Below are 105,150 nucleotides of genomic sequence, written 5' to 3'. Positions count from 1 at the left end.
ACCTTCACTACACCAGCTTGCTCAAAGCCTCATCCAACCTGGCCTTGAACACCTCCAGGGATGGGACAGCCACAGCTTCTCTGGGCAACCTGTTCCAGTGCCTCACCGCTCTCAGGGTGAAGAATTTCTTCCTTATCTCTAATATAAATTTCCCCTTTTTCAGTTTAAAGCCATCACCCCTTGTCCTATCACTGTCATCTCCATCTCCTTCCCATGACACTACAACACATGGTTTTGCCAGAGGGATCCAATAGCAGGTCAAATAAAATCATCAGAGCATCAGTTTACTTGTTTATATAAAAAACCCTGCACGTGAGACCTCTAACCATCAGGAGGACGAGTAGTATCTCCATGTTTCCAATCAGCTCTGTCCTGTATAAGGCTGTCCGATTTCCAGGGCGGGGAAATGGTGTGGTTTTAGGTCCCTCAGCACCACAGGATCCTGGAAAGGTGCACCACAGTCCTGCAATGCGAATGCGTAATAGTGCTACTGCTGCTGCCATCACCACCAGGAACACAGGACAAGCGACACTGGTCTGAGTCTGTTCTGAGGACAGGAACCTCGTGGACATGGACGACTGGATTTTGCTCCTGCTGAGAAAGTCTCTGTTTGAAACAGCACGTCTTGTCTCAGGGAGACTTCTCCTGCTGAGACATTTTGAAAAATTCTGCATAAACCTTTCTGATACAGTAAAAATAATAATAACGAAATGGCAAGACACAGAATATGTAGAAACAAAATTTCGACCGATTTAGATGATTCAGGCTTTTTTTAGGTTAATAAGCAGCTAGTGCAGCTCATCACATGCTCGCACAACCCAAGAGCTTGAAGTCAGCGTGGAGGTTTCAATGAATGATTCATTATTCCGCACACGCTCCGGCTCCTCTGCCACTCCAGCCTGTACCCAGCTGGATCTCAGGAGAAATTCCTAGAGTGTGTAATTGTGGATAACGTGATCATCCTGTAGCAGGAAATAGGTTTGTAAGCGTCCTTAGCCAATACAATTGATGTCATACAGATACGGTCTGCAAGGAAACAAAGTGGGGATATATATTGGAGCGAGTCGTTTGAGAGCTAATACAGCCGCCTGGGAGTCCCATTTTAGGCAGGGAATGTATTTAAGCCCAAACAAGCGAGGCAGGCGTAGTATTTCATTTTAAAACGGCGCAGCGTGACCATGTTCAGCGGGAAGGGGAAGGTGCTGACCCGCCAGCCCCCGCACCAGCCCGGCTTTGGGGCAGCCGGCAAGGCCAAACTGGGGGGGGATGTGTGCACCCCAGGGGTTTGCATCCCTTTCAGAGAGCTTCCCACGGGAGTTAGGGTACTGCGGAGGAGGGAGTCTGATGGGGTTATGTGCTGTAGCTGCAACCTCCTCCTCTTCCTCCTCCTCTTCGCCCGCCCCCCGCAGAGCTGTGGCCGGGGGCAGGACGGCGCACCCCGGGCTCAGGGCGCGCAGCCGCCCGGTGCAGCGGGCACCCGTCCTTTTTGTGGGTGCTCACGTCGAGCCCGCAGCACCCTCTAGAGGAGCGCAGCCACCCAGCCCTCGTCTTCAGGGCGGATCCGGACGCGTTGAAAAGCATCTCTCTCCAGAGAGGGTTTCTCAGGGGGCGTTCTCTTTCCAGTCAGTTGTGTGCTGGTTAATGTACAGTCTTAACACATATATGGGGTTCACCTGGGATTTGTCGTGTCGAGGACATGAGACACCCGAGGCCAAACATCCTCTGACTGCTGTACTGTGCTGGTCCGTGGCTTGTGGCTACAGATGCCTTTGTTTCTGGAGTTCCTCAGTTCGACGTCTGATAATGGCCAAAACGAGGCTTTTCTGTGTTAAAAAAAGCCATTAACCACACCTAAAATTAATTCCATATACAGTACCTAGTTCATATTTCTGAATTTATGGTGCTTTATGTTTTATGTCATAAACCATGTGTCTATTTCAAGAGGAAGCGTATCTGAAACAGCAAATCCTAAAATGTAAAAAACATCCCAAAATCTGTAGTCTCAAACCCATCTTTCAAGTCAAACTTAAAAAACACTGACCAAACAGACCAAACCTTCTCCTGAAGGATCTATTTTCTGTTTCTGTCTTGCACACACAACGTGCATGTTCCAGCCTGAGAGTCTACTGAGGCTTGGTTGGGGTCCTTTAGTGTACCCTTGGTTGATAAAGAATGGAATAAGGATGGCAACCCCAAGAAGAGACTGTATTTTTCTGCCAGTTTTGTGAGATAGAACTGAAGGAATCAGAAAAACACCAAAGGCAGCACAGCAGGAGGAGGACAACGCTCCAAAGCTGCAGGGAGATGGGAAGATCGGTGTCTCTCTGGGTGACGGCCCTGCCTGTCCCGTCCCAGATGGTCCCAGCTCTGCCATCCCAGGAAGGACCGGAAGCGAGAGAGCAGTTGTCCGTTCAGAAACACTGGAGCATCCGCGTAACACCTGCTTTGAAGCTGTGCCTTTTGCAGGAATGTAAGGGAGCGTACAAGGACCCGGCAAGGGTAAGAGAAGCTGAAGACCAAGGTGGTGGCATGGCATCTGCCTGGTTGGCATGGTGCACCCAGGGATGCCAAAGCCCTGGTGCAACCATGGCACAGCTTGGCCCTGGGGGTTTCTCCAGCTGAAGAGGTGGGTCCAGCCCTTCCCTGAATTTCTCTTGTGCTCAAACCACCTTCAGCGTCCCTCAGCTTCCCTCCCTGATGGGTGACTTCCAGCAGGACTCCAGCACTCCTCTGCCTCATTACCCGCACAACCCTTGGCCCAGGGCAGGGACATGCCGTACGGACAGGCCATCAAAGCTCCCAAGCATCATTCAGGAGGCTCCCCCGCTTCCGCTGGGCACCAGTAATCTCCAGATAATGGAAACCTGCGAAGCCACGATAACACTATCTCCCTGGCCTCCTCTCCTTTGTCCTCAAATGGCAACTCACAGGATGTTTAATTATCGAGATCAGGCTGAATATGGAGAGATTACTCAACACTGATTCTGGGTATAAACAGTTTCCTTTCCAGAACAATTTCTTTTTTAAGAACTTCCCCACCCCTCCCTCCTTTTTCCAAATTAATTTCCATCCCAGCCGTGAGCCTCAGTAGAAAATCTTGCCATAATCATTTTGAGCTAAATATTCTGAGTAATCAATCAAAACACTGGAACCAATTTTGAAACTGTCACTTTTAATTTTTCCAATGAAAAATTCGAGCATTTCACTCGCAGTGCTGTTGTGACTCAGGCTCTTAAAACCTTCGCTCCACCGCACCAGTGCTTCAGAGTACGCACTCGAAAAGCTGAAGAACGGGCACAATTGTAGAGAAACTAAACCAGATTGATTTTTAGCAGCGAGAAGAAATCTGTTCTTCCACGTGCCTTTAGACCTGTCTCACAAAAGTTTTTCTTCCTTTCTTTCTTTCTTCCCTACTTTCCTCCTCTACAAAAATAACTAAGGAGTATTAGTAATTTTATACACGCAAAAGGCTGGCGCTAATTAAAAAGTTGACACATTATTGAGAGCTCAGTGCATAAATGCACGGCTAATGAAGGCCCAAAGAGCAGATCTGCTCGGTGCTGGGGTGGAGCAGAGGATTTCTCCAGCCCCCAGACAGAGCGGTGATGGAGGAGCTGACCCACGGGAGGAGGCGGGAATGGCTTCGGTACAAAAGCAGCTGGCGAAATCCATGCTGGAAAGAACAGATCCATTAAACGGATTAGCAACGTCGCTTTGCGTTCAGGGTACGTGTGGGCTGCGTTTCTTGCTCAGCCAGGAGCCATCAAATTAGAGGCTTTGCAAGTCACTCATCAAGCTGGGGAAAGGTCAGAGGGAGTTTTGCCACGGCCCTCGCCAGAGGCGGCATGTTCCTGCCTCCCGGCACGGCCCGTGCTGACCACGGCCCATCAGCCCACCAGCCCACCTTCACTCCTGTTTCTAATGGGCTGACAGATGCGGATGAAGTCACGGCCAGTAAAAGCGTTGCGTGCCTACGCATAGGAAAACGGCAAAAGCAGCAGCGGTGCCCTCAAGCTGGGTTCCTACATCACATAGGAAAGGGAAAGCATCCTTCCTACAAATCCATACCTAAACTCTCTAGATTGAGGACCGCTTCTAGTTTCACATGAATTTCACGCCAAGATACGCTTGTATTGAAGCATCTCAGCTCTCCCACTTTGCTAGCACAGAAACCGGGCGGTGCCGGCAAGACGGAGCCAGTGCCAGCTGCCAACCTCCGCTGCAGCCCCTCTGCTTTACCCTCACCACTGCCAGCATCGCTCCAGGTCCCCGCAGCGCTCCTGCCGTTATCTTCCCTTCCGAGACCTCGTGAGCGTGACACAGCGAGCACGGAACCAGCTGCGACGTGGGAGCAGCGGCAGGAGCTGATGGCTTCGATGGGCAGCCGCCCGCCTCTTACCAGCACAGCCCTACCCTGAAGCTCCGGCTCCGTTATCTTGGTTTATTGTGTTTATCAAGGGCACAGATTGGATTGGGAAGTTTTGCAGATGCGGAGAGCCCTTTGGCATTTGAGGAAGGAGATGAAACCTGAGAAACAGAGAAGTTAATATGTTTTCGGTTTGCGAGAGGGCTTGGAAATGCCACTGATGCTTTATTCATCTCTCCTGCTCCCAGAGGACAGCAGTAATCTGCTTTTTCCTCTCTCTCTGCTGAATTTCCTTGACTGAAAGTTAAAAGGGACAGTGGTAAGTTAATTCTATTTCGGAGACAGAACGTTTTTGTCTGTGCCTTTCACAATGCTTTTGGATTATTGAAACTCCTTTAGAACAGGATTTTTTAAATTTAAGAAGTCCAATTTTCTCTTTCTATGCTGTTTCACTCCAGCAATTGCTCTCTCCCAGGAAAACTCAACTGACTCGAGTCTAGCCACTTTTATTGTGATTCTGGGCCTTTTCCCATCCTGTCTTGGCTGCCGGGGCAGCACTGCCAATGCAAGGCAAGGGCAGAACTCAGCCCACAAGCAGGATGTGGCCACAGTCCCCAAAACAAGCAGAAACGAGACCAAGGCCAAACGTTTCGACATGATGATCAGTTGTATTTTCAGCCCATTAATACACATTCATTTACTGGATACAAACAGAGTGGAAAGGAAAGCGATCATTAGCAGAAACAAGGATACAAAACTCAGTTCCAGCAGCCTTCACAGAAGGGATATTCAGTGTTCACAACTGCACTGTCGGAAGGTAGAGACGCACGGAGAGGAGACCTGCACTCACACCCGAAGTGGAAGCTCTCCTTCTGTTGTTTAGCTAGAGACATGATTTAGAAAAAAAAAATAATTCCAAGAACAGTGACTTTTGACACTTTTCCCTCATTTCCCAAGTGTCAGGAAAGAGATAAGTTGGAATTATTTACGTGGAAGAGATTTTATGAAAACACACTGGGAGGTTAAAAATAGAGTAATCACAAATACTGGAAAATACAAGAAGAAAGCAGGCAGGGAAATAAAAAATAAAAAGAAAAGAGAAAGGCCAAGAGGATCATTGCATTCAGTGGTTGATGTACAGTTTGTGGCTCTGCTCCACTTTGAGACACCTTAGTTTTACACACAACTCGATTCACTGCCGTGACGTCACACTCCTGGTTGAAACCTGCATCCTGCAAAGCTCCAGGTTTCCACAGGATCTCAGCTGTGCGGAAGGGATTGCTTGCCTGAAACAATTTGCAGAACGAGCACCACGAAACGCGGGAGCGTGTCCACATCTCGTGGGTCGCCCAAGAGATGACAACCTCTACCCACACAGACCTGGTCTGGGAAGGTGCTCTCTTCACCTTGGCCACCGCTGCGTCCTACAGACCGAGTCCTTTCTGCCAGAAAACCAGATGGAGGTGCGTCCATTCAGACCAGGGTGGATTTGGGTCTTTACATTTGTCAGGAGAAGGAAACGGCATTAACCTGAAGGACCATTCAGACTTCTATTGCGACGTCTCCACAAATGCAGCTTCTGGGCACAGATTACAACCCCTCCACTGTCCTTGTAGTTAGGACACAAAAGACCTGTCACATTGAAATAACAATAGCAGACCACATCTGAGCTTGATTGTATGTGGACGTTTCCTCAGAAGGAATAAAGATATTGTAAATTATTGATGCCAAGGTCCCAGCTAGGCAAAACCCGCACTGAGGTCTCCCCCAGGGACAGCACCAGGATTGCGAAATCACGTTGTGAAACCTGATCAAAAGAAAGAAAAATGGAACGTTCGGGGTTTTATCCAGCAAAGGTCACACCAAGTCAGGTGATGAACTGAGACCAAGAGTCCAGAAACTGAGCCGAGCACTTTGTGTCTGCCATGGAGCACTGGAGTAGTTCTCCCACAAATTATTTGTCAGTAAAGTTCTTACACACGATGACATTTTACCCCTCATTTTTTAAACCATGCATTAACTTTACAGTGAAACATTTATCCAGTCCAACATCTATACAAGAAAACACCTATTTTAAAATATTAAAAAGATATGGTAAGGAGCGTGAGTTCTCAAAGTGGCACATGTTAAGGAATAAATTAAAGGGAAATTAAAGTGTTCTACTCAGGTTGAACTACAAAATAAAGTCTGAGCCTGGGAGAAGTTCTCCCTTCCTATAGTTCTAACAAATAAACGCCACAGGAAACAGTTCACGTTTCTGGGTTTGCCAGTGCTTGAACCCACATCACTTGTTACGGTTCTGTGTCTCTGCGAGCCATCCTCTCCAGTTTGAAGGTACTGAAAATAAACCCACACTGGTATTACGGACGAAGAAGTAGTGATTGTTTAGGTGCAGAAATTAGCTCTCACAAGGTGTTCAATCTCACAGGCTTCTTAATATAAGAAATAAATCTTCAGTTGACAAGGACCCAAGGAGCCAGCTCGGTGCAAAAGAGAGTTGTGCCTTCAATGGAAGCCGCACCAGCCCCGTCATCAGTTTGGGGCGAGCAGTGCTGCATCTAGGGGGAGGTTTGGTGGCCCCACAAGCCCCCAGGGACACAGGGCTCTCCACATGGTGCCGAGGCTGCCTTGCACACCTTGCTTCCATTTGAACGTTACTAAACTCCTGGTATTGGGAATTTAGCACCAACACAAGGAAGGGATGTTCAGCACAGCTCCTCTGTTCCCACTGTGGGAAACCTCCTCCCGGACAGAGAGTCGACGCGAGGCCCGTCTGCTACTTTAATAATGAAAGACCTTCTTAATTATCACATTTTCATATAGAATCAGTCAATTAAACCTCTCCTCTGTGGCTCTGCTGTGTTGCTTGGGACCAGCAGCCATCACATGGTGGGCTGAGTGTTGCAGAACCTGGGTGTTTTTTCCCCAGAGCGGTCTGGCAGAGGGGGACTTAACACTACCGGAGTTACGAAGCCCCAGTAATTAGCTACCTACCACCTTAAAAGACAATATAAGGATAATTTAACGATTACAAGAATCTTTGCTAGTATGAGGATAGGGACAATAAGAGCACTTAGAAGGTGACAGGAGTCTTGCACTTCTTCAAGGTTCACGTGTAGGGGTGGTGGGGTTGAATTCCCTCTTTTCAATTATGAATTCAGATCCATGTGACTCAAAATGATCCTCTGACAGGCTGCAATTGTTTAAAGTTGGCAGCTTTGTTCAGACTAAAACAGCTAAAAACATATCAGGAGAGAAAAACTCTGAACTAGCACTGACGTGAAATAACAAGTCCGCTTTGATCTTTTTTTGATTGCAAACGGTCGGGGCACATACTGCTCTGGCTCTGGAGGGGGTGACCCCAGGTCAATTATTTGAAGGGGAAAAAAAAAAAAAAAAAATCAAAATCAAGGGAACATACTTATCTGCTTACAGCACGCCAGCTAAAAGCATCAACCCCCTGGGCCAAAGATCATCACATAAAATGCTGCATGTGCACTTCTAACAGGCTAAACAGACCCTGGACAGAAAGAAACCAGAAAGAAGCGTAATTGGCAACTGCATCTACAAAACAGCAGCATAAACCAGTGGAAACTGTAGGAATGGGCTGAGACTCGGGCTGCCTCCGAGGAATGTCTGGGGCTGTTACTCGGGTGATGCAGTAGGTACAGAATCACCTGGTGCCTGTTTGCAGGTCTGAAGACACAGAAGGCAAACAGCTAAAACAGGCTGCCCAGAGAAGCTCGGGATGCCCCATCCCTGGAAGGGTTCAAGGCCAGGTTGGATGAGGCTTTGAGCAACCTGGTGTAGTGGAAGGTGTCCCTGCCCATGGCAGGGCAGGTTGGAACTAGATCATCTTTAAGGTCCCTTCCAATGCAAACCATTCTGTGATTCTATGAAAGTGTGGTGCCAGCTATGTTTTGGGGATAGCTAGGCGACCGGTGTGATTCTTTTCCAGTTAAAAACAAGTGAGACTGTTGAAAGAGCCAGAAGAGGGAAAAATAAACTCCCTTGGGAGCTAAAGTAAATACCAGTTCACCTGGTCTTTTGGCTAAGGAGAGTTGGGCAAAGGGTTAAACCCAGCTAGTGAAGGGATCCCCCTGGACGGATGCAGTGGCAGCAGAGGAGCTCAGCCTCCCACTTCTCCAGATCTGACTCTCGTTAGGTGTTTCTAATGGTCTGATCTCTTAGTGTTTGACATGGCACTGCCAACTGCCATGAAACACCTCTCCTGGGACTGCAGTGTGAGCCGGACATGAAACTGGGAGACACGGCTCATTGCAGGATGAAGGATGGAGAAAAGACCGAGGACGGCAGCCATCAGGCAAGGTCCTGACCCAGGAGCAGTAATGTTTCATTCAGGGATGCTGAATCGAATCGCTGCTTTGCTGCACAGTGAGATGTAAAATAGCTTTGGAAATTGTCTTACAGAAATGGAAAACAGGATGGGACATGCTGTGTTTCACTTGTGCTTGGGAAGACACATCCTGCATGCCTGAGGTTGGATGAGGCTTTGAGCAATCTGGTCTAGTGGAAGGTGTCCTGGCCCATGGCAGGGGAGTTGGAACTAGGTGATCTTTAAGGTCCCTTCAAACCCAAACCATTCTATGATACAAGATTGTTAGTCCATTTCCATCTAAGAAGTGAAACACCTACACTTGACAAGCTGTAGGACAGCCCAAGGCAGCACGGAGCAGCATCTCCCGACAGCGCCAGGGCTGTGTGATGGGCTCTGATGTCTTACAAAGCCGGGACATGGACAGGGGGGCACCCAGCGAGGCAAGGCGCGGGTACCCAAAAGCCTTAGAAGCACACACAGCCCACGACTCCTGCACAGCCACAGCACAATCACGGTACGTATGCAACCACAGCAGGCAGCTGGCAGCAGTAACAACATTGACTGGGATTGGTTTCCTGTCCTAGAAGTGGCCTGCATCCTTCAGGTGCCCAGAACACATCATTAAGAAGTAACTCCTTGGAGGATAAACTTCTCATTTGTCATAATTTCCAAGTTTTTCTGCGCCTCTTATTTGATAGTGTTGATTTGCTTCAAGTTCTTCCACCAAAATCCTTAAGAAAGGCACATTACTTTGGTGGAGATCTTTTTCATCTCCCTTAGCAATAAAAAGCTTTCTGAAATCCCATATCGTTCATCAACTTGTCTCTGGAGAACCAGACTTTAAAATGTAAAGCAGCCTGCATCTTCTTAAGTCCAAACCTCCATGGGTACCATGGACTCCTTCGTTCCGACAGAGGGAAGCAAGTACTCTTCCTCCAGAAAACGGAAGGGGAATTGTACTAAAAACCCACGAATCTTTTTTAATTCTTCTGCTGCTCTCACAGGATCATCGTTTGCTAATTTGGGCTTGTTGATGAAGTCACGCAGTTGGGTTAAATTATTCACCTGGTCACAGGGAAGGCATCGAAAAACCTGATCGGAATAGAAAGAAGAAGTGGCATGTCAGTGTGGGGGAAACACTGCAATGCGGAGTTCCCGAGAAAGACCAAAACATCTGACACAAGTTATTCCCCAGGACAGGAGTGACTTAATTAAGATCCTGAAGAACGGGGAGGGCAGAGGGATGTGCCTCTGTGATATGGCTAGAGCAGGCAGAGGGGGAGCTCCAGGGCTTTTTCTGATTGCTGCAAAAGCTCATTAGAAATGAGAAGTAAAATTTGCTTCTACTCCAGTTATTGCTTCTAGTTGGCCATAGCCTAAGCACACTGACGTGATTCACCAGAGCTACAGCTGATACAAATTAAAGTAGAAATCAGAACCATCACCTTCTTGGGCTGCTGTCACTCTCTGACGATGCACAAACTCCAGTCTCTTGTTCACAGCTCTTGTGTCTGACACTACTCACTCCTTCAGAGCATCTCTAAAGGTCCAACCCCAGCAGCTGGACCTGCTGCCCTTGCCCTCCCCGTGCTGCTTCTCCCGTTGGCATCTGCTGCTGCCGCATGGGAGGGAGAGAAGGGAAAAGCGCCGTGTTCCTCACCTTATCGAAGATGGTGGCATTGCGAGCTGCTGTAGAAATCCATACCTCCTTGAAGAATTTGTCACAGACAGGATCCTGGTGTTCCGGACTGAGATCAGAGCCACCAAGGACAACCCTGAGAAGACAAAGGGATCAATGCTCACGGAGGCTGAAGTACCGAGAGAAATGCCAGGGGAGGAAAAGTTTCCTTGGGACTTGTCAAACGCCATGTGATCCCAGCACCCTCCTGCTTCTGTCCCCTGAAATAGTCTGTCAGCCTTAATACTGCTTGAGTTTCTCCTTTTTTTTTTTTTTTTTTCCCCTATGCAATAACTGTCCAGATGGGAAACAGGGTGAGGGGAAAAAAAAAAAAAAAAAGGTCTTAATGAAAAAACAGCCGTGTTGTGGGCCAGATGGCTGCTCCAAGTGAGGGAACTTCCGTTAGAAAGAGACACCACCACCCAAAATTAAAAGAGTGTGAAAACAGGATCTGGAGGCAAAATATCACTGTCTTGTTTATGAGCTCTCCCAGTGAAATCCTGGAGAAAAACCATTTGTAAGTCAAGCTGCTGAGCTAAGGACAGGAGCAGCGTGAGGAAGGCTAACGCTAGTGAAACGGTGGAGAAACTGGGATAAATCCAGGCTGGGTGATGCTAAACCTGAGAGGGCAGCAGCAGCCCCGTGGGTTTGAAAGGCTGCGGGCAGGGGTGAGGCTCAGCAAGCTCTGCCTGCATCCCCGCTCCGCCAGCCCCGCACATCCCACCTGAAGCACCGCAGCCGGAGGGACTGGGCAAACTTCCCAGCGCTGTAATGCTCGCCGTCCATCACGGAGGGGACGGTCTCGGTGTCCTGCACGATGATGGCCATCTCGCTGTCCCGCTTCCCCAGCATGCTGCGGTCGTTGATGTTGGCGGAGCCTGGCAGGGGGGAGAACCAAGCACCGGGAACACATGACCTACCACATGAGATGCACCTGCGCGCCCACCACCACCCACCACATCCCTCATCTCCGTGGGAGACCAGCTATGGCTTCGCTAGGTAAAACCCCAACCTGAGGGCTTCCCTATGGAAACACAGATCTCAAGAATCAGCATGAGGGAGAAGGCAAAACGCCCTAAGTTTTGCAGGCTTCAAAAGCTCCAGGCTTGGAAGAAGGTTAACTCATAGCCAAGCCCAGGCCAACGCTCTCAAAAGTTCCCTCCCTCTGTAACTTCCCAGGTGCTTTTGCTGAGGGATGCCACAGCTTTCAAAGGTCTTTACCACATTTGGTTTCAATACAGAGGGGAAGTTTTCAATTTGCATTTGGGAGGTAAGGGTTTTTTGGGAGGGGGGATCTAGGAAGAAGGACGTTATCTCCTCGCTGTGGGTAATCAACGCCCAGACCCTCTTGTCCTGCCAGGAGCACACTTTTATGTCCACAGACTCAGAAGCTCAGGCACCGTCCCGGCTAGTGCTGCAAAGCAGCAGCGGACCCCCGGACTGCGGGGGACCTTCTGACCATAGAATCATGGGAGATGATGATGATCTGACCATGGGATCTCCCATGATCTGACCATGGGAGATGTTTCTTCTCTACTCCTTGCTCTGTGCTTGCTGCAGCACTACCGCACGCTGTGTGAAACCCAAACCGCAGAAAGCAGAGGGGTGCTTTCCAGAGGGGTGCTGGGGGGATGCTTTCCTTGGCGGCAGGACCCATGGGTGTCCTGTGCCCAGCTCCCCACTCGCACCCTGCAAAATAACCACTGCAGTCCCCAGGCAAAGCTGCTGGAGGGCAGCAGACATTTCCCTATGGCATGGCTCTGGCTGTGCCTTTCAGAGGGGGGATGCCTCTCCAAAATACACCACCCCGCACACATAGAGGTTTAATAGAATCATAGAATGATTTGCATTGGAAGGGACCTTAAAGATCATCTAGTTCCAACCCCCCTGCCATGGGCAGGGACACCTTCCACTACACCAGGTTGCTCAAAGCCTCATCCAACCTGGTCATGAACACTTCCAGGGACGGAGCATCCAGAACTTTCTCTGGGCAACCTGTTCCAGTGCCTCACCACTGTCAGAGCAAAGAATTTCTTCCCTATATCTAATCTAAATCCACCCTCTTTCAGTTTAAAGCCATTGCCCCTTTCCTATCACCACACGCCCTTGGAAAAAGTCCCTCTCCAGCTTTCTTGTAGCTCCTTTAGGTACTAGAAGGCTGCTAGAAGACCTCCTCGAAGCCTCCTCTTCTCCAGGCTGAACAATCTCAACTCTCTCAGCCTGTCTTCATAGGAGAGGTGCTCCAGCCCTTGGATCATCTTCATGGCCTCCTCTGGACCCGCTCCAACGGCTCCATGTCCTTCTTGTGTTGGGGTCCCCAGAGCTGAATGCAGCACTGCAGGGGGGGTCTCATAAGAGCAGAGTAGAGGGACAGAATCACCTCCTTCGATCTGCTGGCCACGCTGCTTTGGATGTGGCCCAGGATACAGCAGGTTTGGTTGCTGGGCTTGTGCAGCGGCTCCAGCCCTGGCTCTGCCCCACACGTGCCATGCGGGGTCCGACACCTGCAGCACCATTCGAAACCAGCTGAGGCTTCATCCCCCAAATAGGTTTGTGCCACGCAGCCGTCAGAAGGCAAGGGACAGGGGACACCACAGCACTTGTGGGCTCCAAGGGAACAGCAAGATGCAGCCAGCAATAGGAGTTGTCAGGTTGTTAACCCACAGAAATGACCAAACAACAACAAAATCTCCCACAGCCCCCAGCTCTGTAAGAGACCTCCAGGCACCATTAGCTCTTTAGCCTGCCTGAATCAAGGGGAATTAACACCTCCAGACGAAAATCGAGCTAAGCCCCCCGCCATCCTTTCACCTCCCTCTCCTTCACTGTGGCCCCGTTAGTGTTTTATTTCCACGCATCATCTCTTTCTTGGGTGGAAAAGGGGTAAAACTGGCTCCCCATCATTTCACCAGCTGGCACGGATGCACATGCTGTATACAAATCCATCCTCAGGCTTTACAGGTACAGAAAACAGAAATTAAGAGCAGTCTCAGGCCCCCCAGACCATCACAGTTGCAACAACACTGCTCCTGCCATGATACGAAAACCAGCTCTGGGCTGCTCTGCATACTGGAGACAGGATGTGACCCCTGAGAGGGTAACAGAGGAGCAAACCTACCCATGGGTCACCGACACTAAGGCTGAACTGCTGCTTGGAAGAAGGGGAGTACTTTGCAAAATCTGGTATTAAGTCACACTTTGACCAAGTTTTTGTTGCTGATATAACAGATCAAAAAGGGTTTCTTTACAGAAACAGGCTAAAATTCTGCTTCTCTGTGCGATGCATAACTCTGCACCTGACGTCCCGTCTTTGCTTTGTAGTCTCATAATAAATACGGTAAGAGAAATGGATGAAATAACATCTATTACTCGTTATAACACACTTCCTCAGTCTTCGGTAATGGAGCTGATAAATGACACATGTTGTCCAAACTATCCAAATTTTACGGCACATTCTGTTCTTTAAGGAACAGATGACAAGTCTCACAAGTCTTCCTGCTAGAGCAGAGTTTGATACAAGACAGATGGACAATATTCTCTGCACTGGGATTCTCTTCACTGTTACACAGAGATTTTAAAGCATTTTAGAAAAACAAATTAAATGACAGCCCTCCAAATCTTTTCCTAACTCCTATCTACCCTCCTGATGAATTTATGAGTTTGTTTTTCTGTTTTTTGTTGTTGTTTGGGTTTTTTTGGTTGTTTTTGTTTGTTGGTTTTTTTTAAATGGCAAAATATTTTACAACATAGAAAAGCAGCCTCCATTGAGTACAGGGCAGAGAAGCGAAGGGACTAATCCAGATATAACCAAGTGGTCCAAATCCCTCCCACAAGCCCCTGCTCACCGATTATAACGGTGTTGTCATCAGCAATAAGCAGTTTGCTGTGAACATAGATGAGCTCTGTGACTAGTTTTCCTTCCAACTCTGCATATGTTCGAAGTCCACAGAATGATATGTAGTTTATCCACTTATCTCCAACTGAAAATTAAAAGAGAACAAAACTGATGAGATGAGGGAGGCGGAAGAAAGAAGAAAGAGAAAAGACTCTCTTTATATAAACACCCATATGAAAAATCAAATTCACTTTTGACTTTTAAAAAAAAAAACAATAAACAAAACAGGTAATGGAAATAAGTTCCTTTAAAACCAGACTTTAAAAACCAGACTTTAAAAGCTGCCTGTGAGCTCTCCCTGCTGCTCTGACCTGCTGCCTGCTCGGATACTTCCACTTTGGTGAAGAATGACCCAAATCTCCCTTCTGCAGCACGCAAGCGCTCCCAATTGATAGGAGCATCTTAAAATAACTGGACTATGTGACTGGTTTTCTGCAGAAAGGAGGCTGGAAGCAGGTGTTCTGTCCATGCACGGGATGGAAAAGACATCCTAACATACTTGCCTGCAGTTCAGATTTACACAAAGACTTAGAACGAACGAGGCATTCTGTACGCCCTGGTATTTACGATACGTGGGTTCTCACAGTGCTCCGGTTCCCAGCAGAGCAAATTCAAGCAGGAACCCTCACGGTGAGGAGGCAACTTGGAAACAGCGTCCTGCTGAGGCAGGTTTTTCCTCTCCATGTTTGACAACTGCCAGAAACAAACCCAGGGTGGGATCCATGGGGGAAGAGAGGGGGGAGGTGGAGGGCTCGTCGCTCCCAGAAGCGTGACCCAGCTCAGGACGTTTTCCAAGGAACACGATACTGAGCAGCTGCGACCACGCTGTGCTCCTCCCTGAGGTTCTCCCCTCCTCCGGATCAGGGCTGCATCCAAGTGCAGAGTCTGACGACCAGCCACGGCTCGCGTGACACGACAGACCTCGCCACAGCATGACGGCAGAGGAGGAGGTTGCCCACCAGCCCCACGACTCATTGATGTGAGATGCCCCAGTCCACGCCTGAACCCTTCAGCCACAGCAAGCCCACGCTAATAAGCTGGAGAATCCAACTCATGCATTATAGATGTATCCATCGAACAGCAGCATCCCAAGACTAAGCAACATAGAGGAGAGGAAAAAAAGCTCTCACCCTCTGTCTTCAGCTGGCCCAGGATTGAGTTTTCTCCTCGGCACATGGTCCTGGAAGGAAGGTAGGCAGCCGTCAGCACCACTGCCACTCAAGGCAATGGCATATGCTGAAGCAGAAGCGGGCAAAGTAAATCGCAAAACACAGATGCCTCTTAAATAACCCGTGCGAGCAGAAGAAACACGGTCCTCCCAGAGCACACGTTTTTCCCAAATGACTGCTGATCTATCAGGGACTGCTCATTTCCCAAAGGAGCTTGAATCAATCCGCAGAGGAGCTGGGGAGCATTTTTGCCTTCTAGAGCAGACCGCAACGGTGATAAACATTTTACACATAGGGCTGCTACTGTCTGTGCTACAGGTCTGAACATGAAGTGACATCAAGAAAGAAAGCCAACACGTGCAGAACCCCAGGTCGGGGAGTTTGTGTGATTACAGCTGGGCTGGAAAAGCCACAGCTGGCACCTCATTCAAAAAAACCCAACCCATGGGCGATTTCTAAAGACTTATGGTTGCCCTTGCAGAAGGTAGGGAGATGTAGGGAGACATGCTGCTTTTCTTCTGCTTCCATCTCCTGCCCCACTCATCCTTATGGAGGTGTGGTAGGACACCCCATAGACCAGGGACATTTCACTCCGGTCCTAGCAGTATTCTCCACAGACTGGCTGCACCCTGGCCATACCATCACACAGCAGTTTTCCAGTGAAACCCTCTTGCCTTGGGCCATTTTGCCTCCCTCTACGCCCCGTTCCCAGCACAGGGCTACCCGGCACCGCTGCGCCTCAGTTCTTCCCATGAAGACCCGCTGTCTTTGCAAGTGCCCCCAAAAACATCCGTCCTGGAGCAGAGGAACAGCATCAGGGAAGATGCCGTTGCCTTCATGGGGCAGAGCCAGGTGAAGTATTGGCTCAAAAGGCAGCTTTGGAGGCAAAGCCCAGCACCCGACTGAGCAGGTGCAGACGCCCTAAGCTAACAAATGGGGCTGGGGGACGGGGACGCTGCCGGGAGGAACTGCGGGAAAAGCCAAGGTAAGTGCATAAAGGAGAGCATGGCTGGTGGGTGGAAGGGTAGAGATCTCAGGGGTGAGCAAGCCCTGGTTTGACAAGCAAAAAGGAAAGCGGCGGAGAGTTAGGAATCGGGGGGGGTGGGTGTGTAAGGGATCAGGGGACCCTGGAGGCAGGGATTGCCCCGCGGAGGTCTCCGGCAGCCCTGCCCGCCGCAGGGCTCCCACTGTACCTGTAGTTGAAGTGCATGATGGCCTGCAGCGCGTTCCCCCCGCCGGTCGAAATGTCACCCTCGAAGCCAGGCAGCAGCGGGATCACCACGTATACTCGGAAACGCTTGTTTTCCCTGAAACAATAGTTTGGGGGGAACGTTAGCCTGTGAATGTTTCGGCTTCGTACAAGGTCAGTGCCCTTGGTTTCCCTTTCCCTGTGCTGACCAACTTGGTTTCCATCCAAGGCCACTACACAAATTTTAAGGGAGCAAAGCGTGAAGTGTATTCCCAGTTTCAGGCGTTCATCACCTGCCATCAGCACTTCAGCAAGTGCTCAGACCTTCACGAGGAGAAGGAACAATTTACTCTCAGCTGAGAACAAAAGAGGCTAAAGGAAAAGAATCATAGAATCATGGAATGGTTTGGGTTGGAAGCGACCTTAAAGATCATCTAGTTCCAACCCCCCTGCCATGGGCAGGGACACCCTCCACTACACCAGGTTGCTCAAAGCCTCATCCAACCTGGCCTTGAACACTTCCAGGGATGGGGCATCCACAACTTCTCTGGGCGACCTGTTCCAGTGCCTCACCACCCTCAATGTAAAAAAATTCTTCCTTGTATCTAACCTAAATCTCCCCTCTTTCAGTTTAAATCCTTTGTCCCTTGTCCTGTCACTACACATCCTTGTAAAAAGTCCCTCTCCAGCTTTCTTGTAGCCCCTTTAGGTTTTCAGATTTCACTGAAGTTCAAGGGCAGGCTAATTATTTTGCAGATTGTGTCTGACACTACACGAGTTTGTCTGAGCGTCCCAACTGCCTGGTCACACACACATGCTGGTGCAGACTGGTGTGTACGGCTGCCTGGCAGTGCACAAAGGCTACAGTGCTGTCACAGGCACAAAACCAAAATCTAACCTGACATTCCCACTACATCCTGGTTTTTAGATGTCAGAAACATCACAAAAGGTAAAAAAAAATTCCGGGCACAAGCAAAATATCAATCATTCAGGACGGTGAGTATTCCACCAATACAGCACAACCGACAAAACTGTTCCACTGGACACGCACAAACTGAACCGTACCCTGACCGGGAGCTGATCCAGCATTACCAGAGCTACGACCGCAGCCCTGCCTGGGGCTTTTCTTAAAGCTCACATTTAGGTTTTTCTTTGCTGACACATGCCAGGTGCATCTTCTCTGCCAGCACTTTCTGGGCACCCCTGGGTGTTGGTGGTCCCCTGGCCTGTGCCAGGAGGAGGAGGCTGAGGATGCTCCAATGACGGGTGCTGCCACTAGATGGCAAACGCACTTTGATCAGGACAAAAACCACTTCAGGGCAGCCTGAAGATGAGCCAGCCTGCAAGTTTTTGTTACAAGTATTCCTTCCTCGAGCAAGTCCTGGCTGTGGACTTAAAGGCAGCAGAATTGTGAAGAACTGGGGTCTCGTCTGAGCTGGGATGAAGACAGTGAGGACCCGTGTTTCTTTAATATGAACCAATGCTTCCTTATAGCTGGGCTATGCATTGTAAACCAGCTTTAGTCTGACTTGGGAAACAGCAAACAAGGTCGTACCGGTTCACAAGAGACTCTGAAATGAAGCCTGTTTGTATCATGAAAAAGATCTACTAACAAAAACATTCCCAAAAAAGCAGCTTGTTTGTCTAAGCCCAGTGTTTATTAATCTAAAGAGCCACCCATGAAAAAAAAGGGGAAACCAAGCAAAGAATGATATTAATTACAACAGTAAAAAATATTTAGTCTAGAAGAGTGAGAAGCATACAAGCTTCACTAAAGAACTTAATTTACAATTAAACATCTGTGTCACCTACGCTGCATTGCCGGGGCGGTTTGGAACATGAGCACTTGATGCAAACCATTTAGGTCTGAATTTACTTTTAATCTTTGGCAATGGCAGGCGCTCTGGAGTGTGCAGAATTTGAATCTCATACCCAGTTAGGAATCACTGCCATTAGGCTGGCACAATATTGGCACAAAATTGGAATATTACAGAAGTGAATTGAGCATCACATCTGAAAAGGGGTCACTGAAGAATTTATGCGACTCCTTTTTGTACCAGACATTTTGATGTCTGGACAGAATGACAGCTTTTATATGAAATTTTATATAAGAGGAAAATGTCATGAGAATTTGTTGCTACCTCTGGCTATCCAGAGCCACTTTCCAAGGAGAAAATGACCTCCGCAGAGGTGCTGTGTCCAGCTGCCCACGAGCCTCGAGGTTGCAATGCAAACACCAGCAACGCTGTTTCCAGCTGCTTGCCTGCACCTCAGCCCCGTTGGCATCACAGAACTGCCCGTACCCCGGCGTCTGTCTGTCTGTCTGTGCTTGGTTGCCTTTACTCAAGTGGGAATTTCCAAGCTCAAGTGCCAAAGAGAGAGAAATTTCTGTGACTCCAGAGAGAGAGCACCCCTGGGAAAGCAGTCCCTGCATAGCTCTAGACAACTACAATATGGAAAAAATCATCATTGCCACAAACTCCTGCATGCGTGGCGAAAAAGCACAAGAGATTAAAGGAATCAGTTTAGAAAGTTTTCTCTGTATCAGCCCAGCAAGAGCAGAATACCATTTTAGACTATGACATATATGTATCTTAAAGACAGACCTCAGGAGAGCAACCTTAAGCAAGGCCAACCAGGATCAAAGTGGAGACAAGCCACTACCTGCGCTATTCATGTCAATGCAGGGTTAGGCATGCTCGTGTAAAAGGAGCACCGAAAACATGGTCAGGTTTGTTCCATCCAGGAACAAACGATGGTCCCCTCGTGGTGGCTGGAGGTTGTAAATATCCTCCGGCACTTACCAGAAGAAGTTGCTCAAACAATAGCTGAACCCTGCAGTCAAATCCTCCAAATGTGTTTGCTTCCCCTGTTTGAAGCCAGCCCTCTCTATAGGTATTTTAAATAAGCCACAAATCCCAGTTCAACCTTCCCGCCCATTAACATGCCTCACCACACAGTTCAAGACTGGTTGGCTACCGAGCAAAGGTGTCACCGAACCGGAGTACAAAAGGACTTGGCTTTTAAACAAGTTCCATTGTTAAAAATACATTTGCCTCAGGGTAAGTCTAGAAAAACAACTCCTGGCTGCAAAGAAACCACTCAAGAGTCTCACTGCTGCAAACACAAGCAGATCTTCAACCGCATCGGTTCTGCGCTGGAAAAGCTATCGTACAGCTGTGTCCATTAAGATATTATTTTACACCGCACCGCATAAATGCACCTGGAAGACTGTCAGTGCCTTGTTGAGAACAGGTTACCTGTGAGCTTTAAGAATCCTCTGAGCAATCGCATCGCCGATCTTGTTCCAGACAACCTTGTCATCAGCACAGCTAATAAAAAACTGGTTCTGCAGGAAAAGCAAGCAAAGCTACTGTCAGACCCTGCCAGCAACCAGCAAAAAAATACTTGCACGCTTTATTTCAGACCAAGAACAACTAAAGATAGCTGAGGTTTGTGTGCCGTTTGAGTTAGTGGTTTTTTTTTTTTTTTAAATTATTATTAAATGATGTGTGTGTCTGTGCTTACTTAGGGAAAGAATTAGTTCTTTTTAATCACACTCCTCAGAAAGTTCATGTAAAGAGTAACCTAACCAGAGCCTAAAAAAAAAAAAAAAAAAGAAAAAAAAAAGAAAAAAAGAGGAGAATAAGCATTTCCATTCAGCCAGTGCTGAGAGTCACTCCAACACAGGAGATTCCTGCAGCTCCAGGCTGTACGGATGCAACACCAGCCCTGTGTGCAGGAGGTTGGGCATGAACAGGGGACATGGGAAAGGCATGGAGGGGACAGGAAGGCTATTGCATAGGCCATCAAAGTTGCTGGCAATTTTGCAAAGAGGCTTATAAAGGAGAGGACTACTTTCTTCCATCTTGTGGTCAGGAGGCTGTCAGGGTACGTACCCATCAGCCTCGTCCAAAGACCACTGAAGTCAATGGAAACAGCCCCAAAAATTCAGAGCAGATGCTGTAGTAATACCCATGTATGTCTAAATTCATAAAAAAAGTGAAGACCAAACCTCAAGAAGAAGAACTACCCTCATGATGGCTGCAAGCCATGCCCAGAGCAGCGGGACCCTCCTGCTCTCCCCATCGCCACTCACCTCTATGTATATGTAGTGTTTGCTGTTCTGTATCACGCTGATGTAGGCATTGTGGATGGACTCCTCGTGATATTTAATGCCAGCCGACCAGTCAGCAGCAGAACGGATCACCTGGGAAGCAAGAGATTAACACCTTCAGCTCCATCCCATTCTGAACACCACAGCATTGCACCCAAATTACTGCAGAGGCAACGCTCTTCCCTGGCACTGTTCCCCTGTCAGGATTTCACTAAATAAGGTAATACGTGCAACATTTACCATTTATACCGCATCTGTAACAAGGAGAAAAGATGCTCAAAAATAGCATTAATGCTTAATAATGTTTTGATGAAAAACATCAGTGCCCTGTCCCGTTGCTGCGTTACGGCCCTCTCCCACCTGAGCAGCTCTAGGTGTGATAGAAGCAACACAGATGTCTCGTTCTTGCTTAAGGTCTTATGATAAACTGCTTTTAAAACAATCTAAATTTCCAAGCTTTAGGGGTGCACATCCAACTGGTGATCTCCTCTCCAGCACCTTTTAAAGCTGCTCTCCAGCTGGGGCAATGCAGTTTCCCCACAAACAGGTGGTACATAATTATACAGCCAGTCTGATAACGGAGGCCATGTCTTTGTCCTTGAGCATTCCAGGTCATTTATTTCTTCTGCCAAATTCTTGCACATGCCATCCAATTTGTGATGATAGGACTTCTAAAACTCACAGCAGTTCACTTGCCAACACTTATTTATTAATTTTTGCTGGAAATTCACTTCTAAAGTAGATACTGCGAGATCCCCAGGGCATGTTCTCCCCCTGCCTCCGGCAGTTTTTGTGCAAAAGAGCCAAACCAATATGGGAAACCACCTCTGTTGGTGCTCTCAGCCAGGCTGAGCAATCTCCCCGGCAGGCAGCATCCCGACCCAGACAGCCAGGGATGCTGCAGCATCGCCTGCTCCTGCGCTCTGAGTTGAGAAGCAACCATGCTATGTCCTCACTGGAACATGGATGGAAACGTAGTTTTTAATTGAGTGTTGGCAGAGTACGTGCTCAGGGGAAATAATTACTCATGATTAGCCTCTGTATTTAAACGTCATGTCGAGACAGAAACATTGAAACAATAGCCTTAAAATATCTCAACACAGCCATCATGCCAGCACTCGGGGCCAGTGACACACCAGACGAGATGCAAACGCTGAGGATCCATGAAATGTGTGTGTCAGTACATGCAAAATCCTGATCTCTTCCAGGGCTCAACCACATTTTCCCCTGGAAATCCCTCCAATGGATTTCTTTTCATTTTCCACGTCCAGCTGCTGCTTTGATCCATGTTACTCCTCCTGTCCCCACAATGTCCCCGATACCCTGACCCTGAGCTCTGCTGTCACATTGTCATCACCATCCGCAATGAAAGCAGGTTGCTGGCCATGGCATGGCTGAGGACTTTTTCAAGGGCTAATTAATTACCAGTAGTATACCAGTAATAAGGATTTGGCCCTTTGGTCCGTGTGCTGCGTGCCTGAACCAAACCAATCCTCCCGTCTCCAGAGCATCTCTGGAGGTGGCACCGAGGGGCATTGCTGTGCGGTGGCACACGACTCTTGAGCTGATTCCCGGACAGAAGGAGCTTTCTCCCACAGGTCACCAAAACCCAGATCCTGCAACTTGCTGCTTGCTTGGCCAACAAGAGGGAACACTGCATCCTGCCAAACTGAACATCAGGGTCACAGACATTTGAGTGAGGGATCCAGCCAGTATGCAAGGGGCATCACAGCCTCTGCCATCCCAAACAGCCACCCTTTGCTTACAGAAACCTCTACCAGGCAATGCCACTTGCGCCTATGTGCTTTTAATCACCTATTTGGTTTGCAAAGCCAACGCATCGCGCTCCCACCTGCCCCAGGCTGGGCACTGCTGAAACCCAGTCGAGCACCACGGCAGACAGAGCTCCTGAACAAAATCCCCCCCATTTGCATTAATAAGGACAGAAAAAACAGCTTTTCTGGGTAGAAAGCAGGCTAATTCTTCCGTACACACAGCTCAGGCTACAGCCTGGACAGGAGCTCACAGCCCTTTCACCTTTACTGGCACAGCCGGTGACGCCCGGCCGCGCTGCCCCTTCCTCGCCTTTTGTCCTGCTGCCGTGAAAACCTGGGGCCCTGAGGCACATCCCTGTGGGCTGGGGACCTCCAGCAAATGCAGCCTGGAATCGCACTTCGGAAAGCTGCAGATTGTACCTTCCTAGTGTACAAAGTACTGATATTTAATCCTTGTTTCTTTTGCTAGTTAACTTTGTCCATGCTCCAAAGCGCCGTTTCTCTCTTCCAAGATGCGCTGCCGAGCCCTGCATTGAACAAAGGAACTTCCACACCCTCATTTACTGCAGCAATAGCTGAAACTGCTGGGGATGAGGAATAAACGTCCTTTTCTGAATTGGAAGCTCGATAGCACCAAAGCCCTTCGCTTTGTAAGACAACATGCCAGGAGACAAGTTTATTCCAAACCAGGGATGCTGCCTGATGTGACTCAATCATCTCCTAGGACCATCTTTTTCCAGCCCCATGGCTTCCCAGGGTATCATCCACCTGCTCTTCCCTGCCTTCCTCTCCCCCTCTCCACACGCCAGCACTCCAGCTCCCTCCACACACCCCACTGTTACAGCACCATCATCCCTCTGCCCTGCTCCCAGAGCCACACATCACTGCTCATCCTAAAAAACTGGCTTAGCATCACCCGAAAAGCTTGTGCCAGGTACAACCTGCGGCTGTGGCACTCAAAGACACCTTGAAGTTTCCTACACGGGCCTTCCCTTATCAACTGATGCTTCGTCTCACACTTCTGGACATCTCACCTTTCCTGCTGAGGTATTTAAAGCAAGCTGGTATAAATCCAATCTACTTCCCTAGGGTGAAAAGGCAACATGCTGCCCAGCACAGCCCCTACCCACCAGAGCTGGTGTGTCCATGTTCCTCCTCCTCCTCTCCCTCAAGTTTCTCAATAGCAGCGCTGAGCCAAGCTTGTCATCCCTTTAACTTCTTTGATTGATACAAGAGTAATAAATTTGATGTTTGCTGTGGGCTAGCGCATAAATCCCGCACAATGCAAGCTCTCATGCAGACTTCAAAGAGGTAAGGGCATTAGCCATTGCCAGAGCATTAAATTTTCATCATGTTTGCATCAGGAACTGGATATTGCCTCACCACCTGACATCTTTCGCAGCGCTGGCTTTGGCTGATAACTGCAAACTCTGGAATGGAGATAGAGAGATGGAAAAAAACCTGGCACCGCCTTTGGCAGATGGCTGTTCGGCTCTCGCAAAAAAATCGATGTGCAATCGCATCGCTACTGCGAGCAAAGTCCAGAGGTTCAAACGAAAGAGGACGAGAGACATGTCTGACTAAGCCATGGAGCCAACAGGCTCCTTCCTCCTTCCCAGCCTGTACCTCCACATCATTCCCCGTGCACGCTGCATTCGTCTGCCCTGCCCAGGGGAAAGCCCCTGTTCAGTGCCGGTCCTGCCATCCCCACCCTCCCAAAAACACTTTCCTGCTCCTCTCCTCTGACAAAGGAGAGCAAAACCAGATGGTACGAGATGGTCAAAATCTGCTGCTGACAGGTCAGGGGCTCAGGCTCGCAGCAACGCTGCAATCCCCATGGATCCTTTGTGTTTTCCCTTCCTCTGATCTGCCCACAATTGAAAACAGATTTGCAAAGAAGCTCAGAAACAAGAAAACCGCCCCACAGCCAGGGACAGTCACCAGATGCTGGATTTTACCTCCGGGCAGGAACTTCTGCCTATAAAGCCCCTACACAGCACCAAAACGGGGACAACGTGGGTTTGGCTGGTGGGCAACCGAAGGATTCAATATCAGGAAGAACAATATTGCTCTAGTTTTTCTGCACAAAAAAGTCAGTGAAAGATTTTAGGGTTATCTGCTTATTTCTGCACTGGGCTGTACCCCTGAAAGGAGACGTGAGCACCTGCAGCCCTCTGGTCCCAAACTAATATCTTGGACAGGCAAGAGGCTGATATTCCTGTGGCTGCAGGAAAGGAGGAGCCACACAGGAAAACCTTGATCACACCCTGGGAGCCCCAGGAAAAGGCAGCCAGGACAGGGGGTGGGTTCAGATCCAGGCTGCCAGTGTCCTCCCCTTTCCCCAAACCCAAAACCTTCATCAGGAGGAGAGCCTGAGCCACTTGCTGACCCACGGCGGGGACTTCAGGGATGCTCAGGGAACTTGTGTCCTCCAGGGATCAACAGAAAGCAGGTCACTGTGATTATTATGGAGGCAACAGCCAAAGTTACAGTGCATGCGTGCAAAATCATGCCTCGGAGCTGGAGGAGATCGTCCAGAGATCATAGCCCAGCTGCAGGCAGCCCAAGGCCAAGGGACCTGCACCAGCCTGGGCAGAGCAGCCACCCTCACCGCTTCCACTGCGCTCAGTGCTGCAAACATGCTTCCCTCACAGCCTTCCCTCGTACCAGGAAGGCCAGGACGTTGCAGGGCAATGTATTTTCAGCCTAATATCATATACTTTTATTTATCTGGCTATATGCAGGGCTGGGCTACCCTGACAGGTGTCTAAAAGCTGCAAATGGATATAAATTAGAAATGAGTATGGTAGTTTCAAATTAATAATTTACAAGAAAAACCTGCTCTCTTTTTGTTGTTTATGGCATCGCTGAGAACAGCCCCTCGTTTCCTGGAACGTTATCACTCACTTGCAATGCCCCAACGAGGTGGTGACGAGGCGAGTTTTTAAACAGCTCACCCATCGCTCAGCATTGGTGTATGCGACATTTAGCAGTCACCTTTTGAGCTTCAGCCTCCTCTCCCACGGGCTGATGCCCTGAACCAGCAGCTCTGCACTACGGACTGAAGGAAAGCTGGACCTAGACTGTGCTCAGCTCAGTTTCTTCCTTTGGGAACTGCTTCCAGTTCTGTAATCAGTAGAGCTTAACTTTTTTATACAGCAAAACCCCATGATTTAAAAATTGAGGCTCATCTTGTGGTTAGAACTTGCTCTGGGGGCACAAGCCCCCTCACTTCCATGAAAACAAAGCTTCCCACAAAGCTGGTGTCACAGACACAGCTGAGGAAGCATGACAATGTCTGAAGCGAGACTATTTCTCAGCAAGCTGCCAGCGTTGTTTTGGAGACTGATGTAAAACACCCGAGACCCATGACCCAAGACACCCGTGCTGGCGAGCCATCCCTTACACCACACGAGGAGGAGCGGACAATGCCTTGGCAACCAACGTAACCAATTAAAACGCATCTCACTACACAAAGCCTCCCCAAGCATTGCTGTCATCTGGGTGGATCACTCCTTACGAAGAGCAAAGGCATGCACTTTTCCTGGTTTTGGTCTAATTGCTCTTACTTCATACCATCTTTCATCCACAGAGGCACACAATCGTTTTGCTACTTCAGCATAACTATTTTGACTTCACGTTCTTCAACAAGTACGTATTTCTGCTGGTCAACAATAGTATTCAATATATGCAGCCAATATAGCTAACAGGGTTAAAATACAGATATCCTGGCAATTATGATTGTGAGGACAATCATAGAATCGTAGAATGGTTTGGGTTGGAAGGGACCTTAAAGATCATCTAGTTCATCACAAACGAGGCTGTGGGCTGACTGCAGAACTGCAGAGGACCCACAGGGCTGAGCGACTGCATAATAAAACACAGATGAAGTTCAATGCAGAAAGCAATAGCCTCCAGACTCCACTTAGTTGTGGGCTCCAGCTGACCACCACCCGCCTGAGAGAGGCGTCAGGTAGACTGCTCCAAGATCTGGGATAAATACTCAGTGGGTGACCTCAACCCATCAGGCCTCCCCAAAACATAAACCACAAATGTTAGGCGTTAGAAGAAGAGCAGCAGAAAACAAACCAGAAAAATTACGCAGCTACACAATGTCATGGTGTTCCCATGACTTGAGTACCGCGTACAGCTCGGGCCTCTTATCTCAAAAGCAGGAGTATAAATTAGCTCATCTCTACTGAAAGAGTTGCATTATTTTATCGTAATTGAGGATCTGATCACTATGCTGTGAGCTAAATTAAATAAAGAGTTTTTCATTTTATATTTTCAAGTTCTGCAGAGGGTCTGTCAGGCATCAACACTTCCTACTGGAAAGATCCAAAACAAGCTCTTTTGGGAGTAGGTGAGCAGGAGACCATCAGCACTCACCTGGACTGTGGCATGAACGGCCTCGGGCACCTGATACTTCAGCTCGTTAGCAGTTTGCTGAGATTTTGGCAACAGGAATGGGTAGGACAGGGATCTGTATTTAGGCTTCATGATCTGCCCAGGGAAAAAAAGAAGAAAAAAATCCTTTAGGAAAGTGAAACATAGCAGAGTTAACATAAAAAAAACAAAAAAAAAGCATGCCTAGGGAAGTCACGCGTATGAGGCAGGGGTGTATTTATTCCCGTGCCCCAGCAGCAATGCCTGCATCCCACCTTGGTGAAATTCCAGCGCTGGATGAAGTGTCGGGCGACATCACGCGCCGCTTTGCCATGCACCACGGAGGAGATGTCGTGCCAGGGCATCCTCGGGGTCGTGTATCTGTCAATGAAGTCTACGGGACAGGAAAGCACGTTTGGACCTCCTCAGACAAAGGACATGAACGTGGAAAAATGTGGCAACTCCCTCCTTAAACTGAAGTTTCTGGGACGTGGCACCAAGGGCTGTGCGGATGAATTCAGACTTATCACGCGATTGCCCGCAATCCAAGTCCATGGACCGTAACAGTTTAATTGGCCCTAGAATGTCTCAAAAGGGAGTTTTGCTGCTTCTTCCTAGCATCCAAACCAAAATAGCTTCATTACCTCTGGCTCAGAAGCATGAAAAAACACCGCTTGAGACTGAAAAGATGTGGAAGAACGTTTGAGGGAACGTAATGACTTCCAGAGTGCAAAGGCACTTACCAGCAAAAGGTTTGTCAAGTTGAACCCAGTCCTTGAAGACGAAGTTGCAATAGTCTTTGCCATGCCAGAACCTGGTTTCCCCAAGCAGCTCACCAACACCCGTCTTCAAGCTGCGGATGGATCCTCTATCTGTCACAGGCAAACAAAATAAGAAAAACACACGCTCCAAAGTCACGGCTGTCCGTTGCACACAGCTGGTGAGAGACTCACTACCACAAAAGCACTGGGGGGACTTGCCCATCCCAGTTGGCTGTAGCTGTTTTGTCCCCCAGTCTCCCTGTTGCTTTCAAAGCACGCATATTAGTATTTTTTTCTTCCCTATTTTAATATTTGTTATATAATCAGGAGAGGTTATATGTAGGAGTCCGTTATGGAGACAAAAAGCAGATGTTGAATTCTCTCTATATTGGACTAAAACCAAAATAAAAATCACCCTGTAATCATTTGTCTTTCCACAGTCCTGTGACACCTAAATATTACCATGTGGCAGTCCAGTTCCATTGACCTTAGTGGATATATGTACAGGAACATCACAGATATCATCTACTTAATATATTTTACTAAACTAATGAACTCATTGCAACCTCTCGGCTACAGGGTTTATGATTTTGCCTCTACAGCAGGGTGTATCTCCTCTAACACAAGCTAGTCTTTACTAACTAGAATGAGATGACTAAAAAGCCCATGTTCCCTCACTAAGTATTGTGGGTTTTGTTGTTTTATTTTGTTTTTCCAAATAACAACGTCAACTTTTGATAAAATTTTGTATGTTGAACAAATGGATCCTGAATTCCAAATTGATGATGATTAAGATCATAGAATAATAAAATCACAGAATGGTATGGGTTGGAAGGGACTTTCAAGGTTATCTAGTTCCAACCCCCCTGCCATAGGCAGGGACACCCTCCACTAAATCAGATTGCCCAAAACTTCATCCACCCTGGCCTTTAACGCTTCCAGTGATGGGGCAGCCACAACTTCTCTGGGCAACCTGTTTCAGTGCCTCACCACCCTCATTGTAAAAAATTTCTTCCTTACATCTAATTGAAATCGCCTCTCTTTCAGTTTAAAGCCATTGCCCCTTGTCCTGTCACTACACACCCTTGTAAAAAGTCCCTCTTCAGCTTTCTTGTAGGCCCTTTAGGTCCTGGAAGGCTGCTAGAAGGTTTCCCCGGAGCCTTCTCTTCTCCAGGCTGAACAGCCCCAACTCTCTCAGTCTGTCTTCGCAGGAGAGGTGCTCCAGCCCTTGGATCATCTTCATGGCCCTCCTCTGGACCCACTAATCTAAATCTATTTTAGACCTACTGGTCTAAAATACTGTAGACAGGGATATTCCCTCCTAATAGGATCCCTTCTGTAGTGCACATATTTTGGTGCAGTAAACTCCTTTTCCTCACTCTTAAGAAAAATCAAAAATGTTGGCAAAGACCAGGAACATTTAAATAGCATTATTTCCTGACCCTGAGAGCTGCCTTCATCTACTGTACCAAACACTAGTGTGATAATTACACAGTCACATGCCAACAGCAGAAGCCTTCTCGTAACCCAACCACATCACCAGGTAACCATGAAAACCCCTTAGCACAAAAAAAAACAAACCCTTTCAACAGTCAACAAAATACACATTGGCAGCGCTGCAACAAGACCAGTTTACACAAAGCAAGCCCTGCCAGCACTGCTGTCACCCCACTGAGCCGAGCCAAGCCATGCCATGCCAAAAATGCCATGCGGCCTTGGGAAGCGTGAGGTTCTAGTGAGAGTCCAGGTGGAGCTGGGGAATCGCTGTCTCGGCATGCTCCAATGGGAATGGGTGGGCCATGCCACCTGGCTAAAACACTTCACGTACCAAGCTTCGATGGCTGCACATCAACTCATGAATGAGCATGAGGTGACCACAGGGGAGACCACACTTCATTTCCATGAAGCGAATGCATCTCTTCCTTGTTACCTGCCACTACTTAGTATCCAGTATTTTATAATTGGCAATTAATGCCTTGGAGGAAGACATTAGGAAGATGTTGAACTTCTCCTCACTCTGTACCAGCACTCAAAGGCATCTCAATGTGGTACCATACTGAAATAGACCCTTTCAACATGGGTCCAGAGCTCAGAACAGCTCAGTGTCCATAACCACCCAACTGCTTTCTCAACTGAATATGTTTTGATTTGACTTTAATAAGGCGAGAAAGGAGGCCCCCAAGTCTTCATCCAAACGTACTGCAACAACCACTTTGCCATTTCCTCTCTCTGTTTGCATTTGTCTTCCTGCATCAGGCTTATTTTAAAATATTCAGTGCAGAAGTTCCCAATTTCAGTAATAAGCCCCTTTCTTTACAGGAAGGGAGCTGCCGAAATAATCATATACCAGAATCAGAATTTCCTCAACTGTTCCCTGCTGACGTTATTGCAAATTGGTCTGGGTTTTTCATTTGGGGTGGAGTGGTTGTTGTTGGAATTTTTTTTTGCCTTATTTTGTTCGTTTGTTTTTTGGTTTTGTTTTTAATCATTATTTATTTACGCTGCAGTTTTTGTTGCTTCTGGAGAAGGCTCTTCTGCCAGGTTGTCCTCAGCAGGGTGCTAAGGACACTGGGAGAACAACAAGCAGCAAAGGCTGATCCTGGCACCCAACTCAACTCTCACCATTGTTACAACGCAAAAACATCAGCAGCTAAAGCCTGAAGGGGTCTGCACCTCTGCCTTCCTCCACTTACCCTCCTGAGGCTCAGTGAGCCCCTGTTTGGATTCACTGTGGTGATGAAACATTTTCAGATGGGGCTTTAAACTCTGGATTATATTCGGTTGACTTCTAGTGGGGTTACAGTAACCTGCAGAAAGTCAAGATGCTCTATTTATGGCAAAAACGCACGTCCACTTCTGCTACGCTAGTGCCTGATCCTGTCTGATGACACTTTACTCAAACTAGAAAAGGACCAAATTCAAGACCCAGCTGGTTTTAAGCCAAACAGATATATTGAAGCAGCAAAGCCATGGCTGTGTCTTGAACTGACTGCAACCAACGCAAACGATGCTCCAACAAGGCTTCCTCTGGCCAGGAGCAGGAGCAAGATCTGCAAGGAGTGATGGAAACTCAAGTTCCCACCTTGAGCAATTTACATCTTCAGGAGCTGAGGACTTCAGGAACAAATTTCAGGAAGGACTCCATGCTGGAACAAATGTCAAGCTGATCCTTGTAATTTTGGCTTTGAAGTTGCTTTTAATGTGAGGAATTAAAAGCTGCATTCTGTTGAATAGTCTGTCCTCTCTCGTAACTGGATAAATTTGGAATATTTCTATTTAAGTGAACTGATGTAAACCTAGGTAACACTAGCCTATGAGAGGGGATAATCACATTCAGAAACTGTCTCACTTGTTATAATAAATACAAGCTGAAAAATGAAAGATTCAATTCTCCCTAGCAGAACAAAAATTTCCCAGCAATATAAACATTAAGTATCACGTACACTGTATCACGTCATTTGATGGCTCATGACAATTGCTAATTAACTAAACGCAAATCAACTTAAAGCTTCTCTTGTATATTTTGCAGTGACACAAATTTACATATTGACTACACGCAGTTGTTATTCTGATAGTTAAGAAATTCACCAAACTTTCCTGCTTTACAAAGAACACAATACCCCAGGAATTATATGAATCTGCATGTACACCCACCCACCCACCTCCACACATGCTTCATATGTGTTGTTTAGTTGAAAAACATTACTTACTCGACTCACTGTCTATGCTGCTGACACTGTCAGCATGGTGCATTCCGTGCTTATGGAGATGCTTGTAAATACTGAACCTGGAAAACTTTTTGGATTTTCCTACTCCTTTCATCTTTGATGTGTCTGGGACATCATCAGCACTTCTCTGGAACAAGTGGCATTCTGGGGATAGAGCTTGAGATTGCAGAGGGACATGTTCAGACGACTCTGCTGCAGACTTAAAAAACACAAGACATTGCTGCAGGTGATGGTCAGATGTGTCCCCCTTTAATTACAGATTATCATGCATACCAATGCCCAGAAACAACCACCAGCCAACTTTTGCTCTGTGACAAAGACACACTTCGATGGTAACTACGAATGCTTTTGAGGGAGAGAGTCTGTATCGAGGAGGCACTCGACAGAAAAACCCACTAATGCTAGCAGGACATATTTCAACCCCATAAACTTACTCTGGATTATTAGTACCCTTGAAATTCTCATAAATTTAGACCTCTTTAAATTTTTTTGAGCTTTCTGGATGCATACAGATCCAGGTTAGCAGAAAACACAGGAAGCAAGGCACCTGCGGAGGACCTGAGTACCCAGAAGTTTGCAGCACTCTGCGAGTGCCTACTGTGCATTTCTATATAAGTTTTAAGAACGCAGCCTCCGAATTGTGATGGCTGCTCCAAGCTCCAGGGGAAACTCAGCTGTCTGTCTTCGTGCCCTGGCGAGGGCTGGTCAGGATCTAGCCCTAAAGAGTCGTGCGATGCTCAGGTACTTCCTCCTTCCCATTACTATTCCTCTTTAAACATCCTAAACCCAACCCTATGTTTAGAAGCAGACACAGCTTGTTCATCCCCACCGCAAACCTGACGTGCAGATGTTGAAGGAGGCCACCAGCCGCAGCAACCTCACTTACTGCCAGGTTGGTCGTCGACACCGACTTCACTGCCGCCATTCGTTTGACGCTGCCCACGTCGGTCAGGCGGTGCTCGTCGTCATCCCACCTGCCGTATGCCAAGTCGATGCCACCTACAAACGCCACGGACTGGTCAACGATGACGAGCTTCTCGTGGTGGGCCCAGAGGTACACGGAGGAGGACACGTGGTCTGGGTGTCTCATCACCTGCGGAGAGAACCAGCACTCAAGCTCAGCGTCATTGCCCGATGTACACCTCCAGCCAAAGAGCTGCCCAGCTTTTTTTTTGGCTGCTCCAGATGATGGGGAAACACTGGAGTTTTTAGAAGATGCCTCCACACAGACTGTCATAATTACTGAAGCTATGTGACTCCCCCCGAGTTGGGCTTAGCCTTACTGGCAGGCAGGTGCTATCCCATGATGCAGGTATTCCCAAGCAGTGATGTTGGGATAGGTCATGATTATAACAGTGTTGATAAGAGGACCACAGTCAAGGAAACTATTTCAACAAATAAAATCATGCTTTTGGTAGAGCTATAATAGCTGAGCTTTCAAACACAGAGCCTGCTCTGAAAGAAAACAACATATTGGTGATGTGACTCACTTCTCTGGTTGTTGCTGCTACATAAGTGAAATGAGAAGTTGGCCGGTTTTTCATCCATTTAAAATCAGCAAGTTGCTTGGCATTTGTTTGAGATTTTTTTTTGACATGTCTTTATGGCAAAGTAGTTTCTATATCTAAGCATACAGAATATAGTTTTATTTTTTTATGTTTTTATGTTAAGAGTAGAGTCATTAGACTAGCTTCCTGGGTAAAAAGCTACAGAGTTTCACCTGGCTGCTCCCAAAACCTGCTACACAGCTAGTGCGTGTCTTCCAGCTACACCTTCCAGTCTTGCTGTGAAGATGATGGTGAATGGCTCCTTCCCTTCATCATGACAATTGATCAAGTGATAATAAATCTATTATTCTAGCAGTTTGTTAGTCACTGTCATGCATAACATATATCTTACTGCTCATTAAAATGTATATGTCTCTAATTTCAAGAGACCGGATCTAGCCCTATCTACTGCTTCATGTGCCACCACTCATCATGTGCCAATGGCAGATCAGTAGCAGCGAAACAGCACAGGACAGTGCAATGCTATGCATTTATGATGGGAACATAAACGTCCAGTATTGACTCTCGTTGCCTATATATGAAGAGAAATGTTGAAATGAGACAACGTTCTCAAATTGTACTTTTCCATCTGAGGTAACCCCATTAACTTGTCACATGAAATACGTTTCTTGTGAATTAGATGAATAGTTGCTTTGGCAAGTCTAAACTAAGCAATTTTATGTTCAATTATAACCTAAAGAAATGAAGCTGCCAGATGCCTTAACCACCGTATGGGCACATCTTCTCAGACTATTCCCACTGCAATAGTGGGAATCGCTGTCCTTCCAGTTCGCACCCGAATACACTGGGGATCAATACTAGCTATCGAGAGCAAATGAATGCAAACGTCCTTTATATGACTGCCCGATGCGCAATTAATTACCTTAATGTTTGGATGGAGGTGCATGAGCGTCCGCTTGCTGTATTCACTATTGATCCCTAGGGCAAGCTCCACCTCTTTGTACAGCATAACAAAAATCCTCACTCCTTGTTGCTGTCAGAAATAAAAAGAAACACATGATATGCAGGTATTTCAGTGAATACAGTCCATTTCCAAAGCAAGGAAAAGCTAAGAGGCAGCAAGCACGTTGTGCCTGCAGACAGAAACACAGGCTGAGGTTGCTTGTTCTTGATTACACTCTTCCAGATCCACTGTGGTGGTCCCACAACGTGCAAGAACCTGCGCTGCTCAGAAGAGCTCTTCAGCTTCCAGCGAAGGGCTCAATACCTGGATTTGTGTGTGAAGAGCTGAGCTATGCCAAAGCCCATCAACCTGCTATTCTTACAGTAGCTCTTTTTAAGCATCTTTTGAGGTATGATTTTGCAAACGTGATTCACTCCACATATAACCGTGTTGCACACATCCACTGGAGTTCAACTTTTCTGCTGTTTCACATTGCCCTGAGGTTTGCCTACAGTTCAAAGCTTCTGCAGGACGATACCAGTGTGGTCAGACTGACATCCCTCTCCTAAAGGGGATGCAACTGACCCAACACCAGCAAACAAGTTCTCTCTGCTGGTAGAGCTAAACAAGCTCCTGGATTACAATGAGCAGTGCTCACAGGATGGTGCTTTTCTTGACTAGAACAGTGCCCACAGGAGGGTTTCTAAGGACACTTGTTAAGGCACTTTCAAAACTGCCAAGCACTTCCCAAACCTCAGCAGATGCTGACCACACACTGGAACAGCTGCCGTAAAACAGCACGCCTTCAAACCTTGCAGTGAAGCTTAAACTTGGGACCTAAACTTTCTACAGCCTTTTAAGCTTCTATTTCCATGAAGCTGCTACTGATAGCTTGAGCTGTCGCCAAATTGTGGATGACATTCTCCTCCCCACTGCAGCCAGAGGAGCCCACGGCAGCACTGTACATAGCCCTAGACGTAGACACCAGCTCGCCAACCGAATCAGAGCAATGCCACAAGTGAGAGAGCCGGCAAGTATTTCCAGGAACTAACCTTAAAACATTCCTCGCTCTTCCAAGGTATTTATAGCCCTAGGAAAATCCATGTCAACACGACAAACAAAGCCAAATTCTCCCAGTGAGCATGCCCCATGGCCATGTTTCATCTACCAGAAAAGAAGACTACTTCCAAATCAACAACAGTCAGACCCATAAAACTTTTTTTTTTTTCCTAGGCATGCAGAGGGGCAAGGACTGTGACGACAACTGGTTTGGAAGAGCAAGGAGTCAAAGACTACTTCAGCATGTCCACCTGGACTCCTGCCCTGCTCCCACATCAAGAGTTCAAGAGACTTCCCTGGCCACGCCTCCGTTCCTGACTTACTGCTCACGTGGAGCACGCTACCATTTCTAGTGCCGGTGTTACCACGTGTTGGGTGAACAACTGAAGTACAGCCCACATTCACAAACACCTCACGCTCAGCTTCTCTGTCTGACTCGCTTGGCTCCATGAAACATGTTCTCTACAGTCTGGCCCCAGACACGTTACTGGAACACAGAGTACAACCGGCAACAAAAGAAACTGTTTTCTGAGATGAAAGCGCTTAAAGAAAAGAAAAACAGAACTAGTCGTTGTGGTTGCTTGCTCGTATCTCCAAGTGCTGCACAAGAAAGGAGAGCACGCAACGGCACAGAGCTTGGCACGAGAATCCTGATCGGGAGCGCCAGGAAAGGCACCGAGTCAACAGCGGGTCTGAGCTTTTCTCTTCAGGAGGAACAGCAGAGAAAGAGAAATTAAAACAGAAGGAAAAAAGCCTTATTAAGTTTAAACAAGCATTTATCTACTGAACACGAGCATTTATTAGCTCAGGTAACATGGCAATGCAAACAGGATTCCAAGTCTCCGAGTCATGTTTATCACCTCCTTGTAAACAAGTTGAATGCCACAGCCCAGCTCTGGGGAGCGTGATGCTGCTTGTGTTTGCACACTTGTTTTCATGCTTTGCTGAAGCCCTTTCCCCACATCCCTCTTCTGCAGCAATGCACCAGGACTCTCATGACTAGAGCCTCCATCTGAGAATAGAGAGCCGGGGAGGCACAGCTTCTTCCTCTTAGTGGCCCCAAAAGCCATGAGAATATAGAAAATGGTGGGTAGGAACAAAGAAAACCAGGAGACATACAGGTAGTAAGAGGCAGCTCCAAAAAAAATAAAGCCTTTTCTAATAATATAAGTTCCTCTTGGAAATAAAAATAATAATAACAAAACACAAAAACCTTTCGGGCTTTGCCCTTTCTTTTTCTCCACTAAAAATCATCATCACCAACAGTAGCAGCTGTGCAAGAGCGATGGCAGGAAGAGCTTTGGGAAGCTTGGTCTGGGCAGGATGAAGGCAAGAGGGGCTCTACCAGGAGTAACAGGGCTGGGGGACACTAGGATGATGTCTAAGGTCAACAGGCACTTCTTTACTACAGCAAGGAATGGTGGGTGAACAGCAAGTTCTTTGGTGTTTAGTTGTAGCAAGGACCTACGAGACGTATCAAATATGGAAAACAGATGAGAAGGCAATAGGGAGTTAGCATGAACCTCTGGATGATCCTGAGTGACTTATTTGCTAATGACATCCTGATTTTCTTGGCAGACTGACAGTACCTTTCACAGCTTCAACTCTGAAAGCTGCAGCACAGACACACAACATGTGGTAATGACAGAAGGATCTGCACAACACAGTAACGTACAAACCACCTAGCGAGAGCCACCACAAAGTGCTTAGTCTTTCCCATACCTCTAAATTACATATGCCACAAAGAAAGCACCAGGCAGCAACCACTTTTTTTTGTCCCCACCAGAAGCTGGGGCAGTCATAACACAAGGCTGAACTGACCCAAACCTGAGGACTCGAAGGGGCAAATCAGAGAGTCTACCCTTCTGCCTCCAAGCTCTTCCAAACACAAACCGGGGGAGCAAATCAAAACATGTTGTTTTTTGAGGCCACCCAAAGCCAGGCTCAGCCAGCTTCAACTCTCAAGCCTACCAAAATAAACGGTGCAAAGGCTCCAGTCCCACTATGACCATATAACTGGGTGGGCACAAGGGGCCTTCTGCAGGGTGAAGGTTGCAGCTGGAGCTCACTTACTGCTTTCCGCTTGAGGATGCAGTCCAGCCGCCAGCGGTTTCCTTCCACAACGGGTCGTTTCATGAAGATTTCTGGGCTCAGCCTAAGAAAATAAAGAGGTGAAAAAAACACAACATATGTCGTCTGCAAACAAAGCATTGGCCTAAATAATCAACTCAGTAAGCAAAGAAATAAAGAAGTTTATAAGAGGTGGATGTGAAGGCTCACGTCCCAGAGTGATGCGTTCTCCAACATCATGCTCTTTGATTTTTAATAACGGAGCGTTACAGAGGGCAAGAGATGTGTCCAGCTCAGGCATCTTAGTATTCAACAACCCATGAGACCAAGTTTAAGAGTGATGTATAAATGGGGCAACTTGGACTCTATCTATGAAAGAAAGATGCAACAAAAGAAAACCCCAAGGTAGACTTGAAAGAAATGTGTAGACATAAAAAATAAATGAGAGTGGGATTTCAGTTCTCCTGGTACTTAGCCTATCTGAGTAGCATAGATTTGTACTGTATTTTTTCTTGCTGCCTAAAGACAAAGCAATATGATCTCTCAACAGGGCGTTTTATTGATTCATAGCTTTAAGGATTTCAAGGAATAATTAAGCAATCTCATCCAACTCCTGCAAAGGACGGTGACAGAATTGCATTCCTTTACTTTTGTACTGAGCATGGGAACTTGTGCTTGGTTAAAGCATATGGCTACGTCCCAAAAACACACTTCTGACAACAGCTTTTTTATCTGTAACTTGGAGTTTAAGATAAGTTTTGCAATTCCAAGATACATTAGCAATTGAGTGAATAAAACGTTAAGAGACAATGGGTCTGGAACGCGATGCTCTTGCATTGCTATTTGATGTTACATGTGGGGATCCAGGAGTATCGGGTTTATCTGTGGTCACGTTAGGAAACAGGTTTACCCCTGGGAACACTAACATGGTAATTTAGTTTTCTCATAATTGCCACCTAAGAACTAATCCTCCCAGTTCCTACGGGCAGTGGATTAGTAGCAAGTGGTTCATTTTACAGACGGAGAAAGAGGAGCAGAGAGACGTGCCCAAGGTTAAAGAGGACGTCTGAGCTGTGGCTTGGGAGCCTGCCCTACTGTCCTGTCCTCAAGGTCCAGGCTGGCTCAGCCACATTAACCTCCACAAAAGCAAGACACAGGCAACTGCAACCGGCGTCCAGCCAAGAAACTCAGCCCCGAGCCTGTGCAAGCGCCCTTTTTCTGCCTCAAGCAGGAACCAGAGCACGGCATAAACATACTGAATCATTAGTTAAGAAGAGGGCAGAGCCAGGTCCTTTGGCAGCCACGCTGCTCAGGGAAGGGATGACAAAACTCCCCTTCCATTGTCTGGCCCATTTCAGAGCAGAGCGAAATTGCACCCCCCCAAGACACTCTCATCGCTGGCACAAGGCTTCCCAAAACGGCGAGGAGGAGCTGAAAGGAGAGTCCCATGCAGGATCACATGGGAAGGGCACTGTCGGAGGTGTCTGAGCATCCACGTTCCCTGACACACTGAAAAACATTCTTGTCCCCTGGGTTTGCAGCGATTTGCGATTTACACTCCTGATAAGCACCTCAAGCCATAACATTTGCAATTCGGGTGGTGCCTTCATGCAGTTTCAGGCCTCTCCTTGGAAGGAGGCAACCGAGCTGTTGATTTCAAGCATGCGCTTTTGCTGCCAACCCCCCTGAAAAGGCCTTTGAATACAGCACGAGGAGATGTTTGGGTGTGCTGCCAAACCATCTGGCTGCACGGCGAGTTGCCATGCTGTAGGGCCTCCCAACAGTGCCGCGTTGTCGGGAATGTCCCAAGAGAGACGGCTGGTCAACATCCAAATATTTAAGTACGAACCACCAATCTGTGATGAAAATTTCTTCCTTAGCAGCTTCCATGGCATTCGCGACATCTTCGAAGTACCACTTAGCGTTTACATACCTGTAAGAAGCAAACACAGCGCGTGGCTTTAGGTTTCCTCCCCCTTCATTAAACAAAGTCCATAGCTGAAGAGCGACAGCATTCTGCGTTAATGCCATTTACATTCTTTTCTCAAAAGAAAACACAAACCGAATTCCAAGAATTAGGACAACACTCAGGGAGAATTTCATGCTGCTATTAGTAGCTTAATGAAACAGCACAATAAGAGACTATTAAGTGCCACTTGATATTTCTGCCAACCGCACACAATATCCTTGGGTTTCGCTTGATGTGCCAGCTAGGTTTGGCTCTCGGGAAAGGATGATGGAGCGATGTTTGCTTGGATTTACAGAAACTATTTGGGCAGTGGTTGCTGCAAGGCAGAAGCTGCCATGAGAGCACTGCAAGGGTTTGCTTCCAGCTAAAATCAATTTTTTGAGGTGCTTCTGGGAATGGCTTAGTGCAACCAGGTTATGCTATGAGACTGCTGTGTGTGCATAAAGCCCAGCCACTCTTAGACTACACTCGAATTTGCGTTTGCTGATTTTGCAATGAAAGAGAATCAACCTGCAAGGCCTGGATCTGATGCTGCTGTTCAACCAGAGGAGTGGCCTTTGCTTCTGAACCCATCCGTGGTGCCTGGAAGGGTGACGTTGTCTTAGAGCATGAGAATGAGCCTTGCAAACATGGCGAGTGGGATGTATGTTGCATCTCAGAGAACGAAGGGCATGACCAGACCATGGGTCTCAGAGGAGCACAGGCAGGACAGGCTGCAGCACAGCTGCTTTGGGAGGGAGCTATGGAGAAGGGAGTAGCCAAAGACGTTTTCAATAGCACCTGTGTTACCGTGGGCTTCCAACCCAGAGCCCAAAGGCCTAAATCCTTGGGAAACCGCACTTCCAGAATCAGAAACTGGGATAAAACTGAAGCCAGGAACATCTTAACAAAAGAGCAGTTCTGGCTTTAACTCACAAGCACCCTGCCAACTATACGTGCATCAAAATGCCATTTTTATCATTAGGATAACAAACACCCAACGTGTTCAAATTCAAACGAAACGTGGTGTTTCAAAACGCTATCAGCTGCGATGCAAAGTTGTAACAGGACCAAAGCGCTCCTGTCACCAGTACTGCCATTCTGTTCCCGATGAAGAATGCCTCATTTTTTCCAACTTCTCTAATTACCATCAGTCCCTACGGCTACCAAACACCAACAGCTCTCCCTATCAGAGCCCCATGCCGCTCCCGCTGCGGGTGGCGGCACCCGCGGCGCTGCGATGCGGTGGCAGCCTCGCCACAGTCCTCACCACTTGGCCAGCGTGTTCTCCTGCACGGCTGCGTAGGAGCCGAAGCGATGCTCGGTGAGGAAGTCCTTGCCGTGTTTCCGAACGAACTCATCGATGCCCTGCCTCCACCACTGCGCGTGTCTGTAGCTGTTACACTTCAAAATCAGCGACCTGTAAAACAGACGAGGCGCCGGGCAGGATGCTGAAGCCACGGACGTCTAATTGGGCTGTTCCTTGCCCTCTGTGCATGCTGATAAATGCACCTGTTGCCATCATATTTTATTGAAGCAGAAAGTAAGGACTTTGCTTTGTTGTTTTGTTCTCAAATGAATCAACCAGCACTGAGCTGCTCTGCAGTATTGCACTTCCAAGCACAAAGAAAAAGGAATACTCCACATTTAAATTAATAGCACCAGCTTAACTCGGAGGAGAGTTGGACCTAGCTAATGCTGTATTTTTTAAAAGATGAATTTATACTCTATTTATACTGTACGCTACCATAAAAATATTAAGAATACCTCTTTAACCCAACTAGTGTGTCTTTGGGGTAATGCTCCAGTGGAGATGCAGAGGAACATCTCCCCACTTGCAGCTCAGAGGAAAATAAATTACCCTAAGCGATTGCTGCAAACCCAGACTGTGCAACTCCACATGCTCCGTGCCCTCGGGCCTGAGCAACACCCAGAACGAATGATCAAATCCCCAGCAGGTATAAACACATCAGCAGGTGCCCAAGGTGCTGAGCCCTGAGAGATGATGCTGAGCTGCACCCTGTCAGCCCGGCACACCTTGTTAACCCCTCCTGGAGAGGGGCATCCATTCTTCCTTGAAAAAAAAAAAAAAAAGCAAAAGCAAATAGAATAAAAAAAAAAGGGTCTAAATAAAGACTGTGTTTCTTACCTAGAGAGATTGTCGATCTGCAACCCATATTTAGTCTCCGTTTCTTTCTGACCTATCTTAATGCTGAATTCCTTATCCACGAGCAGGACAAAGGCAATGGCCCCCGAGTCTGGCTTCATGTACAGCAGGAAGGAGTCCTTCACCACCAGCCACCTGCACGGGCACAGCGACCAGGTAACTCGTATTTCACCCATGCTGGTCTTCAACATACGAGCCATAAAAAAAACAACAAACTAATAAAGTGAAAAGGTGTTTCCTCCAAAACAAATACAAATCATTTAGCAGGGAGAGGAAAGCGTTCAACTAAAAGGCAGAATTTCTTTTCAGGGGCTAGTCCAGGGAATGGTTTTCTTGAGCAGAAAAGCAACAATTTTATGAACTTGGGTAATGAGCTTGACTACAATATAAGACTTTTAGAGTTATTTGCATGACTCCTTTTTACAGAAATCTTTGAAAATATAGGCTCACATGTCTAACGAAATCAGTGAGACTCTCTCAGCCAGGTGCCCCAGCACTGGGCAAGGTCCAACAACGATTCCTCCACCCCTAAATTTTATTCAGCTTGTATGTTATACCTAGAGGCAATATAGGAATTATTTGACATTTCTAACATTAATTATGATGCTGGGATCACTTTCTCTCCTATCAAAATATATGAACGAGGCATTTTGGAAAGCTTTTATTGCCAAGCAACAGGCACCCTGTTTGAAACACGTGATGAGAGATGACCGACAGGTTTTACATAAATACTGTAGCCTGAAGGCAACTCTGGGAAAAAAAAAAAAAACACAACAAAATAACCACCACATTTTGTACTGTGAATGGCATTTATAATTTTTTCTCACGCTGCAGCGTAGCTGGGGTAACCGGCCCCCTCTGTCCCACACAGGTCTCCATCACCAGACCTTCGCCTCATTCTTCTGCACGCTCAGAAACACACAAAGCAACAGAAAATACTGCAAAAATCTGTTCATTCTTGTATCTTTAGTAACAGCCTCAGCTCCTCATCTACTTCCAGATCCCACAATTTTTTCATTTCTTTCAGGGCCCTGGAAGAGTTATCCCAGCATCACCTCTCGTTTGGTGTCAGAATACCTCCCGCTCCCTACCTGGCCCATAATTTCACTCCCAAACATCCTGCAGGGTACATTTCCAAGCATTCCCCTTTCTGGTTTTCCCAGGCAGCTCTGCATGTCCGAGAAGTCCTGCCCATGTCCATTCACGGCATCATCCCACCATCCTCTTCCATGTTCTTCTCCACAGCCCCCGTGGAGATAACACACCCAACCTACCATAATAAGTTAAATTAATCTGGAGTATAGAAAACCCAACGTCTGCAGCAAAGCTGTTATAGAAAAAGGCTGACCGTGATCTGCCCCACGCTCAGGGGAGCTCTGCCCCCAGCTTGATGTGTCCTAAAATCCTTCACTTAAATAACCCTGTCTGGGAAATATTACTGTTATTTGCTATTTTTTGATGCATATGCTTCTCCCACACCCTTTTTAGGCTCTAAAGAAAAATTAAGATCCATCAGAGCTGAATGTGCCACTGTCCCCACTAATGCTTGAGCTCTGCATAACACAGGGAAGAGTTAACTGAGGTGTATAGAAAGGAAAAGGCTTTTTTTTTTTTTCCATTGAAGAGAAAAAAGAATTGGAGACAATTTAATGACTTGACCTGAAAGAAGGTCACGTCTTCATCTCCTTGTACACTCATCATAGAGATCTTCTGTAAAATTACATTAAGAAATGTTGGAAAGACTATGAAGAAATAGGATCTTCACAAAAACGCAGAAAGATTTTGTTGAGAAACAGAATTTTTTAAGATAAAACTAACCACAGCCCATTGGTGACACTAAAATCCAAAGGTGGATAATGCTTGGAGAAGCTCTTACAGACCAAGAAATCATTGCTCTAGGGCAGATATGTGCTATTTGGATCTTCAAATGGAAAGATTTGCCCGGGAAGGATAAGCTCCAGGAAATACCTCCTCACATTGTTTGGATGCTCACATACTCCTCCATAGCACACACCTCCTGGCACTGCAGCCCCAGGAAACACCGAGGTCTAACACAGAAGGTAAAGGGTTGGGGACAGTAAGTTATGTCCGTCTGCAGCGGGAACAGGGTGGCTTGTGAAAACTCCCATAAAAACATTGGCATTTAGCACGGGCAGTAATAAGGAAGAGGCAACATATTTAATTCCAAGGTTAATTGCACCAGAGCTCCTTACTGCTGCAGGTTGTGTGTTATTTAAACCAGCTCCAAAGCAGCCCCGACAGTCTTTCAATCAACTGATTTTCTTTTTGTAAATTGAGGAAGGGAAGCTCAGAAAACCAGGCTGAAATCCGGCTGGGGCAGTGTCACCAGCTGTGTTCCCTCCTGAAGGCACGGAGCTCCCAGGCGCTCCTGCGGCAGGGAAAGCCGGGCACCCACTGGGGATGATTGCCATTTCTGCCAGCTTGAGGCTGTAAGAAATCCCAATTTTCCCCGGAGCAATATGTCCCTTGTATGAACTCCAAAGCACAAGAAAAAAACTCCACCATGCTCCACGCAGGAGAGCGAGTAGGATATAACCAACGGACCCTTTTGACCTGAAAATCTGTGGCTTTGGTAAAAAAGCAAGAATGTGCCTCACAGACTTTTTGGGAGAAAAAAAGAAACAAATGAGGATTTTTGCATGTGTGCCTGAGGAGCACACAGCATGGCCACCCTCGCCCACCCCAGCAGCACCTTTTGGACCATCGGTAGCACATCCTTCCTTGGCCGCAGCAGTTCAGGCCAGGTATGCGGTGGCCCCCGGAGCGCTTCATGATCAATCCTTCTCTGCAAGGACAGAAGGACGGTCAGGACAGGCAACACGGCTCTTCTGGAGGTGCAGGGCAGCTCTTGGGAGGAAGGATGCTTGCTGAACCCCCAGGCCCTGGTCCCAGGGGTGGCTCTTGGTGCCTCTGGCCGTGCCCAAGTAGCCTCTGCACCACTGCCCTGAAAGCTGAAAGAGGGGCAAAAACACCCTCCCAGAAGGAAATCATGTAGATTTAGGAAATGCAGGGCCCTGTTCTATAGCATAAGCAGGAGAACAAATTGGTTCACAGGTTGCAGGGAGGGAAGGGGAGAAACGTTCATGAGCCAGCTGATGGGCTGCAGTCCGCATCTTGCAGGGCAGACCACTCCCCAGACTAATTCCCAAAGCTGTAGCAGTTCTGTTTGAACATTAATACATTTTTATACTCAGATGGTAAAATACTCCCCAGTCAGTTATTGGTGAGAAAGGAAAGCCATCAATTTGAACAATATTTATTTACAAAGCCATGCTCTTGGTGAACCACAACTGGCAAACCCACAGCTCACGACTCACATGCCCTTTGGTCCCAGGTCGTGGACGAATGACAGCTGGCTTACTCCAATGAACTCCATCTGGGGAAAGAAAAAAAAGATTCCCCCAGTTGTCATACTCCAAAATCCACAAAATACTTTTCTTCATCGAAGTGACTTGTCACAAAGACAGAACCTACACAAAATCCCCAGCAGAAGTCATCTGCCATTGCTTAAGTGTCTTCAAGAAGACCAACAAAAGTAGTTTGGTTGGGTTTTTTGTTTGTTTGCTTGTTTGTTTATTTTAAATGTGCTCTGAGGAACACATGTCAGGCAACCAGGACAATCAAGATCAAATATCATGAGGACCCACCGGTACTCTCCCTTGGATCACTGGCTGAAACGAGGACTCAATTTGACATTGTTTGGGGGTCTGTGCGAACTTGGCTGCCTAAACGAATCCTCTCCTTCCTCCAGTGACCCTCATAGAAAGGCTGGAAGGGGAATGAGCGCACATAGCCAGGGCTGGGAGCAACCTGTTCACTGAGTCCTCTATCCCATAAACACACACGATGTGGTGGTTCAACCTCTGAACCCACGAGCACCTTCCAAGACCACGGGAGCAGGTTGGTCCTACTCCGTGCTGCACACACCCCTGCCCTGCATCCACTGCCCCATCTTGATTCTGGGAGCCGAAAATCCACAGAAAAGCCGCAGTGGGGCAGGAGGAGAGCAAGACCAAGCATGGGCTCCATGACTTCTGCTGGTCTGCGCCCAGCAGGGTCAGCCCCAATGGAGCAGGCTCAGGCTGGGAAACCTGTGTGCCGTGCTATCAAGTTTAACAGCAAATCTTGAATTCAAGCAACCTGCCTCCTTGCAGCTCCTCCTGCTTCAGCCGAGATCGCAGAGGAACATAACGACAAGCAAAGCTGGTGAGAAAGCACAGCGCGATTACGTCCACCTCTTAAAATAGGACACCAGGCAATTTAGACCGAGTAGGCTTTTCTTGGCACAGCAGGACATTCCTGACAGTCTGCTGGTTGTTATCCCTGGGCCCCATTAGCAGGGAGAAATGCCTGCTCCAGGCGTCCCGTGCAGGATGGGGCTTGGGCAGGAGCAGCCCTGAGAAGGAGCTGCCCTCCACCATAGAGGTTTGTCTGCACCCAGTCACTTTTAATTTATTGTTGCATAAAGTTGTCCAAGTGCAGAAAGGTAGTGAGGGCAGGGTGACGGCAGGAGCTGCTCTCCCCTTTGGCCAGGCAGCAAGCTGGAGAGAACCCTCTAACCCCATGTTTTGGCAACCAAGCTGCTGGGACCGAAGCCCAGGACTCAACCAGCGTTCTTGACCGCATTCGGGACACAAAGACAGCCTCGGGGCGAGCTTCGGGCCATGCCCACCCATGCCCCACACCAGCTCTAGTGCCAGCACCCAATGAAGGGCTCTCCTCCAAGGTGGCCACTGACATCTGCTCTTCAGCAAACCAACCTCAGGGCCTTCATCTGCAAAATCTGATCTCACATAAGAACTACATGGGTGGACTCACAAAGTGTGTGAAAATATCTCTGAGACAAGTATAACAAAGAACATCTGTAAATGTGGAGCAAAAGTCTATCCTGCAGTTATGGTGAGATCAGCCCACGTTCCCTTCTCAACACCATCATTTTTGCCCCACAGAAGCAGCAGCAGGACAGAAGATCCTTCCTCCTTCATTTGGGACCTTCTCGAACTTCTCACATCAATATAAGGCCATGGAGAAGAACAAAGGATCTCTTGTACTCCTCCAAGTAGCCCAAGGACATTAAGTAACCTCTATTCAGTGGAGGCAAATTTAACATTCTCATTTTGGGGTGATTCCAGCCTGTTTTCAGAAAGTGGCCAGAACAAGCTATTCCATGCTTTTACTGACAACCTTGCTATCGCCACTCTCACTGCACGTTCTGGAAAAGCACCAGCGGTGACCTACGAACTCCTCGGCTGTTTCTGCAGCGACACTCAGACCGAGATGGGGAGCATTTGAAAACCCAGCGCACCCTACGAGCTCTTATCAGAGATCCCAAAGGGAAGTTTCAGCCTAGTTCTTTGCCTGTTTTCATTCCTTCAGAAAACGGCTGGCATTCCCCCTCGGAAGAAGCAGAAACCCAGACATCTCTCTCACGCTGGGTGCACAAAAAACCACCACACGCAAACGTCAAAACCCTTTGGTAACGTTGGCTGCGACCCAAAAGCCGGCAGCAATTTGAGGAGCACTGCACGCAGAGAAATAATTGCCCTTGAAGAAGCAAAAAGAAAAACGAGGAGGAAAAATTCCTTGCAGAAACACAATTACTACTACACCGAAACGAAAGAGCGGTTGTCCGGCAGCGCGGCGATCTGCTCTTCAGCCAAGGAGTCTTTGAAACAGCTGCACCGGTGACAGGAGCCCATCCAACACGTTGATCAAGCAGCGGCAATTAGGAGCGTTGGTTCATTAAAATAAATATAAATAAATAAATAAATTCCACTAGTTAGAAGGAAAATTCCTCGGCGCAGTGGAAAATATCCGATGGGATGATTTATGAGTATCGTTATCGCTGCATTAGCTATTTTTACTGGCACAGCGTCTTTCATCCGAGCTGCTCGTCGTTCACAGAAGAACCGAGAGGGGAACGCGGAGCAGCGAGGCACTTTCATCTCCTTCACATCTGAATTCCTGCGCTGCCCAGCTGCCTTCCGCGGGGAGCCGGCATCCCGCTCTGGTTTCAGAGCGATTTGCAGCAGAATATTTTAAGTATGAGATATGGGCTTAAAAAATGCAGTTTCAATGACATTGTTGTTGCAATAAAAAGAAAAAAAAAAAACACCAAACAACGAAACAGGCAGGAGCAATCAGCTGCAGAAAGACAAGTCATGGAAGGTGGAGAACCAGCTGCGAGGTGCACGAGCCATGGTTTTAAACTGTCCCCCGGTCTGCCAGCAACGTCGATCACGCGTGATTTATGTAAGCAAAAATTGCAGACAGCATCTGTCCTTCAGAAAGAATTCAGCAGCTTCACACTGTTTTCATTTCAACTCTTGTTTTTAATTTAGTGGGTTAAAAAACCCATAAAGAGTTGATTAGCAGCTGTGGCTGGCAATAAAATGAAGTTACACCACTCTTCAGAATAATATTATTCTGCAAAAGACGCCAGCTATTTCTTATACACAAAAATTGGCTCATACTAAGCCCAAATTTAAAAAAAAAATAAAAATTAACCGTGCTGAAGTTCAAGTGCAACAACTAAGAATACTGAAGGGTTGGGTGGGGACCTTTGCAACGGTCGGCAGATCGTTGGATCTGAGGCTCCAGAGGCCAAACATCAGCTACTCCCACATATCTGAGCTGTCCTTACCTTGTACTGCTTCCACTCAAGGCGAGGTTTTGACACTCGCTTGCTAAAGCTCATGAAAAGTGTTACAGAAACACGCCCTCTGGATCCACCAAAATCTTATTTTTTTATTTTGCTCAGGCTTCTTTCAACTATTGCAGCTCATACGAAAAAAATGATGCAGAGGTCCAATTAACAAAATTTTTATATGGAATACAATCAAGCCCACGGGCCCTGTTTCCTAGTGTTTTGGGGCTATGCTCCCCCATTTCCATTTCCCAGAAAAACGTGTGGACAATTAATATACTGAGATTCCCACAACATTCGTTTTAACGGTAACTGCCTTGAAGCACTTCAGCCCAGAAGTACTACGAAAAGGTTTTGGAAAGGACTAGAAGACATGAGATTTAATCCTAAGTCACGTAGCCAAAAGGAAAAAAAAATAAAATAGTGAAAAGCTACGAATTTTGGAATCTGATCATGAAATACAATACATCTACCAACCTCTTTGTGAACTCCACACAAAATACTGTTACGGTGAATGCTGAGAAATTAAAAGGAAATGTGAGAAGGTTGTAAATTTTATCAGAGATACTCAGTCAAAGCAAGAGACACTCAGTACATCACAAAATGACGAAAGGATGATGCTTTGGTAGGTTCTATTTCCACAGCCCACAGGAGTGTCACCTCAAAAGGCCAGAGGATGTACGACCTCTACGATGTCATTTGGTCACCATGGACCTGATCCTCAACCCACCAGAGACTTCAGGTCTGCAAAACCGCTACAAGCTCGACTTGCAGGCTCGACTCGCCCAGTGCATGGCATGTCCTCAAGTGTATAAAGTGGTGATCCTCTCACTGACAAATAATAAATTAACCACAAAGGAAAAAAAAAAAGTTAAAAAGCCAACTAATTAAGTTGTGCAGGCTAGCTGTAAAACTACCACCAAGGAGATGCGATTGACCCAAGTAGGCTCCTCACGAGGACCAAGGGTTCCACATCAGGCAGCTCACAGCTTGCCACTCCAACTCCATGTCTGACTTTGCAAAGAATTTAGGATTTAAAAAAACACCTCGGTGCATGGATTTGATGAGAGGAACACACAGGAGTCAAAACATGCTCTGAGATCAAGACAATTACAAAATTTATCAGCGTCCACGCAAAAGACTTCTCAATGACAGTAAGAGCAAAGCCCTCATTTTGTTCTAAGGACAACAAACAGTTCCAAGGAAAATGTCAGAAATCTTCACTTTAGTCTCTCGTCTGAGAATGGTGGGGGTTGTTTTGGTGTGTTTGTTTTGGTTTATTTTAAAGGAAACATTTTTCTTCCTGTGCTTTCTTCCAGCATCGCCTGCAGGACCCGCTGCACTTAGCGGCACCACTATTAGCAGAAAAGTCGTCATTGAACACTTCGCTGCAGCCAAATCCCATGAAAGCCAACAATAAACTGAGAATTTATGTGCAAAGTGACATCTGGCTCCGGGGGCCGGGGACAGAAGGGCGATTCAGCGCAGGAGGAGGGGAGCACCCCACAGCTGCCCGGGCAAGGCAGGACCGCTCGTCTCCTCGCCCGGCCCCCACCATGGCAGCCCGCCTCAAACCACAGCCTGGTCAAAAGATCACCCACGTTCTTACACGAGCAGCAAATTCTCCAAAACATTTGAAAAAAAAAAGCAATGCCTGCCTAAGAGTGACAAGACGGATCCACACTGTAAAATAACTCTCCCCCACTTTGCATATGCTGCTGATCAAAATTGCCAAGTTATCTCAATCCTGCCTTTAGAACAAAAGATGACTATCTTCCACGTGCAGGCTAACACAGCTCTTGACTGCGTTTGACTTCAGCTCCATAGTCCGTCCCTAAAAGAAGCATTTAGTAGGGAACACGGTTCCCTTAGCCTGAGTCTGAAGATTTCTTGCAACCCAAAGCATGATGGCCAACCCAAAGCACGATGGCCAATGCTGCATGGGCATTTTGCCCCATATAACAAGCAGCACTCAACACACTGAGCTCTGCAATAAGAGCACATGTAGCTTTCAGGCATGACTTCTAGCTACAAGCTGCCCAACATCTCTACGCAACTGAAATCCTGCAGAAGAGCAGAACACCCACCAAACAACAACACGAAAAGTTGAAGAACTGGCTGCTACAGATACACTAAGTTCAGTCTACATTTCTGGCTTGTTTGAAAACCAAGTGTTCCCAGTTATCACCCCTTGCTCAGAAACGTCACTAAGTTCTGCAGCTACTCAACGCACGCACCAGGTTTTGCTGATAATACAAAAGACGTAGTAACACAGTCGTTATGCAGCCAAGAAAAGGGGAAATAAATTACCATCCCAGGGAGATCTTACAGCTGCAGCTGACAGGTGAGGACTACTGAAGAAACATTCAAGGGTGGCTTTCAAAGGAAATATTTTTGCCTAAAATAAGCCTGAAGTTGGATTTGACGTCTCTCCTCATTTCAAAAAGACTATTGGCTTGGGGAAATAAGCCACTTGCCATCTCCCTTCGGAAGTCACAAAACACCCACAGAGGTGAATGGGTGTCACTCAAACAAACTCAGCGTCACCAGTGCCCAGGGAAACTGCGCAGAGCAGGAACCTGAGACAAGTTTGCACCTAGGACCACACACAAAGCCTAAACTGAAGGAGCTATTACGAATATGGTTTGGACTCCAATTGTTTAAGTATTTAAAACTTCAACTTGTCATCTTAAACACTCCCCAGAACTAAACAGAAACCCACCACATCAAACATGTACCATCAGCTTTCTGGACCAGACTACCTTCAGGAGGTTATCACTATGTTATAACAGAGACCCCCAAGACTAAGTCATTCACTCTCTTCCTTCGGTTTTAATCACATTACATTCATGTTGAAGAAACCAGCTAAGCCAAAATGCTTGCAAAACAGCTGTAAAATGTTTCTTATGTAAGCTCCATGTCTTCTTCCAATGAATTCAACATTTGTAAAGTGAATATTCATTAGGCATTTAAGCAAACTGATTTCTACTTACTGTTCCATGGTAGTTCCTGTACATTGGCATTTTTAGGATCTTTGTCAAGTAGTCTTCCAGTTGTTTCTACAATTAAAACATAGAAACTTTCGATAAGAGGCAGGAATTTTCAAGAAAAAAATCCCGCAATCCAACTGTCTGGCATTAGGAAGCAATCAAGAAATCAGACACACGTTTCAACTTCAGTGGATAAATAAATACATTATTACGTGCTGCTCAGGGAAGATTACGGCTCAGCAGCATAAACAGTTCGATCACAGGTTGTTTAGTGTTCACAGAGCTGTGTTTGTACTGTTCACAGATTTGTGTTTGAACTGTCCACCCGGACCTGTTCCTTGGCACTGTCATTTTAGAGGTCAACTTTCTTGACCGAGCCCAAGTTGCAGAACAATTTTTAATGCAAAATCAGTCCCCACCGTTCTGACCCACACGAATTAGCTTTGTGAGAAAACACAGCCTCAGACACAACTGAGAGCGCCTATTTATCCAAAACACCAGGTTCATGGGGTGAAGAGCACGGTGACCACGCTGCCCTGTCCCAAAGCCATGGAGTGACCAGTGGCCTGGCCACTGCCTGCTGTCCTCAGCTGGGAGGAGAGGAGAGAAGAAACCATTAAGGAGAGAGAATCTCTTCCCATCCTCATGGTAACTGGGCAAAGAAGAGATTAAGCTGTTTGGGCATGGGAAGCTGGGCAGAGTCCTACAGGACACAAAACAAATGGAAACAAAACAAATGCCATCAGGACCTTCCTCCTTCTCAGTGTTGGCATCACAGCACTGAGCACATACATCCCTATGGTGAAAGCTGTGGGATTCCCATAAGGAAATCAAGAAAGGAAAAAAAAAAAAAAATCTAGAAAACATTTTTCTTCCTTTAAAACCAACATGTCTCTTCTGAAACTTCCCTCCCACACAACAGTGGAGCTGTGGACAGCAGGGAGGGTTACCTGCACTGCACAGCCACGAGACAAAACCTTCTGAGACCTGAGGCTTCAGCAGCAGAAAGCCCAGGGAGGGAGTGAAGGGCAGAAAGAGAACAGTAAGCACAGCGTGAACAAACAGGGGGGTTTACAGACTTTTTTGTGTGTGCAAACAGCAAAACCGCAATGAAGAGGTAGGAAGACATCCACCCTCTTCGCAGAAGGGCCCATCTGTTAACATCTGATGAAGTTACACAGAACACGTGTGCCTCGGCTAAAATTACCCACTTCAGCATCAAGAGTCTGACTGTCATCTCCTGTTTCAGAGGGGGACAGGACTGAAACCTCTCTGATTTTGACGGCCGCGGAGCTGCCACCATCACACAACCTGACTTTGCAAACTGCCTTTTCTATCTTTAAACCAGATCAGGTGGGAGGAGGGGAACCACCGCTCTGAGCATCATGGTTTTCCTCAACTGCAGAGGAAAACTTCACCCGCGTGAACCCCGGGATCAGCAGCCTCCTCTTTGCATGGAGGAGAATCTGGCGTTGAAGATGGACTTGTCAAAGCTTAAGTTTGTCAAGCAAAAGACTTCAATGGTAATAAAACAAAGCCTTTGAGAGCACGTGGCTTTGCAAACAATCTGCCTGGCAGATCTGCACCTCAGAAGCCCCCCCAAAGCATCCCTGTGGACCCCAGACCGAGCCAGGCACTTACCCTCCTGCTAGAGAAGTGCTCTTCCCGCACCGTGCTTTCTGCAGTGTGCGGCAGACTCGGCATCTGCCTCGGTTCTCCCCTTTTGATGGATTGTCTTCTCACTGTGTGACTGGAAGGAAAAACAAACCCTGACATCGAGTCTAAGTGCTGTGTTTGTATGCGTGCCTCGCTCCGTAACCCTTCTTGTGCAATGCTTTTATTTTTCCCATCCAAAACTCTTAAAAACTGAGAGATGGGTGGGCAGGAAAGAAAAAAAAAAAAAGCGCCAGTATGGATTCATTTAAGAAGCCAGCGTGCTCTAACTGGCTCACAAAATACACAACACAGAAATATCAGAGTTTCATTTTTCAGGGTGCCCTTTTAAGGAAAGGGAACCTAAACCCTATTTTTAGGGCATTATGTTCCCCCCAGCCCTTAATCCCTCATAATTTCACCTTTCCTAACATCATCTCCCCACACTTTTCCACATTAGGGGGCTCTTGCCAGCACACACCACTTCTCTTCCCGTTTCTCTTTTCTTTCCCCTTACAATTCCAGCCACCTCGCACAGCAAAGCCAGCCTGGACAGGGCTGACCACCCATGCCAGGGACCCCCACACCTCCCACACCCAGCCCATGCCAGCAGAAAGCAGCATAGCGCCAACAATTTTCATTAGCATAACTATTCCCCAGGTTCAAGGCCAATTCAGCTCAAAAGCCAATAACCTGGGACTCAACGTGCTTTCTGCATCAGCAGAGAGATGTTTGCATCACTTGGTTATAGCTGCTAAATAGGTAGAGATTAAATATTTTTATTACAGCTGCGTAATATTTGTAGAGACCAAATCCTTCTGCCCTCTCCTCCTTACAGCAAACTAAACGGGATGGGTGAAGCCAAACAGACACTATTAGAAGAGAAAAGAAGATCATGTCTTCCCGAAGCCCACCATGTCTGCAGGGCTGCACACTCACCTCCTGGTAGGGATAGGGATGCGCACGAAGGCTTTGTACCTCAGCAGCTCCCTGTGAAACTCCTGGAAGTGCTTGAACTTCCTTTTCACCTGCCAGGTGAACTCCCCATGGGTCAGCTCGATGGTGTATACGTTGGGGCTTGGTACCTGCACAGGAGATCACCACTGCAAGGGCTCAGCTCATGGAATCATAGAATGGTTTGGCTTGGAAGGGACCTCAAAGATCATCTAGTTCCAACCCCCACTGCCATGGGCAGGGACACCCTTCACTACACCAGGTTGCTCAAGCCTTGTGAACAAGCATGCACAAAATTAACCCACAAACAGCGTTTTAATGCCACTCTACTGAAATGAAATGTAACTTCTGGAAGCTCTTACCTTCTTTGTGGAAGTAAAGCGTTCGACCTCCAACACGCGCACTCGAATAGGACATCCCGTGAGGTACGTCTGTGTGCCTGGCTCTTTGAACCCACGCGTGTGATAGATGGCAGAGAAGGGAATGCACGCTGGAAGGACCACAAACCCTGTTAGCTCAACAGCCTTGTAACAATCAATGAGAGCACAAAAGCCAGCAGATAGCTGCAACGCTTGAACACGGGAGCACGTACACAGCAGCATTAATCCCACTAAAATATACCATTTAAGAGAGCTTAAAGACAAGCTTTCGCAGAAGGGACTTGACTTGAAGAGCTTAAATGCTATGAGTAACACCCCCCAGTCCCAAAACAAGGCCAACGGTTGGGCTTGGTAAAACCACTGAGGTTTATATCCCATCTGTTATCAGACGATTGGTTATTAAACCCAGGCAGGACGTGGGGTAAGAACACATGGGCGTTAACTCACCGGCACCTTTTGGGTCATTTAGGACCTCCGAGTCGACCTCGTCCCCCTCGAAGTGGAGCTCCCTGGTGTCCAGGCTCTCGATGATGTTGCTCATGTCTGCAGCGACCTTCTTCAGCGTCGACGTAGCTGCATGGTTGTCCGTTCTCAGTGACATCCCAGGGACCCGTGCGCCGGAGCCGCGGGGGGCTGGGGAGGAGGAAGGAGCAGGGCTGTCATCCTCCCTCTGCAACACCTTCAGATAGCAGGGCCCGGGGAAACTCCCAGCAGTGTGTGGCTCCGTCTTCCCTCCAGCCCCTTACCCAAATTCACCCTGTCCATTCCCACCCTATGCACCCCACGTAAAACACCCAGCCCTGCAGCTACACTACACCACTGCCCAGAGCGGCGGGAGCGGTGAAAAAGCACAGGTAGCTTCAGGCTACAAGAGAGAATTTCCCTCCATGCCAATGACCACAGGACTCACATACTCCGGTTGTACTTTAAAATGGAAAATACGTAATATTTCACTTTCCAGCCATAAAAACCTGCAGTGGGTTGGTTGTGGCTCAGGACTACCTTCACATACTGATTTCAAAGAGAAAGCAAGGAAGCTTCTGCATCAAGTCTCCTGGTCATCTCGGCGATGTCTGCAATAACCCCGACGCACCAGAAAAAGCACAAACCGTGCCAATGCCTGGCCAAATCCTAGACACAATTCTCATGCCGCCACGTTTCCCAGGTTAGGCTGCACGGAGAGAAAGCTCACTCAGAAAATCAGTAGGCGTTTTGCTAAGTGTTCTTCCTTTGATCAAATTAGTGATATAAACTCCCGGCATTATTCACATTTCCTCTATGTCTTGTGCTCTCCCGTGGCTCCATCCTCTCCAAAGGCTCAAAAGTCACAGCCACAAGAACTCTCATCCATGGAGAGGGGTCAGGGGCACTCCGATGCCCACGGAAAGCCTGGCAGCAACACGGGTGGATGCTGCAGCTTGTCCTCACCACTCCAAGAGCCCTCCAGGGAACTCGCATTCCATATACAGCCCCGGGGGCTGCAGGGGACCGGCCCTTCACACCTCCATAACAGAGACAGCGAGCATGGAGAAGGCTGTCACTGCTCAGGGCGGTCAGGCAGCAGCACTCAGAGATGTTTGGGCACTGACAACTACAGTGCTTCCCACCTTCATCCCCACCCACCCATTCCCGGAGCCTGAGTCAGGACAGAAACAGGGAAGGAAGAAGAAAATAGAAAAAAAAAAAAAAAAAATCAAGATGTGAGGCACGTCCACGAACGCTGACGCAAGCTTTCAGCAGTTGTGGGGATTTGCAAAGTGTCTTCTTCCCTGTTTTCCAGGCTCTGCAACTCCTGGCAGGGGTGTGGACCCGGCTGCTGCTCCCTGCACACAGCCAAGCTCCAGCTCCCGGGCGTCTCCACCACAAAAAGCCTGTTCGATCTTTGTTCTGCTCTGCCATAAACGTCACAGCTCCACAGCTACACTGAACATATCTAGAAGGGACAAACTGGCAGCGCTTTACAGAAGCTGACACAAGGATGCCCATTTATACTCGTGGAAGCTCTTACATTGTGGGAAAGAACGACTTAAAAAATAAAAAAAAAAAAAAAGAAAAAAGTGCGACATTTCTGATGTTAAATTGTGCAAAGAACACTGTGCAATTATTCTTGAGCGAGCTCCACAGAAAGAACTGGATATGCCGTAATTTGGAAATAATTTAACATTTTAAAAATTCATGTGTTTAGCTGCTTTTGAAAGAACATTATTTATTATTGTTTCTTCTTGAAACAAGTACATAATTTTATTACTACATAAGGCTGATATCACGTAAGCCCAAAAACATGCTAAAATCAGCTGCCTTCAGGAAAAAAAAAAAAAAAAAAAAAATCCATTTGAACACAGACTTGAATCAAGAAAAACTGGGTCTATCTCTGATACCAGAGTAAATGAAGAAACAACAGCTTCACGGTGGAAGCGAGGGCTCCGAGGGTCTTGGTGGCTTTGCCACCTTCCAGCGGTGGCTGGGAGTGCCACCACTTCAGGACCAGACCAGGGGACTTGTTGAACCGATGTGCCACTTCAAGACATCCGCCTGAATAACTCAAACACAAACCCACACAAGTAGATCCCCACGTTCCTCATTCTCCATCTGGCCGGGAAGGGCAAGAAAAGGAATTTGTGTTAACCCTCACAGACAGAGAGACACTGAAACGTGGGACCATCAAGCCACCACATCACCCACTGCTCCACCAAGTCTGAGCATCCTCCCCGCAGCCACGATTTGGCATTAGCTCTGCCTACTACTACCGACACGCTGCAGGGGACTAATTACTCAGCGTTAAGGTTCGTTTTTATTTTCTTCTGGCACTGAAGTCATTCTGCCAGATACAGACTGGCATCGGATGTTTGATTTTTCTCCCCAGAAAGCAGGCAAAAATAAATGGTACTCTTGGGAGGGAGGCCATGCTATCAGTCCTTCCAAAATAGCCGCAAGGGGTGGCAAGGGGGAGCCCAGAGCTGCCCTACGGCGCTTCCCCGCTCTGCACCCATACCTACAATAAAATTCTATTTTATTTCCCATTCAGCACTCCTCAAAGTATTTTTTTTAGTCATCTCTAGTTGGAAATAAAGCAGCATCTTGCTTTGTATTTCTTCTGTCTATATTCACGTTTGGGGACAAAATACAGTTTATTTTTTATTATTTTTTTTTAAACTCTGAAGAGATGCTCTTGCTTCGTGGAAGCTTAACGCACTTTCCAAACGAAGAGGTTTGCACGGTTGAAGAGAAGACAAGCCCAAACGCACTTTGTACATGCCCTGCCAGCAATTACACTCGAAGGAAACCAGCAGACAAATACCACAGACAGGGTTGGAGGAAGAGCACGAGGACAGGAGCCAACACAGGGAGGATGTGCATCCTCCCTCCTCCTCCTCCCTCCCTGCCGTGCCAGGTACAGCCAGGCTCCTCTTGTCAGATTAATTGATGCAGTTGGTTAATGGATAAACAATTAACCAGTGTATGCAACGACTCTTTGCTAAGGCCCGCAGCAGGGCTGCATAACTCAGGATTTTTTATTATTTTAGTTTTTTTCAAGCTAAAGCTGTTTTCACAGCTGGCACAGACGAGTCCCGGGATAAAGCCAAGTCCAAACACAGTTGGACATGAGTCAGTCACAGCAGCAAGATTCCCCCTGGTGAGATTAGAGCCAGATTATGGGCTCGAGAAGGAAAATGTGACTCGGCTAAAGCCCAGCCAGAAACTCCATGAACCCAGCAGCAGCTGAGCTCCCCCATCACAGCCGGGGTGCGGGCATGGGGCAAAGCCGGCCCCGCGGCCAGCTAGAAATACGGGATGTACCACATCCCTCTGAAAGCTTCTGCAAATTGCTTTGTACGGCTCTGCTCGGTACGAGCTTTTTAACCTCTTGGCCAGGGCTTCCACGCAGACACTGTCAGTGTTCCCATAGGCAAGACGAGGCATGTGCCTGGGTTAATCTGCAACAGGCTGGGGGCAAGGACACGCCAAGGGCCGTTATCCGTGATTCAGCAGCAAAAGAGAAGGATTGGCTCAAGAAGGCCCTGTCTATCCAGTGCCACTCGCTGCTTGCGCTGATGATGGACTAGAGAAGGGGCTTACAGAACTTGGTGGTGTCAGCTTTGGAGGCTGCAATCACACCAAGGACAGAGAGAGAGAACTCAAACCATGCTGGCAAACTGCAGGAGGGTGGAAATAACAGGATAAAATTTATTAGAAACAAGCGCTACACTTCAATATTTGGCTGTTGCCATCCAGGATAGGAAATAAGCAGTAGTTTGTTAAAGGCAAAAACAGAAAAAGAAAAACAATATGAAAAAGACCAAGTTTTCAGTGGGTCGAGAACCAGCAGTCCGGACACAGGCAAAAACTGCCAAGATGCACAAACAGGGCTATCGCCTGCAAGCCAAAAAGGAAGATCGGTGCAGAAGACCGGAAGAGTCAGATCTAAAGCACCTGAGCCATGAGAACACAGTGTCAGGACTGAAATTATCTCGGCTGAGAAGGAAGAGACTTGGAGTAAATGCTCCAAGTGTGCAGAAAACAGCTGTGTGCCGGACAGGCAAGAGATAATTGCTCTGAATTGCAGGTTTAAAGCAGAGACTAAGGGGAAAAAAAAACACCATCCGATGGCAAAGGCATGGGATTGTCCAAGCAGCGGTCTGCAGAGTCCCCAGGGCTGGGGTCTGTAAGGGCAGGCTGCCCTTATCCACCTTCCTGGGGCAGGGAAGGAGGAACACCAGCCCTGGATCCTACCCGAGAGCCCCAGCACCCAAACCTATCACCCGGGCAGGCAGGGGCTGGCACAGCCACCTGCGTATTAACAGAAGAAAGGTGCTGCTCCAGCTCAAAGTCTGCCTGGGCAAAAGCAGCAAGGAGGAAAAAACAATGGAAAAAAGTCAGCGGTAAAGGAAAACTTTGGAAAGAATGAACAAGCAAAAAGGGGGACAGTAAAAAAACGGAAAAAGGGAAAAAACATACTAAAACAAACCCCCCACAAACACTGCTGACACGACCTTTGTCCAGCCCAGTTTTAAGATGAATTATTTCTTCTTCCAAGCACAATTTCAGCTCTCTGCTTCCTGTCCCCACAGCACACGGGCCCCGAACCTCTTGAACTAGTAAAACACATACGTCGGAAATAGCAACTGCATCAAGAATCAAGGTTTCAACTACAGGAAAAACAACTATAAAAATCAAAATTAACTATATTAATCCCTAAGCCCTTGTCAATGTATCATAAACCCCTAGCTCAATCCTGCAACTCTGCAAGCCCAGTATCTATTTTTGTTATTTGTCATTTTGTGTATGCTTTAATCCCAAATTATTACATAGGGGATCATACGACAACCTCAGTCTTTGCTAAATAAATAGTATTTTTCTGCTTTTTGCATAGGACAACAAAAGCATGGCTTTAAAGGAATGGAAACTGGAAGGCAGAAAATGCATATTTTAGTAAATATTCATGAAAAGTTCTGGGTTTTAAAGACATTCAAGTCCTGACATGAAAATGTATGCAGCTGGTAATAGCACAGACTACCTAAAATTTGGTCAGCCCGAGTTTATTCTCTTTCATGTATCGTGGCAGACCAGCAACGAGCTCAGATAAAGATAATCACTGCTCCTTAAAGAGGTTACAATGCTGATGAGCACCACGCAGAGCTATGAAACCGAGAAAGCCTTCATTTGGGAAAGAGGGGAGGAAGGCAGAGAAAATACATCCAGTAAAAACAGGCATTTCTTGCTAACACGCCCCAGGGTTACATGCTCTGCACCAGCTCCCATTCCCACGGCGAGAAACACTACAATCCCTGAAAACTACCCTCATTCCGGTTCTCATGACATCCCTCCCAGCGCAGTGACCTTTTGATGAGGGCTGTGACAAGCGACCTCTGTTCCCATACTCGGTGTCATCCCGCGGGCAGCGCCGGCGGTGGGACCCACACAGACCCCCCATACCGCACGGAGCGGAACAGAGGGGCTCGGGCTGAAACAGGGCAATGAGATGGGGTTATCAGAAAGAAAAATAACCAAAATGAAACCCAAAGGCCTCGATCTGTGAATTTCCTCTCTCCTCCTGCTGCTGCTGCCAGGAGCCCGGGTGCCGTACAGGCACCGGGAGCCCGGACGAGATGCCAAGGAAATTGGAGGCACAATGCCCTCGACAGCTATTTGCCCTGCCTGGTGGTGAAGCAGCTCGTCCATGTAAGTACTCCCCTGATTCCTCACATTTTAAACCTAAAATCAGCTTTGGACCACTTCTTCCTGGAGAAACACCCTTGGCTGATGGGAGCCCCTTTTTGAGGAGTTATGTGCATCCCCTGGGAGCCGGGCTCTACACTTACACCCTGGCACACCTTCCTTCCACAGACCTTGGCAGGTGTCAGACCTCCACCGAGCACCCAGGAGATGTCCCCAGGCCTCGGGGTCCTCACCTGCAAGGGGGATCCTGCTTTTCCAGCCCAGGAAACCCACTCACCCATAGAAAGTAAAAAAAAACCACATGCCCAGATTTTTATTATATTTTAAGAATTTAATAATAATTTATTATTTATTATCAAAATCCCAGGGCTCTTGTAGGTAGCAGGTAGCATGTTATGTTACCTAAGTATGAAATTAAAAAAAGACGGGGGGGTTCAAAAAAGCCCAGCTCTTCAGTTCGGCACAGAGAAGCCATTCAGCTGGAGGAGCAGGCGGCCAGCACGGCACGTGGAGATGCCTCCTGAAAATCTGCCCTTCTGGATGCTCGCACTACGGCAGCAGCACAAAAGGCTTAGGGTTTATGTTTAAAAACACACAAAACAAGCCCTGAATAAGAACCAAAGCATTGCTCCCCCCCCAGAAAGATCTGGAGCTGGAGGAGAACCGAAACATGAATCCAAATCAACAATGAACACCATGTTCAGACATCATCCTGACCTCATTTTCTTATCTTTGGTCCAACCCCGATAAAACCAAAATATTTCAAAACATCATTTCCAAAACAATTATTCTCACCAAGTTCCTACATGTAACAGCAATACCTCTAAAAGCAGGAACCAATTAGCATTTCCTGCTGTAATGACCACAGCACAGTCCTCCCTTATCGATTTCCATAGTCCTTTCCCAGTGAGGCTTACGGCCAAGCCACCAGCCTGCCCGGAGGAGAAGCTAAATCATGGGAATCCACCCAGCCTGTTGGCAACAGAGGACAAGATGGTTCCCCTGGAAATAACAGGTAAATCTACGGGAGTCCCCGCCGTGCTGTCCGTACTGGGGCAGAGCCGCGTGGGGTCCTGCAGCATCTGTCCCCCAGCGCTCACGCTAGGGAAGAGACAGGAGAGGCAGGAGGCAGGTCAAGGGAAGTGATGAGGCCATCGTGGCGGGCAGCGCCGTCATCACGCGGTGACTCACCCACGGCTGCAGTCAGAAAACCCCTCTGTGCCATGTTTTGCCCCACACCCAGGACCAGCCTCAGCGTCAGGCGCTTCCCAAGGACTCATTTTATTTGCTTGACAAAACAGCGACATGAAAGAAAAAAAAACAACAAAACCATGAACGTCTATGGATGACCATCGGCTGCTGATCTCACGTCAACGTGCCGGTTGTTCTGGCTCCCGCTCCCCCTGCCTGGCAGCACACCCGGAGCACAGCCACTGCTCCCGGGGCTGCCATGGGAAGTGCAGCCTTCCCCGGGAAGCCGATCATTAGATATTTAATTAATTAATCTTAATTAATGCCAGCCCTTCACGTAGGTGTTCATCACCATGTTTGGGATTCCTCGGGCACAGCCGAGCGTGTTTAAGCACGGCGCTCGCACCTCGTGCCGCGCACCCTGCGGGGAGCAGCGCTCAACTCCTGCGTCTCCAGGAACACTTCACTCTCCAACGCAGTCACGGCGCACACTCAGCGCCCCTAAAACCGGGAGCACGGAGTGGAATGACCTCAAAAGCCAGGACAGGGGGTGCCCAGAGCCTCCAGCCCTCAGTTGTCTACCCCCACAGACCCACTAGTGCTGTAGCTTCAGAGGGTGAAGGGAACCAGTTCACCACACCTTGGGTGTCAGCACCATCTCAGCATCACCAAACCCCAAAGACAAAGGGAGTCCTGAGCTGAGGGAAAAGAGGGGCTGGAAAAAAGTACCTGCTGCAAAGAGCACAAACAGCAGGAAGGTCAAAGGATGCAGCATTTCAGCATGCTGGCAGACACGCAGAGCTTGGCCATAAAAGCTTTGTATAAAATCCTAAAACTGAGGAGCTGCCAGGGCCACAGCGTAACACAAAAGGCTTGTGGAGTAACATCTCCACAACCATCAGAGGTGACAGAAACCACCACGGTGCCCGCAGGACAGCGAGCATCACTGTCACTCTTATATATAGTCAAACACGTCGTGTAAATACAGGACATATTTTCATGATCTAAATGTATAGATGTCTACGTGGCTGATGCCCTGTACATCGCTCAACACTATTCTGGTATCTGCCAGCGCCACGTCTGTTCCAGTCACCGCCACCTGCCAAGCCACATTCCCGTAGGGAATTTGGGAGGCAAGCGAGCATGCTGGAAGGCAGCCCGGCACCTCTGTCCCACCGTGGGCTTGGGTGGCAGCTGATAAATGCGAACACTTACAGATCTTCACATAACTCCCACCAGCCAAGCTAAACCCGGGGAAAGCTCCGCAGCTGGCACTCAGGGAGCAATCTGAGCAACCAAACCAGGATCTCTCGGCCATCGCTGCCCAGACCTGCCCATCTGCATCTCCCTGCGCTGGCGGTCGCTACCCTACATCAAGGCAGGGAGCACAGGTACATGTGTCAGGACGTCACCGTCCCCCCTCTGGATGCAACCCCGGTGCTTATTGCCAAGTTTCCATTAAGCGGGAACACGATTTTTCTTTTCCTTGCGCCACTAAAAACCACACGCAGGTGCTAACGTTTTGTTGACCCTTTACGTGACTTGCTCAAAGAAATGAGGAATTGCTGCGGGTATCACAGCAACAAGGAGCAGCAGATTGAGACCATGTATTTTTACTAATAGTCTATTGCTTTAATAAAGTGCAATTTCCATTGTCTTGATTTTTTTTTTTTCTTAGTTTAATGTAATCCTGCAAATAATTTTAATTGGAAAAAAACACCAGTTGGCACAAGCATAAGGCCATGGTGGAGCAGGGAGGTGGCACCACGGAGCAGGATTTGGAGTGCCCCTGGGCGAGCAGTAGCCAAGTTCAGCTCCTTCCCCTGCCTGGGGGGTTCAGGGCATAGACTCATCTCCCGGGGTGGCTTCCTGGGGGCACTGTCACCTTCAAGGACACGGCAGGGTGACCATCACCTAGCTTTTGCTGCTGCTTTTTTGTCTTAAAGAAAGCCCCTCAAGTGCAGGGTGCATGGACGGGACCACATGCAGTACTGATGGCTGCTGGACGTCCACCACCCGGGTAGCCCCCGGGTCCAACGGCACAGTGCCATCCTGTGTCGATGCTTCCCGGTGGTGTGAACCAACCCCGCCACTGCACACGCTGAACATCAACCTCTGCCAAGCCGTTTGCTTACTGCGCGCGCAGCGTCAAGGATGTACTTTGGCAAACCCAAAGCACGAGATGAAGGTCACGTTGATGGGAGCAGGAGGAGCCGTGGCGCCTCGGGGACACCACACACCTCCAGCTGTCCCAGTCAAAGGTATGTCGCAGCTCCTCTCTCTGCCCCTCGGCCAGCACCCTGCTGCCTCCCCATCACAAATGGGACCCTGCACCACCTCCAGAGCACTGTCACCTGCTGTCCCTGGCTGGAGCCACCAATGCAAAGCCCCAAGACATGGCGCAGCCACTCGCATCGCCCCGAAACGCTCCCATACCCCTGCCTGCAAACCTGGATTTAGCACCTTCCCAAACTGAAGCTCCCTAATGACTTTATGTATTTATTTTTGAGCAATGTTTTTAAAGACATTTCATGCATTCTGGCTAATAAACTCCACAAGAATTTGCTGTCTCCATCCTCGGACAACTTCCATTCTTTAGCCTACCTGTAAAGCTACAGCGTCCAACAGCCTCAGCTCCCACCATCACACGGGGACACCCAGCACCACATGTCCATCATACAATAAGGCGTCATGCCCAAAGAGCTGGCATTAACACGCGCCAGAGGAGATGACAGGCAGGTGTGTTCCTGCTCTTCTTCTGCATTTCCAAAAGCAACAGCTTATCCTCAGCCATGGCCAGCAGCAAGCACTGACATAGGCAAACATCAGACTTTGACCTCTCCTTCACAACCAGCAATCTCCTACCAGTTCACAGACAGCTTCATCTGTGGATCTGGGATAACATTAAGGCCTCCTAGGAACCGCACTTTCCTTCTCCCTGGCCAGCTAAAACAAATATTTGAGAACTTCTAGTTTACAAGAAGAGAACAGTTGGCTTGAGGAAGTCCCAGAGGTAATTGTAGGAGAAGCTCTGAGCTGAGCTCAGAGGACAAAGGTGATGTCCCCAAGACTTTACGGAGGGTTTCAGGTGGCTTTGTGAACCAGTCTCCCCCAAGGAGACCCTCCACGGGATCTCCCTAAGATCCTCTCCATGGGATCTCCATAAGGCCCTCAGGACATAGGGTACTCAAGTTACTGAAAAGTTAATTCTTCTATAACTTGAAGCGTTTGGTTCATTATCTGAATTAAGGATGAGCAAATAATTACAGAAGTTGGGTTCTGATTTCATGGGTGACTCTGGAACGACGGCCGACGTTTCAGACCGGCACCCGCTGAACTCAGACCAAACCCAGGCATACTCAATGGAAAATCGCTCATTATGAAAGAAGTAACCTGCAGAAACAGAACAGCTCTCCTATGTTTCTTGCTTAAATACAACTAAACACCTGCAAATTTATGCAAAATAGCTCATTTACACACATTGACAATACTGACAGCTTCCTTAGAACAAAACAGATGCCTCAGATATATATTTTTTTTTTAACTCCTTCCCCAGAGAAGAAGAAAGAAATGCCTCCATCAAGCCGGCACAGAAGCACACTGATGGTAGGCAGCGAAAGACGATGCTCTGTCTGAACTCGAATTGAGCCTCAGCTGCCTCCTCGCTCCTCTCCCCTACCCACGTACCCCGACCTCCAGCCCCTCACGAGCAACGCGGGCGTCGGGACAAACCAAGTTCTTGCTTTGTGAAAACTCCTCTGTAGTATTTTTCTACATGTTCCCAAAGGAAATCAGAGCAGCAAGGTTACGACTTACAAGCTTAACCCTCCAGACCTCGGCACAAGATGGGCAGCTGCAAGCAACGAGCCAAAAATTAAATTACATGTTATTTTTGCCCTCAACTGCCACGACTTTCCGGAGCAGCGCTGCTCAGAAAGGTGTCTGCAGAGAGTTTTCTACATTTACAAAAAAAGCTGTTTGCCAGAAAGAAAAGCAATAGCTTTGGGAGAGAAAAAAAACCGAAGGGTCTCAGACAGCAGTTCCCATCTCGCCCATTCTTTCTCCCAGTGAACAAAATGGCTCATTTGCCGTAACTGCTGCCAAAACTCGGCAGGATCAGGTCTGACCGCAGAAATTTCAAAGCCACCGTGAGTCATCCACTATTCTTTCTTGGTAAGACTCGAAGCTGGGTGGGACCCTAGCAAAAAAAAAAAAAGTCAATTTGCAGGAAACCTCTGTCATGGAAAAATACATTTCAGAACATCTCCTGGGGACTACATAAGTAGACATTTAGAAAAAGAAGAATGAGAGACCAAAACATTTCTTTCTGAAAAGACTATGGGATGCACTGCCTGCTCTCCAGGTTATTTCAGCAGCCCTTTAGCTGTGACACAGAGAGGACAGCTGAGCTTCCTGGGAACCCCAGCACCCATGGGTGCTTCTCACTGCACCCAAAAAAAAACCACACAAAAAAATTTTCTTAATTAAACAAAAAACCATCAAGGTTGCCTTTAGGTAGTGGGGCACAATTATGATGTACCATCTTGGCCACAACACCGCAGGTTACTGAAAGTGTTGGAAATGTACAATTAATTGCTCTTGCTGGTTCATTTTTACCCCGGGGATCCATGGAGGCTGCGAGCAGGAGTCAGCCCAACTGATGCTGGCTCCAAGGTGCCCCCGATCGGAGAGTCGGTGCAGCGAGCAGCGCATGTTCACAGGAGGGCTTTGTTCTGGGGAGGTGAACAAGAAACGAGTGTTCCTGATTTTAAAAAAATCCACCCATTTTACCAGCTGGATTTTTGGGAGAAGTTTCTGGGAAGCGGCTTGGTGATGGCACGGAGGAGCCTCAGGACACGCCACTGACGGGAATCTGATGGGAGAAGAGCTGGGAAGCAAGTTCCCATGCAACATTGATAACCAGAAACACCAACCGGCTGCGAACCACCTGCCTGCCCAGACCAGGATAGAGACCGACCGTGCACCGTGCCGGGGGACATCGCCTGCCGGCTGTCTCTGTGCCCTGGAACCCTCGGCCCGGAGAAGAGCCATCCCTCTGGTCCTGATCCACCTTCCAACAGCCCCCAGAGCCATGGAGCAGCACGGGGACTCCCCTGTGCATCCATCGCCAGCCCTGGGGCAACCCAGGAAAGCACCAGGCATTTACCAGTGGGTTTATTTTATTTCACAAAAAAAAGAGCCCTCATGCGAGGGCTGCACATGCGAGGGCTTGTTGCGCCAGCAGAAAGAATACTCTAAGACAGGAATGAGGCCCACTCACAGCTTCGCCTGAAAAATGCAATCAGGGAAATTACAATTTAGTTCCTCTTCCACCAACAGAGACATAAACCAAAAAAGAATAACTCCCAACGCCACGAGTATTCTGAATATTCGCTGCTGTCAGTATTGCCTAACAGGACTCCGCACCCAGGGGGGAAAAAAGTCTTCCTGATGAGTAAACCTGTGAATAGTGATGAGGTTTTTCATCCTCAGCTCCGCACCCCCCTCTCAGAGGCTTCCCGTGCCCACCCTGATCTGCCCAGGTGAGCAACGGGGCGACGCTCTTTCTCTTCTGCAAAACACCCAGCCCCATCACTATTCACCTTGCCTTTTTACTACATCCTTGCTCGCTAGAGAGTCAGCTCCATGGGGCAGAGGACCGTTTCTCATTTTATCTGCGTCTTCTCTGCCAGGAAAAAAAGAGGATAGAGGAGGATGAGATGTTATTACACTAAGATATCTAATGCAAACCGGCTACTTTGCTGTCAAATCCTACTAGAGGCGCACCATGATTTTATTTGCTGGGGCTCAATATGGCCAGAACCGCATCCCCAGGGCGCAAAGAGGAAGCTTTCAGGGAAAACGGCTGCAGAAACACGATCAGCCAAGGAGGACAGAGGTGTGAACGCTGGCGGCTTTGGTGCCGGCTCGGCACAGTCAAGTGGATGCATGCCAAGGAGATGCTGCCGGGTTCGTTCCAGCCCAGCCCCACTCTCAGACACGTTTCCTTGGCACCAAAGCAAGCGGAGTAGCCCAATAAGATTGCTATCTAGATATTAAAATCCTGCATCCCTTTTTGGCAATAAATCCTGCTCACCTGGCACGCCACGCTTGCTGCCGCTGCAGCAGCAGGTCCTTCTGGTAGTTGCTCCATCCTCCTCCCTGACCCATTTTTAGCAAGTTTTCCCTCACTGGCATCTATTTAGACTCATGTGAGCCAGAGATGTTTTTAAATTACAAGTTTTCGTGATTCTCAGAAGAAAAACTCGCCTCCCTGCTGGAGGAAGGCTTCCTCTCTTCCCCTGGCAAGGAGGCAGCATGTGCTGGGGGCATGCCTGGCACCGTCCCAGCTGCTTTTGGGGTCTTGGCTCTCCAGCGTGGGACCAACAGCCACCAGACAGCTTCTCTCCCCGCTTCCCATGCCAGCAGATGGGTGTCTGGGGGATGTGGCACCCCAGCGCTGGTGAGCTTGTCTGACAGACACAAGCCTCGCTCCCGCTTCCTTACGTAAACCCCCGCGTTGCGGTGGTGTTTATCTGCTCTAAGGATCTAGAAGGCACCAAATGCCACAGCAGCGCGTGGGCACGGGGACCAGGGACGTGCAAAGTGCTCAGGGCTGTGGCGATGGCACGTGACGCCGACCCCAGCGGTTAGATACCTCCCACTGTTATTGCACAAAAACAGACAAAACTGAATCCTGGAGATACAACTATATACATATATATAAAATTAAAATTCATAACCTGCAAATCCACGTTTCCCTCCTGTTTGCTCCCCCCAGGCACAGAAGCCAGGGTAAGTGCGCTTGTCTCTTGCCCCACAGACCACAGCTGCCTCCTGCCACCCTGTGCCAAGCAGATAGGGAAGCCACATGGCAAACATTTTGTAAAGAAAAGCTGGTGAGCAGAGCTTTTTTCCCTCCCCAATCTCTCCACCACGCTCTGCTTTCTAAGGTGTCTCCACATCTGGAGCTGGTATGTACATCTGGCAGATGCTCCATGAAAGTGAGTGGCAAGGCAGGGGCATCTGGCTAAATAGCTGTTAAGAAATTATTTTATATATATATGCATAAAATGAAAAAATAAATTGATAATATAATATATATGTATTATCATCCTGCAGCTCAGCAGGGCCAAGGTCTGGCCCCACACAGCCGCCTGCAAAGAGGCCAGGCTGTGAGCCAGCTACTCACACATCCCACATTTCAGAGAGCAGAAAAAGCATGGCATGCAGCACCTGAACAAGGATCAAAAAGCCTCCTTTTCAGAGAAAAAAAAAAAAAAAAAAAAGAGGGGAGCTTAAAAAAAAAAAAGGCTGGCCAAGGTTTTGTGAATGGAAAGAAAAAAGGAACCCAAAGCAAGTTTCGTCAGACACATGGCCATGACTGAATCAATCCCAGTCCCTGCAGGAGTTTCCAAGGTACTGGGCATGTGAGAGCAAGTTAAAAACACATCATGAATTGTCAGTCGGACAATAGGAGGAAAAGATACAAAGTGTTTGCTCTCGCCTTCCTCAGCCTCAGCTAAGGCCAGGTGCTCCCTGACATTAGACACTCCAGGGGAAAAAAGAATAGTCAATAAATCAAACTGCTTCCTCAGCTCTATTATACACAGATCCAGGCCACTCTACAGTACTCGTTCCCACTCAGACTTCTTTACTATTACTATTTTTTAAATTATTTGCTACAAAATAGCTGTTTCCATGTGAAATTAAGGAACAACCTGTTTGCACCAAAGGCAACAGGAGGAGGGAGCTTCTCATACAGAGCGTGCTGGCGTGCTGCAGTACTGTGGGGCTTTGGTTATTCAGAGACCGAGCTCCTCCTTTGGTATGTTCATTAGGTAGAGATGGGTAAGATAAATCCAGAAGCCTGTATGGACATTAATAACAGATATCTTCTTTATGATTTCATTTCAAGGCAATAAAATTTGTGCCAACACTGACAGTAAGCGCATTCCCCTGACGTTTCTTTCCCTGAAAATTTGCTAACGTGCTTTAAATCAATTACCAGAGAAGGACTATTGTAAAAACCCGAGTTCAGTTCATAACTAAGAGATAGAGGAGACAAGACAGCACTTCTTTGCACGGTTTATCAAGGAAGAGACTTCTCAAACCACTGCTGGAGAGCAGCCCCACAGTAAACACGGCATCTTTACTGCAGACACACCTGCAGTCTAAAGAGCACTTCATAAATCACAGGGGATAACAATGTCAAGTCGACACAAGCCTTTACACTTTGCTACTATTAAGAAAAGTAGTAAAAAATTTCCAGGCGAGGCATGGGATTCCAGCCTGCTTCATGAGAGGATGACTTCACCCGTGCAGATCACCTACATAGCACTTACAGTTTTATTTATATACATGTAAAACAGTATCTTCAGCAGTTTAAAGAAGCTGCAATTCCAATCCCAGCAAACTCTTCCTCAGCTGCAAACGCTCAGGAGACACCTGCCAGCAACAGCATTATTTGTGGCAGGAGTTCAAGCCTCCCAAAATAAAAAGAGCATTGCAAGTCCCCGGGAAAAGTAACTTTATGAAGTCTTTTCCAGTAAGACCGGAGCCTCAATGTTAATTTCCAATAATCCTGAAAAGGAGTATGTCACATCTCTGTACAAAATTAAATGTGCAAATGGGTATTTAAGTGAGACCCTTCGATCTAAGTAGGAAAGTCAAATCCTGGCCAAAACAAAAAAAATAAATAAACAAACGTACCTCTCTCGATAAACTTTCATTTACACTAGTACCTGGCTGTGGAGGTAATCGGACTTATTCCCTACATGCTGAACCACAGCCCACAGGAATCTCTGTAAAATTCTAATAGAGAGGGATCTGGCAGGCAATGGGGATGCCATGGCGGTGCAGGCACCACAGGTCTCCCACGTGCTGCATCCTCGGCTCTAGGGAAGGCCAGGCATGCTTTCCCACCGCAAAAAAAAAAAAAACAAACTGATTTTACAGGTTTAGTGGTATCTCATAGCAAAAGGACGGGAGGAAGGGCCCAGGCGATTTCAGGGCAGTCACACACAGGGGGCTGGTGGCTGTCATCCCACAGCAGTGCTCAGTACCCATTCTCTGAGCAGGGATCAGGGATCCATCCCAGCATCCTTGGGCAGCATTCAGCAGCACCCGGTATAACACTTACCCCAAAGGAAGGGGCTTTCTGGATATTCCTAGTGAATACAGTGCAGACTGATGACAAGCCAAAAAGGAAGGGTAGCCCAGCGCCCAAGGGCTTAAACTCGGAGCTTCTCGACTTCTGGCAAAGCTGGGCAGGATTTGGCTGTGAGACCCAAGCCGCAGAGCCAATGCTCCTGGGAGCATCAGGAGAAGAGGCGGTCAGAAGTTAAGTTCCCTGGTTACCTGCGAGCCTCCGGCATGAGCTCACGCTATCGACTGCCAGAGGCGGCAGTGGAAGGGAAACACGAATTCCTGAGCAATTAAAGACACTTGAAACAGAGTTCCCACCCCCCCGAGCTGCAAACACGGGCAGCTACGAAACACAATGCTGTACACAGACAGCATTTATCCCACAGGTCCTGGACACACCAGCCTCGCCGTCACATCCCATTACTTACGATCTTCACATGAACGTCAGACCAGCAGAGCTTCATCCACCCAACTAAACCATCAGTGTCTGTCCCTCAGACAGCCAAGTAACTCTAACAACTCCAGAGGCACGGTGCAGATTTACTGAAAGGAGGGATTTGGAGACCACGTAGACCTGGACACACAATACGTATTGTCCTGCTGCGTACAGAGAGGCCGTGTCAGCCCCGGCCGTGCGGGAGAAACGCTCCCAAAGCCAACAGAGCTGCACTGGCTTGAATCAGAGGTATTTTGAGGCTGAAGACTTCCAAAGAGCAGCCTTCTACACCAAGAAAGAGCATCACACCAAATAAATAAAGACAGCAACAGGCAGAAAAGGGTTTCACGGCAAGGAACGAAGCCGGCAGCCCAGCAGAACGGGTTGTGTTAGCCAGTTGCCAGCGTGTTGGGAAACTCTCAGGGTTTTCCCCACATCCCAAAGCAGCGGCTGGTAAAAGGGACAGGGCAGAGACACAGCTTCACCGCTTTGGAGCAGCACAAGCCAAATACAACTCGGAACCACCGAAGTTGACAGCAAACATAAAGCCACCATCTCCGAATTCCCCGATCCAGAAAGCTGCCAGCTGACTCCAGCCCATCGTAGGGCTCATCAGCCTCACCGGATCCAAACCTTCCCGTTTCAAATCATGAAAAATTAGTAAATCACCCCAAGTATGCCCTACGGGGCTGATACCCCCTCCAATCAGCAAAGTTTGCTGCCCAGCCTCAGCAAAGAGCCCGAGCAGGGAATTAACTTCAAAAACAAGCGTCCTGTGTTTAAATATCTGCCCTTTTTTTTCCTCCAAAAAAAAATGTGCCGAAGCCAGGTGCCTCCCTCCCCTTCCCCCGCGGCGGGCCGGGGCAGCGGAGCACCGGCCTCCCCCCCGCTCCGACGGCACCCGGACCGCTCCCCGCCCCGGTGGTAACTCCGGCTCTCCCGTGCCCACCTCCTGCCCCCGGGGAAGCGGGCTCCTCATGCTGCTCTCCCGACCAGCCACGCCGTTGTCCTCAGCGAAGCGGCGGCCCCGCGGCCGGAGGAGCCGCCCCGCAGCGCAGCGCGGCCCCGCCCGTCCCCGCCGCCTCGGATCGGGCAGCCGGGCCGGCTCCCGCGGCAGAAGGAAGGGCGAGCCAGCCCACACGGCCCCGCAGCCTATGGGCTCGGACTCGGGAAGGGGAAACCACTCCCCGCCAGTTAAGGAGAACAGCGGGAGAGCGGCAGGAAGGGTGGGGGGAAAAGGGGCGCGTGCGTTAGTGGGTTCTGCCTCTTTTTTAGGGTGGGCGCTTCTTATTAGAGAGAGGAAAAAATAAGAATCCTGAAATGATGTGTTAACGGTGAGAAAAAAAGTCTGTTCTGGGTTTTTTATATATATATATTTTATTTTTTTTTCTTTAATTGCAACTTCACAGCCCTGCAAGAACAGGGATTCGCCGGGATTTGCCCCGCTCTCATGCAAAGGCAGCTGTCACCCCCCGGTGAAAAGCCCAGTTCTCCCCCTTTTCGTACTTTTCTCACAGCAGCCCCGTTCCTTCCGCAGGGAGAACTCAGTTTTCCCCCTGCTGCCCCCAAGAAATGGCATTTGGCGAGGAGAACAAATGGAAAAGTCAGCGCGAATTAACAAGGAATTAAGTGCACATGCAACGGTATTTTTAGCATAAGACAACCTAATAATTATGGTCACGTATTGTTTGTATCCCAGCAGTTCGTGTCTGCGTTTTGCGTGTTACTTCCCATACGCCCTTTTTCAAATGCAAAGAAGCAGATTTCCTCACGAGAGAGAGAGAAAATTTTGGTGCTTATAGAAGGGTTGAGCTGACAAGCGGAGAAGTGAAAATCCTCCATACGTTCCACAGCTATAAGACAGTCTCGCATACTGCTGAGATGCCTGAAACCTGCCTGCGACTCCCACCGCCGCAGCTGCACAGGGGACATCTTGGTGGCTTTTTCCAGGGAATTCAGTCCTCCTGCTTCTGTCTCTACTGCAAGGTTTCAATATGGTTGTTACGATGTTTTTCTTCCTTAAAGGATTTTTTTTTTTTTTTTAAATAGTGAGGAACTGAACCATGGTCCTCAAACCTGCAGGAGATAAATAACCCAACTTTGGTCACTGCTGATGCAGAGACAGACTCTACCCTGGTTCTGGCAGTGCAATATTGAAGTTCTCCACCAGAACAGTACCTTCTTTGGTTATGGGCACATCTGCAGCACATCCACCCAGCTCATTTACACTGGGTTTACTATGACTTGGCTCGCTAACGCCTTACTAAAACCAGTGTGAGTGATGTTCTTCACATTTAAAATCAAACTCAGAAATCTAAGGTGGGTTCCTAATAGCGTTGCAACACGGCTTCCTTCAACTCACAGTGTTGAGTCCAAACACTGCTATGCTCAGCACCTATGGAGAGCTGTGAGTCAGGGTAGCTCATTGAGCAAGGAAAAAGACAGCACAGACATTTCTTACACCCGGTGTCATGAGAGAACAAAGCAACAGAGAAAATCAGGGTGGAACTCTGCAGCAAATAGGGGCTATGAGAAATAAGAAGACTTACTGTGTATCACTGGCCTCACCTTTCCACCACAAAGAGCGGGCAAAGCCATGCTTGAGAAGGACACATTACCCCACGCTGCAGAGAGGTTATCATAGAATCATAGAATGGTTTGGGTTGGAACGGACCTTAAAGATCATCTATTTCCAACCTGCCTGCCATGGGCAGGGACACCCTCCACTACACCAGGTTGCCCAAAGCCTCATCCAACCTGGCCTTGAACACTTCCAGGGATGGGGTATCCACAACTTCTCTGGGCAACCTATTCCAGTGCCTCACCACTCTCAGATGGAAGAATTTCTTCCTTAGATCTAGTCTAAATCTCCCCTCTCTCAGTTTAAAGCCATTGCCCCGTGTCCTGTCACTACACACCCTTGTAAAAAGTCCCTCTCCAGCTTTCCTGTAGGCCCCCTTTAGGTACTGGAAGGCTGCTACTAGAAGGTCTCCCTGGAGCCTTCTCTTCTCCAGGCTGAACAACCCCAACTCTCTCAGCCTGGCTCCACAGCAGAGGTTCTCCAGCCCTTGGATCATCTTCGTGGCCTCTGCTGGACCCACTCCAACAGCTCCATGTCCTTCTTGTGTTGGAGGCCCCAGAGCTGAATGCAGTACTGCAGGGAGGGGTCTCATGAGAGCAGAGGGGCAGAATCCCCTTCCTGGTCCTGCTGGCCACACTTCTTTGGATGCAGCCCAGGATACTAACGCCAACATACAGGATAGGAATCAGTGGACAGATGGCACAGGGAGCATCCTTCAGGGCACCCACCTGCCCGGGGTGCCCCGTCTCCATCATCCCCTCCAGCCCCACCCCTGCTAACCCTGCAGTTCCCTCAGGCAGGAAGCCAGCGGGACCCCCACCACCTCCCCCCTCTGCACACCTTTCTGCTGGTGCGGCGAGGGGACATCTCAGACACAGAGAACAATGCTCTCCACAGACAACTCCTGCCCACCTGCCCAGCACTCGTCACCTACACAACTGGCTGGCTGAATTCTGACGAATCTTTACAAATCCATAAACCTTTGCTCCGTTAGTGCATATTTACGTTCTCTGCCTCTAGGTTTATTTTGGCCACTGCTGTGAGCAGGGCTGGACCAGCAGCAGCAGAGAGCAGACACTCTCGAGGAGCATTTCGGCATCTGTGTAGCACAATCCCATTTGCTGAGCCCCACAGCAGAGCAGGTTCTCCACCTACAGTTGTCATCTCTTACAGGAGAAATGCCATTGTGCCCGTGTCCGTTAGTGATTTACCATTCTTCCCATAACCTCCCCTGTCCCAGAGGCAATTCCTAAAGTGGATACTCAGCACATACCTTCAGAAATATCTCAAGCTCTGAAGAAACACAATATTATCTGTCGGGGTTTCTTCGGTTCTCTGTTCTCACCTGCTTTTCAGTCTTCAGGAACTTCCACGCATCCCTCTGAGGACACTTGCTGCTGTCACAGGCAGTGTGAAGTTTTCTTGTTTAACGTGAGATGCTGGTGCAGAGAAGGTTCTGCGTGGCCGTCTCACAGGGGTCGATGCCGCTGCAGTCCGTAAAACCAAGGTGCTAATATTAGGAATCTTTTTTTTAAATTACTATTTAGTCGCACTTCATTCATGTTTTTTCTTCTCTTTAAAAAAATTTTAGTTGCAATGCCTAATGTTCTGGCCAAAAGTGAGGATACATGAGGCTTATAGAGATGTCTGCAAAGGGCTTCTTGAGGACTAAGAGCCTGTGCTGCTGCACACCAAATCCAATCCAACAGCTGACAGATAACCCAGGGAAAGAAAAAGGGATTATTTTTTTTTAATAAGGACTTCATCCTCTATCTTGGTCACCACTTGGCATCACAAACGAGTGTGGTGGCTGCACAGGAGGAGAAGGAAGGAGCAGAGGGACAGCGGCTGGTGGACTCTAGCCTCAGAGCAGGCGGGAGCAAGCATGACACAGCACAAAGAAGCCATCAATTTCTCCGAGCCTCTCAAACCATTTTCTTGTTCCCGGAAAAGCGCTCTCCTCTCACTCTGTGCCAAAGGCAGTTTTGCCCAAGGGCTGGAGCACAGGAGGGCCCTCGGTGGTCTCAGTGGAGCCGTGGCAGGGATCCATCTGATGTGTTGGACACAGACATGTCATCGAAATACGGAGTTTTACCTATAGAGTTTTTCTCACCAGGTTGCTTTTCCCTTGTGAGATGAGCACAGCTATGCTAGGACAACCCCCAGCGGGGGCCAGAGGGGAGCTAGAGGACAAACTAGGGGGTAGTTTTTCCCCCAGTTGGGTCCCGTTTGGGAAGGAGCCTGCAAAGCCCCAAGGGAGGGGGGAACCAGCTTCATCGCCCAGCGGTGAGACGAAGGCTGACTCTGGCATCGCACAAGGCTTGCGAGCTCCAGCACGGGACACCACCATGCCCCCTGCTCCTGCACCCTGTCTCCAGCCTCCGCTGAAGCCGCGCTGCCTGTAGAGCAACAGGTCTGCGAGCCGTGATGGATCTACCACTCCTCTGCCAGATTTTCACAGGGTCATTCCCTCGCCACGGAACACAGCGACTCTGCGGCTTTTTAGGACAAGGGGCTGTTGTACCCTGCATATCCAAGTGTCACCTCTCTAGGAAGTGGGAATGTGTTTTGCCATAGGCATTTCTGAGCAGTGCAACGAGAAAGAGCCTGAACCCTGAGGTGGACAGAGGGAGCGGACAGAACGGTGCTCGGCTCTGACTGCCCAGACCACCCCAACTCCCATGGTGGGTGGATGAAGCCCCACAGATGTGTGCACTGGACAGCCTGGGAAAACAGCCACTGGTGATGATTCTGCCAAGGATGGAGCAGCCCAGAGACCACCTAAAACGGGCCAACTGGCATTAAGCCACATACATGCACAAAAAAAGTTATTTTTATTGTTTTGTCCCAGTATTCCAAAAGGAAAACTGTGGGAGGAGTTTGCAGAAATCACATTGTCAAGTACTACTTTCTTTTTTCCCCCTTCAAGGATTGCAACCGCCTTCCTAACTTTGGAGGAAGAGGCAGGGAAGGAAGTTTTGATGGAAGGAATTTAAACACGATGGCCTGACGTGGCCACGGTGCCTCCTGGGAGTCGTAGTCACATCTCCCACCCAAATTGCTTTTCCTGGCACAGCTCTGCAGCACACTAACATTTCCCGTGACGCAGCAGCAGCTGCAGCCCCGTCCCAGACCTCCCCGCCTGCATGGCCAGGGGACAGCGGGACCCCTGGACTTTAGTTGCTACAATACAGCCCTGGGGGCTGCTCAGAATCCAAACCATATCACATGTGGCCAGAGTATTTCAATTTTCTTTCACACCCTTCCCCTTTTGCAGAATTCCCATGGAAACAAAAACAAAGCTCTCGCTGTTTGGGTTTGGTTGGGTTTTCTTCCTTCCTCTCAAGTGAAATGGTAAATGAAAAACTGAATAAAAATGTATATAATACATATATGGAATAAAGTATGAGGTACCACTTCTAGCTTGATCCTCCCTGCAGCAGTGCATCTCTGATCTGTGTCACCCCTTAAGAGCCTCAGGGGACAGAAACGGGCCTCGAAGCTAAAATAATACCTTATTTCTTGCATTGCAGACTTGCTTTTGGGAAGGAAAAAACCCAAAGCCTCCCACCCATTTCCTCTCTGGCACATCATTGCAGAGATCCCTGGATGCCACCGTCTGGCAGCTGCCCCAGGCAGCTCCCCCAGGCAGTGGTGGAGGGGCAGGGGCAAAGCTATGCACAGCTTTAAGATAAAAAAAGGGGAAAAAAAAAAAAGGATATTTTTTGCAGCAGTTCACACAACTTAAAGGAATGCCAAGCACGTCAGTATATGAAGCACAGTATCTGGAGGAAGGAGAGAGTGCAAACCATCTCCTTATGGTGTGAAGCTAAGACACACACTGTCTTTCTATTTAAAGTCCTACAGTAACATGAACACCAGGTTTGAGTGAGCTCAACAAGTCCATCAGAACACAATTCCCATGGTCCCCTTTACCGCAGGATCTGGGCATCTTTTAATGCCCTGCCAGTCCAACACAGGAGAACTGAAGGCCACATCTGGAAAGGCATTCAGTGAATCAAGGAGACTGGTGTGACCTCCCTGGGGTCTGAAGCAGCTTTGCAATGGGAACATTGGCCTGCAGGGTGCTCAGTGCTGCTCCCCCCTCTCCCCTTTCCCTCCACCTGGGAACCGATGCCGGATGCAACCCCAGCTGTGCTGAAGACAAGGGTTTTGCTACCAACACCAGGGACCTGGGCATGTCCTGCAGGCCAAGCCAAACTGTCTTTCCCCTCTACCAGCACCCCCAAACTGTCTTCTGCCAGGAGGGAGAAAGAAGGTGGCAAGATGCAACCTGGGGCCAGGGGTTTGGGGTATGCCTCGTGTTCTCCTCGCCTAACCTCAACAGTTCATTAAATGGTGAATTACACGTTTTATCATTTGTCCATAACAGATTGTCAAGTCAGTATGTTATTATTAGCAACAGGAAAGGAACTAACTAAAATATTCTTAAAGTATGTAATGAGCACTTGAGTAAGAGTTAAGTAACGAGCGTTTCTTTAGGGAGGAATCTCAGCGAGACAAGCTCCACCCATTCTGTTAACAGACAAAGGCTTATATAAGCTGGATGTTACATAAAATCCTAAAATAGGGAGCTGGAGATCTCCCCCACCTTTGGATGATGCCGTGACTGCAGCCCACGTATACCTGAGCTGACACTGGACTAGTTCTGAGACGATGGCCGGGCCGGGAGCTGGCAGGAGCGATCAGCGTAGCCAGACGTGTCCTGCGTGCGCTTACGCTCTAGCTTGGGCTACGGGTCTGGATTTGCCCGCACGCTCCTCTGGATATACACAGATAGATATTCTGTGATCATCCCAGCGATGATAAAGCTATTTGGAGCGTGTTACAGCCCATGGGCCGTTTCCGGAGAAGCATGTGGGCAAATGTTATATATATATGTGTGTGTGTGTGTATATGAAAAACAGGGCATGGGGAAACTGCTGCGGGACTCTCCCTGTCTCCAGGGGTTTGCAATCAAGGGACTTTCTAAGCCAGAAGTGCTGTCTTTGCACTTTTACAGCGCCTGGCAGCTATTTCTTTCAACAAATTGTCCGGTCGAGTTTCGAGTTCACATGAACTTCCAACTTCTGCAATCTCATGCGACAAGAAAAACCCCGATTTACCATAATTTATCTGTGCAGAAAAGGGAATCCGTGTCTTGTGAGATCAACTACTATAGCTAAAAAAGGCAGGCTGGCAGGGGTGCGACCTCTTCATCAGGTCTTGTATGCCTGAAAGAAAGCCTTTCTGTCTCTATACATCCACCTCAGTAAAAAAATACTTTTTCTCCCTAAACACCTTGCATCCCACCTTCAGATGCGCTATTCCAACACGGAGACCATAGATTCAGCCCACACCAATGGTTCCTTCCTAGGCATGAGACCAAGAAAAAGTCTTAGAGAAGAAGATTTGCAATTCTCTTCACGACCCAGACACTCAATCCTCCTTCTAACACAGATCCCAGATGCAGTTTCATAAGACATCAGGGATACTCATCTGGTCGGGAGGCAAAATAGGGAGAGAAAGATCTTCAGATGAGCGGGCAGAGCAGAGCGTATCAGGAGCTCCTCTCCGGCCTACAAGGGTGCTATTCATTGCACTAATCAGTTTGCTCTGCAGGACTTGCAGAAACATGCCAAGGCTGTTGTGTGGTTCTGCCCAACTGACTTAGCATTTGTGATTTGCCTAACCTTTGCTCTGGATAAATGGGAGCTGCACCGAGGGAATTTTGATGTGAGTCCCCTGCTTCTAAAGCATCCTCCCTGGCTGCGTCCCACGGGCTTCCCTGGGGTTTGTTTTAAGGGAGAGACAGACAGAAGGCAGGCGGGAGGAGAAAAGGAAGAAATGAAATGCAAGCTGTCTGGCCCACAAAAAAAAAAAAAAAGGAAAAAGAAAAGAAAAAATCAGAATAGCCTGGCTTTGCTTTCTGTCATGTTATTTGTCTGCCTTCGGAATTAAATCCAGATGACATAGATAAGACGGTGGTGACCCCTAGTGCCCTCTCCAGCTGCAGCTTCCACTGTTGTTCCCTGTATTGATATTTGAGCATTAAAAAAAAAAGAAGCAGCAACTTTCAGATTTGTTCTTTGTTCACAAAGCCTCGCTCTGTCTCCCCTTTCAGAAACAGGATCTAATTTCCTCTCCCTACTCCAACTGTATCACGGCGAGGCGTTTGCTGCAGCATCCCTTTGTCACTGTTGTCTGGGAGCAGAATTAAACAAATTTCCTCGTGTAAGATCTTCTTATATTCCATCAACTCTACATCGTAGTACATTTATATTTGTTATGCTTGCAGAAAAGAAAGAAGAGCCTATTTTGCTAACTCCAAGCTTGTCAATAGCTAAGAACAGCCATTCAAACTCCTGAGAGGAGACCTTTGTCATTTGTAGAGTGGATTTTGCAGCCCCAAGCTGCTGAAAGGAGCGAGTCTTTCCTGTGACAGCCGTCGGTATGCACCTTTTTTTTTTTTTCCTAATAATGTCAAAACTCTCTGTTCCTGTGACTCAACTCGCACCAGACATACGCTGCTCGCTGAGCTGTGGGATGCTCATTGGGGCATTTTCTTGGTGTTATTGTGGGTGAACAACACCTCTTTCAGAAAAATCCGAAGACACATCCTTGCAGCTTACTTTAGGATGCAGGATTTTCCTTCAGGAAATAAATTATCTTGGCATAAACCTGAAACATTTTTAGCTTCCTGATAATGGAGAGCTTTAGGCATCTCCCCTTTCTCACAGGCTCCTTGTTCTGCTTGGGTGCCCTGGGTGCAGGGTGCCACCCCGACGCACCGCGCTCAGGGACAGGGCTGCACTTTTCATCGGTTGGCATCTCAGAATTTCACATATTCAATAGGATCTTGACATCATCTCATCAGCCAAAGAACCCACCGCTCATGGTCCCCACTGCGACATTTCCATCCTCAGGAGCGCAGTGGATGCCTCCACGCAGCCTCACCGGCTGCCACAACTTCATCCTAACGTCTCTTCTGCTCTGTATTCCTTCCTTGCCCCTTGCAGACAGGTGTCAGCATCGCTGGCCATCGCCCCGGCGCCCTCCATGCCACGTCGCGCCAGCCATGCCAAGGCTCCCCCCCAGCCACCACCAATTTACCCCCTGGCTGCTCAAGCCCTAAGAAGGGTTTAGCACTTCCCAACCCAAAAGCAACTCCCCAGCTTGGTGTCGGGGAGCCCTTCCCGGGGCTGCATTCAACCCCCTGTGCTCTCCCACCCCATGCCCAGCCCAGGCTTGCTCCATCCGCCTCACAGCCCCAGCAGACACTGACCGTGACACCCCAGCTCACCGCACCAGCATCACCATCGCCATCACCATCACCACTGCCAGCACCTCCTTCCCCTTTCGCTTCCTGCCAGCCCATTTCTCCACCAGAAATGACTTCCAGGTCTCGGCCAGCCCTTCCTCCCCAACATCTTTTTGCTTTTGAGCAGATCCTCTGGTTGCTCGTCCCCAGACTTCCTTCCCCTAAAGCCTCCAGGCTTCCTGCAGCCCTCTCCACCCCCTCGACCAGGAAAGCACCAGGAAAGCACCACCACCCTTCTCCTCAGGGGAGCCCTTTGGTGGCATTTCGGGCACTTTGGTGACTCAGCCCAGCTGAGGATGGATCAGCCAGAGATGAGGCTGGTCGATGCCCCCGCAAGAAACATTTTACTCATCGCAGGGCCAGGCGGGCAGGCTGGAACTAAAGTGACGGCGTTTTTGAGGTTTTAGTGCTAGTTTTTTGTCTGCTCTGGACATAACGTTGTTCTGCTGATGTGTCTACTCTATGAATCATTTTTCCCTGGTTTTATATCTCTTGGTGCACGTGTCCACTGGTTTAAATTAAAAGCAGCAGTTTCTGAGTTGAAGTTCCTCCTAATGTTTTATTTTTCAAGTAGGTTTCAAGGGGGACGGATAGGAAGTGTGTTAGTCATTGCATAATTTTAAATTGGCTTTATCTGGTGTAAATCTCTCTTCTCTTGTGTAGTGCTGAGATATCCTGTGCTACCCAGCCTACCACCGACCCTGCCTTGACCTCGTGTCCCTGGATCCAGCACTGCTTCAACCTTCCCACTTTATTTTCTTTTCCCCCTCTGTTTTAATTATGTATATGCAAAAATCTCATCCTCTGAGACACTGTTTGCTTCTTCCACAATTTCTGTACTGTTTCTCCTGAGTTTCTTTTCCTTGTTAGTTTTAGTAAACACCATTTTCTCTTTATTCCTGATCTGACTGCATATGGTCCTGTATAGAGAGGGCACTACAAAATCTCTCTCTATAGCACACGTATCTATCTTTCTATAGGTGCATTTTTTAAAAATAGTGTATTTTTCTCTATATTCTCATTTTTGCTTGCTGCTAGCTCTGTGTATTCCAATTATGCTCTGCATCTGCCAGGCTTGCATGTGCCTATAGCCACTGGTGGTATTAGTTCTGAATATTTTCATTTAAGCTCTGGCTTCGTTCACTCACACTATTAAACTGCTCAAAATTAGCTCGTCACTTTAATTTTTTGATTATCACACATGAATCAGCTTTTTTGCCTGCTTTTGCAATACACTACTTTCCTGGTTCCTCAGATCCTGCTTTATACTATTGGAAAAGGTTAGTCTTGTGAAGTAAAAATGCTTTCTTGGGTGTCACCTGAATGTCAGAATCTGACCCAGGCAAAGCTGGATTCGACACAAACCCAGCCAGTGGAACAGTCCACCATCAGGTGAAGTAGAATTATCATCATTAAAAATATCTTTATTAAAGATTGGAGGGTTTTTCCTTCCAAAGGCTACACTTTTTCAATGAAAACTGTAAATCCTGTGGCTTGTCTGACGCTGCAGGTCAGACCAGATGGTCAGAATAGTTTATTCTGGCATTCATACTTAAAAACTTACAAATATCCGGGTAAACTCTAACAGCATCTGGTAGAGAGACGTCAGATAAGATAAGGGAGTTGCTGCTTCTGATCTCAAATGTTCTGAATTCGCCTACAGTCCTGCCGAGACACCCGCTTCTCCCGCAGCAACTGGTAACGCAGCTGCTTTTACTCATTTTCCTTCTATCTGAGCTTTGTTATAACTTTCAAAACTTTCCTCTTCAAAACTTTGTTAGAAAACTGGCCTAATACGTCTTATACCACTTCACCTCCGTCTCCCCGGTGATGGAGAGCCAGTGTTTTACCGTAATTATCGTCTCATTAATGTCTCCCCAGCTTCTGGCTGGTGTAAAGCAGAAGATGACTCACTCGGAGGAGTTTGTCCCATGCTCTGGAGGAGTGTCAAGGTGGAGGCAGCTCTCAGACTTTGCTCCTTAACGTTTCAAGACACTGAGAGCTGGAAAAAACCCCACAGGCTGTGCAGAGGGTGCAGAAGGAGCAGCAGCTGGCACAGGCCAGCGCAGTGGTCTGAGGTGACCAGCAAGTCCCCCAGAGAAGGACCAGACACCCTGCGGCACAGCGCAGCAAAGGCACGCGGATCCACGGGAGGAGATCGCAGGCTGGAGCAGGTGGCACCTCCCGACAGAAAGCACATGAGAAAAAGTTTTATTTTTCCTTCAGAAAATGTTTGCCTTCAGAAAATCTATCAGGAAGCATAAAGTTAGTCTCAAAAAAGTTATTTTACTCTTGGAGAAGCACACAAGCCAAAAGGCGATAAAAAGTGCTGTGAGCTGCCTTTCTAGAGTTTAGATCAAACTCAGATCTGCTATTAGTCCCAGTTCCCCAGGACTCTGCTCCCAGTTCGCTCCTGATCTCCACTAAAACCGGCAGAATAATTCTCTATTCCTCTTTTTTTTTTTTTTTCCCAGACTCCTGGTCATTTTGCACAGTCCAAGTAAAAAATGTAAAATCAGGCTTGAACCATAGGATTAAAAATGAAAAATGAAGAGCAAGTGAAAAAAAAAAAAACAACCAAAAACCAATTAAAGAAACACAAAATCTTGCATACAAAACCCCGTCAGAGTCCACGCGACCATTTCTCTTCGTACTCACCGACACGTGAGCCGCACAGACCTCAGCAGAGCACTGCCAGGACTGTGTTCTCACCTTCCTTTAGTTCTGTCCACAAATCTGGGGAGACCCGAGTATTCCAAATCCCAGACGAAGATACCCAAGCGTACAACACAGGATGAGTCTCCTTCACATGGAAGTCTTTTTTGAGGAAATAACTGGACATGGTGTGTCTATCTGAGGCTGAGGACCGGCGTGCTGAGCAGCGCGGTGTTTACCTACGTGTACAGCAATGCCCATTTGCCTGCCTCATCCATCAGGTTCTCTTTCAACAGAAGAAAACTTTAAAGGAAATGTATTGGAAATTATTGCATTTCATCCAGTTTTTGCACTTTCTCAGCTGGCAATCCATGTCCTGTTATAGATTCCTGAAAATTGGTAGCGTGTAGACAAAGAACGCTAACCCACAGAACAACCGGTGGCTCGCAGCCTCCAAGGTGTCGGGTCGTTAGGAAACCCGTCAATGAAAGAGGCTGTGAGGTGCCAAATTACCCTGTTTTACCCTCTGTCACACTTACTGAGGGAATGTAAACCCAAACCAGAACCAGTTCTTCAGCAATGTAATTATTAAGTGTCACGTACAGCAGCCTGTAACACACACCCAGAAATGGGCCACTTGCCTTTTAACTTTATTTTTTAGCTTTCCGCCCATCCCATAATGGATACCCGGTTATCGCGGACAAGACGAAGGAAGGTGATTACTAGGAATTTTCTGGCTCTCCCACATGTAGATGAATGACACTCAGGCGAGGTGGTTTTTTATTGGCATTTGCTTCACAGCCACAGCGCCCAGTTTCCAGCTGAGGACACCGGAGGTTTCTATGCTCGTACAAGAAGGGCTGGCATTTATGTGGGGTCACGACATCATTCCTAGCATCTCTCCAGGCAGGTCCTTACGCAAATGACTAGCATTTACTTGGAATCTGCATTAAGAGACTCCTCCTGCAGTACTGTGTTCAGTTCTGGGGCTCCAACACAAGAAGGACATGGAGCTGTTGGAGCAGGTCCAGAGGAGGACCATGAAGATGATCCGAGGGCTGGAGCACCTCTCCTGCGAAGACAGACTGAGAGAGTTGGGGCTGTTCAGCCTGGAGAAGAGAAGGCTCCAGGGAGACCTTCTAGCAGCCTTCCAGTGCCTAAAGGGGCTACAAGAAAGCTGGAGAGGGGCTTTTTACAAGGGCGTGTAGTGATAGGACATGGAGTAACTGCTTTAAATTGAAAGAAGGGAGATTTCAATTAGATATAAGGAAGAAATTTTTTACATTGAGGGTGGTGAGGCACTGGAAGAGGTTGTCCAGATAAGCTGTGGATACCCCATCCTTGGAAGTGTTCCAGGCCAGGTTGGATGAGGCTTTGAGCAACCTGAACTAGTGGAGGGTGTCCCTGCCCATGGCAGGGGAGTTGGAACTAGATGATCTTTAAGGTCCCTTCCAACACAAACCATTCTACAATTCTGTGATTCTATAATTCTACGATTAACATTGAACTGAAAAGCTGCTTCGGAAGAAGACACCTGTTTCCCAATCTTTGGGTTCTCCCTGTAACCAAACATCTCCAGGCTGGTTCAGGCGAGTGAAGGTTGCAGCTGGGCGTCATTCAGAGCTGCATGGCTGTGTTTAGTATTGACTTAAGTAACCAAGGGCTGCCCTGAGCAAACTGCCCATCCCAGATCCAAACACCTTATCTCCTGGCAGCGCTGTTCCTTCTGCACTTAAAGCGAAACCACGCTTTGGAGCCACAAATGGAGTTAAGCCGATGAGAGAGAGGACAATTTCACATCACTTTCTCCTGCTGTTAGTGGAATTCCCAAAATGAAACCTCAGGCCAACGAGCACAGCTCTGGCAAACCCCCTCTCCAGCCGGCCGGCGCTTACCTGGGTCTGAACTAAATTCACTGGAAAGTCCCCAGAAACGATGTGACGCTCTGTGTTGGTGCGTTCATCCGCGGGGCACAGCCAGCACCATGAAATCCCAGCACCGCGCCGCGGGCGCAGCTGTTCCTGGAGCCTGCAGAGAGGTCGGCAGTGCCTCTGCTCCGGAGGCAGTTGACCCACAAGATGGGTTAACTCGGGGTTAACCCACAACTTTAGAGATAAGCAGGTGAAAATATGCCGGCAGCAGCGCAGGATCGCAGGTCACTGCTCCAGCTCCGAGGTGCTTCCTCTTTCTGACGTCACTTTAGCGCTAAACTGAAAGCAAGCAGCTCATAGCCTTTTTTTTTTTTTTTTAATAACTAGTTCAATTTTTATTGTTTTAAAGGTAGGAAGAGGTGACTTTTTATCTCTAAGCCGTGGGGAAAAAAATTGTATAGTATTCCTGCATCTAATCATATTACATGGAAAGGAAAAATACCCTGCAGTTTTCAGAAAAGCTTCAGCGACTAAAGCTTGCTTCACTGAAACGGGACCACAGTGAGGCTTCCCGGCCAGCAGCGATCGGAGACAGGCATTAAACCATCACTTTCTGCGGCGATCCCGCTATGTTATTTTCCTTCCATGAGGGACAGGGAGCTCTCACTAGCGGAGAAGGTGCGATTCCTTTCATGGCTTTACTCTCAGCAAGTGGGGACACTTCTTATAAACTCTTCAGAAGTGCTCGATTCAGAGTTTTCGAAAAGTTGTCTCGTCTTCACTCTGAAAGACTTTTCTTTCCTCGCTTCCAGTTCCTGATGCAGTGGCTGTTGTCAGGCTGGTGGTTCAGGCTGAACCCGCAGAGTGAAGCCCTCCAGAAGCTTCATTTAGTGACAAAAAGGAGTGCTGAGGTTCCCTGGGAGAGAGCTGAGCAGAGACCCTCTGGAATATGGGAAAAAGACAGACAACGGTTAGGATTATTGTATTTAGGTGAGTGCCAGTACTCGTTTGAAGGTCAGTATTTATTTCAGTAAACTGTAGATATCAGTGAGCCACTAGATCCTCCTGCTTTGCTTAGATGGGGAAAAGTGTGCTATTCTGGAAACACCAGCCCGAATTTTCACATTTGCGCCCCAAATTCCACTGCATTTTTAAAGCACTGAAGACATGGTGCTGCTCCCTACCCAACTCCTTTGACTTGCTCAAGACGGAATCCAAGCTTTCGACACTGCAAATGCCAGCCTTGGACCTTTGGAGCTGATGATGACGACGACGTACTCCGCTGATTTTCGGGATGCTCCTCGTGACTCCAGGCATAGTGGTGAGCACTCAGCGTTTAGAGAAGCAGGCTGTAGGAGGGTGTCATAAAAGGAACACCTTTGACTTCTGATTGCAAAACCCAGAGATCACTTCAGGAGATTGCAGCCCCCGCACGAATAGGTTTGTTTAGGGTGGTACCGCTGTCAGTGACTGTACTGACTGAGACAGCACTCGCACAGCATTAGCCTGGGCAAGGCCTGGGTTTTAATTAGGAGAACTAAGGCTCCGTGAGTGACCAAGGGTGGTAATGAGTCACAGCGCGAGATACCGTACGGAGACTGCTTGGGGCCATGGAGTTAAGCAAGTCCTTCCTCTGAAAATCTCCCCTCAGAGCGTTCCCCTGGGAGGAGGAAGCCGGCAAAGCGTTCGGCATCGCAGCACGCTGCTCCAGCGGGGACCACAAACGTGCCTGATCAGAGGCTAAAGCAGAGGATTTTGTGCACCCCTAAGAACAGACATGTGGAAATATCACTTTAGTGGAGACGCACGGCGGAGGAGGGCGTTTCTTCCATTCTCATGCAGTTCCTAAAACGCTTCATTTAACACCAACCAGCCCTTTAAACACCATGTTTTTGCTCGGGATTTTGTTGTTCTATATACGTGGAAGCGGCGCTTTCAGCCAGTGACCTTACAATGCTCTCCCGGTGACTTTGCCCGGAGCTCTGAACAAGCAGAGGCTGTGCTGAGACGGCTGCGGAACGGCCGCAGTGGGATCTGCCATGCCCCATACACTCTCCCCTCCTGCCCAGCCTGCCCAAGCGGGGTGGCTCGCTCCAGGAGGACTCGTCCCTCCCTCCGTCATCGCTGCTCCGGGAGGAGGAAGCCTCTCGATACACGCGACAGAGCCAGCGAGCCGCAGTTCCTGGGCTGGAGGAAGATCAGACGTCTTCTGGGAATTGTAGTTCCCGGGAAACATGAATTTGCAGCCTTCCGCAAAGGCGAGCCAGGAAAGCCAGTAGCCTGCCATCATTTTCACTGCTCTGGTGCGAGGAAAAACAGGTTGAAATGAAGAGAGGGAAATTTTTACAGGCAGCTCTGCTTGGAAATTAGCAGGCTGCAGTAGGAAAACTCAAACGTGCTTAGGAGAATTAGACACCGAGGAAGAAACACTTTCTGCCTCGACGAGAATTGGAAAAGGGTGGGATTTCTTGGGCTCTGCAGTCAAAGGGAAACCAGCCTTGAGGTTCCGCAGGAAGCGTAAAGGCTGCTGGAGGAGAGAGTGTTGGCTGGCCAGAGACCAAGGCACAGCTAAGCCCTCATGGCTTAAGGGGGAATGGAAATATCCTGGCAGAGCTGAAGAAAGTAGCTTTGCAAAAAGGAAATGGAGAGTTTGGACCCCAGCCTCCACCTGCCCGGTGATGGCAAAGAGCTCCTCTGCTGCTTTTGCCTAAGGATGAGGCTTGGGGGCAACCCATGCTGCAGAGCTGTGAAACAGAAGCTGCAGATACTGTTAAAACAAGAACATGTTGGTATGAACCAAGAATTACTGATAAAAGGGTGTTGCTTGTGGTTTACATAAGTTACCGCAGTGTTGGTAGCTGAAAGAGGCGGAGGAAGTGTTTCTAAGGACAACTGTGACAAACTGAGCGCAGCACAGGAGTCGGGCTGATAAATCAAAGAGCAGACACTACGTTTGCCCGAAAATTCAAATACTATTTTCAGGAAAGCGGTTTATATTCTTATTCACTATTATGTCCTTCTTTGTAAGTAGAAATGCTGTCCTCTGGGTGTGCAAAATTCAGTACAATATGTTGTACATACCACATGGATAGTGGGGTCAAGTGCACCCTCAGCAAGTTTGCTGATGACACCAAGCTGTGTGGTGTGGTGGACACGCTGGAGGGAAGAGATGCCATCCAGAGGGACCTTGATGGGCTGGAGAGGTGGGCCTGTGAGAACCCCAAAAAAAAGCAGGCTTTTGCTGGAAAGCTGTACTTATGTGCAAGCAGCTCAGCTGCAGAGGTCTTGGTTTCATTACTGACCCAGGTTAGCATGGGGCTGCTGCGGCGTGTCCTCTGCAGCCTCTCTGGGCTGGGTCAGAGGCTCCGTACGCACCTTGAGAAACTGCCATTACTTACCCTGCTCTCCTGGTTCGGGGTACAACATCAATGGGAGTATTGCACTTCCAAACTGTACACTAAATAACTGGAAATAAGAACCAGTGAAGATGTTTATGAGCTGAGCGGGGCCCTAGGACAATAAAGGGTAGTTGATGGTAGCTCATCAATTACCACCTGCACACACTGGTAGTAAAGCTGACACCAGCAGTCAGAATCGCAGCCTGACAAAGATCTCTCAGATGTCATTTTCCACTTTTACAAATTCAATTAGCTCTTTTTCCCTCAAGCAACACAATATAAAAATATTTTTCCAGGTAATGTATCCCTTTTCTAGTTAAAGGAGCAGAGAGAACGTTAAAGCAAAAAAGCGTGCCTGAGTTAAAACTGTTATTCTCATTTTCTACATGGACATTTTGGCAATTGTTTCTTCTCTGACAGGAGCAATCTTTCTGCTTAGGACAGTAATTCATGGGCTTCTAAACCGGAATGCTGATGGATGAACTCCTGAAAGACGGAGGGAGTTTACTCTGAATCCCCACGTCTTTCTGTGGACCTACCAGGCTGGCATAAGTTTAGACAGCAACAGTCGTATTTTCTTTTTCAAGAATAAGCTGTTATGATCTCTGATTCTCCTTCCCTACAGCTGGTGGGTTCGCAGGGCTCTTGCATTTTTGGGAGGGGGACATTTTGCGTTATAGGAGAGCAAAACTATGAAGAAAGGATCAGAAGAAGGAGGAGCAATGTGATAACAACCAGAAGCACCTCCTGATCCAACCATCGCTTTTCTTTCTCCTGAAATCAGAGCTGGCCACAAAGGGCTTGGGTTGAAGCAGCAGCCGAAGGGGGCAAGGCGAAGCGGGGACAGCACCTCTGAGCATCCCGGTTAAGCTGCTGTTGAAATCATGGCTTTGGGACGGCCGTGGCCAATGCCGGGGTGTTCCCAGATAACGAACCTGTGCCAAGGCACAGATGGCAGCGTGCTGTGCAGCCTGGAGCATCGCATCCAAGGTCTGGGTTTGAGCTCAGGGAGCCGTCCGTTCGTGTTGGTGTGCGTTGGTTTCTGCATGAAGGTAATCTTTGTGCCGTTATTGCAGTCCGGTTTCCAGAACAACCTGGTATCGGAGTTATTCTTTTTGTTAATTGGATGATCCAAATAAAGACTATAGACCTGCTTTTCTGCTGTTAGGAAGCAGAAAATTAATCATACCAGCACACAAACGAGCAAAGACTCAGCTATTGTGCCAGCAGTCCAGCCTGTCTCTCCCAGAAAGGAAAAGTTTCACATATCCCATGACACCATCCTGCCACGTAGTTTTCCTGGGGTTCTGAATTTCCCAACACTGTGATGTCTGTCCCCAGTTTGAGGTGAGTAAAGTGATGTTGAATTTTTGATGAATTTTTATATGCTTTATTTACGAAGAAAGCATGTCATCTCAGTGGTAGCATTAATCGTCTCCATTCAATAGTGTAATGTTCTATGTGCAAAATGCAGCTGAGGCTCGCTAAGCCTTACGTCTGAGCCTTACTAAACCTCTACTAGGATTTGGGAAAACCAGTGTTTGTAGAGTGGGTGCCTCCTGCACTGAGCTGCTGGTGGAAAGATGCAGATGGAGGACTGCTCCTGAATCCATAAGCTCGAATCAGCTCCTCTCCAAAACAGCCCTTCTCTGCCATGTCCTGAAGATGCTGACCAAGAGTTGTCATCCAGATGCTGGAAAAGCTCAACAGAGATGTTCCTCAGATGAGCTGGTAGCTCTGCTGCAAGGTGGAAGAAGACAGATATGGCTGTTAAGGCTGACCGCCTGAGCACACAGCTGACCTCTTTGTCCTACAAGTTAGACTGAAGCTTGTCTTTCGCAGCAACATCTCACCTGGGTTTAAGGACTCCAACTGATAATGGTTCCACTATCCTTGCTTAGAAACCTCTCTTCCTAACTACCCTTTCCCCTACGATAATTCAGCTTTCAAAGCTGAATATTTCTATTTCAGCCTTTACCTGTGGGATCTTGTTATGACAGAAATGCACTTCTGTCACCAGATATCTTCATACGCAGGGGCCTGGAAACCCCGCTCGTACCCGCTGTCCCCTCACCGGGCTGCATCTGTGCATGAACCATTCCTCTATCACATGTGCAGTTCATGGCACATAATTCAACAACCAAAAGCGTGGAAGAGCCCCCTTGGACCACTGGATGCAGAGTGAGGAGGTCCAGGTGGGAACACCCACCAGCAGCTCACCTTACGGGCATCGCATCATCTCCATCCCTGGGACACCCCATCTTTCCCCTCCAGCAGCGCGGGGACGGAGAGTCCATGGGCACATGTGCCTTAGGCAATAAAAGAATCACCAAACTGCTCCAGCTCTGTCTGTCTCTGATAAAAAGGCAGGCAGAGAATTGCCCTCTCCCATGAGCCCCCGCTCAGCCTATGGGATGGTACGGGCTGGCCTTTTCTTTGCAGCTGTATTGTTTTAGTGCTCGGAAAATAGCAGCGGGCTGAGCAATGAGTCATCTGTCACTAGATGGGGTTAAAGTAATTTCCTTTCTGTTGCCATGGGGAAATCAACGTCCTAAGATTTGTCCTTTCTCCCACTCAAGCATGTGGGAGTAGAAAGCCTGAAACCCAGCAGGGCTAAACATTTTTTTTTTAATTATTTTTTTAAATATATATTTTTTTTCCCCTCCCTTATAAACAAACTTCCCTCCATGGCCTTGCAGCTGTCAGTCTGTTCCCAGAATTGTCTGGTTACCAGTGTCATTCCCCTTGGATTGCAAAAAATCCAGAAGCAGAGTTTAAGTAAATATTTGACATTCATATAGGAGTTGCTTCATGCTGTCACATGTAAGAGTCTCCCTTGCTTGTAAAGTTTTATGTGTACGTTCAAGGGGATTATAAACTTGATACTCTACAAATAAAAGTGAAACTTAAAAAAAAAAAGTAAATTAAGGTAGCAGCTCACCCAGCATTCACAGTATAGCGAATAACAGAAACAGGAAAGAGGAAATTGCAGTAAATACCATTTAAAAGCCTCGCTAATGTATAGCTTGTAAGAGCAGCAGCATAGCAACATCTAGTGTTGATTGAGGATATAGCTGAAAGTTATCGTCACACTTCGTTAATGGCAGTTGGATGAAAATCTGCAGGCGGGGAACTGGATTTTCCCAGACCACCACATCACTGCCCAGCCACGACCTCAGCTCCTTCTCCCGTGCGTTTCATAACACGGCATTTTTTCATGCTCCGTGTCACTGCCTTCGTCAGCTTCGCAGAACTGCAGTCATCTAGTAACACTCTCGGTCTGTCTAGATCGTTATGAAAATCATTGTGGTTGTGTTTAAGAGCTGACTCAATAGACCTACAGGTTTAAACGCGGCTCAGTGCAATGGCAGCCAAAACTTTTAGCATCTGAACTGAAATTAAGAAGCAATTCCTACCTGGCAGCTGATGGCGCTACCAACTGTATCGTAAAACCCAGGATGCATTGAACGTCGCCGTCGAACGCGTGAAGTGCTCAGAATGACTCCTTTCTGCAGACACGAGCATGCGAGTGCAAGGTTGCAGTGCCGAGTGGTATGTCCAAGAAGGCTGTTTTACCTCTCGTACTACCCCACGGATGCAGGGATTATTGTATTGTGCACAGTTTGAGACCATCTATGGAAAAACAGATGGAGGTGTGTTTCGAATCTAGCACCGTATCGTGTGTAGATGCCTCTTCTCATTTAAAAGACACCTGATGCTCAAAGTTCCTTGCTACTTAGCTCCTTTGTAGGCATATACTATGGATTAACATTACTTTCGTTTTGATTAGTTAAGTTTAACTAAACCTATCAAGTTTAACTTAACATTAATTTGGTTTTTTAGTTTAGGCTTAATTTTTTTTAATGGCTTTGTTAAACTCTCAAAGCTTTTTTTTTTTTCATATACGCAAGCCCCTATATCAGGGCTCACTGAGGACTACTTAAATAAAATAACTTGTCTTCTTAGATTACAGCTCCTCTTGCACGGGTTTTGCTTCATCTTCGGTAAAATAACATCCTTTGGGTTTTCTCAACCAAAACAAAATTCATGAATGGCTGTATTCCAAATCCAGCTCTGTCTTGGAACACCCTGTGAACAGATTTTTTTTTGCCATGTTTAAGTTTATTACATGATCTAATTAGCATGACTGTGTAGGTGCGTGGAATGCACCGGGGGAGAGGAAAAATACAAGTGTACAAAATGCTGTTATATAATTTGCTACGGGGACACACTTATTAAAGACAGAGAACTCGATCACTCTCCAGATACTTTTCATCAGGATTTTGGGAGCGAGCAGTTGGGCAAGGGAAAAGAGAGGACATTCACGTCTATAGCAGAGGAAACGGTAAGAGCAGGAAAGGCTGAACGCCACCCGATTTTTCTGACTTAAAGATACAATTTAAAAAAAAGTATTTGTTCTATACTCACGTTTGTTCCTTTTATCTCCAGATAAAACAATTCAGTAAAATTCAACGTGTGGCTCAAAGCGAGGACTGCAAACTTGTCAGCTACACTGCGAGGCTTGTTCTTCATCAGGGAATGAAATACGACTTCTAATTAATAGCGAGAAAATAGGGATTGTTACCCACTCTGGCCATGAGAAAGGCATTAGGGTGTCTATTGGAAACATGCAGCCAGAATGGAGATCAGAGCTCTGCTTTGTGTTATTAAGACATTCACACCACCATAACCAAATTAAACGGGAAGCCGAGTAACATAAAGCTGTCAGGCTCTCTTTCTCCCTTCTGCGTGCATGAAATGACATTTTAAAGCTACGTGTGATCTTTCAGAGCCTTTAAAGGGGTCAGGCACTGGATGCATCTGGCATGCCAATCTCCTCATTCAGGAACACGGAGTCATCCTCCAGTTTGCATTCCTGAGTCAAGAACGTGTCATTTTCCACGTGTCACTTTACTGACTTGCACGCTCAACAGAGATTAATATTAATTTCATAGAAGATTGGGTGCATTTAAGAAAATTGCAAGCCCCGCTAATTGTGCTTAATTAAAACTAGAAGTGGAAGAGTGTTTGATAGAGAGGGCTGATGCTATTCGAATGAACGGGCTCCGCACAGCCTGCTGCGCCACGCCGTAAATCAGTTCCGTGCCGAATCCCACCCAACGGGGTGAATTGGGTATTGTAGGATGTTCAAAGGCGTAAGTTGAATGGGAAAGTCACCACTCATTAAAATCTCTGCTCTGATTTCCCCCACCGTGTGGAGGGGACGTTGCCATCGCAGCAGCCCAAGAGGCCACCACCGCGCAAGACGGCTTACCCCGAAGCGTGACCGTCCTGTTTGAGTCTCCTTTAGGAGGATGGGGATGTGCCCTGGGGCATGTGGTGGTACCCAGTGCCACCCTGGCTGGTGGCAGCACTCCAGCGGCGCGTCCACGGGTCTAAAACGAGTTTGTTGGTTGTCGGCAGCGTGCCTTGGGAATTGCATATGATAAAGTACACAACTCAATTGCTTTGGCTCTGGCAGTCAAAATATTTGCTGTGGCAGGTAGGGAGAAACAGGGATCCAGTCTGATGAGCAGTGGGAGGCACCCAGCCCTAATTCCTTTGAAATCAAAGGCCTTTCCCCAAGCTTGTGACCTCCAGCTTCCAAAACGTCTCTCAAATCTCTCAGTGCCCTTATCTTCCACATTTTGGGGCAATCAAAGACGCTAATAGCATTAGCTGTGTGCTACACTAGGTTCCAAGTCACAGGGTAGAGCCTATTCCCTCTAAATTTCCCTGCTACAAACACATTCCATCAACAATAACTCTCCCCGGGGAGAAGGTGATCCTGCTCTGGAGGACGCACCCATGTCCTGCAGACGCTGCTGGCACCGAGGAGGCCGGTCTCATTCTGACTGCGATGGGCAGGTCGGTGTTGGAAACAACAACCCCAGCTGCTGTCAGCAAGTTCCTGGCTCTCTGCACCAGGAAGCCGTCTGTCCTCTTGGGAAGGCGGATGAAGGAGTAATTCAGACATCACAGGATGGGCTTTCTGCAGCTGAAAGTGAAGGGCAACCAGTCTGGAAAAAAAAACCCAACATATTCCTGGGGGTGAAGAGGCCTTATTTACGAGACTGTAATACCTTCTGTTTCTGTAGGAACATCTGAAGATAAACAGAATAGTGCTTCATCGTGCCAGGTAAACAGCTTCTCATGCCATGGCTACGGTCTCTAAGGAGCTTCTGTTTATTATGAACTGTCTCTGCCTCAGCTTTAGCTACAAACCCTCGCTGTGAATCCGGCAGGGAGAGGCTCACAATGAAAGTGAAGAACTTGTATGAACTTACCAGACAGATACTTATGACCTTTGGGAATAGGAATTTATTTTTTTTTAAATTTTTGCTTTTTTCCCTGTTTTTCTCATAAGCCCCGGTCCATTGAATGGAGCATTTGCCTCGTCTGTCCCATTTGGAATTGAGCTTTGGTAGGCAGAACAAAAGCCTTATCAAAGGAAAGATGTTAGTGATGCTACAGAGACTTTAAAAAGTCAACTATGTCTAAATTATTTATTTCCTAGCTCCTGTGAACTCTCTTTAAACAGAGAAATGCTTGGAATTACATGAAACTGAAGTGAGAGGCTCTCTGGAGGCTCTCAATAAGTTTTAAATTTGCAGTAAATATTGGTGTATTGATTATTATCTTGACCTGCTGATTTTTAATTTCCCTTTACAGAGAAAACCCAAGCTTTCTCATTCTGAACCAAATCTGGATTGTTAAAAGGGTATAAACATAAAGTAACGTCCCCAGAGTTATGCTGCTGTAATTGAGATCATTGTTTAGCTTTTTTCCTTGGTTCATTTCCCAAGCTTTTGCATTTCCAAAGGGATGCTGTAAGTGATGCAACGAGACACGTACAAGAAGATCTACAGAGTAAAAGCTCAGGTAGGACGTGGCGGTGAAACCCTCATCCTCCTCGCTGGGAGCGCAATGCATGCCTGATGCCTCCTCACAGAATCCAGCTGGTTGCACAATGTGAAAGCCCATGAGGCTTTCTGGGATGAGGTCCCGTAGCTGCCAGGGTCAAGAGGTGCTGGTGGTCCTGTGGTAGGGGTGAAGCACTGAGGAAGCTGAGTCAGAAGAGGGATTGGAGAAAGAGTGAGTCTTCTCCTCCTCACCCCGACAGTTGGAGGGGAAGATCTCCAGGGGACTCCTGCCCTTGGTTTTCCAGTGGACTTGATAGTATTCATGCGGTTTGGATGGTAATGATTTAGCCATGGGGTTTTGTACCCCTGTGTTCCCACTGCAGGACTGGTGAACCGTGAACCAGTTTTTTCTTTTTGATCCAGAAAGAGAGAGAAAAAGCTTTTTTTCATGGCACTGTCATTTCTGATGTCATCACACCAAGGAGGTGACTACAGTACTTTATGGCTTTCCTACCCTTCCATCAACCTTGGGATGTTTATTTTTCTTTAAACATAGCTGTTTGCAGCATGCTAACAAGAACTCAAGATCTTTTAACGCTGCTATTTGTTTACTGAAGACATCAAAGCCTCTCCCCCCCCCCCACCCCAAGCCGCCTGTAAGTCAGTACAATCTGTAAACAGCCAAGGTGTGCTCTGTGCAGAGCAAAATAAAACCACAGAGCACTGAAGATACAGATATTTCCTTATCTGAGATCCTAAATTTAGCTCTGCTTCATCTCTCATTCCTTCAGCTTCTCAAACTACGTGCTCCTAACCGAGGACCCTGCAGTTTCAGCAGACCTTCCTATTGCCTTCAAGTTGGGTGGAAGAATACAACTGCAAAGGTGGACAGTGGCAGCGACAGCAGCTGATCTAAAACAAATATTTTGTGACATCTGGGAGCAAATGCATTTCGTTTCGCTCTGACAGTCAAGATGCTCTGCTCTGCTCACAGAAAGCAGCGCTCTGAATTTTTTACGTTAAGTCCTGTGAGCTTTCAGTTCAGACCTGGGTGCTGGGAGGAAATGACAGATGTTGGCAAGATCTGCTGAAAATAACATCCTAAGAAATACTGGAGCATCCTTTTTATGGATTTCCTAGATGCGTCAAGGCCATTTTAAGGCCAATCGAACTCCTACTCCTTACAGGGTAAACAGGATTATTCCTTCTATGGAACACAAGGCAGCATGAATGTGACCATTTGTGTATCAGTGGCATTTCCAGTCGTACTTCAAGTATTGCCTCACTCCAAACATATATTCCACCATTCAGAGTCTAGAGTGAGTCTTCAGAGAGCTTTAAGCATTGGCAGTGCATCACAGGAAGAGTCTTTGTGGAGGAAAACCTAAAGTCTCTCCACGAAGGAGGCTCTACAAGAACGGTACCAACAGACCAGCTTCCCCAGGAGCTATCCAACTGGTTGGCTGCGGTATGGACAACACGGAAGACGAGGACAACAAGTAGGGAGGACAGGACAAGGACTGACTGATAGGATTTTTATTCCACAAGGAAGCAACTCACCCCAAGCTGTGTTGGCCGAAGGTTACAGAGTGGGCAAATACCTGAGGCTTGCCTTAAGAAATAAAACAAAATGGCAGAGCCTTCAAAAAAAAAAATAAATTAAGCACATTCAACGTTGGGATAGAGCGTAAAATTTCTTGCCAGAGAATTTAAAACAAACTGGAAACTGATCATCTACTCATTTAAATGATGTGCCTGGAGCTAAACCAGCAAGGCTGAATAATCTCTGCACTGCTTTCATCCTTCTTCAATTTTTTCTTTGTTCCACCAGCCACATGTGCGTTAAGTGTAAATTGAAGGGCTTTTAGCTGGAAAAGCAGATTGTGAAAAGGGCTTGGCCCTCATCTTATAGTTCAGCTTCAGTATTACAATTACTCTTAATAGCCCTCTTATTTTGTTGTATTATTTATTCTGGCTAGAACCCTCTAGGATCCCTTAAAGGCTTGCTTTTTTTTTTTTTCTGGAGGATTTAGCCAACATCCACTCATGAATCCAGATGTTTCTGCTTTTATCCACGGGAATTTTATGGTATGGATATGCCAAGATTATAACTTCAGGCTCAGCCTCAAGACAAGTATTTTTCGAATTCCCTAAATCAAAAATGGAAAGTGCCATGAAAAACCTGGGCCTTACTGCATTTAGCGTGCCAGGATGGAAATCAAACCACAGGACAATACTGTTCAAGGTTCTGGATCTGTGTTGATGCAGTCTCCTATGTCACACCAGAAATTTCAGCCCAGATCGTGCTATTTTCCATGTTCTCGGACACCGACTTTTGCCTTCAGCACATCTTCAGCTCTTCTTTCCATTCATCAGCCTGAAGTTAGGAGCAAAGATACATATGGGTCCAAGATGCTTACACTGGAAAAAAGATCACTCACTGCAAGCCAGAGTTGCTGCTGGTGTGTTTAAATGAATGAAAACACGTCTGCGTATGTCAGCTCCCCATCGTTGACACAGATTCTCTCCCCGGTCAAAACTGGTTCCGAAATAAGGGCAGTGACAAAACGTACCCTGCCCTGATGGGGACCTGCAGAATAACAGAAGTCTCTGCTGTGTCTTTGACAGCACTTTGGATGAACAACCAAACCCAAACTCATTCCTTGTCCAGAGTGATGAAAGCAGCATGAAGCAGATGTTAAAATAACCTTAAGCTCCCTCTCCGTGCTGGGCTGCCTGGGCTTTCCTTCGGGTGTTCTCATTTGTGGTGTCCTGGGTTTCTTCCCTGCTCCCCATTTGTCAGCGTGAGAGTCCTGATTGAAGTCACCGTGCGATGGTCAGTGCCAGTGGTGGCTTGGGTGGTCTTCCCTCTTAGGGATGGCTGTGTCCTCCCAAGTGCCTTGAGGTCGCTCAGGAGCAAAACAGCAAACACAGGAGATTCACAAAATGGCTTGCGTTGGCCTTTTAGCAACAAACTACAAACATCATCTGCCCGCAGGCATGCCGGGCGGGAAAAGGATGCGATGCTATTGCCTGAGCCCACAAAAGTGGATTTTAGCTCTTCCTCCAGAACGCTTGTGACTGGCCTTGAATGCACAGGGTCCTGCTCCTGCCTCTGCTGTGCCCAATCCAACCTCTTTGAAAGCTGCTCTCTGTGCACTGGACCACAGAGAAATGCAGAGCAATTATTCCAGACTGGTAGAGAAGAGCCCATTCCCCTCTCCAGGAGGTTCGCACTCAGCAGCCACTTATTACTTGCTCTAATAGCATTCATAGAACTGTTTGTGTTGGAAGGGACCTCAAAGATCATCTAGTTCCAACTCCCCTGCCATGGGCAGGGACACCTTCCACTGGATCAGGTTGCTCAAAGCCTCATCCAACCTGGCCTTGAACACCTCCAGGGATGATGGGGCATCCACAACTTCTCTGGGATGCCCTTTTTTTCTTTACCTGCAGAGTTCCTGGATGAAAGGAAATGTAAATTATTCCTAAAAGCTCTGGTGGAAAAGCCTCTCACCTGGCACAAAGGATGGAGCTGGCTCCACAGCAAACCACTCCAGGGCAGGGACACGCTGGGACAAGGAGGCACTGAGACAGCTCGTGCCAGCTGGAGCAACGAAGCTTTCCACCCACCCACCCCAGCACTGAGCTCAGTCACCTGGAAATCCCACTGCATGGAGCTGCCGAGGGCAGGCATAGGTGGTAATTCAGTGCAAGATGCCATCAGTTGGGGTGACAAGTCCAGGAGTCTACTTGGTGTCACACGCAGGGGGTGGCAAGGGAACAACAGGGCTAATCTGGACAATACATTCAGAGAGGAAAGAGCCTTTTTTTGTGCTAATATCCTGGATCAAATGTGCTGTGCAGGGCTTACAGAGGGTGCACATTAAATATCCCACCAGCACAGAAGCTCTGCCAGTTCCTATCATGTTTTCTGTTTTATAATGAGGAACTTTGCTAGTGCTCAAGTATGCGGTTTAAATTTTAAAGGCCACCCACTGTATTTACATGCTATATGACAAATTGCAAAAGTATACCTGCTCTGATTTATTCTTATAGTATTTTTAGCAAAATATGGTTTCAATGACTTTATCTTCCCTGTAAAAAAAATAAAATCCACATTTTTCTTTAATAAGTTCATGACATGCAAGCTACTAATTTTCCTTACTGTCACATCCCTTTTTGGACACAGAATAAAGGAGATTGAATATGAAAAACAGGGTGGGTTTTTTTTCCCCAAGTTGGAAAAAAATATTAAGCTCTTTAGTTTTAAAGTTTTCTAAAAAATTCTCTCAGCAGGTCAGAAAAAGTGATAAAATCCTTTTGTCTTCATTTCAGCAGGAGGCTGGTTTCACCTTCGCCATAGTGAGCATCACAAGTGCCCTGGTGCAATTTGCTGCTGCTGTTCCATCTCCTCTCCTTGGCCTGTACTGCTGCTGCTCGTTTGCTGGGATCACTGGGACCAGCTCCCTGGGTTCTGCAGTCCTGTCCCGCTTTCCTGACCCCAACTTCCCAAACTTCCATAAAGACCCATCGCATTGTAAGTGGTAACACCTCATCCTGCAAATACTAAACTTGGGCTTGAGTTTGGCCATATCCTGTGAATCTTTGGGTTTTGTGATGATTTTTGCGAGACTGCTCCAATTTGGATGTTTAAACATGAACATTGGTCATGGTGGGGAGGGTGGATTGCTGTCCGTAGTGCCGTGATGGCAGCGAGGAGGGTGAGGACAGACAGACCCCAGGTGCACTTGCACTGCATTTGTGCTTCAGTGGTGCCCCTGAAGCCATGTGCATCATTCCAGGTTTAAATCACTTCACTGAACAGTAATTTGGCTCTTTAGTTGAAACAGTATCAGGACACAAAGGGTGCAGAAGGACACATCTTTAGCACACATAGCCTGGGCCTCTGAATTTAAAGGCTGGGCAAAGTTTTATAAGAATTACACAATTTGCTTTTGATGTTACAGAAAGCAGAACCTGAAGATCTGCCTTTCTGCTCTTCCTTATGACTGTGAACACACAGAGCCGTCAAAACCCACAGGACACAGACCTGTCACCCGACTGGCAAAAGGGACGGCGAAAATAACCACCATTCAGCACATATCACCTCTGCTCCCAGTAGAGCCTTCGTCAGCAGCACAGGGAGGGTGAGGAAGGATAAGAGGTGAGGGCAGGAGCAGCGTGAGGAGGAGGAACAGGTCTTCGGGTGACCTGGAGCAGGGCACAACATCAGTGCTCAGCCCCGGCACACCTCCAGCCTGAGAGGATGCTGCTGGTTCAGACATTGGCAAGTTTTGCTGTGCCGAGGAAAAAAATCTCACCTCTGTGCATCCAATCCCTTGGTGTTTTTCTTCCCTTTAACCTTTGTTTGGAGTCAGCCTTGAATCCATGAAAATAGTGGTGTTTCCATGACAACAGCCCAGCAGTGGACTCCTCCGGGGTGTGTGGAGAACTGAAACATGGCCAGTGCTTCCTCCTGCTCCAGCATCACACCCCGTGGCTCTGCAGCCCCATCCTATCACCTCTCCCTCCTCTTGTGCTGAAGCAAACTGCTCTGAGCAGAGCTCCGTCTGCTTCGGTACCATGGGCGTTACTGGACGACGAGTGGCACTGCACAGGGGGTGGATGAGCGGGTATCAGACCGTGGTATCAGCCTGCAGGCGGGTAGAAAGACCAAGAGGGTCTGCAGTCTAAAGGACTGGACAGCTGTTGGATTTTGCAATCCTCTAAGCTTTATTAATAAAAGAGTCATCATTTTCATGCCCTCCCTGGTATTTTACAGAGGATATGAAATGATCCTTTGTTATTCACAGTCCCTGCTTTGCTCCCAATCCACAGCATTTCTCCTGCCTCCTCTCCAGGGAAGAGGCCCTGCAACTGCTGAGACCAGAAGCATCTCCAGAGGTGTTCTCTCCTCCAGCAGGGCATCGACCCTTTGCAGAATCAGGCCCCACTTGCCCAAGCCTTTTCTCCCGCAGGCAGCACAACTGGTACCTTGCCCAGAGTCCAGCTCCAACCAAGCACCCAATTCATCCATCAGCTCTTGAGGCTATTCCAAAACCCCATCCCTTCCCTGCAGCACTTGTGTCTGCCCTCAGACTGAGATTTATGAGGGTTATCCACGGATGCAGCTGCAAGGAAAAGTCCAAAAGCTTTTGTCTCAGCACCACGAGCATCACTAAAGCAGCAAACCACTCCTTGCGTACCTGATCCTCGCCGGAGGGTTACGAGCAGGACACCCAAAACAGCCAGCAGGCTCTGAAGTGGGACCTGAGGAGGCAGCGTGGATGCCTGCCAACCTGACCACGGGGTTTCATTTAACAAGCGCGGATTTAAGTGTGGAAATCAAATATGAAACAGTCATAGCCAGCATTGTCTGCATTCTTGGAGTGGCACTGAACAAGCAGAAAGAAAAGAACTGAGACGCTGGCCCAGACATGCTCCAGCTGTCTGCGACTACCTCTTCCCTCCTCCGCTGAATGTGACTATTCAGCTTGTTTTCATTTCATTACTGGATGTTATTTTTGCAACCTGGGAAAAGAATAGAAGAGGGGGGGAAAAAGTCCTTAAAATGCTTTTGAGTTTATTTTTTAAGAACTAGACCATTTCTTTCCTTTTTACCAGAGATAAAGTACACTTTAAAAAGTATGAGGCCTATGGTATTATCAGTTCAGCGTTTGTTTCTCAAATAAGGTCTTTTATCTCGAAGGCAGCAGCGTTCCCATTGCTGTGGTTATTCCCATAAGCCACACTCGTTTAGTACTGAGCAACATGCAATTAAATAGCCATACGAAATGCCCACAGGGTGAGCAACAGCTGCCTACAGGTAACCTTAAATTCCATGTGCTCACTTGCCAACTGTCTCAGCTCTGGCCATATAAACCCTCATTCTATGTGGGAGCAGGGCCATTTGCTCTGCAGTGGTGGGGAGGTAAGCAGGAGGCACTCCTTTGGTGGGCACCATGCAAATTGGGCTATTAATGAGTTGAGTAGAAGCCTGGTGCTGCAAGATGGCTATTAACAGGAGTGCTTCTCGACCCGCCACACAGTCAGCCCTCCCCTGACTTCCCTTCCCTCCTCCACCTTCCTCCCAAGAGCACAGCTGACCCATTTTTAAAGTGAAAAAATTCACATCCCAGATCTGATAATTTCTTTTCCCTCTCTTTACCCCGATTTTGCTTGATGGGGAAATGCCAGCATGTATTGCCCATCCCCCTCCGGCTGGGGACATTCCACCCTATGAAAAAGTCAAGCATTTGCAACAAAGGGCCAGGACTGTATGATAGTTTCCCACTGACCACAGTGGGAATTCTCAGTATGTGCTTGACTTCTCCAGAAAAATCTTCCCTCCGTTTTGATGCTGTTGCACTTCAGCACAGCAGCAAATTTTCAACGATGTTCCAAGGGAAAAGCAGGATTCAGAGTGTTTCTTACCATTTTATTTGTCTTCCTCCTGGAGACAAATGCATATACACTAAACCAGAAGCTCTCTTCATATCAGCTTTTGCACACCCTTGCAGTATTCCCGGCAGGAGAAGGTCAGATGCTTTAATGGGAGCTGTTGTCTCTCCAAACATTGTTTTGTAGCATCTAAAGCAGGTTCATAAGTCTAAATTTGAATTTTTTAAGCTCAAATCAAGACCTTGAAGTGCACATAAAATAAGTGCTCACTTCCTGCGGATTGTTGCTTCCTAATGAACAGCATTGACCTACAAATTCACATGAAAAAAGTTTTAATCTTATTTTTACCTTATTCCAGCCAGTTCAGTGAGGCAAAGCCCTTCCTACCTCCTCCTCCTGCATGGTCCTCCCTTGCACTGGCCTGGTCTAATCATTCACCAGCAATACTAGAGACATCACACATGGCAATCGGCTCCCCAAGGCGCTGAGTCCACCCTGCCAGGCAATCCAGGGGTCTGAATCAGTTTGAAAGCAGGTTGGAAGATGGGAAAGAAATTTTGAAATGTTTCTGGAAATTATGTTCTTTCCATTTTATGGCATTCAAATCAGATAATTTCCTTTTTTGTCCTCACTTTTTTGCCTTTTAGTAGTTTTTAATTTTTCATTTAACAAAAATTAATTCTGATACTAGAATCTAATTTCTATTAAGGACAAAAGATGATGATTTCAAGCAATGAGTTTTTTCCAAATCCAGAAACCTTAAACATATGCTCAGCATCAAACTTATGAGCAACTCCACTTACCTTAATATGTATGCTCATCGCTAAGCATGTGCTTAAGTGGTTTGTTGGCAAAAGCTGGAGTGCTTATTCCTCTCCAGATGACCCTATTTAATATTTACTGGTATTAATCTGCTCAATAACTATAAAAACCAGAAAAAAACCCACACCACATTGAATTAGCTCCACACAGAGCTTTTCCTGATAGATTTTCTAGATTACCCAGGAGGGTCAAACTCTTCCATGCTCAAGGGCTGACCCCAAAGCCACAGGAATCCGTGGAAGGGTGTTGACCAGTTACAGCAGTTTGGGGATGGGATCCTCTGTGAGCAGAAGCATCTTTGTTTTTGACATTGTCAGTAATAGGGGTAACAAAGGCTCTATGCCGACATTAAGAAAATTTGTTTCATCTATTGACATCCTGTTCGCCTCCAGCACACTTAAAGGAAGCTGTTAATTGAATGGTTGCATCAGAAAGATATAGCAGAACATGCATTGCTGAGCAACGAAGGAAATCTCCAAGCTTAATGTCAGCATTAACACCTGCACAGGACAACATTGACTACAGGGACCTTTGTACTGAGCAGAAATTTAAAGAATCTGCCCTTGACAAGGAGAAAATTTTCAAATTGAAGCAGTAGTAGCTGATACAGACTCTAGATACAGGCTTTAGTATTTACCTCCACCATGAAAGCTGTCCTCCAGCAGCAAAGCCTCTCTAGATCCTACATGTCCTTCCAGTTGGATTTGATGTAAAACAGATGGATTAATCCTCACCCCCTACTCCAGGTAAGAGGCTGCACGCGAGGTTTCATCTCATCCTGTTGTGAAGTGTTCTCAGCAGCCCTCAAGAACCAGAAAAGTGTATTTTGCTATTTAGCCTAAGCAGTGCTGTGATTTCGCTGCAATTAAATTTGACTATAGATGGTATGTGTTTTACTGAGACATCAAACTTGCATCATGCATATATGCAAAGGTAAAACTGGAAAGTAATGGTAAGACACTAAAATGAGATGCTTGACTTGAAAATCTGGGATGATATAAAGGCCTTGACTCAACAAAATACTTGAGCATGTACCTAGCAGCAGACACACAGCTGATGCTGTCGAACTCAGCCTGACACAAGTGCTGTTAACTGGTATTATGATAATCAGGATTCATTACAAGTTGGATGGGATCTGAATTACAACTGTGCTGTAAAACCATGTTTTTAACTGTGAATGCCAGTACATCACTTGAAGTGATGAAGCTATAATCTTTCCATTGCCTTCTCAGACACTGGCTTATGTTTACACCTAGAAAATACCTTAATTTACAGCAGCCAAGTAGAAAGATTATTTGTGTTGTTGCATTACTTGTAAGAAAATTCTTATGTCCGTGTGTAAGGCTGGCACTCACGCTCGAGTTGAGTCCCAGCTCACTGACCCACATTTGATGCTTCTACAGATTTGAGCACTGATCTTCCAGGCATGAGATCATGGACTCGCATCCTTGACTCCTGCAACTCACAGCATTGCTCCAAATGGCATTCCTGATCGTGGGTCATTTGTAACTTTGACTCATTCTCTGTTGAACCACCTACCAA

At 47.7% G+C, this 105,150-nt stretch overlaps 1 protein-coding gene across 9 annotated transcripts; it reads right to left on the bottom strand.

Moving 5' to 3' along the window:
• Nucleotides 1-4,938: 4,938 nt before the first annotated feature.
• PLD1 (phospholipase D1) lies at nt 4,939-85,456 on the bottom strand. 9 transcript variants are annotated; one of them, XM_086618229.1, is made up of 29 exons: nt 85,146-85,456; nt 82,510-83,553; nt 74,620-74,761; nt 54,190-54,375; nt 53,725-53,852; nt 53,348-53,493; nt 52,397-52,505; nt 50,759-50,824; nt 44,437-44,495; nt 43,812-43,904; nt 41,081-41,233; nt 40,202-40,351; nt 38,833-38,916; nt 36,987-37,068; nt 33,834-33,944; nt 32,290-32,496; nt 31,386-31,602; nt 30,369-30,482; nt 27,658-27,786; nt 27,190-27,308; nt 26,918-27,031; nt 20,736-20,846; nt 19,897-19,985; nt 16,641-16,754; nt 15,409-15,458; nt 14,229-14,363; nt 11,108-11,261; nt 10,366-10,480; nt 4,939-9,797 (listed from the first exon to the last, which is right to left on the bottom strand). In XM_086618229.1, the coding sequence occupies exons 4-29, from the start codon at nt 54,341-54,343 to the stop codon at nt 9,573-9,575; spliced, it is 3,228 nt and encodes a 1,075-aa protein (XP_086474355.1). In that variant the 5' UTR covers nt 54,344-54,375; nt 74,620-74,761; nt 82,510-83,553; nt 85,146-85,456; the 3' UTR covers nt 4,939-9,572. The 9 variants fall into 9 exon arrangements, with proteins under 9 accessions (XP_086474355.1, XP_086474353.1, XP_086474352.1 ...); XM_086618227.1 differs by lacking the exon at nt 82,510-83,553 and having other exon boundaries at nt 74,620-74,784; XM_086618226.1 differs by lacking the exon at nt 82,510-83,553.
• Between the last annotated feature and the right edge of the window lie 19,694 nt (nt 85,457-105,150).

The sequence above is a fragment of the Tauraco erythrolophus genome, chromosome 11 (genome assembly GCF_009769465.1).
Source record: "Tauraco erythrolophus isolate bTauEry1 chromosome 11, bTauEry1.pri, whole genome shotgun sequence".
In the NCBI taxonomy this organism is placed as follows: domain Eukaryota; kingdom Metazoa; phylum Chordata; class Aves; order Musophagiformes; family Musophagidae; genus Tauraco; species Tauraco erythrolophus.
Note: the sequence above shows the minus strand (reverse complement) of the source record. Positions and strands in the feature narration are given on the sequence as shown.

Coding starts and splice junctions, on each gene's coding strand:
- PLD1 (XM_086618229.1), bottom strand. CDS start 54,343: ATGTCACTGAGAACGGACAACCATGCAGCTACGTCGACGCTGAAGAAG. Junction 43,905..44,436: donor GACCTGGGACCAAAGGGCAT/GTGAGTCGTGAG, acceptor CTGTCCTTGCAG/AGAAGGATTGATCATGAAGC. Junction 33,945..36,986: donor GCATCCTCAAGCGGAAAGCA/GTAAGTGAGCTC, acceptor TATTTCTGACAG/CAACAAGGAGTGAGGATTTT.